Source organism: Amblyraja radiata, chromosome 17 (genome assembly GCF_010909765.2).
Source record: "Amblyraja radiata isolate CabotCenter1 chromosome 17, sAmbRad1.1.pri, whole genome shotgun sequence".
NCBI classification, from domain to species: domain Eukaryota; kingdom Metazoa; phylum Chordata; class Chondrichthyes; order Rajiformes; family Rajidae; genus Amblyraja; species Amblyraja radiata.
In genome coordinates, this window is record NC_045972.1 from 29,824,267 (window position 1) to 29,965,226 (window position 140,960).

Here is a 140,960-nt window from a genome sequence, read left to right on the forward strand (position 1 = left end):
TGTGATCTGAAAATTGATCACATCTCCGGGAAGGTAGGAACTTGAAAAAAAGTTTCCCCCGATCCCCTCTGCCCTCCCCCCACATAAAACAAACCGAAGAACATTAAAACCAACTTTTAACAAACTAAAAAATAACAAAAAGAAAGAAAAAACTAACAGACTGCAGGCAGGGCTGCCATCTCCCCGGCGCCCCTAGTGGTCTCAACCTAATTTACAATGATCAGGTGGTTAAAACAAGCCACACTTACTTTTCCTATTCTGTGATTTTAACCTCTAAAACTATTCCCCATTAAATGTTTCAGATACCTCAACTGGAAGGTCCTGGATGGAGCTACTTGCCTGAATACTGATCCAAGATTCAGATGTGGTCCAAAGGGTTTGTTAGATATGATGGTACATCCAATGCCCTTGGCTTGCACACAGATGCTTTTTGAATGACCGTTCTCTATCAATAAGTGCAACTTGTCTTCACACCAGATGGTGTCATCAAGATGTGCTACAATAGTCACATCAACATGTCCATGAGGGGGGACCACAGTTTCACTGGGTTCCAAGTGCCATTTTGAGTTTTCTAGTGCCTAAGATATAGATAAGGGACAATCCATTAGTGTTATGAAGCAAGATAAATGACCTAATCTGTACAAAAATTTCTGTGAATATAAACCAGAATGGAATTAGTTTATTATTGCAACATGTGATGAGATACAATGAGGAGGTTAGTTTGCATGCTGTGCAGTATGGATTAGCGGGTCCTTTTCAGAATGGCAGGCAGTGACTAGTGGGGTACCACAAGGATCGGTGCTGGGACCGCAGCTATTTACAATATACATCAATGATTTGGATGAAGGGATTCAAAGTAACATTAGCAAATTTGCAGATGACACAAAGCTGGGTGGCAGTGTGAACTGTGAGGAGGATGCTATGATAATGCAGGGTGACTTGGACAGGTTGGGGGAGTGGGCAGATGCATGGCAGATTAAGTTTAATGTGGATAAACACATTATGGCAGCCCTGCCTGCAGTCTGTTAGTTTTTTCTTTCTTTTTGTTATTTTTGAGTTTGTTAAAAGTTGGTTTTAATGTTCTTCGGTTTGTTTTATGTGGGGGGAGTGCAGAGGGGATCGGAGGAAACTTGTTTTCAAGTTCCTACCTTCCCAGAGATGTGATCAATTTTCAGATCACATTCTCCGGGCTCTGTGGCCTACCCATCGCCAATTGTGGGTATTTTAATCAGCATTAGGAGAAAAAAATAGCCATATGGAACCAGTGAGGTTATCCACTTTGGTAGCAAAAACAGGAAGGCAGATAACTATCTAAATGGCGTCAAATTGGGAAAAGGGGAAGTACAACGGGAACTGGGGGTCCTTGTACATCAGCCTATGAAAGTCAGCATGTAGGTACAGCAGACAGTGAAGAAAGTGAATGGCATGTTGGCCTTTATTATAAGAGGAATCGAATATAGGAGCAAAGAGGTCCTTCTGTTGTTGAACAGAGCCCTAGTGAGACCACACCTGGAGTATTGTGTGCAGTTTTGGTCCCCTAATTTGAGGAAGGACATTCTTGCTATTGAGGGAGTGCAGCGTAGGTTTACAAGGTTAATGCCCGGGATGGCGGTACTGTCATATGCTGAGAGAATGGAGCAGCTGGGCTTGTACACTCTGGAGTTTAGAAGGATGAGACATTGAAACATATAATATTGTTAAGGGTTTGGACACGCTAGAGACAGGAAACATGTTCCCAATGGTGGGGGAGTCCAGAACCAGGGGCCACAGTTTAAGGATAAGGAGTAAGCCATTTAGAACGGAGACGAGGAAACACTTTTTCTCACAGAGAGTGGTGAGTCTGTGGAATTCTCTGCCTCACAGGGTGGTGGAGGCGGATTCTCTGGATGCTTTCAAGAGAGCGCTAGATAGGGCTCTTAAGGATAGGGGAGTCAGGGGATATGGAGGGAAGGCAGGAACGGGGTGCTGATTGGGGATGATCAGCCATGATCACATTGAATGGCTCAAAGATGCCTAATCAAAGCTGGCTCAAAGGGCCAAATGGCCCACTCCTGCACCTATTGTCTATTGTCTATTGTCTATAAATCATACTGAGATTTGAGAACAACCAAGCCATATGCAAGTACAAGTGGAAAGATAAAAATACCAGAGCATAGAACATTTTGTTACAACATTATAGTATTACAGTTAAAAAGAAAATGCAAATGTTAAAAAGTGCAAGGGCCATGATGAGAGGTAGGTTGGAAGATCGGGATTACAACCTTTGCTGATGAGAAGACCGATCAGTAGTTTGATATAACTGGGAAAGAAGCTGTTCCTGAATCTGGGGCTTCTGTATCTTCTTAAGCTTTTGTATCTTCTAATCGACAGGAGGTGGAGAAGAAGGAATGACCTGTATGTAAATGTTCTTGATTATGTTGGCTATTTTCCTAAGGTGGCATGAAGTCTAGATGGAGTCGATGGTGGGGAGGTTGGTCTGTGTAATGGACTGGGTTACATCCACAACTCTGCAATTTCTTACGGTCTTGGATAGAGCAGTAGCCAACCAAGCTACAATACATCCCGATGGGATGCTTTCTATAGTGCATCTGCAGAAGATGGTATGAGTGTTGGAGACATGCCAAACATCCTTAGTCTTCTGAGGAAGTAGTGGCATTGGTGCACTTTCTTGGTCATAGCTTCAATGCAGTTGATCCATGACAAATTGTGGTGGTATTTTCACTGAGGAACTTGAAGCTTTCGACTATTTCCATTTAGGCATCTTTGATGATGGGGCTATACACAATCCTGTTTAATGAGCTCATCCTTACTGACGTTGGGGAAGAGTTTGTTGGCTTGGCATCACGTTACTAAGCTGTCTATCTTCTTCCTGTACTCCATCTAGTAATTGTTCAAAATCCAGCCCACAACGGTGTCATCTTATAAATGGAAAATGAGCAGAATTTGGCCACATACTCTTAATATATAAAGAATATATTAAGGACCTGTAAGCACAACCTTGCAAGACATTGGTGTTGTGGATTATAGGGAAGCCACTTTATGCATATGCTCACTGTTTGTGATCTATAGGTCAGGAAGTTGAAGATCCAGTTGAGGTGGGTGCTGACTCCTCAGTCTAGGAGATTGGAGATAAGTTTGGTAGAAAGACTGAAAGAACCATTGTACCAAGAACCAGGATGCAAAAATTATGTAGCTGATACTAGTGAATGGAATTTATATATGTCAACAACTTCATGAAAACAGGAGCGGTGAATGTAAGGGAGAAACAAATGTTATCATTTTATTATCACTTATCAGAAGGGCTTAATAATGACTATTTATGAGTTGATTTTGATTTTGAAATTAAAAAAAGATACATTTGATAAAATTAAGAATGACTGGGAATGAGAACTTCAAATTTCTTTATCTATAGAGAAATGGGAGAGGATTCTTCAATTAGTTAATACTTCCTCAATGTGTGCAAGACATGCTTTGATACAATTCAAGGTGGTTCACAGAGCTCATTTGTCAAAAGATAAGTTAGCTTGTTTTTATGGTCAAATAAATCCTACCTGTGACATGTAATTCTGAAGTGGCCTCATTGACTCATATATTTTGGTCCTGCCCACTTTTGGAAAAATATTGGAAATAAATTTCCAAAAGCATGTAGTTTTAGGTATGGATTTACAACCTCAACCTATTACTGCAATTTTTGGGCTACCAATGTTAGATTCTATTCATCCGTCCCATTCCGCCCATCGGTTGATTGCTTTTACCACATTAATTGCCAGAAGATCTATTTTATTTAAATGGAAAGATTCCGATCCTCTGACCATACTCCATTGGTACTCCAAAACTATATCATGTTTTAATTTAGAAAAAATTAGGAGTGACATTGTTGAACCCTTCGTTAAATTTGGTTGGACTTGGGGAAGATTTATTCAACATTTTCATACGACATAAACTGTCCCCTCTCCAACTGTTCTAATAATTTTTTTACTGGTATACGGTGGAACGGACTTGATGACAAACAAGGACTAGAGCAGTGGAGCACCAGTGGAGGGTGCCTACAGCTTCTCTTGGCCAGGGTGACCATGCTACACCACCAGGACAACAGGCCTTTATGGCTAGCTGCACTAAAAACAACTTGGAATTTGGAATTAGAGACAAAGCCTGGTGACTCTTGTAGGTCTCAGTGGACTATTTCTATACACATTGTACAATTGTGGATCATGCTTATGTATAGTAATACTTTACTGAACTGTATGTGAAAAAATAATTTCACTTTACTTCTGTACTTGTGATAACACAGAACGACTGAACTCTTAATGTTTTTTATTACGGACAAGGGATTGTGGGAGAAAAACCTGAATGTAGCTGTATTCTTATAGAATTAAATAATTTAACGGGAGGCCGTCCGACATACAAGAACCTGTCCAATGCAGCACATTTTGTTATATTCTGATAGACTTGTAAAATACTCATTTCCAAACATATAACTAATTTATCATTTATCTAATATATCTAATTTGTCTTTTAAAGATACCATGGAATCTGTGTTCACCACCCTTTCAGAAGGTGCACGCCAGATCTGCAACTCTGTAGTCTAAATATATCTTGATGCCAATTATATGAAATCTGTGTCTTCGTTATTGTAAAACTGCACCTGATCCTTATTAACTCCACCAAAACTTACAGTTCTTCAGCTACAAATGTAAAGCATGCAAACATGCAATTAAATAGTTTTGAGCATGTTAATGATGTTGGTAATTACCAGCTCAGTGCCATGCTTTTCAGACACTGTAATAAATAAAGGCTAGGGGTTGAAGCTGATCCAAGGCTGATTAGAATTTCAGGGTAACTATAAAATGACGCTGCCATTCCAATTGCAAGTTGGCTTTCACACTGACACATCCCCTCTAATCCAACCAATTCATCAACAGTGCTGTTGGTCAAAGTATCGCTGACATATCACAATAATTCATCTCTAATCCATCAGCCTTTCCATTTCAGTAGTTCCGATCAATAGTGAAATAGTGCATTTAACTTAAATTATGTTATTCATCACTAACAACATAAATTATTTGGTAAAATAAATCTATGTCATGCAGTTAAACTGAGAAGTACTCTGAAATGGTAACAATTTATGTGTTATACAACAAATCCCCAACATAGATTTCCTATATTTCCTGGCACGCTAGGATTTTGCATCTAATTATCTCGTGCAAACTAATATATTAAATCTGAGATTCTTCTTTGTCCGGCAGAGTTTTTTCAACTTTTAAAGCGCTTGGGGACTTCACACGGACATCATAGATGAGCTCACAGACAACAAAGAGACAGCAAAGAATAAACAACAAGCAAGTTTTCTGATAAAAAAAGGGACCAAATAATATCCTACAGTAATTAAAAACTCAGGTCCATCATTGACATCTTAATACTGCAGAAATATCTGAAGTGTTTAGCACTAAAGTGAAATGTAAAAAAAAGTCAAAAAGGCAAAAAAGTGCATGAAAAATATTTGCAGGTAAATTTAGGGGATTTATAAATGCAAACGTTTAATGGATGGATAAAGGGGCAAGAATATAATAAAAGGAAAAAAATAGGGCTTTTAAAGATTAAGGGCAGCACAATGGCACAGCACTAGAGTTGCTGCCTTACAGTGCCAGAGATCCGGGTTTAAGGCTGACTAAGGATGATGTCTGTACAGAGTTTATATGTTTTCCCTTTGACGTAGGTTTTCTCCGGGTGTTCCGGTTACCTCCCACACTCCAAGGACGTACAGGTTTGTAGGTTAATTGGCTTTTGTAAAAATTGTCAATTTTCCCCAATGTGTAGGATAGCGCTAGTGTACAGAGTGATCACTGATCAGTGCGGACTTGGTGGGCCAAAGGGCTGTTTCTATGCTGAAGAGCTAGATTTAGCTCTTAGGGCAAAGGGAATCATGGGATATGGGGAAAAAGCCAGAACAGGGTACTGATTTTGGATGATCAGCCATGATCATATTGAATGGTAGTGCTGGCTCGAAGGGCTGAATGGCCTATTCCTGCACCTATTTTCTATGTTTCTATGAATCTTTAAAGTCTAAAGGGTGGCCAAGGTGGTGAAGTGGTAGAGTTGCTGCCTTGCAGCGCCAGAGACCCGGATTAGATCCAGACTATGGGTGCTGTCTGTAGGGAGTTTGTACATTCTCCCCTTGATCACGTGGGTTTTCTCCGAGATCTTCGGTTTCCTCCCACACTCCAAAGACGTACAGGTATGAAGGTTAATTGGCTTGGTATATGTGTAAAATTGTTCCTAGTGTGTGTAGGACAGTGCTAATGTGCTAGTGTTAATGTTCGGGAATCGTTGGTCGGTGCAGAATCAGTGGGCCGAAGGACCTGTTTCCGCCCTGTATCTCTAAACTAAACTAAACTAAACTAAAGTATGGTTTGATTTTCAATGAATACTTAACATGTCTTCACAAAAAAAGATGATGCAGACACTGTGATTAAGGAGGAAGAACATAAGTATTAGGCATGATAAAATATAGAAAAACAGGCAGATTGTCACAGGATTAGAGGGCAGATGACTTCCAGAAAGCTTTCGACAAGGTCCCACATAAGAGATTAGTATACAAACTTAAAGCACACGGCATTGGGGGTTCAGTATTGATGTGGATAGAGAACTGGCTGGCAAACAGGAAGCAAAGAGTAGGAGTAAATGGGTCCTTTTCAGAATGGCAGGGAGTGACTAGTGGGGTACCGCAAGGCTCAGTGCTGGGACCCCAGCTATTTACAATATATATTAATGATTTGGACGAGGGAATTGAATGCAACATCTCCCAGTTTGCGGTTGACACGAAGCTGGGGGGCAGTGTTAGCTGTGAGGAGTATCCTAGGAGGTTGCAAGGTGACTTGGATAGGCTGGGTGAGTGGGCAAATGCATGGCAGATGCAGTATAATGTGGATAAATGTGAGGTTATCCACTTTGGTGGCAAAAACAGGAAAGTAGACTATTATCTAAATGGTGGCCAATTATGAAAAGGGGAGATGCAACGAGACCTGGGTGTAGAATAGAATAGTTTCTTTATTGTCATTGTAACATGAACCATGTACAACGAAATTGTAAATGTGTCATGGTACACCAGTCATTGAAAGTAGACATGCAGGTGCAGCAGGCAGTGAAGAAAGCGAATGGTATGTTAGCATTCATAGCAAAAGGATTTGAGTATAGGAGCAGGGAGGTTCTACTGCAGTTGTACGGGGTCTTGGTGAGACCACACCTGGAGTATTGCGTACAGTTTTGGTCTCCAAATCTGAAGAAAGACATTCTTGCCATAGAGGGAGTACAGAGAAGGTTCACCAGACTGATTCCTGGGATGTCAGGACTTGAAGAAAGACTGGATAGACTCGGCTTGTACTCGCTAGAATTTAGAAGATTGAGGGGGGATCTTATAGAAACTTACAAAATTCTTAAGGGGTTGGACAGGCTAGATGCAGGAAGATTGTTCCCGATGTTGGGGAAGTCCAGGACAAGGGCTCACAGTTTAAGGATAAAGGGGAAATCCTTTAGGACCGAGATGAGAAAAACATTTTTCACACAGAGAGTGGTGAATCTCTGGAACTCTCTGCCACAGAAGGTAGTTGAGGCCAGTTCATTGGCTATATTTTAGAGGGAGTTAGATGTGGCCCTTGTGGCTAAAGGGATCAGGGGGTATGGAGAGAAGGCAAGTACAGGATACTGAGTTGGATGATCAGCCATGATCATATTGAATGGCGGTGCAGGCTCGAAGGGCCGAATGGCCTACTCCTGCACCTATTTTCTATGTTTCTATGTTTCTATGACTGGATGACGGCAAATTTAACAGACAAGGTAATGAAATGGCAAATCAAACTAACATGGTGACTTATTGGAAAATTGTCTAAATCATCTTTAGGATAGCCATAGCTTGATCAAGGATGGTCAGCATGGATTTGAAAAGAAGGAGTGCCACCGTAGACAAGGCATTTGATATATTTTACATGGATTTTAACAAACCTTCCACATGGTCAATTACAGCCCAATGGATCCAAAGGAAAACAAAACCCTGGCTACAAATTATCTGAGAGGCAGAAAGCAAAGGCTAATGGTTGACAGATGATTTAATTGATGGACACAGTTTGCAGTGGGTTTTACAGACAGGAGTGTTGGTTCTAAAGCGTGCTGTGGTGCATATTGATGACTTTAATATAGACAACAAAAGAAGTTTGAGGATGAAATAAAAGACAGTTGCAAGTTGATTACAAGAAAGAAAGTCATTCAGGAAATGTAATCAAAGAGACGCAGAATCTTTTCATCCCAAAGAAGAAGAAAAAATTCTAAGGGGACAATGAGGTAAACATAGCTGGCAAAGGGAATCAAAGACAGCATAAAAATAAAAGAGAAGGCATAAAACATTGCAAAGATTAGCAGGAAACTAGAGGATTGGGAAACTTAAAAACCAACAGAACTCAACATAAACAGCAATAAGAGGAGAAAAGATGACGGGAAGCTAGCCAATATTAAAGAAGATACCAAAAGTTTCTTCTGATATATAATAAAGGGAGACAAGAGTGGACATTGGATCACTGGAAAATGACACTGGAGAAGTCGTAAATGGGAATAAAGAAATGGCGGACAAATTAAGTACAATTTTTTTGTTAGTCTTCACAGTGGAAGACACCAGCAATATGCCTGAAATTCAAGAGAGGCATGGGGCAGAAGTTAGAAGAGTTGCTATTACTAAGAAGATGGTGCTTGGAAAGCTGAAGGTGGATAAGTCACCTGGACCAAATGGACTGCACCACAAAGTTCTGAAAAAAGTAGCTTTAGAGATTGTGGAATTAGTAGTGATCTTTCAAGAATCCTTAGTCAGGAGTGGGTCCAGAGGACTAGCAAATTGCAAACGTTATTCCACTGTTCAAGAATGGAACAAGGCAAAAGAGGGGAAACTATAGGCCGGTTAGCCTGACTTCAGTGGTTGGTAAGATCTTAGAGACCATTATTATTCTTAGAGGGACATGATAAAATGCCCTTCAGCATTGTTTTATGAAGGGGAATTTCTTGCCTGACAAATCTGTTGGAATTCATTGAAAAAGTAAGTAACAGGATAGGAGAGTCAGTAGATGTTGTTTACTTGTATTTTTAGGAGGCTTTTGATAAGGTGCCACACATAAAGCTGCAAAGCAAGGTGAGTGCCCATGGTATTAGAGGGAAGATACTAGCATGGATAGAAGATTGGCTGAATGGCAGAAGACAAAGGTTGGAAATAAAGGGTGATTTTTCTAGTTGGCTGCCGGTGACTAGTGGGGTTCCGCAGGGGTCGGTGCTGGATCCATGACTTTTAATGTTGTATATTAATGATTTGGAAGATAGAATTGATGGCTTTGTAGCCAGGTTTGCAGATGATACGAAGATAGGTGGAGGGACAGATAGTGTAGAGGAAGCAGGGAGTTTACAGAAGGACTTGGACAGGTTGGGGGAATAGGCAAAGAAGTGGCAGATGGAATGCAACATAATAAAGTGTACGGTCATGTACTTTGGTAATTGGAATAAAAGCATAGACTGTTATCAAAATGGGGAGAAGATTCAGAAATCAGAAGTGCAAAGGAACTTGGAGTGCTGATGCAGGATTCCTGAAACGTTAACTTTTGTAGGTTGAAATGGAGGCAAATGTAATGTTAGCATTAATTTCAAGAGGTCTAGAATATAAAAGCTGTATGTAATGCTGATGCTTTATTGGACACTGGTCAGGCCACATTTGGAGTGCTGTGTGCAGTTTTGAGGTTTACAAGAATGATCCCGAAATGATTGGGTTAAGGTACGATAAGCGTTTGACATCTCTGGGCCTATACTTGCTGGAGATTAGAAGGATGAAGAGAAGAATCTCATTAAAAATTACTGAATAATGATAGGCCTGGATAGAGTGAATGTAGAGAGAATGTTTTCACTAATGGGAGAGTCTGGGACAAGACGGCACAGCCTCAGAATACAAGGAATAACCTTAGTAAGATGAGGAGGAATTTCTTCTGCCAGAGGGTGGTGAATCTGTGGAATTCATTGCTGCAGATGGGTGTAGAGGCCAGGTCTTTGGGTATTTATAAAGCGGAGATTGATAGGTTCTTAGTTAGTAAGGGTGTCAAAGGTGATGGGGAGAAGGTAGAAGAATGGGGTTGAGGAGGTTGAGAGGGAAAAATGGCAGACTGGATTGGATGGACCTAACGGCTTAATTCCTATGTCTTATGAATTTATGTAAATAAACAAGAGCAGAGAAGCAGAGGATTTTGAAGTCCATGTCTTTCAATTCTTGTAAGTGACAGGGGATGTAGATAAAATGATTAAGGCAAATATGAAATACTTCCCTTTATTTATTGTGACAGAGTCTCTGTCAGGAAGGCAGCCCTTGTGATCTCAGGTGTTTCTGCTCATGCCCTTGCTGATCAATCAGTCAGTCCAGGCTCTAACCAATCATGGCATGACAATGCAATCAAGGTCTCCTGGTTATCCTCCAAAGCTATCTTTAGCTTCTTCCACTGCAAGTTATTTGCTTTCAACCAGTTCAGTTGCAGCACAGGGGGCGCATTGAATAAGAGATAGGCAAAGATGTAAAAACAGACACTAAGATGTACAAGAATCTTAATCTGTTAACATGTTCAAAACATGCTGTAGCAATTAGCAACAAAGTGCTGCTAATACGATAAAATTGTAATGGAATGAGAATTCATTAATTAACTTCTCTATTGTATGCTTGTTGGAATTTGTGCAGTGTTCCATGATATCCCTTTGAATCCCAATGCAATCATAGTGCATCCGATTTTATTGTTATCACTTTATCACCAAATGAGTGATTTATGTGCCTCTTTCTGCAGAATTTCCTAATAAACCCTTCTATAGTTTATGTGTAGGAAGGAACTGCAGATGCTGGTTTAAACCGAAGATAGACGCTCAGCGATTCTGCAGAAAAGGAATGGGTGACGAAGAAGGGTCTCGACCCGAAACATCATCCATTCCTTCTCTCCAGAGCTGCTGCCTGTCCTGCTGAGTTACTTCAGCTTTTTGTGTCTATCTTCTATAGTTTATAATGGTTACAGTAAATGCATGTTCTCTGCTGGCAAAAATGTTACACTGCAGGCAGTTCTACAGTACTTACTAAGGTCTAACCAGTGTTTTGTGCAGCTCCTCTGCCAATGACATATCTCTCCCAGATGATCTCAATGCCTTTTGCACCCATTTTGAACAGGCAAACATAGTTCCACCATGGCATGTCACCCCATGCTCCGCTGGCTCTGTCCCATACATCTGGGTCCCAGAAATTTGATCTACTTTCACAAGGGTAAGCTCTGGGAGAGCAGCCAACCCAGATGGGGACCAAGAATGGATTCTGAAATCGTATACCAATCAACAGCATAATCTTTGTCTACATCTTCAACCTTCCAATTTAATTACCTATTAGCCCCATTTGCACCCAGATCAACAACATTGGAACTCCTCAATGGTGTGTGCTCAGTTCCCTGCTCTGTTCCCTGTACAACCAGGACTGTGTGACCAATTACGGCACCAACCCAATCTTTAGGTTTGCCTTTAGTTTTTATTTGCACTACTTCGGATTGAACTGCAATCTTTGATCCATACTGCTGCTTTGCTTTCATCATTGCATTTATTGTCATATCTGCCATTATCATGTATCCTGTGAGCTTCATTTGATAACAAATTTTATCGTACCCTGGTATATATGACAATAAATGTATCTGATCTGATCTAAAGATGCAACATAATGTCGCAACTTTTATATGCTACATCTGGATCTTTGAAGCCTAGTATGCCATATGCATTCTTCACTATCCTATAGACCTGTGTTTATTACTTTACAGGATCTATAATTTGAACCCTTCACACACTACCTTCATACACTACCATTTACTGCATATGTCCTACACATACTTGACTTCCTTTTGTTAGTCTGTTGCAAATTCTGAGTTGCATGGTACTTGCAGCAATATATACTGACCCTTTATCAGAACTCATTCTGTTTTTTATATGCACTTAAATTTAATAAGACTCCAGGTTATTTACTTATTTACGGAGTTTGGTGGAATTTTTCCCCTTGAAATCAAACATTTCTATCATATTTTATAACCATATAACATATAAGGGACCATTATATGGTTATATGGTTATATTTTATGGTATCAGCTTAAATGACCTTACCTAACTTGAAAATTGTCTTTAGTTTAAAACAATTTTCCACTGCCCTGAACACTAAATTAGTGTTCCTGTGCAACAAAAAAAGTATTATCTCATGACAGGCTTTATACTATTTTTTTTTAGTAAACAGCAGATCAAGAAGGTGAATACGCTGCAATCATTAAAATTTGGTTGTTGCTTTGATAAAACATAATAGGCAACTGAGACTGTATGAATTAGTATGTGTTGAATCCTGCAATTATTTTTGAAAGCCACAACGTCTATCTACCTAAACATATTTTCTAAAAGGAGGAAAGAAGCTGCGAGAATGACAGATGTACATGAAATCCCACATGTGAAGCAATTAGTGTCTTTATCGAGCAATTTCCCTTTTTAATTACTGCAAATGACTTACCATTCTGGCCGTGACGTTGGCTGGGATAAGTGACTCGTTAGAGAGGCAGATGGTCTTGGGGACATCGGTCAGTACACGGATCTTTCCCCAGTCGATCTGTGTAGCAGTAACATAGACTACCGGCCCCTCACCTATGCAAGATAATTGGATTCGCTAGTTTGAAAAAAACGAAAGAGAAAATATTGTGTCAGGTTAATGGATGGTTGGCACTGAGTTATTATAAGTATAGACAGTGAGAATTACATTTACTTACAATTACCCAACATGAAAGTTATAGAAACTGGTCAATTAGCCCTTGAAGCACAAAATAATCCGCAGGACCCAAAGGACCATTGATGTATCACAGGGATCTAGGCATGCAAGCTCTTAGCTCCCTAAAATGTGCCAACACTAGGGTATAAGATGGTAAAGAAGGGGTATACCGCGCTTGCTTTCATCTGTCAGTGCATTGAATATAATAGTTGGCAAGTCATGTTGCAGCTGAATCAAAATGTTGTTAGACCAGATTTGGAGTATTGCATGCAGTTCTGGTTGCCACATTGCAGGAAGGATGTTGATGCTCTAGTGAGCGTGTGAAAGAGATTCACCAGGGTATTGCCTGGATTGGAGTGTATTGGCTAGAAGGAGAGATTAGTCAGAGGGTTGATATTGTATTTTTTCCAAGGTGATATGTCGAACAATAGTGGACATAGGTTTATGGTGAAACAGGGAGAGTTGAACGGAGATTTGTAAGGCAGGTTTATTTTTGCACAGAGAGTGGTAGATGCCTCGAACACACTAACAGGGGAGTTAGTAGTGGAAGCAGATCCAATAGCAACGTTTAAGAGGCATTTAGACTGGCATTTGAACAGGCAGGGAATGGAGACTGTACACTGACAATGACAATTAAAATTGAATCTGAAAATTGAATCTGAATCTAAGAGATATACAAGATCTCTAGGGAGTTGGGATTAGTTAAGTTTCAAACACATGGTAGGCTTAAGGGCCAGTCCCTCTGCTGTACTGTTCTATATTCTACATTCTAATGCATCCACATAACACACTCAGGGTAAAAAAGAGAGGGAATAGGACTAACTGGATTTCTCAGATAAAAATCCAATCAGGAGAATGGGCTTATGACTTTCTGTGGTATAATAGTACTATAATTCTCTGAGTCTCCCCTCATTTTCCTTCATCTTATTTAAGAGCATGGTTTTCTATTCCTTTCACCCACAAACTCGTATCTAGCTATCCTTCACCTCAACAGGTCTTCGTTTGGGAACTTAAGACCACAATAAATTGCAGAGAGCCCAGTCCATCACACAGAACAAATTCCCCATTATTGACCCCATCTACATTTCATGCTCTCAGTAAAGCAGACAAGATAATCAAGGACCTGTCCCATCCAGGTCATTCCTTCTTCTCCTCGCTCCCATCGGGCAGAAGATACAGAAGCTTGAAAATGCATGCCGCCAGACGCAGGAATAGCTCTTACCCTCTTTTATCTGGCTTCTGAATGGTCCTTCCAGAAACTCACTACAAATACCAATTATAAATCTAAGCCCAAACCTAAATAAAAAAGATGCTGCTTTATATCAAAGATAGATTAAAAATGCTGGAGTAACTCAGCGGGTCAGACAGCAAATCTGGAGAAAATGGATAGGTGATCTTTCAGGTTGGTACCCTTCTTCACACTATATGTATTTGGATAGACAAGGTTTAACTTGGGATAGTCAGCATTGTTTTGTACGGGAATATGATTGAGTTTTTTGAAGAGGTAACCAAGAAATTTGACAAGCGCAAAAGTCATAGATGTTGTCTATGTGGACTTCAGCAAAGCCGGTGAAAATGTTTCACACAATAGGCTGAGCTGTAAGGTGGGATCCAGGGAGAACCAGCTGATTGGATACAAAATTGGCTTCATGGAAGGAAGCAGGGGGTGGGGGTGGAGGCCTATGTTCAGTGGCTATGAATATAGAACAGTGGAGGCCTATGGCTCAGGAATTGAATCTGGGGCCATTGCTGTTTGTGATTCATATCAACGATTTAGAATGTATAAGACAAGATAAGTTTGCAGATGACACCAAAGTAGGTTGTATCATACACACTGATGATGGTTATAACAAATTACAGCAGGATCTTAATCAGCTGTGCAAGTGGGCTGAGGAACGGCTAATGGAGTGTAATGCAGAAAGTGCACTTGTTGCATTTTGGGAAGTCAAACCAAAGGCAGGACCTTCACAGTGACTGGTAGGGACATGGGGAGTGCTATGGAGCAGAGGGATCATACAGTACAAGTATATAGTTCCCAGAAAGTGGCCTCACAAATAGATAGGGTGGTCAAGAAGTCTTTTGGTACATTGGCCTTCATCAGTGAGAGTATTGAGTATTGAAGTTAGAATGTTATGTTAGTTGTACAAGAAATTGGTGACGCCACATTTGGAGTATTGTGTTCAGTTTTGGTCCCTATTATAGGAAAGATGTTGTTAAGCTAGAACATTTGCAGAGAGGATTTATGAAGATGTTGCCAGGATTCAAGCGCCTGAGCTAGAGGGAGAGGTTGACAGGCTAGGATTGGAGACCAAAGGATGAGGGTAATCTTTTAGTGATGTATAAGATCATGAGGGTAATGGAAAGATTAAATGCACAAAGTCTTTTACCCAGATCAGGGGAATCAAGATCCAGAGGACATAGATTTAAGATAAGAGGGGAAAGATTTAATTGTAACCTGAGGGGCAACCTTCTCGCAAAAGGGTGGTGGGTATATGGAACGAGTTGCCAGAGGAGGTAACTGAGGCAGCTACTATTAAAACATTTAAAATCCATTTGGACAGGTACAAGGATAGGAAAGATTTAGGATCCAGGACAATTGCAGACAGGTGGGATTAGTATAGATGGGATATCTTGGTCAGCATGGGCAAGTTGGGCCAAACGGCCTATGTCCACGCTGTATGCTTCTATGACTCTGTTTAATACTAATGAGGGGCAACTTTTCATTCCGAGGGTAATAAATAAATGACCCTCTGAATGGGTCATATGGAAGGAATGTTGAGGCATGTACTTTAACAGTATTTAAAAGACACCAGGGCAGTACATGGATAGGAAAGGTTTATAGGAATATGGGCCAAATGTGGACAAATGGGACTAGCTTAGATGGGGCAACTTGATCGGCATGGACAAGTTGGGCAATGTTTCTGTGCTGCATGGTTCTATGAGGCTATGACTGTATGTATAGAGTGATGTAAAAGTGAGCAAGGACTTTGTAATAGTTTTAAAATAGTGTAAGAAGGAACTGCAGATGCTGGTTTAAACCGAAGATGGACACAACAAACTGGAGTAAATCAGCGGGACTAATATCATCTCTGGAGAGAAGGAATGGGTAATGTTTCGGGTCGAGACCCTTCTTCAGACTGTTTTACATTCTAATGGTTTCTTAACACTTTGTGATATGTGCAATTAACATTGCTAAAATCTTAGGTATGGTAATGATTAACGAGTTAAAAAGACTAAAGCTTTTGTGCGATAATGATTTGTCATGTGGTATTGCTAAAGTATATCCAAGAATTGTATTTGATAAAGTAGTTACATTTTGCTTCCTTATTAGAACAAAGATGGCAGATCAAAGAGCAAAGAAGGTTGGACGCACAACGTGGACAAAATTATGAGCTTTATCATGGTTTTATACTTTAATCCTCACCTACAGAGGAACCTCCAATTGACGCATTCCTCTGCCCTAAATTTATGCCCATTCTTTCTCCTCTCCCCTGTGTGGGAATAGTTTTTATGTAGAATCCAGCTGGTAGTATTGACTAGTGAAGGGAGATGAGTTTGAGACATTGCAAGTGTTTTTCTTCCTTTTAGGTCAAAGTATTTTACTTTAGCAAGGCCTATTTAATGTTCCATGTGATAGACTGCTGTGGAAGGTTAGATCACGTGGGATCCAGTAAGAGCTAGCTAATTGGATGCAGAATTGGCTTTATGGTAGGAAACAGGGATCGCTAATTTTCAGACTAGAGGTTTGTAACTAGTAATGGGCCTCAAATATCGGTGCAGGGCCCATTGATGTTTGTCATCAATATGAACAATTTGGCTGAGAATGTACAAGGCATGATTAGTAAGTTTGCAGATGACACAGAAATAGGTGTTAATGTAATTTGTGAAGATGGTTGTCAAGAATTACAATGGGATATTGATCAGCTGGTCAAGCAGGCCGAGAAATGGCTAATGGATTTTATTTCTGATAATTTTGAAGAGTTGTATTTACCAAATACAATTCTTGGAAATACTTTAGCAATACCATGTGCATCACCATATGGTCTATGGCATTACATTGGCAAGTATTGGATCCTATTGATACATCTGCCTATAGATGTTGGACAAAGACCAGGCACTGAATCACAGACCACATCTCCATTTGAAATCTTTCCACTTAAGATTATATTGTTAGCAGAAAAAACTCACAAGAGGGAATTGACTTTTGCCAAATATTGTAATAGACAGTTCTATGTTCTTTTCTGCAAGGCTCTGTGCCTCCACTAATAACGGAACCTCCACAATCGAGCAAGGGTCAATAATTCCACAAGGCTTGAGACTGGAATAAATCACACCCTGCTCATCATCCAACTCCTGTGGAAAGAAAACACAAAAACAAGTCAAATATCCAAATCGAGTTTCCACATACTGGATCACTGAAGTAGGATGTAAAAACAATCATTAAAAATACTTACATGATAAAACAAAGTAATACTCTCAGACTAAACTCAATCACTGTGAACAGTTGCTCAGCAGAGAAGGAATATAGACATTCGAATATGGACACAGGCAGGGACACTCCTGATGTGCAGGCCCGGCTTGGAAGACAGAGGAGGACTCGCCCCATAGGTGTCGTGGCCTGCAGACATGTTGGAGCGAAGTGAGTGATCAAGGTGAGGTGGTCAGGTCGGAGCCCCGAGATTGAGTCGGGCTCCTAGATCCCCGCGGATGAGGTAATGGGTCACAGCCCCAAAATCGGTTTGGGCCGGGCCAAGGACAAGTTTGGCTTGGAGCCTCAAGGTCAGGCCGAGGACAGGGTTGGGCCGAGGATGGGGTCGGGCCCAGGTCGCAATCTCTAGGTCGGGCCACGGTGGATGTGCCAAATCGCCGAGAACTAATGGGGACTCGGCATGGGGGGATGAAGAAGGGATGTGAACCTGTGGTAACTTTGTCGACGCCTTTGTGGTGACTCTTTTGTGTATTTTGTATGCATAAATAAAGAATTTCACTGCACCTAACATTAAAGTATCATAAAGTATCATCATCATCATGAACGTTGGGGAATGGATCACTTTCATATATTTGACATTCATATGTTCCCACACAACAGGCTTTGTCTTGTACATTCTCATAGAGTTGTGCAGCACAAAAAGGGACTGCCAGGTCCCATTTACTGGCAATTATTATCCAGATTATAAACAATCTCTGGAAGAAAAAAATCACCTCAAGATCTCCTCCTAACAATCACCTTATATAAAAACAAAAGAAAAGACAGATGCTGGAATCTTGAGCAAAACACAAAGTGGCGGAGGAACTCAGCGAGTCAGGTAACATCTGAGGAGGGAATGAACAAACGATGTTTTGAGTTGGGACCCTCCTTCAAACAACCAGGAAATATGGTAGGTCAGAGCACGTGTTTAGCAAATGGTCGCATAATCTACGCTTGGTTTCACTGATGTAGAGGTTACATCGGAGCACCAAATATAATGACGAGGTTTGAAGAGGTGCATGTGAATCTCTGTCTCACCTGATAGAGCTGCTGGGCTTCCTGAATGGAAGTGAGAGTGCGTACAGATAAGTGTTACATTTCCTGCGATCGCAGGGTGATTCGCACAATTTACGCATATTGGAGGAACAGCACCTCACATTTCGTTTGAGCTGCTACAACCCAGCAGTGTGAAAATGGATTTCTCTAACTTCAAGTAACCCTTGCATCCCCCCCCTCTCTCCATCCCTCCCCCACCCAAGTTGTACTAGCTTCAAAGTCGTCTTGTTGAGTCTCGTTATCTGTGACTCGTTTTCATCTAGCCCATACCTAACAATGGCCTGTTTCTTTTATCATCTTTCCTTTTTTGCATCTTTCATTCATTGGTTCTATATCTCTCAATATTACAGTCTATATCTCTCATTTCCTTTTCCCCTAACTCTCAGTCTGATGAAGGGTCTCGACTCGAAACGTCACCTATTCCTTTTCTCCAGAGATGCTGACCCGTCGAGTTACTCCAACTTTTTGTGTCAATCTCCGGTTTAAACCAGCATCTGCAGTTACTTCCTACACATGACAAAGGGTGGTATTACTACTGTACATATTTTGTACCACCATCATCAAAAACCAAGCAGATGAGGTAAATGACAGCAGACTCATGAAATACAGAACATAGAACAGTAAAGCAAAGACCCACCATGTCTCTCCCTGAAATGATGCCAATCTAACTAATCCCTTTTCCTACACACGGTCTATATACCTCCCTGGCAGCCCATTCCAGGCACCTACTACTCTCTGTATAAAAACAACTAGCCTCACAAAACCTTTCCCCTCTCACTTTGAACCTATGCCCTTTGGTATTTGACATTTCAACCCTGAATGAAAGACTCTAACTATATACATTATCCATGCCCTTGACAATAGGTGCAGGAGTAGGCCATTTGGCCCTTCGAGCCAGCACCGCCATTCAATGTGATCATGGCTGATCATCCCCAATCAGTACCCCGTTCCTGCCTTCTCCCCATATCCCCTGACTCCGCTATTTTTAAGAGCCCTATCTAGCTCTCTCTTGAAAGCATCCAGAGAACCTGCCTCCACCGCCCTCTGAGGCAGAGAATCCCGCAGACTCACCACTCTCTGTGAGAAAAAGTGTTTCCTCATCTCCGTTCTAAATGGCTTACTCCTTATTCTTAAACTGTGGACCCTGGTTCTGGACTCCCCCAACATCAGGAACATGTTTCCTGCCTCTAACGTGTCCAAGCGCTTAACAATCTTATATGTTTCAATGAGATCCCCTCTCAACCTTCTAAACTCCAGAGTGTACAAGCCCAGCTGCTCCATTCTCTCAGCATATGACAGTCCTGCCATCCCGGGAATTAACCTTGTAAACCTACGCTGCACCCCCTCAATATCAAGAATGTCCTTCCTCAAATTAGGGGACCAAAACTGCACACAATACTCCAGGTGTGGTCTCACTAGGGCTCTGTATAACTGCAGAAGGACCTCTTTGCTCCTATATTTGATTCCTCTTATAAAGGACAACATGCCATTTGCTTTCTTCACAGCCTGCTGTACCTGCATGCATACTTTCATAGACTGATGTACAAGGACCCCCAGATTCCGTTTTACTTCCCCTTTTCCCAACTTGACGCCTATTAGATAGTAATCTGCCTTCCTGTTTTTGCTACCAAAGTGGATAACCTCACATTTATCTGCATTAAACTTCATCTGCCATGCATCTGCCCACTCCCCTAACATGTCCTAGTCACCCTGCATTATCATAGCATCCTCCTCACAGTTCACATTGCCACCCAGCTTTGTGTCATCTGCAAATTTGCTAATGTTACTTTGAATCCCTTCATCCAAATCATTGATGTATATTGTAAATAGCTGCGGTCCCAGCACCGAGCCTTGCGGTACCCCACTAGTCACTGCCTGCCATTCTGAAAGGCACCCGTTAATCCCTACTCTTTGTTTCCTGTCTGCCAACCACTTTCCTGTCTGCCAACTCTATCCATGTCAGCACTCTACCCCCAATACCATGTGCCCTAATTTTGCCCACTAATCTCCTAGGTGGGACCTTATCAAATGCATATTTTGATAAGACAGCTTATAGGTAGAATAAGACAACTTATTCTACCTATATACCTAACGATTTTGGTGATGGTATCCATCAGTACAACGTATTGGCATGTTTAAAAAGTTAAACATCATTAATTTATTTTCCAACCACCAGTATGTTTATTAAAGGTGTGTGCCAGTATCTTTTTGTCTGCATAAAAAACACTGTCTATTCATCTCATAATTTTATATACATCTTTCATGTCTTCCCTCAGCCTCAGATGCTTCACTGTTAAGAAATCTCTGTTCACCTATATGTAGCCAGTACATTTCATATTTTCAATCACAACAATGCCTGATGAAGCATTGCATAGTGGAGGTTCACACCAATCAGCAAACATGCACCAAGCAATGTGTTTCAGTAGGTCTCCACATTGAGTCTTTATCATTCCTGTAATGTAGACAGAATGCTCTTGTCCTCCAAATGTATTGCACATGCACTTTTCATAACATTATCTATAATGGGCTGGTTTGGGTTTTTGCCGCCTGCTTTGCATAGATCGATCATTGCAATGCATTGTATAGATCCATCATTGTAATAGCAACTCATACAGGAGCATAGCTTAACCAGCACAGTTTCAAGGTCCATACTGCCTTTTATTTGTTATTCATTCGCAGGATGTGGTGTTATTCACAAATCTCTAACTGCCCCTTAATTGAGGAAGCATTTAAGAGTCAGCTCAAGCGTGCTTCTGGAGTCACATAAGGGCCAGAACTGATAATAATAATTGCAGACTTTCTTCTCTGAAGAGAATTATTAACTCAGATGGGTTTTTACAATAATCTAGTGTTTCACAGTTATCGTAAGTGAAACAAGTATTTTTTAAATTCAAGAATTTTATCTAATTACTTGAAATTACTTGAATTGCCAAATTGCCACCGTGGGTTGAAACTTGTAGTCTAGATCAATGATCTTCAGATAACAGATACCTATGGATGGGCGGGAGCTGGACAAATAGCAAGGCTACCCTGCTATTTGTCCAGAGGTGTCTGTTATGACACTGCTTCAAGTGAAACAATAACAGTTTCATCATTGCAATTACAAATTTACCAATTTCTTTACTTGTATGGATTTCTGAGTGTTTACTCATCAATCAAAATATTTTAAAGGTTCCATTAGATCAGCATGAATGAGAATCATCTTTAATACAGTTGTTAATGATGAAGCATTATCTGTTGTTCCTTTGGGTCTATTACCCATCCAAACTGACTTCCATCTTAAGGCAATGAACCTTTTAAAATGTGAATGTACAGACTTTATTTTTTCATTTCTATCATTTAGGTGTGAAGAATAATCTGCTACATACCCATCGATGAGGTTAACTTTGTGCCACCGTGACACATATTTCACTACAGACAAAATGGTTGAGATTGTCATCAGCATTCAGAAGTGAGACCCACTGCTACTTCTGCACAGGGGAACAGGAACAATTGCCTCCTGTGATAGGACAGTGGTTAATGAATGGTGGAAGATGCTGTAGCGGGTTTTCCACTTACTGTATACTCCATGAATGTGCATGCACTTGTATGAGTCTCTGTGTCTGTGTATTTATGTGTGTGTGTGTGTGTACGCAGGTTTTGTGTTTGCAGGTTTGTATGTGTGTACAGGTTTGTATGTGTGCAGGATTGTATGTTTGCAGGATTGTATGTGTGTGCAGGTATGTGTGTGTGCAGGTTTGCGTGGGTGTGCAGGTTTGTATGTATGCATATGCATTGTGTGTGCAAGTGTTGCTCTGTGTGCGAATGTTGCTGTGTGTGCATGTGTTGCTGTGTGTGCATGTCTGTGTGCACATGTTTGTGCGTTTGTTTGTTTGCACGTGCTAGGATCCCCTGAACACCGACATTTTCCAGTCTCTCACCATTTATATGACACTCTTCTGCTTTATCTGCCAAAGTGGATGAGCACAATTTGCATCTACTACGTTATCTCCCATTAACCTGCCCAGCAAACATCCAGGTATCCTCACAACTCATAATGGCACCTGATTTTGTAAAATCCAGTACAGTCTTTGGAATGCATCTTCCCTGATCCTTCATCCACTCTTTTACTCCATTTACTCCCAGGATTATTAAACCAAGCCAGGCAATAAGACAGATAAATGCATGGTTTAGAGTGATAGAAGTGAGGGTGCCATTGCAGTGGTGGGAATAATATTCCGCTGGCACTCTCTCAACCAAAACTGTCAGAGATAAACATCCGAGCAAATAAGCACTTAATATAATAAAGTCAGTGGCGGACTGGCCAGGGTGTCAGCTTGCCGGATGGCAAGTGGGCCCCTGATGAAGTGGGCCCCCTATATCAAGTGGGCCCCTGATGAAGTGGGCCCCCTTTGTCTCCTGGCAACCAATATTTTTAGACCCAGTCCGCTACTGAATAAAGTCATGGCAGTGTTCAAGTGAAAGGATGAGTTAAAGATTCAAAGTGAAAGGGCAAGACAACAGAGCAAAGTAGCTGTTTGGGGTGATAAGCAGAGTGAGACAGAAAGCGAAATAGGATTCAGCAATCATAGTGCATCAGGAAACAAAGTTAATTCAAAGAAAATTGTTAATACTAAAGACACTGTATCTGATATATTGAAGTATTCATTGCAAAATAGACAAACTAATGACATAAATCGAAATGTAATGCATTTAACTGATAGCAATTACTGAACCCTGATTGCATAGTGACCAAGGTTAGAATTAAATATTTCAGTGTACCAGGTGTTTGAAATATAAAACGCCAGAGGGGGGTGTGAAGTAGAATAATAATGAACTACGTAAGAGCATAAGTGAGGAGTGATTTTAGCCTAGTAGTACAGAGAGCAGAACGCATACATAGATATAAAAGACAACAAAGGAAACACAAAGTGTGAGAGTAACTCAGCAGGGCAGGTAGCATCTCTGGAAAACATGGTAGGTGACAGTTCGGGCCGGGTCCCTTCTTCAGACAGATTGTGGGTGGGGGGGGGGGGGGAGGAGAAAGCTGGAAGAATGGAGAGGCAAAGGGGTTTTTTGATAAGCAGATGGTTGGAACAAAGGCCAGAGATAAAAGCAGAAGATATGAGGCAGGATTGCAGAGTATGAATTGTGAAGACAAAGGGAAGAAACAAGCAGGAGGCAGGCAGGGGGCAGTGAGAAAGGAGAAATAGGTCAGAGGCCAGGTGCAACCGGAAGGGGGGGGAGAAGCATGGGAGTTAGTTAGAGGTTACCTAAAATTGGTGAATTCAATGTTCATAACGTTAGGTTGTGAACTACCCAAGGTATAAGGTGCTTTTCTTCCAGTTCACGTGGGACCTTGCTCTGGCAATCGAAGACGTCCAGGACAGAAAAATCAGTATGGAAATGGGAAGGAGAGTTAAAATGGTTCACAACCAGGAGGTCAAGTATCAAGTATCCTTTATTGTCATTCAGACATTTCAGTCTGAATGAAATTTCATGCCTTGCAGTCATAACATAGAATAAAATGACAAAACACACAATAAACACAGATTTAACATCCACCACAGTGAGTCCACCAGGCACCTCCTCACTATGATGGAAGGCAAAAGTCTTAAAGTCCTTGTCTCTTCCCTCCTTGTTCTCCCTCTGCGCTGAAGCAATCCAGGCCTCCGATGTTGTGACCCCGCCGGGTGATGGTAAGCAAGTCCCGCGGCTGAATCCGAGCTCCGCGAATGGGCCGGTTCAAACTCCGTGGCTCGGGGCAGTCGAAGCTGCGTAAGCTGCCGCCCTCCATTCCAGCGGACAAAGCTGTTGTTGCGGGAGCTCCAGAAAAACAGGTCACCACCTCCCGACAATGTCGTCCACTGGGCCCGTGGCCGAGCCTCCGAGGCTCCGAAGATCCAGTGGTCTTTGGCAAATCGAGTGCAACTTTTCATCGAAACGCTTGCCGAGTCTATATTTTGTCTCAACAGTGTACAGGAGACCACATTGGGAACACCAGATGCAATACATGAGGTTAGAGCTGATGCACGTGAACCTCAGTCTTACCTGTCGCTCCAGCAGTAGCTTACAACCCAGCAGTATGAACAGTGAATTCTACAATTTTAGGTAACCGCTAACTATCCTCCCTCGCCCCACTGATCAGTGAATGAGCTAGTCAGCCTGTCCAGCACTCCCAGCTCTGCTCAGCTCAACCCAGCTCCCAATTGTGGAGGCTAGGTGAGGGTGGGGGTTGAGGGGATAGAAAGCATATTGAGATGCCTTCTCCCACTCAGCAAAAGATGCCCTGTAGCAGCCAGTGAATTTATCCCTACCATCCGTCCTGCAGATCTCCCATTCATGTGTACCGAGTTTCCATAAATTGGGGATTTGAAACCTAGGGAGGACCTGCATTCGATTTATGCAATAACCACTCTGATATCAGCCCAGCTGCAATGTATTCGAGTTCAAACTCACCTGTGGAGTTATGCCATAACAAGCTGGGAGGTCATTGGTATTTTGAAGCTTTATCATGCATTGATAGGGATAGTTGATAAAGCAGCGTCCAACATCAATATGTGAGTTAATTACCTCCACAATAGGAACGACACACCTGTGAAACAAAGGTAGGAAAAAATCGGTAAGATATCAGCCATTTATTCTGCTAGTTTGAATCAATGGTGAACAAAAAGGATCACCAATAATTTGTGGCATAGAGGCCTGAAAATTCCTTCCCACAATTCTTTACAAAAAATGTTCCTGAGCCGAGCAATACCGTTAGTCAGCTTTGGATGATTTAAAATCCATCAGTTATTTATTTGTTTGGCTTTGAGATAATACACTAATACTATAAATGCAACAAAACATTTGGCACACAGTCCACAATAATGTTTCTGTAATCAGTTGCATTCTTCCATCCTTGTTAAGCATGTGGTAGGCGTCAGCTTCAAATCATGCAGTTCTTTTCCAAAAACGTCTACTAAATTACATGCAAAAGAGATGATCTAAAAAATGATAGTGACTTCAATCTATATTCGTGCTTTCGCTCCAAAAAATCCTTCCTCAAAGACTCACTTTTCCCCAATATCGCCACCATCCCTACCCTCTTCCAAAATCACCACCACTTCCCAACTCTCTATCAAAATCCCCACCAACCCAAACCTCTGCCAAAATCCTAACCCTCTCCTAACCCCCCACCATCCCTCACCCTCTCCCAAAATGACCACCACCATACGCTCTCCAAAAATCGCTAATATACCCCCTCCTCCTCTAAAATCCACACCAATCTCCTTCCTCCAAATCTCCACCATCACCTTATCCTCCTCCAAAATCCACCCCAACTCCCACCCAACACCCAAATAATCCACCACGTCCCCACCCTTCCATGAATACCCTACCCCACTCCTTTAAAAAAATATATATCATCACCACCTCCAAAATTTCCACCTGCATACATTCTGCAAAATTATCACACTGCCTTCCCTCTCCCCCAAAATTCCCCACCTCCCAACCCTTGCCTAAAATTCAATCCTCTACCACCCAATCTTCCCCTCCCTTCACTATTCAAAGACTTGGTCTAAAGACATAAGATAATTATGGTGAGATAATTATATTTTGGACTCAATCCACTGTGAAAGGTGCAAAGAACATTCCTTTCTTGCAATTTTTCATGGGTACATTGAGAGAGATTTGTGGGCAGCTGTCTGAGTGGAGATGTGACATTGTAGACCATCCAGTTTTTATTTCAAACAATGCTGATGATTCTGCAATTTCCCAGTTCATTTACAAACTTAAATACCACTACAATACTTGAACTGCAGTGTTCTGCAAAAAAAACAATGGCTGGGAATCTGCAAACCAAGTCATTACACCACTCAGCAAAGTGGATTCACATCTTCTGACCCTAACACGCATATTCGCAGGATCAATGAAAAGGGAAGTTACCGTGCCAAGATGGGGATTGCTGATACCTCCTCACCAACATTTGCCACGTCCACAACCAAGGCCGACTCATATTTCTTTACAGTGTTGGAGCACAATGTCACCTGGAAGGAAAAATGCAAGTTTCAGGATAAGAAATCCCTGTCTACCCACAAGAGTTTGGCATGATGTCACAGTCCTGGTTTGTCCACGGAAAAACTTTGCTGTAAATTACAGTGTGTGTGTGTGTGTGTGTGTGTGTGTGTGTGTGTGTGTGTGTGTGTGTGTGTGTGTGTGTGTGTGTGTGTGTGTGTGTGTGTGTGTGTGTGTGTGTGTGTGTGTGTGTGTGTGTGTGTGTGTGTTCGCATTCGCATGCGTAACAAAAAACATACAGGTGGCAGGTTTGTTGCAGTACTTTTATCTTCTGGTTCACAGTACAAATTTCTTGACAAAGAAGATTTATATCTAATATCTGAAAGGGAGCTGTTGGAATAAAGATTGCATGTATCGATTAAGTATCTCAGCAGTGAACTCAAAGCCCAAGTTCTCCAGGGTGACGAAATAGCTCTTGTATGTTTGAGTTGAATATAAGGTGTCCTTTGCTATTTACAGTTTGAGCTTAAGTGGTTTGGATCATGGTAGTGACAGGATCAGAGGGAGTGTAAGAGAGCAGACCAGGCTTGGTTAGTGAGACCCGATCAAGCTGGCAATCATAGGTTGGGGTGGGTGGTTAGTCAGATCATAGATCAGAGGTTAGTATTCAGTCAAATAAATGAGTGGTGATTGTTGTGTGGTTAGACATCGGTACGGCAGTATACTGACGATCGTCTCTCTCCACTTTCAGTCACGACACAGGGTGTTGACCCAAAATGTCAACAACAAACCCCCCCCCCCCCCCTCCTCACCACCCCCCCCCCCCCCCCCCCCATTGATTCCCCATTCTCCCCTCCCCGGTACTTTTATAAATTCGAAATTTTCCTTTTCCCTCTCAGACCTGCTGTAGAGTCCAAACTCAAAAGTGAATTTGCAACATTTGCTTCTACAGATGCTGCTTGACGGCGAGTTCTTTAAGCATTTATATTTTGTTTATAGTGTGTGCAGGACATTTCACTACAGAATACATTTTCTCAATTGAAGTGCTAAACATGACATGAGGGGAAGCTGGCCAGGAATATAAAGAAGGACAGTAAAAGCTTCTTTAGATATGTTAAGGGAAAAAGAGTAGCAAAGTCAAATGTGGGTCCGTTGAAGGCAGACATGGGTGAAATTATTATGGGCACCAAGGAAATGGCAGAAGAGTTGAATAGGTACTTCGGATCTGTCTTCATTAAGGAAGACACAAACAATCTCCCAGATGTACTGGAGGACAGAGGATCTAAGGGGGTAGAGGAACTGAAATAAATTTTCATTAGGCGAGAAATAGTATTGGGTAGGCTAATAGGATTGAAGGATGATAAATCCCCTGGGCCTGATGGTCTGCTTCCCAGGGTCCACCGGGAGGTAGCTTTAGAAATAGTGGACGCATTGGTGATCATTTTCCAATGTTCAATAAATTCAGGATCAGTTCCTGTGGATTGGAGGATAGCTAATGTTATCCCACTTTTTAAGAAAGGAGCGAGAGAGAAAACGGGGAATTACCGACCAGTTAGCCTGACTTCGCTGGTGGGAAAGATGCTGGAGTCAATTATTAAAGAGGTAATAATGGGACATTTGGATAGCAGTAAAACGATTAGTCCAAGTCAACATGGATTTATGAAAGGGAAATCTCATGCTTGACTAATCTTCTGGAATTTTATGAGGATGTGACAAGTAAAATAGATGAAGGGGTGCCAGTGAATGTAGTGTATCTAGACTTTCAGAAAGCCTTTGATAAGGTCCCGCACGGGAGACTGGTGACTAAAATTAGAGCACATGGTATTGGGGGTAGGGTGTTGACATGGATAGAAAATTGGTTGGCAGACCTGAAGCAAAGAGTAGGAGTGAACGGGTCCTTTTCAGATGGCAGGCAGTGGCAAGTAGAGTGCCGCAAGGCTCGGTGTTGGTGCCGCAACTGTTTACCATATATATTAATGATTTGGTAGAGGGAATTAGGAGCAACACTAGCAAGTTTGCAGATGACACAAAGCTGGGTGGCAGTGTGAACTGTGACGAGGATGTTAGGAGGTTGCAGGGTGAACCGGACAGGTTGAGTGAGTGGGCAGATGCGTGGCAGATGCAGTATAATATAGATAAATGTGAGGTTATCCCCTTTGGCAGCAAAAACAAGGGGGCAGATTATTATCTCAATGGGGTTAGGTTAGGCAAGGGGGAGGTGCAGCGAGACCTGGGCGTCCTTGTACACTGGTCACTGAAAGTTGGCCTACAGGCAGTGAAGAAAGCTAATGGAATGTTGGCCTTCATAACAAGAGTATTTCAGTATAGGAGTAAAGAGGTTCTTCTGCAGTTGTATGGGGCTCTGGTGAGACCACATCTGGAGTATTGTGTACAGTTTTGGTCTCCTAATTTGAGGAAGGACATCCTTGTGATTGAGGCAGTGCAGCGTAGGTTCACAAGATTGATCCCTGGGATTGCGGGACTGTCATATGAGGAAAGATTGAAAAGACTAGGCTTGTATTCATTGGAGTTTAAAAGGATGCGGGGGGATCTTATAGAAACATATAAAATTATAAAAGGACTGGACAAGCTAGATGCAGGAAAAATGTTCCCAATGTTGGGCGAGTCCAGAACCAGGGGCCACACTTAGAATAAAGGGGAGGTCATTTAAGACTGAGGTGAGAAAAACCTTTTTCACCCAGTGAGTTGTGAATTTATGGAATTCCCTGCCACAGAGGGCAGTGGAGGCTAAGTCACTAGATGGATTTAAGAGAGAGTTAGATAGAGCTGTACGGGCTAGTGGAGTCAAGGGATATGGGGAGAAGGCAGGCACGGGTTATTGATAGGGGACGATCAGCCATGATCACAATGAATGGCGGGATGCTGGCTCGAAGGGCCGAATGGCCTCCTCCTGCACCTATTTTCTATGTTTCAATATTTCTATTATCTTCAACATAAATTCTATAGCCAATATCAAGTGAAATTTCACATTAGTTTATAGGGCTCTAAGATGAAGTCATGGAGTTAGAAAGTGGTGAATAATCACATCCAATCATCGTATATTCCATTCCCAACAAAGACTGAATGTATATATGATTCCTAATGAATAAAGACCTAAACAAATGAAAGAGAAGGCCACCTCTAATGGAAGTACAGGTTGAAACTCTCCAGTCCAGCAACTAACGTGGTCTAGCATATTTGGATCAGTAGTATAGATGTATACAAATTAATTAATTCTAATTAAGATCTAACAAAGAACTAAAATGAACGAAGATCTGCACCAATCTGTATCTAATTAATCTACCAGTGCAACTTTTGCAATCTCACCTGACAGCATTCCGGCTGATGGAAAGTTCGGATTAGGTGCCGTTCTCTGAACCCTTACTTGACTGAGATAGTGCATTTACTTAAAAATATGATCAGGGATAATTTCTGTGGTTCAGTCAGGTGCCAAGGATTTCGACAGGACAGTTTCAACCAGAAAACAAATGACAAAAGTTAAGGTGATATGTTGTTACCTGAATCTCCATTTCCTCTTGTGCCATGATAGTACCGCTGCTAGGATTTATACTGAATTCTTTGGGTTTTGCTCCATACCCAAGGTTTGCCCAAGAAAGGATTCTTCTCTCTTCTGAGGCCTGAGTGACATTTGCTCTAACGACATCAGCAGTTCCATCACCAGGGACCCACAAATTAAATACCATTGGTACAATGGAAGTATTGGTAAGGCGACATGATATAGTGCTGGGAAAACCTGAAATTTGGGGGAAAAGAAAGATCTATTAAAAAGTATGCAGATGCAATTACACCATGCACCAAGTTGAGCTATAATTTACTCCAAACATAATTCATTGAGAAGTTTCTTAATAACTGGTAGGCTTCTCAAATCTCTGCAGGATTTGTTGCAAGACAGAAACTGCAATACTGACCATGTTATTTAACAGAATCAAAACCAAACTTTCAAAAGCAGTGCAGCACTTTATTTTGTGCAACGTTTAATATTTGAAGTTTATTTATCTTCATTTTCAGCTGTTAGCTTAGCAAATGTAAACTGTTCAAATCTAATACTGGGATGCCAGAATACCTGATAATCTAACAAGGCTATGGAAACAACGTTTCGGTTGAATTAAAGGGCAGGATCTCAATATCAATTTCAATTTTCATTATCATTTTCGCCCCTCTCAACAGCTAGATAACTGCAAGACCTGATGCTGGGCTTCAACCCAAAATTTCAAATGTCTCTCTACCTCCACAGATAATGTCTGATCCACTGAGTTTGTTTTTGTTTTCTCCAGACTCCATGTCTGCAGGCTCTTGTATAATATCTACCAGAAAGACTGGTCAGGCACAGTTTCAGAAAACTTCCAGCTGGAGAAATTTAACCTGTGATTCTGAAAACAATCTGAGCCATTCAAGAGTGGGAAGGCTGATGTTCAAGCCTTGGGTGTGGTTTTTAGGGTTTTAGGGGGAAACCATACTGTGGTGAGGATGAGGGTTGTTGGTGGTAAGAGATTACCACAGAGACAATTAGCGCTTGGGCTGGGATTGAGTTTCAGATGAGGCAGTCGTGATTTGGAATGCAGGAGAACAAAGGAAATATTTTAAGGGAACCCTGGGGACAAGTTTTTAACAAAGAGGCAGTGGGTATTTGGAATGAGCTGCCAGAGAAGGTGGTTGAGGCAGGTACAATTACAACTTTTTGATGGAAAGTACTTGAATAGGAAAGGTTTAGAAGGACTTGACAAACACAGATTCGCTTAGATATGCATCTTGGCCATTGTTTTCTCATTTTATATGAATCTTAAACAAATTTGCTGGTCCTTCATGACATTGTTTCTTGTGAGTTGTGCTATGTACAGATTGCAATGATCCCGATGAGCCGATCTTTGCTTGGTCTCACCGATGTATAAGACGAAGATCGTCTCCCGGCAAGCTGCGCGGCCTCCTGGCAACGAAAATGTGCCCGGGAAGATTTTACCAAGTACACAGATCATGAGAGCAACGCCGTATGGTTGTTTAAGAAAGCGTTTGAGAGTTGAGTATGGAATTTGAAACTTTATCAGACAGTCGGTGACACCACACCTGAAGTATTATGTTCAGTTTTTGTTACCTTGCTATAGGAAAGATGCCATTAAGCTGGAAAGAGCACAGAAAAGACTAAAGAACAAAAGAACAAAGAAATTGCCAGTACTCAAGGTCCTGAGCTGTAGGGAGAGGATAAGTTAGCTTGGAATTTATTCATGCTCATAAATTCATAATTCGTAGGAGTAGAAATAGGAAATTATGCACATCAATGCGACTCCACCATTCAACCATGGCTGAACTATCTTTCTCTCTCAACCTCATTCTCCTGCCCTCTCCCCTTAACCTTTGACACCCTTACTAATCAAGAAGCTGTCAATTTCCACTTTAAAAATTCCCAATGACTTGACCTCCACAACCGTCTACAGCAATGAATTCTACAGATTCCCCACCCTCAGGCTAAAGAAATTCCTCTTCACCTCCTTTTTAAAGGTATGTTCTTTTATTCTGAAATTCTAAACAATATATTTTGCCTCACTGGACGTATATGGATATCAGTGGGATGATCACTTGCCCAAATTAATGAGTTATTTGTTGCATTGAGAGAAAAAAACATTCTTCTTTGTGTGAACAAACTGAATGATTGAAAAAACAACTGTTTGTTTTGTATAAATGGACCTGAATAACTTAGGTTTCCTAACAATCGTATCTTGCTCATCCACAACTAATCTACATTGATTTTATAATACCTCTTCCAATGCATCAATTTGTCCAACTTAAAAAGAAATGACAGAATTGTCTCTAATGCAGAACAGCAATTTAAAGCTCATATAGATAACATATCAGTAACAATAGACTAAATAATCAATCATTTTGGCATAAAATAGATATTATTAATGGCCGGAGCCCACTGAATGACCATAAATTTGAAAATAAATGGATGCTGTCTAATAATATGTCACAAGATATTTCACTGAAAACATTATATCTATTTTACCAGGTATCAGACTAAGATGTTTAAAATCAGCTTGCCCATGTGAGTGGGGACACAAGAATTTGCAGATGCTGGAATCTTGAGAAAAACACAAAAGATGAGAGGATCTCAGTGGGTCAGGCAGCATCAGTGGAGGGAATGGACAGGTAACGTATCGAATTGCAAACTGATTGTAGTAGGGCAGAGAAAGCTGGAAAAGAGAGGTAGGTGTGGGACAAAACCTGGCAATTAATATGTGGATAGAGGTGAGAGAGATTCGACTGACAGGTGGGTAGAGTAAGTAACGAAGGCTGGAGGTGAAAAGGAGACAAAATAATGTCTGGTAAGGTGAGGTGTAGTAAAATGTAAAGCCAGAGAGCAGAATTTAGGTAGAAGGAGAGGGGAGGATTTGAAAAGGGAGGAATAAAAGAGAAATAAGGGACTCGGGAATGGGAGATGAGTGTGTGAAGGAGAGGATAGGAGCAGGTTAACTGCAGAGGGGGAGGGGGCGCTGGGATATAGTGGGAGAAATAGGTACACGCTGGGGAGGGGGAGCACAGGAAAGAGGGAAGGGATAGGGGTGATTGAAATTTGAGAATCTGATGTTCATACCATTGGTTGTAAGCTACCCAACCAGTATATGAGGTGTTGTTCCTCCAGTTTGCATGAGGCCACACTGGCAATGGAGGAGGTCAAAGACAGAAGGGTCCGTTTGGGAATGGGAAGAGTAGTTAAAATGGTTAGTAACTTAGAGATACAGCAGGCCTCGTCAGACAGTGCGTAAGTGGTCAGCGAAACGGTTGCCTTCTCTCCACTTAGTCTTTGGCAAAATGCTTGCCTAGTCTACGCTTGTTTGACTATATACCTCCCCCTGGCTTTATGTTTCTCTCCTCTTCACTCCTTGTGAGACTCCTTTTTGTCTCCTTTTCACCTCTAGCTTTTGCCGCATACTCCACCCATCTCCCAATCAAACCCACTGCATCTGCATTGACCTATCACTTGCCAGGCTTCATCCTGCTTCCACCGTTCTTCTCTAGCTTTCTACTCCCACCCGATCTACAATCAAAGTGGCCCGACTCGAAATGTCACCTGCCCATTCTCTCCACAGATGCTGCCTGACCCGCTGAGTTCCTCGAGCACTTTGTGTTATGACCAAGTTAGTAACAGGCTCTGAGCTTTACATCTTACATCTTGGGAGATATAAATCCACTTTAGGAATAACGGTACCCATTTCAAAATGCTTCATTTACATATTCTCTCTTAAATGCAACTAGCATTTAATAACACATACAACCAGTTCCTCAGATATTGAAGGGAAATATTTTGGTTAAGATTTAGAGTACCAATCATTTAATTAAGTACAAATTTAAATACTCAACAACTTTACTTTCCATTATTAAACAATGCCAAAAAAATCCTCTCCATTTCTCTTACATCCTCTTATTACTCACCATACGAAACCTCCCCGAAGTTCAGTAAAGGCAAATTGAAATGAAATGTTGGTCCAATAATACGTCCCCTGTAGAGAACATGTAGCTATCAGCATGTTTTCAACAGCAGTGGGGTTAACAATTAACAATGCATCTGCTAGGAGGTCACTTAACGATTAATTCTGAGCGGTCACAATACCTGCTCTCAGCAAGTTTCAATGATAATGAATAAATGCAAGGTGAATGCGTCAATAGTGCAGTGAAACAATCTGGGCAATTTCCTTCAATTTATAACAGAGCAGCAGAAAATTTCCCTCTGCAATTGGAATCGACATTGTATAATACATTTCATGCGAGATTACTCTCAGAAACTAATTTAAAGCGTTTATTGATAGCATGTAAAACAAGGTGAAATGACAAACCAACTGGTGGTGCTGCACAATTCCCAAAATTACCTTCAAAACGATAGGTAGTTTTAAAATAACAGTGTAAGTAATCAGAACCACTTTACAAGGATATGAAATGCAATGTGCCTATCCCATGTCTGAGATTTTTCAGGCGACTGCCGGCGACTGTCAAGTTGCCGTCAGTCGCCTGAAAAAACGGCAACTGGAGCGCGAGTGTCAGAGTGGAACACACATCGCTACCTTCACCAGCCCGTTATGCAGGCGGGGGATAGGGCAAGCGGGGGGGGAGGGGAGTGCTGTCTGAGTGAAATTCACACGGTGCAAATGGGATTAGTTAGATGACCAAAAAGGTTGGCAAGGATAAAGTGGGCCCAGTGAGTATATTTGCTGTGTAGGAAGGGACTGAAGATGCTTGTTTAAACCAAAGATTAAAAAGAGATTTGAGGGGCAATTTCTTCATGCAGAGGGTGAAACATATATGGATCAAGCTGCTAGAGAAAACTGGGCAGACAGGTTAAATGGTGATATTAAAAAGACATTTAGACAAGTAAATGGATACGAAATGTTTAGAGGAATATGGGCCAAATGCATGAAAATCCTCAGCTCAGCTATAAAACCTGGTCGGCATGGACGAGTTAGGCGAAGGGCCCGTTTCCATGCTGTATGACTCTATGACATTTCCTGAAACCACCTGTTTGTCTTTACCCAAAGACTGCCATGAAAATACTAGCAAATTAAACTAACTGAACCACTTACTTAAAAGTAACTCTGATTGGTCTTCCAGACCCATCCACAGTAAAGTATAAGTCTTCCATGAATTCCCCAAGAATGCTGGATCTAAATGCAACATCCAATACTTGGTAATCGCCTGGCAACAGCGACCCTTCACTTGGGTTAACGCTGAACATGGCGCCTATGGGAGTGAATGCAGGAGTCAGGTTGTACACACCAACTATGTCACCCTTGTTCGCCATCAATACCTGAAAGAATAAACACAAAATGAAGAAACAACTGTTCTGCCGCAAAAATACAACATTTTAATTATTTTCTTTCAGAAAATTGGACTTTTGTGCAATAAACCTCAATAATCAAGACAAAAACAGCAGTCATTTTACATCTCTTCTGAAAAGAAAGCTGTAAAGGGAGAGGCAAGACAAAGTGTTGCAGGTAATGGGTCAACATAGGAGAGGGCGTGGTTGATAAGCAGATGGTTGCAACAAAGGCTGGAGATAAGAAAGAATTGTGGTTTATGAAGATAGATGGAGGAAAGTAGCGGGGGAGGGAAGGGTGGAGGGGAGAAATAGGTTGGAGTCAGGTGGGGCACAGGGGTGGGATGGGGGTATGAGATGAGGTGTTAGTTAGAGGTTACTTAAAATTGGAGAATTTAATGTTCTGAGTGCTGAGGGAACTCTGGGACCTTTTGTGTGTTGACCCCAGTATCTGCAGTTCTTTGATTCTACAGGTCTCCTGGCAAGCCTGATAATAGAATAGAATGCAATTTATTGTCATTCAAACCCAGGTTTGAACGAAATATCATTTCTACAGTTTTACATTACAAAACAATCCAAGACCCACACTTAACACAGTTTACATAAACATCCATCACAGTGAGTCTCCAACATCTCCTCACTGTGATGGAAGGCAAAGTCATTAAGCCTTTCAATACGGCATCTAATCTGCTTTGTTGTGCTGGTTATTCTATCATAATCCTCCTTTGAGCAGGAGCAGTGCGAGATCTCAGCCTCCAGGGAGCTTCCAAAATAATCCCCAATACCTCATCCTCACTGCACCCCCACCTGTGCCATCCCTTGAAATGCGTTTGTAGTGTTAGGAGCCAAACTGGTGTGTGGAGACATCCAACACAATGCCGCGGTACTAGTGATAGCTTTCTCACGGGAGCTTTGTGGGGGAGAGGTCCTAACCAGGTGGGATTCTCAGCAATTCATCTGCGATAAAGGCAAATGGGCGTAAATGCAAGAGGGAATGCAATCAGGAAATATGCACAGAGGCAGAAAATACAAAGCATTGAGGAGAATGAAGGACACAAGAGTTCAGTACATGCTGTCATCTGCTGATATGAATTCTGAAACTTCGGTTTACTAACTTCATAACATCCATATCCATGGTTGCCAGCATGCATTCAACCTAAATGTGAAGCCCACGAATAGCCTCCAATGAAGGAGTTGTCATCTGCGTGCAAGCATGCATGCATCTGTCAGCTGTAAAATGTGTGACACAGTTCCAAATCCATCTTTAAATTCGCTGATGACACCACCATTGTTGAATGAATTACGAATTGTGATGAGTCAAAGTACAAGGGGGAGATCGATCGCCTGATTGAATGGTGGCAGAGCAATAACCTTGCTCTCAACGTCAGTAAAACCAAGGAACTGATTGAGGAAAACTGAAAATTCACAATCATGTCTTCATCAACTGGTCACTGGTGAAGTGATTCAACGACATCAAGTTCCTGGCCATGCATATCTCTGAAGATCTGTCCTGGAGCCAGCACATTGATACAATCATAAAGAAAGCCAATCAATGCCTCTAAGAAGACTAAGGAGATTCAGTGTGTTGAAAAATACTCTCTTGAACCTCTAAATGTGTACAGTAGACCGGCTCCATCACAGCTTGGTTCAGCAACATAATCACCCATGAATGAAGGAGATTACAAAAAGTGATGAATACTGCTCATCCACTGACCTTCCCACCATCAAAGGAATTTTTAGGAGGAGATATCTCTAAAAGGTAGCCAGATCGGGTTGGCAGGAGTGGTCCTTTTGTACTTGGAGACGAAGACCTTTGGGGGATTTAGTAGCCAGAAGCAATTTTGACTACTCCACTAATGGGAGAGTCCAGAACCAGAGGCCATAGCCTCAGAATAAAAGGACATACCTTTAGAAAGGAGATGAGGAGGAATTTATTTAGTCAGAGGGTTGTGAATCTGTGGAATTCATTGCCTATGTAGGCCAAGTCATTGGGTATTTTAAGGCGGTGATTGACAGATACTTGATTAATAAGCGTGTCAAAGGTTATGGGGAGAAAGCAGGTAAATGGGGTTGAGAGGGAAAGATAGGATCAGCCATAATTGAATGGTGGAGTAGACTCGATGGGCTGAATGGCCTACTCCTGCTCCTACAACTTATGAAGAATACTAACTGCTGAGCTACTACTAAATGTGGCGATCAGAATTAGATAAAATACCCCAGAACCATTCATATATAACTAGTCTGCTTTTGTATTTTTGTCTCTACTCTGCCAAGATTCCTAATTCTTTACAAGCCTTTGCCACATTTCCTGCCACATTCAAAGATTTATGCATATCCATATATTCTTTTCCTGTACACCTTTTAGAACTGTGGCAATTATTCTATTTTGCTTCTCCCCGCTCCTTCTGCCAAGATGAATTACTTAACACTTCTCTGTATTAAAATATCATCCACCACCTGTCAGCCTATTCTGCTGGTCTATGTTCTCGTTATGTCCTTAACTATTGTCTTCACCATTCATCACTTCCATCCAAGTCATTGATATAAAAGTAGTGATGGTCCTTTCATCATCCAGTCTGAAAAATATTCATTTGCCATACTTTTCTGGGTTTGGACCCTAAACTAAGTTCTTATTTATGCTGCTCACGGATCCTTTGACTCCATTGGAATCAACTTGATTGATTGATTGAATACATTTTATTAGCCAGGTATGTATACGTACAAGGAATTTGCCTTGGTGCTTTGCTCGCAAGTAACAACATGATATACAGTAGACAATTAAAATTAAAACATGTTGACCATTCTTATATGTGGGACTTTGTTGAATGCATACAGAGAAGTCGACTACTACAATCCTTTAATCAATCTTCTCTGATATCTCATCAGTATGATTTGCCTTTAATGTCCATTCTGGCTTACTTTCATCGGTGTTATGTGTTATGCTTGCTGCCATCAGTCAGGGCATTAAGTATATAAGTTATGAAGTCATGTTACAGCTTTATACGACTTTCGTTGGCTGCGTTTCAAATTTTGTGGGAAATTCTGGTCTTCCCATTAGAGGAAGGTTAAGAATGCTTTGGAGAGGGTGCAGAACAAGTTTACCAGAATGCTGCCTGGATTAGAGTATATTAGCTCCAAGAGAGGGACACAAAATGCAGGAGTAACTCACTGGGACAGGCAGCATCTCTGGTTAGTAGGAATGGGTGACGTTTCGGGTCGAAACCCTTCTTCAGACTGAGCTCAGTCGGAAGAGAAACGTCACCCATTCCTTCTATCCAAAGATGCTGCCTGTCCCACTGAGTTACTCCAATATTTTGTGTCTATCTTCAGTGTAAACCAGCATCTGCAGTTCCATCCTACATAGCCATAAGAAGAGGTTGGACAAAGTTGGATTGTTTTCTCTGGAGCATCAGAAGCAGAGGTGAGAACTGATAGAAATATTTAAAATTATGAGAGTCATAGATAGGGCAGACAGTCAGAACCTATTTCTTAGTGTAAAGGCTATAACTTTAAAGTGAGAGGTGCAACATTTAAAGAGATGTGCATGACAAATCTTTCACCCGGAGGATGGTGGGTGCTTGGAATGTACTGGAGTTTGTATGTTCTTCCTGTGACACGTGGGTTTTCTTCGGGTGCCCATCTCCCACATTCCAAAGACGGTGCGTTTAACCACCGGGTGGCGCCAGCAATGGCAGCATCGCCAACAGTCTGTCTGTCCTTTCCTTCTTTGTGTTTTAATTGTACGTGTTAAATGTATGTTTTTAGTGTCCTTTAACTTGTTTTTGGGGAGGGGGGTTGGGGGTAACTTGTTCTAATCTCTTACCACGACAGAGATGAGATTTTCGCAATCCCTTTGTCAGGGGTCGACATCGGAGCTCCAACCATGGGTGATTGCGGGCTAAACATCGCGGAGCCCGCGGTCTCTAATCAGAGACCGACTTCTGGAATTCCAAGCTGCGGGAGTTTTGACCACCTCGACGCGGGAGTTTCGATCGCTCCAACGCGGGAGTTTCGGTCGCCCCGATGGATGGTTGAACTGCCCCGTCCGCGGGAGAATAAATAGGAAGAAGTTTGGACTTTTTTGCCTTCCATCACAGTGAGGAATATGAGGAATCCACTGTGGTGGATGGTTATGTTAACTTTTATATAGTTGTGTGTCTTGGTGCTTTTTTTTGTCGTATTACTCTAATGGTAATTCGCATATCACTGCACCTTAATTTGTACATGTGACAATAAAATACATTTGTAACCTTTGAAATCTTTGTAGGTTAATTGGCTTGTGTAAATTGTTCCTAGTGTGAAGGATAGAACTACTGTATGGGTGATCGCTGGTTGGCATGGGTCGAAGGGCCTGTTTCCATGCTGTATCTCTAAATTAAACTAAACTTCGCAGCGCCAGAAACTCTTTGTTCAATTCTGACGTTGGTCGATGTGAAGTTTGTATGTTCTCCTTGACCACCCAGGCTTCCTCCGAATACCAAGATATCCTCCCACATCCCAAATACATGCAGGTTGGTCGATTAATTGACTTCTACGAATTGACCCCATTGTGCATTTGAGTTGTAGAATTTCAGAGGAGTTGTTGAGAATGTGGGGAGAATGTAGGATTAGTGTAAATGGATGGTTGATGGTTGGCATGGACTTAATGGGCCGAAAGCCTTTTTCCATGCTGTATCTCTCTAGGACTATGATCTTATTCACTTCTTTAATGCTGCTTTCAGATGTACTTAATACCTACAGTTTTCCCAGGATAATAACGTGGTACTCCCACCACAGTGCCTTTACCTATTGGCCATCTTATCGAGAGTCCTGCTACACATGCTTCAATCTAAACCTGGGATTTGTAGATCATGAGTAGTGCATAGTCATCCTGCAATGTCCACTAGCACAAGTGGGCGACCAGTTTGACTACATTCGGGGGAGTGTTGTAGAGCAGGGGAATCTAGGAATGCAGGTACATAGTTTGTAATAAGTGGCATCACAGGTAGATGGTGTGGTCAAAAAGACTTTGGCATATTAGTCTTCATCAGTCAAAATATTGAGTTCAGAAGTTGGGAGTTCATGTTGCAGCTACATAGGTGTTGGTGAGGCCGCATTTAAAGTAATGTGTTCAGTTCTGGGTACTATGCTAAAGGAAAGATGTTTTTCCAACTGTAAAGGGAACAGAGGAGATTTACAAGGATGTTGCTAGGACACAAGGGCCTGAGCCACAGGGAGAGGATGAGCAGGCAAGGACCACACCCCTTGGAGCACAAGAGAATGAAGTGTGATTTATAGAGGTGCACAAAATCATGAGAGGAATAAATTGGGGAGACGCACAGTCTCTTGCCCAGAGTAGGGGAATCAAGAACCATAGGACATACTGTAGGTTTAAGGTGAAGGGAGAAATATTTAATAGGATCCCAAGGGATGACCTTTTCACACAATGGGTGGAGAGTGTATGGAACGAGCTGCCGGAGCACTTAATTGCAACATTACCGTCCCATTTCCAATTCAGAATCATCCAGGAAGAACAGAATTCATAATATTTGTGTGTCACAGTCCATCTTAAAGAGGGACGAACAGACATCATAAATGCTTTGTTTAAGAAAAAACTGCAGATGCTGAAAAAATCGAAGGTAGACAAAAATGCTGGAGAAACTCAGCGGGTGAGGCAGCATCTATGGAGAGAAGGAATAGGTGACGTTTCTGATCGAGACGCTTCTTCAGATTATGCTTTAAAATAGTATTTTGCAGAAACCCCAGGATTGAAGTTTAGTGGAAATCACAGTTTAAATTGAATCAGACTGCCAGAAATGTATTGAAAGTGCAATATTTTGTACTTTCTCTCTGGACAGCTTTTCATTTCCTTTTATGGCAAATAGCCATCACTGACAAGGCCAGAATTTATGACCTATCTATAATTGCCTTTGAGAATGTGCCAGTGAGCTGACTTCGTGAACCCCGCAGATTGTTCTGGAGAAGGTACTCATGTTGCTATAAGGTAGCCGTGAGGTCAGATGTTCCAAGATTTTGATCTTGGAACAGTAATATATGAACATAATTTATCAAAGATATTTAAAAGGAGATAAAATCACAGTATCAATGTTGCAGATTTGCTTCACTCTTCCTCTTTGCAGTAAAATATTTTTTTTTTAATCTTTATTTCAGGTGTAAGCAAATTACTATTTTAATGTTCATGGTACATTTCGATTGTGTGCCTTCATGTTTTCATTTAAAAAAAACAGCAATGAAGGTCCGTAATTAGTGGGCATGCAGTGAAAGTGAATAAGTTAACAGGCATTAATTTGAGTGGCCTGCACAATGTCAGATGTTATTACATTGTTTTTCTATCTAAGGCATACTGCCTTCATAAGCACTGGGTCCCAAAGTCGGCAAGAAATGTACTCCAAGTTCAATTCTCATCCATATCGAGGAACAACACATTACCATACTTTGTGGTGCACCCAGTGAAATGCAAGTCTTCTTGTACCTACTGCACTAAATTTCAAGCCTGAATAAAAGAACAATGTACCTAGTCACGGAGGATATAAGTGAGTAATTCGCTAGCAATCAAGCAGAATGAACACGTCGTTGAGTAACTAAGATGAATAACTACACTTATCTTACAGTATCTGTGTCTAATCTCCACCTACTGTAGTTTCTACAGTAACTAGCCTACTTTCATTGCAAAAAGATGCTATCATTTCCGTTTAATCCTCTTTAAATTTCTGAGTATCATTTGCCATGAGTCAACAGCTCCAGGTGATATTTTTCATTGCTTGCTCACAGAACCTGCAAAGTTCTTTGAACATGCAGTTTTTTATCACGGACTAGCACAATCTAAAATTGACATCAAAGCTTTATAAAAAGTGAGAAACAGTAGCCATTCTCGAATGCAGAAGCTTTTAAGATGTCACAAATTTGGTTGTTTGCCAGACATTTATTTTGTTTTGTGTGTCAGATGAATGGTTCTCAGAAATTAATTAACATTTCAAATAAGCTGACATGGGGGAACTGGGGGTTTCTCAATCTATTAGAAGAAAAGAAAAAAACATGCAAAACTATATCTTCTTGAGCACTAAAGGATCAAGAATTAAAACAATACATGATCGTGAAATCTGTGGCACATGCAAATTCTATTCTAACGTGAAGAACTAACAAAGTCAATGACAGCATTAAAGGCATATAATAAGCAAAGATTAACAGGAAGCTAGAGGTTTCAGCAGCTTTTAAAAACCAATAGAGGCAACTAAAAAAGCGATAAAAGGAGAAAAGATGAAATATAAAGATAAGCTAGCCAATAATACAAAAGAGGATACCAAATGTTTCTTCAGATATAAAGATTAAAAGACAGACAAGAGCAGACGTTGGGCCACTGGAAATTACACTGGAGAAGTAGGAATGGGGAATAAAGAAATGTTGGAATAATTGAATACGTTTTTTGCGTCAGTCTTCACCGCGGAAGACACCAGCAACATGCCAGAAATTCAAGAGAGTCGGGGGCAGATGTTAGTGGTGGTATTACTAAGAGGAAGGTGCTTGGGAGGCTGAAGTCTCCTGGACCAGACAGACTACACTCCAGGGTTCTGAAAGATAGGTGTAGAGATTTTGGAGGCAATAGTAGTTAACTTTCAAGAATCACTAGACGCAAGAGTGGTACCAGGGGGCAAGAAAATTGCAAACGTTACTCTACTGTTCAAGGAGAGGATGAGGCAGAAGATGGAAAACTATAGGCCGGTTAGCCTGACTTCAATGGTTGACAAGATTTTAGAGTCATTTATTAAGGATGAGGTTTCCTAGTACTACTAAGAGAGAGTTAGGTTTAGATAGATTTACCTCTTCGGGCTAAAGGAATCAAGGGATATGGGGAAAAAGCAGGAACGGGGTATTGATTTTAGATGATCAGCTATGATCATATTGAATGGCGATGCTGGCTCGAAAGGCCGAAGGGCCTACTCCTGCACCTATGTTTTTCTATGTTTCTAAAAGCACATGATATAATAGGCTAAAATGGTTGTTGTTTACTTGGATTTTCAGAAGGCTTTTGATACAGTGCCACACATGAGGCTGCCACAGAGTATGGAGGCCCATGACATTAGAGAGAAAATACTAGCATGCATAGAAGATTGGCTAACTGGCATAAGGCAAAGAGTGGGAATAAAGGGAGCCTTTTCAGGTTGGTTGCCGGTATTGATGATGATGATAATACTTTATTGTCACATTTTGAAAACGCCCCTTTTTCCTGTGTCCACTGCCATCGCTGAATCCTTCCACTCTCCTCCACTGTTCCCAGTCGTCAGAGTCAGGCAGGGGTCAAGCCTCGGATGTCTCCAGGTCCACAGGGGTCGATGTTGGGTCCGCTACCTTTCACGTTATATATCAATGATTTGGATGATTAAATTGATGGCTTTATTGGCCAAGTTTGCAGAGGATACAAAGATAGGAGAAGGGGCAGGTGGTGTTGAGGAAGTCAAGAGTCTGCAGAAGGACTTAGACAGGTTGCAAGAGTGGATAAATAAGTGGCAGATGGAAGAAGAGCAGCAAAATGTGCAGTGATGCATTTTGGTAATAGGAGAAAAGGCGTAGACTATTTTCTAATTGGGGAGGGGTTTCAGAAATCGGAGTTGCAAAGAGACATGGGAGTGCTGGTGCAGGATTCCCAAAAGGCTAATTTGCCATTCTAATCATTAGTAAGAAAGGCAAATGCAAAGTTAGCATTCATTTCAAGAGGATTAGAATATAAAAGCAGGGATGTAATGCTGAGGCCCTATAGGGCACTGGATAGACTGTATTTGGAGTATTGTGAGGAATTCTGGGCCCCATGTCTGAGGAGGGATGTCCTGGTGTTGGAAAGGGTCCAGAGGAGGTTTACGAGAATGATTCCGGGCATGATTGGATTAACATATGATGAGTGCTTGATGATTCTGGGCCTGTACTCACTGAGTTTAGAAGGATGAAGGAACTATCTCATTGAAACTTAACAAAATAATGAAAGGGCCAGATAATGGATGTGGAGAGAATGCTTCCTTTAGTGGGAGAGTTTAAGACCAGAGGGCACAGCCTCAGAATAAAAGGATATATCTTTAAAGCAAATGAGGATGAATTTCTTATACAAGAGGATAGTGAATCTGAGGAATTCATTGCCACAGACGGCTGTGGAGGCCAAGTCTTTACATATTTTTAAAGCAAAGATTGATAGGTTCTTGATTAGAAGGCTGTCGAAGGTTACGAGGAGAAAGCAGGAGAATGGCATTGAGAGGGAAGGATAGATCAACCATGATTGAATAACGGAGCAGACTCAATGGGCCGAATGACCTAATTCTGTTACTAGATCTCATGTGTCAACTTATCAACCCAGATCTCGAATGTTTGGTCGAGAGCTAAAAAAATGAGTAGTAAAGGGACTCTAAATAGATTAGCAACTAATTGGAAACAAACCTTGCAAGTTTTTTATCAATGTAAATGGTATCGGTACAGATAAGTACAACGTTCCAAGAAAACCAGGTGCAGAAAATGAGCAACTATCTGAGGAGTCTATATATGTGCAGTCTATATATGTGCTAATTTGTAACAGCAGCAACACCTTAATAGCCATTGCCATTATGGGATGCGGCCACAAATTTCAACAACACCCTCAGTGCAAAGTTTTAAGAAAGAGTAAAGAAGGCATTCTGTATGCTTGCCTTCTTTGGTCTGGGCACTGAGTATGAGTCAGGATGTCATAATGCAGCTCGAGAAGACTTAGGTAAGGCCATATTTGTAGTATTATGTGCAGTTCTGGGCACAGGAAGGGTGCAGAGACGTTGGAAAGTGTGCAGAAGAGATTTGCCAGAATCCTGCCTGGATTAGCGGGTATTAGCTACAAGGAGCACTGGAGGTTAAGGGGAGACCTGACAGAATATACAGTTATAAGAGGCATACATAGGGTAGACAGTCAGAACCTCATCAGAATTCCTATTCACTGCAACAAATATGGACAGTCAACCATTTATTTTCCTGCAGAGAAATTAACACGTGATTTATGGGGAAAATGTGCCGCTACTGAATGCTGGAGACCAGCACTGCAAACCAGTACAACTCCAGTACATGATGTTCAAGGGGTTTCCTGATCCACAGGTATACAATTTAGATTTGTTAAATCCTAATACAAACTTCCAGCACAGCATGGATAGCTTCTTCTCAGATATCTTATTTTGGCATAACTGGATAATTCTTGATTTGGCCTTTTTAATAAAGTTTTGTGCATATATTATTACATTTTAATATCACATATAATACAGGCCATATACTAATTACCAGGGCTTTGGATCTACAGCAGTGAAAGTACCTACAGAAGTCAGCCCCATTACATATGCCCCATTTACTTTCTATGAAGCAATAGTCTCAGGAAACATAGTAGTTACAATGAGCCACTAGGAGTGCAAGTAACCATGAAGAAGGTGGTGCATCCCAAACTGCAACCCACACGAATTTCAGACAAGTATTCAAAAATGAGCTTGAATAGGTTAAATAGTTCCCTATCATTACATTAATCTTCAACCTCTACACTAATTCCCTGCTATTCCTCAGTATTCCCTAATCTAAATAGTATTTGGAAATCAATCTCAAGTCTTCTATACTCTCATCAAGTAAGCCCTCAGAATCTAAAATCTATAGTAAACTGTGAATAAACGTTCATCTAAATTGCCAATTTTTCCTTCTGAAAGCATGATCTCTTGATCGATTCTCCAACGATGCACTATCATGCCTTTTAAGAACTGTATATGTTCCAACGCGATCACTGCTATTTTTCAAAATTCCAGGAGATTTAGGCAAAATCATCTTAATCTTTCTTTGTAGGATAATTCCATGTCCCTGCCTCCAACAATCTACCCCCTATCATTGGCATCAACCCATTAAACCATCTTGCACTTGTTCTACGACAACTATTGTATACCCTTCCTCTGAAAGGATTCAAGACTTCAAATCAAGAGAATAAAGAGTGATTTATTGTCATATATGCCAAAATGGAACTTACAGCAGCGCAACTTAGTACTCTGTAAACATGACAATCAACAGCAAAAAAAGTTCAGTCATATTTTAAGAAATAAACAATAATAGTGTAAAGACAAAAACAGTTTTCAAACAGAACCATTTTGGTTGTTTATTGTGTTTACAGATTACTATGTTCACATAGACAGACACAAAAAGCTGGAGTAACTCAGCGGGACAGGCAGCATCTCTGGAGAGAAGGAATGGGTGACGTTTCGGGTCGAGACCCTTCTTCAGACTGGATAGGGATAAGGGAAACGAGAGATATCAACAGTGATGTGGGGGGGGATAAAGAACAATGAATGAAAGATATACAAAAAGAAACAGGCCATTGTAAGCTGTTTGTAGGGTGAAAATGAGAAGCTAGTGCGACTTGGGTGTGGGGGGGGGATAGAGAGAGAGGGAATGCCGGGGCTACCTGAAGTGAGAGAAATCAATATTCAGCTGTAAGTTGCCCAAGCAAAATATGGGATGCTGGTCCTCCAATTTACATTTAGCCTCACTCTGACAATGGAGTAGACCGAGGACAGAAAGGTCTGTGCAGGAATGGGAAGGAGAATAAAAGTGTCCAGCAACCAGGAGATCAGGTTGGTTCACGCGGGCTGAGCAAAGATGTTCCGCAAAACAAGTACCCAGTCTGCATTTGGTCTCGCCGATGGATAAGAGTCCACATCTTGAACAACAGATACAGTAGGTGAGGTTGGAGAAGGTGCAAGTGAAACTCTGCCTAACCTGAAAGGACTGTTGGGGTCCCTGGACAGGGTTGAGGGATAGCGACAGGTGTTGCATCTTCTGCAGTTGCAGGGGAAAGTACCTGAATGACCAGTGCATAACGGGATATAGATTTAATGCAAACCAGTGGAATTAGTATAGATAGGCATGATGGTCAATATGAACCTGCTGGGCAGAAAGGCCTGTTTGTATGCTGTACAGCTTTATAACACTGCTATACTTAAAGAAGGACCAGCACCTTTCAAGGGCAATAAAGAATGGAATTAAACGTGGGCCTTGTCAGCAATGCCTACATTCTATTTATGGGGGGAAAAGGTATAAACAACAATATAAGGTGATATGGAAAATCAATTTCACACTTCTTTTCAATGCTTTGAGCAAGATGAAGATTATTAACAGAGTAGACTACTCTCAGAATATGTACAATGTGGTTTCATGCAAAATAAGACATCCATTATGTCCAAGCAATATGACTCACCCACAAACGGTAAGAGCATAAGGAAATAGTGCAATGCATTTCAGTTGCCGCATCTACGGCCCTGTGACTTCTCAAAACAAGACTGCCAGTGTAGATCCCAATAAAAGCAGTGTTGTTTAGAATCCAATATATCCTGTGCAAACTCATTTCGCATATGCACTTCAAAACCACAAGGCAGAATAGTCTGGAGAACCTTTGAAACCAGGTCCTGAGGGTGAAAAGACATTCTCTGTCCCAGCCTGCGCCTTTTTTTTAAAAACTGAATCTCATAAAACTAAAGCATGTTTTCAGTACAATTTATCACTTAAATGTGCAAATTGTTTCCAACTTCTGCTGACAGGCCACAGATGGACAGGGCAATGAGTTTTTTCAGACCTTTCAATCGTAGAACCAGAGGATAGATATAGAATTAAAATGAACCTGCCAAGGTATAATAGATAAATGGACAAGTAAATAAAAAATAGATCAGCTTGAGACAGAACACAAAGTGTTCTAATCAGCTAGTACATTCTTGCCTGGTCCATGAAACTCCATAACTGAATTTTTCATTTAACTGGATTAAGTATCCTAATTATTTCAGAAAAAAAGCATTCAAGCCTATTTTCTAGATTGACAGAATGTAATTATATAATTTACCTCATATGTGTGACGAGAGTTTAAAAAGATGTGTCCCATGTCAATCAGGTCAAAATTCAGAAGCAGCTTGGGGCCCATACCTTCAGCCTTGATACGGAGAGGCAAGCGAGTCTGCCGACCTGGAGGACCAAAGCATCAATGTGTGTCCATTTTTAATTTTACCAGATTTATCTAACAGCATGTGTATAAGCAGTGGCAAGCAGCATTAGTGATAGCTTGTTTTCATTGATCATTTTTGTAATCTCAGTGAACTGTGGTAGTTCACACACTGAACCACCTGATGTCTGCAGGGAACAACACCTCCTTAAAGAGCACCATCACTCTGCCTCATAAAGGGCTATAAGTTCCACACATAACCTGGCTGAAATTCGCAGCCTGGACTGGACTCTTTCCCAATGGCATGGCACTTGGCTGAGTACAGAAAATACAATCTATAATCTTGTAATTAAAATGAACCTGCCAATTACAGATCTATGAAAAACAGATTGGCTTGGACCATAATGTTTTGTCTTCTAATTTAGATAATATATTATTGTAATGAAGTCACAGGCTCTAACCTTTTAGGAAACCTGAACTGCTGTCTGTGTGGAGTTTCCCTGTTCTTTCTGTGACCAAGCAGGTTTCTGCCTTAGTGCTCTGGTTTACTCCCACAAAACTGTGTGAGTCTGGAGGTTAATTGACCACTCTAATCACCCCAGAAATGGTGTAATTTGGAGGGGAGTTGATGGGAACATGAGGAGAATAAAATGTGTTAGGGTAGAATTGATATATAAATATGTTCAATGGTTATGATGGTCTCAGTGGGCCAAAGGGCCTGTTTCCATGCTATATCTCTCTGTGACTCAATGAAAATTGAATACGTTTCAACTGCTGTAGTGCCAGCTTGGGAATATTTGACCACCTGCCTAACAATTCGAACATGAGGAAGAGTCCGAGCTTTCATTGTGGACAACCAAGTCAGTTTTCTTCTATAGTCATGAAATATCGATTTCTAGTGACATCACACAACTCATGATGTATCACGTGAAACTACTGAATGAATTGCCAACTCTGACATTGAAGTTTTGCCAATCAAACATGCATGTAGCTGACAGTTTAGCAGGAGTGATAGAAGGTTCCTACTATCGTTATGGCATGAATAGTACTCTCAACAGCACCCAATATTCATCTCACCAGTATGACAACCTTTCCCAATGGCACACCTTGAGCCATGTAGGAGCTATTAGACACTGATACTATTTAAATGCTTGGAACTTAGATGTCAATTTCATGTACGGCTGGGTACTAGGGGCACCATATTGAGCCACTAATCATCGTGAACAATGCCCAGTCCACCCTGGGCACAGCTCTCTCCACCATCAAAAGCATCGACAAGAGGAGCTTCTCCAAGAAAGGACCGGCATGTTCCAGTACGGAGGAGGGATAAGGATGACAAAGTAAGGGAACATAATATGAACCCGATTAACTGAATCAAACTCGATGAACACGGTTCAAATACATTGTGAATGGTAAAACAGAACAAAATACCGAAGCACAGTCAAAATTCTTGAAGGCAGAGGAAAAAGCAAGCAAACAACCATCCTCATAGGTACACAAAATTGCTGGGGAAACTCAGCGGGTGCAGCAGCATCTATGGAGCGAAGGAAATAGGCGACGTTTCGGGCCGAAACCCTTCTTCAGACTCTTTTTTTTTGTGCCAGGAGAGCCGGGTTTGTGGATTTTGGGGAGAAGGTAAAAACGGGCCGTGCGGGGCTGGGGAACGATGAGGTTGGAAGCTTGGTCGGGCAGGGCGTGGGAATTGATGAAGCCGGTGATGGTGCTAGAAATGGTGGCCTGGTGCTCGTCAGTGGGGTCATGGTCCAAGGGTAAGTAGGAGGAGGTGTCCGAGAGTTGGCGCGTGGCCTCAGCTTTGTAGAGATCGACGCGCCAGACTACCACGGCACCTCCCTTGTCGGCTGGTTTGATGACCCAATCTGGGTTTTTGCGGAGTGCTTCAATGGCAGTGCGTTCAGAGGGGGAAAGATTAGAGTGAGACAGGGGAGTGGAGAAGTTGAGGCGGTTGACGTCGTGGCGGCAGTTCTGAATAAAGAGTTCCAGAGCCGGGACTTTGTGAGGGGGGGTTCCACGAGGAGGGAGTGCGTTGGAGACGGGAAAAGGGGTCATCATTGGGGGGCGAGGACTCCTTCCCATGGAAGTGCGCTGTGAGGCGGAGACGACGGTAGAAGCGCTCCAAGTCATGGTGGGCGCGGAACTCATTGAGATGGGGACGGAGGGGGACAAAGGTAAGACCTCTGCTGAGGACAGACCGTTGGGTGGGGGAGAGGGGGAGGTCGGGGGGGATGGTGAACACCCGGCAGGGGTGGGAGTTGGGGCCAGAGGAAATCTCATCAGAACCATCCTCATACTTGATATTAGAGATTCAGACTAGAAATTGCCATGAGAGAAGAACATTAAGACATTCATCTGCAGTGGTGGAAGTTGTGTGCTCAGCAAGGGAATGAGCTAGTAAGGTAGAGTCAAGAGCCAGGTGACAAAACAGGATGGGCCAGAAGTAGGGCAAGGCAAATTAAGCTTAATATTCAGTAGAGCAAAGGTGTAAAGCAGTGGGGCACAGTCATTACAGTGGAATAATTAACATGCAATATTCTATACCTGTGACATCACAGTAGATTGTCCACTGAAATATCTTCGCTTCCTTTGGTTTGCAGATTATACTTATTTCATGTGTTGAATTGGGCCAGATATCTCCTTCCTGATGAAAAAAACAAAAAGCATAGCCAGTTATATTGTCAGGAGACAAATAGGAACATTCAAGTAAGCATGGTGGAGGATTAGATGGATGTTTGATTAACGAACCAGGAAGTCATGAGAGAGGGGAACAGAGAGGGGATGTGACTTGCAATAGCAATCATAGTTATAATAAATGACCTATTAATATAAAACAACCTGATCTAATGAGAATAGGGCATACTCAGAATCCTGACTAATGAAGGCCAATGTATTAAAGGTCTTCTTGACCACCCTATACCACTTTCAGGTAACTATGTACATGCACTCCTAGATCTCTCAGTTCTATAACACTCCCCATGTCCTTGCCATTCACTGTGAATGTACTGCCCTAGTTTGACTTTCCGTAATGCAACACCTTGCACTTATCTGTATTAAACTACCATACATACCCTCAGCCCACTTGCCCAGCTGATCAAGATCCTACTGTTTTTTTTTAAACTACCCTCGCTATCTATGATAACACCGACTTTAGTTTCATCAGCAAACTTACTAATCATGTCAGTATATTCTCATTTAAATCAATAATAATCACAAATAGCAAAGGGCCTAACACCAATTAGTGATGCACCTCACTAGTCACAGGCTCCAGTCTGAAAAACAACCTTCTACCATCACCTTCTACTTCCTTCCATGAAGACAATTATCTATCCAATTCACTAGCTTTCCTTGGATAACATCTGTGGATTTACCCTCATTAACCTTTGTGGTTATTTCTTTGGAAAAAATCTAGTAGCTTTGTAAAATATCCAGCCTGTACAAAACCGTGCTGACTATCTCCAATTATCCCTGTCTATCCCTCAGAATCCTGTCCAGTAACTTGCCTACAGCAGATGTTAGGCCCACTGGTTCATACATAGTTCCCAAAGTTTAACCCTTCTAATATGGAGGCACAACATAGCCATCTTCCAGTCTTCTGGACAGAGGTGGATCTAGTATGAAACCAATGAAGCTTATGCTTCAGTGCCCCTAATCCTGGAGGGGCCCCAGAAGCATATTCTTCTGATTTAAAATCCGCAGCCCCTCCCACGGGCTCTCTCGGGCAATGCACCTGCGCCACTCTCCGTGCCGGTGGGCGGGGGTCAGGCCCGACATCAACGTCAGTGTGCGTACGCCCCTTCCCTCCCACCGGCTCTCTCGGGCAATGCGAGAGACAGAGACAGAGACAGAGACAGAGACAGAGACAGAGACAGACACACACACACACACACACACATACACACACACACACACACACACACACTTTTAAAAGTATACTAGACTAAGTGGGACCCGTTGGGTCCCATATTCACATAGGAGGGCCGGTCCCTGACGCAATATTCCACCTCTCCACCAATTCCAATATTGGTGGCCAGTGGGGTGGGGGGGAGGTTTGCTGGAGCGCTGGTATGGGTGTTGTTGGCTGCAGGGACTACTGTTCTCCAGAGGGCTAGTATGGACATTGTGGGCCAAATGGATTCTTGGGTTGGCAGCTCAATCCCTCAAGCCTGATGTGCTGGCAGCTCAATCACAGCTGGTGGGCTGGCAGTTGACAGGAGAGAGATTCGCAACATTTTTTAAACACTAATAACACTTTTGTTTTTCATTGATGGGAAGAATCCTCCGCACCTGTTGAGCAGAGGGGGACTGAGTAAGATGGCCAAAAATCACAGCCGTGAGTAGTAGCGTTTTATCTAAAATCAATATAGTGCAAACAGGAAGTTGTCAAGTTTAGACAAACAACCATCTGCAGTGCCTTTTCACTTCAACCCAAACCCCCCAAACAACCATTTACATGCAGTGCCTTTTTACTTCAACCCAAACCCCCCAAACAACCATTTGCATGCAGTGCCTTTTTACTTAAAAACAACCATATTTTCATTTTCAAACCACATTAAGGGCACTCACAGTTGAGTAGACACGTGTTCAGTGTTATTCAGAGCTCAGAGAGACGTGACCCTCTGGCATCCTCCATCATGCAGAGACTGAGTGAGGCACCCCACTTCCGGGTTTTATAGTCCTTCCCCCCTCCCACCAGCAGTGGCAGCAGAGAGAATGGCAATTTTAAAAAAAACATTAATATCTTTCTCATTTCTCATCGATCGGAAAAATTCTCCGACCCAGGCAAGCGGAGGGGGGCTCTGAGCGAGGTAGCCAAAAATGATGGCCGTAGGTGGCGGCGTTCTCTCGGAAATCAAAGCACAGCGAGCCAAAAGCGGTCAAGATCTTACTTTTAGATAGATAGATAGATAGATAGATAGATAGATAGATAGATAGATAGATAGATAGATAGATAGATAGATAGATAGATAGATAGATATGATAGATGATATGATTATTAAGGGTTTGGACATGGTAGAGGCAGGAAACATGTTTCCAATGCTGGTAGAGTCCAGAACCAGGGTCCACAGGTTAAGAATAAGGGGTAGGCCATTTAGAACGGAGATGAGAAAATACTTTATCACACAGAGAGTTGTGAATAGGCAATGGATGCTAGATTAGGCCATTCTGCCCTTCAAGCCAGCACCGCCATTCAATATGAACATGGCTGATCATCAACAATCAGTACCCCATTCCTGCCTTCTCCCCATATCCCCTGACTCCACTATCTTCAAGAGTGGAGTGGCAGGGGAGGCCAATTCTCTGGAGGCTTTCAAGTAAAAAATAGATAGAGCTCTTAAAGATAGCAGAGTCAAGGGATATGGGGAGAAGGCAGGAATGGGGTACTGATTGTGGATGATCATAGAAATGCCTATTGTCTATTTCATGAAATATATATATTTTGGGGGTTATTTTACTGCTTATGTGTACGAAAAATTTGAAACTTCTGTTATGTAAACTACTAGCAGAAAGCTTGAGAACCACTCTCAATTTATAGAAAATGCAGGAGCTTCAATGCCGGGGGCCGAGACAACCTGTCGTGGAACAACCCCATTGAAGAAGATAACAGTGGTTACCCTGACCTCATTTCTGGTTGCGAAGGGGCCCCCATAACAGTTCAAGCTTCAGGGCCCAAACAATGTAGATCCGCCACTGCTTTTGGCCCTCATCCGTGTCTAATAAAGATTTATTTATCTCAGACAGCTGCCTGCAATTTCTTCCCTAGCTTCCCTACAGTGTCCTCTGATCAGGCCCGGGAGATTTGTCTACCTTCATACGCCTTAAGAAATCCAGCACCTCCTCGACCATAATAATGACTGTCCTCAATACATCTCTATTAACTGTCCAAAATTCCCCACTCTTCATGTCTTTTTCGATAGTCAGAGGAGAAATAGTCAGTGAGGACCTCGCCCATCTCCTGTGCAGAACAAATATGACCACATCCACTGCCCACATATGCATGATTATCTCTGCAATCCAATCCTACCACTAACCAATGGTTCAATGGACAAGGTATCATCAGACAGCAGCATCTTGTCATCCTGCGCCATTCGGCAACGATTCAGAAAGGTACGGGAAAGGATGGAAATGCGTTCACGTAGTGCAGGATCTCCAGCGCACTCCTGCAAAAAAAATTCTGTCTCTTCCTCTTCCTCACTCTTTAAGTCTGAAAAGAATCTAACAAAAAAATCCAGATTAGGTGAGGTGCAGATCCTAAAGCTCAAATCACAAACATGGACAGGATTGAGTGCTCTACACATATATCACATCCATCATCCATGAAATGTCTTCTCTTAGAAACTGACAGTAATAAAAATAAGAATGGCTGAAAATACACAATGTATTAAAAGGACACGCTGACTCACCTGAGTGGAACTCTACACCTGCCAATTGTTTTCTCTTCTGGCAATTATGAGCCTTTTATTTTCTGTATTTATTACAAATATCACCATTACATATTCTTGCATGATTGCAACATCACAGTGTAATTGAAGCAAAATATGAAACTCTTTACTGATGTGCAAATCAGGCAGGATCTTATGGCAAGCAGAAGACACCTTATAAATTACCATTTGTTGGTGCATAATTTGAACTGTACAATTGATTTCAGAATAATGGCATTCCTTGGTGAGGATTGTGAAACCTCTGCATTTGCACATTCATTGCCCATTAAAGTTCAGAATAAAGAAAACATTTAGAATAATTCATGCATTTGCTTTTAATTATGTGATATTTGTCAATCCCTTGCAATGTTTCTCTGCCCCAGAAAATTTGCTATTTAAATTCTCATGTCTTCCTTCAGGTTGTGAATTTTAGTTGAGACAGGCCAAGGCCACGGATGTCCCATTCCTTTCACCATCAAACATCAAACATCATGCATATGAAAAAAGTACTGAACTAAAGAATACAGGCAAAAATCCAACAAACCCAACTGGGTGAAAAGAAGGAAGCTCGAGAAAAAATATCCACGGGTGGAATGAAGCAGATGAAGTAATCAGAACAAAATATCAAAGGAGAAATGAGAGATTAGGACAAAGAAAGATGATCTTGAAGTGGGCCACATCTTGTAATGATTGGCAAGCTGCGCAAGCCAAGACATTAGTTTAGTTTAGAGGTACAACGTGGAAGCTGGACCTTCAGTCCACTGAGTCCATGCTGACCGACCATCACCCACTCACTAGTTCTATCCTATACACTGAGGACAATTTACAGAAGCCAGTTAACCTACAAACCTATATGTCTTTGGAATGTGGGAAGAAACCAGATCAGCCGAGAAAACCCACGTGTCACAAAGAGAATGTACAGATTCTGAACAGACAGCACCCGTAATCAGGATCGAACCTGGTAAAGCAGCAACTCTACCACTGCACCACTGTGCCGCCCTGTCATGTTGCGTTTGGTGTCATATCTCCAAGTGCAGCGCGACACAGGTAAATTGAACATCGGCACCACAGACACACTACACACAAACTCACACAACCCACAAAAACAAATTATATGTAAATTATATATAAATTACACAAATTATACATAATACTAAATAACAGTGCAGCACTCATTGTCACACGGCATGAGGAGCACAGTCTTCTTTCAGTGCCCTTCAGACTTCGAAGGTTCATCCAGCTGTTGAATGGCCTTTATACATGCCACATCAAATGGTTGTTGCACTCGGGATGTAGCCCTCTGTCTTCATACCAGTTTATCTCCTTGCTAATATCTCCTGTCAATTTCCAAGTCAGATCCATTTGTCATGTTTTGAATAAATATCCTTCCGCCCTGCAACTAGCATGTCATTCTACCAGACTCTCCAACTCTGCCATATCTGTTCCGATGACAAGACTTTCCATGGAAGAGCCATAAAGATGGCTTATTTTTCCCTTTCCCAAGGCTTTTCCTCTTGCATAGTTGAAATGGATCTCAAAATGCATGTTCCACACATCTGTTCTGCTCCCAATCACAATAAGATTAGAGTTTCTACTGTCCATGCTTTGGCTCCCACTTGCCCCCTCCATTATCAGAATGAGGTCTCGACAATGATTTAAAAGAGGGGGCTGTAGAGATATCACACGCATCAATTACAATTATCCTGATTAGACAATATGGCACAGTGGTACAACAATTAGTAATGCTGCCACCATAACCCAGTGATCCATGTTTGAACTGACCAGGTGTTGTCTATGTGGAGTTTGCATGTTCTCGCTGTGACCTCATGGGGTTTCTGCAGGTCCTCCACTTCCCTTCCACACCCCAAAACTGTGCTAGTGGATTTATTGGCCACTGTAAGTTATCTTCAGTATAGATCATTGGTAGATGAATCAATGGGGAATTGGTGCTCAGGTAAGAGAGAATAAGTTACAGCGTGAATAAATGGGTGGGATTTCTCTGAGAAATGGCACAGACTCAGTAGCCTCCTTCCATGTTATAAAAAGTATGCTAAAGAATATGATTTACCATATGTGGTAAGAGGATGTGGAGGTGGCAGTGGAGAAAGATGAAGACAATTTAGACAATGATGAACAAACCGTGCCTACACAACCAAGCACCAGCTTACATATTGGCATCGCAATGACAGTAGAGGCGAGAAATAGAGAACCTGTTTCACAGAAAGAGACATCTCGCATTAGCAAGATGCAACTTGGCAAGAGGGAAGAACAGGTTGATGTGACAGCTCACCAGATGGAGAATGTAAACATCAGTAATGACAGAGGATTCAGATGAAGCCTATAATAAGGAAGCATATGTGAGGAGTCTGGAGTAGATGACAGAAGTGGCAAGGAGCATGGACCATTTAATCGTCACATGCAGCCAGGAATGCATCATTTCCAATATCTGCCACATGCATTGGCTGTGCTTTATAGATATTACATTTTACATTGTAGTCGGATACTCTTATTAATTCACACAGAGCTCCACATAAAATAAACTTAAAATGATGAATAATGCAGACAGGGCAGGAAATAAAACAGGAATAGGGAATAATTAAAAAGTAACAATCTTTTTTAAATAGTAACATTCGAGGAAGAATGCTGAAAAGGAAGATGATGCTGGAAAGGAATACCATAAATAGTTACGACAAGGTGATCCTGTGGGTTGAGAGCAGAAGATGCACACTAGGCATGTCCCTGGAGTTGATAATTAAACAAGGACAGAGAACGTGGATCATAATATTGATATACAAAAAACGATTCCATAGGCTCACTTGAGATCTTCTGTCAAGAGTACGAGCAGCAACATGCGACCCAGCCTGGGATATCTTGAATTTTGGAAGCTGCAATAACCCTGCAGCACAACTTATTTTGTAAACTTTCTAGTTTTATTTCAGATCCACAACATGTTCAATATCTTCCTTTTAAAATATTTGTCCTTACCTAAGTTTCTGCTGCTCCTCCTCTTCTGAAGTTGCAAAAGCTTTCCACTGGAAGTGTACAACTATATTGCTTCTGTTGCAAATGGACACAATTCTCTGGTTGGCCAATGATATGTAGGTTTTCTCTATCGTTACTGAGCTTTTATCCAACCTTACATTTATATCCACTGCAGCTCCGTACAGATCAACAAAGATGTTTTCGTCTGAAATGGAGCATAATGAACATTTGAAATTTTTTTAAACAATAGTCCCATATCTACTCTATTTTACTATGTTTCGATTCACAAACAATGAAGTGCAATCGCTGTTTTGTTAGGAACTCCAATTGATGTGCAGCAATGTCCCAGTGCAGCAATCCAATCTTGCTAAAATCAGTTTCTGAGATCACAAAAGAAGCAAAATTATTTATTTTTAATCCCTATAACAATAAAGAGAATAAGGATGAAGGTCAGGAAGTGCGTATAACATTGCAATATAGAACATAGAACAGTATAGCACAGGAACGGGACCTTCAGTTCACCATGTTTATGCCGAACATGATGCCAAGTTAAACGGATCTCATTTAATTGTACATGATCCATATCCCAAAAGGACACAAGGTGCTGGAGTAACTCCGTGGGTCAGGCACCTTTGCTCACAGAGACGACCCCAGGAAGCAGCACTTACTACAATGCAAGCACCAGAGAGTCTCCAAGCTGCAGGAGAGTGTAGGCAAGAAATAAGTGCATACTCCAATGGTGACAGTTGGCAGAAGAATCTACACAGGCTGTCGAAGAACAATTGCACAAGGAAATTTCTGATAGGAGGTTACTACGAAGACAACTCTCTGAATGTCTGCATTATAACCAAATATTCCTGCCACCTCAGAATTATAAAGTTACATTAAACAAAAACTGATGCTTCCCCTAGATGATAGGTTAGCCTTATAATTATTTCAACAGCAGTGAATAGGTAATGTTATATATGGTAAATTCCATCATGGAAAGGTAGAAAGGTCCCGAGAAAGGTCCTAGCCTTGAAAACAAGACAGACATCTTGTGTGAGTTTATACTTTAGGTTTTCTGAGGTCACGTAGTGAGCAAGGACTACCTTGTACAAGGGATACCCACATAGACATTGCTTTCCCAACAAGCATTAGAATAAAGGATGTACACTTTGAAGCCTGAGTGGAAGAGGAGTAAGGTGGCACCCCTTTTGTACTATGTCTTTCGGTTTCATTAGTTATTTCTCAGCAGATTAACATGGAACCACTTCACAACATGCAGGATGCTAAGCATTATATATTGTGGGGGAAATTTGTAGAAATCACCAGGTGCTGTGGGGTCACAGTTTCTTTACCTTGAGTAAACTAAAGGTTGCTTTGCAGAGCAAGTGTAGCATTCTTTCTATGAATGCAGGAAAAAATGTGGGCGCCTCGAGGGCGACCCGGAGGCACAGCTGTTAGAGTTGTGGCCTCATAGTGCTGGAGACCCAGGAAGGTAAAGAAGCCTCCATGCTCAAGAACAGCTTATCCCATCAACCATCAGGTTTTTGAACCCACCCTGCACAACCTTAACCACAACCCGACCTCATCACTGAAACACAACGGGCTTTGCACTATGGTTGCTTGACATGTTTTGGTGTTTGCACTGTCACAACCTGGTTTACTTAGAATAACCAATAATTCATTGCATATATATTTTTATTGTTGCATTTAACAGCCCTGTAAAGCTGCAGCAAATGAGAACTTGATTATTCCAGTTCATATCCAGTGCATATGACAAATAAACACTCAGATCTATCTTGAACAAGTAGACTGTTGGACTATATTACAAGAATAGAGTACAAGAATAAAGAAGTCTTATTCATTCAAATGTGTTTGAATCAATGCTGTGAGTATTCAGAGTTAGAGTCAGAGTCAGATTTAAACTGCATAGAAACATGTTCTCGACCACCATGTCTATGCCAATCACCATGCGTTTTATACTAATCCCACTTACCTGCGTTGATCCACATCTCTCTATGCCGTAAATAAAGACACAAAGTGCTGGAGTAACTCAGCAGGTCAGGCAGCGTCTTTGGAGAATATAAAGAGAGAGGATCTTCCGTACAAACTGTATCTCCGATAATTTTTCAAATGCAACTTTTGAAAGAGGGGAGTTATAGGGAGGTGGTCACTCCAAAACCACGGGAGAGAGACATGTGGGTCACGCTAAGGAAGGGCAAGGGGCAGAGGCAGGGACGAGTGAGTACTCCAATGTCGGTACACCTTGCAAATAAGTACTCCTGTTTGAGTACGGATGGGGGTGACAGCCTGCCCGGGGGTAGCGAGAGCGGATGGGCCTCCGGCACAGAGACCGGCCCTGTTACTCCTGAAGGTAGGGACAAAAAGAAGAGGGCAATAGTAATTGGGGACTCTATTGTTAGGGGGTCGGATAGGCGATTCTGTGGACGCAGTCGGGAGACCAGGATGGTGGTCTGCCTCCCTGGTGCCAAGGTCTCGGACATGTCTCAACGCGTCCAAGATATCCTGAAATCAGAGGGAGAGGAGCCTGAGGTCGTGGTACATATAGGTACCAATGACATAGGTAAAAAAAGGGAAGAGGTCCTGAAGGGAGGATTTAGGGAGTTGGGAGGAGAGTTAAGGAAAAGGACCAAAAAGGTAACAATCTCAGGATTACTGCCTGTGCCACGCGACAGTGAGAGTAGGAATGGAGCGAGGTGGAGGATAAATGCGTGGCTGAAAGACTGGTGCAGAGGGCAGGGATTCAAGTTTCTGGATCATTGGGACTTCTTTTGGGGAAGGTGGGACCTGTACAGAAAGGATGGGTTGCACTTGAACCCGAGGGGGACCAATATCCTGGCGGGGAAATTTGCAAAGGCTACTGGGGAGACTTTAAACTAGCATGGTTGGGGCGAGGGACTCAAATAGAGAAAGCTAGTAGACAGAATGGGAGGCAGGAAGCAGAAAAGGGAAGCACTCGGACACAAGAGGAGAAAGAAAAAAAAGGAAATAAACAGAGAATAAGAGGCGGGGGGTTTCTTAAATGTGCATATTTTAATGCTAGGAGCATTGTAAGAAAGGTGGATGAGCTTAGAGTCTGGATAGACACCTGGAAGTATGATGTTGTGGCGATCAGTGAAACATGGTTGCAGGAGGGCTGTGATTGGAAACTAAATATTCCAGGATTTCGTTGCTTCAGGTGTGATAGAATTGGAGGGGCAAGAGGTGGAGGTGTTGCTTTGCTAGTCAGGGAAGATATTACAGCAGTGCTTTGGCAGGATAGATTGGAGGGCTCATCTAGGGAGGCTATTTGGGTGGAACTGAGAAGTGGGAAAGGTGTAGCAACACTTATAGGGGTGTATTATAGACCGCCAAATGGGGATCGAGAATTGGAAGAGCAAATATGTAAGGAGATAGCAGATATTAGTAGTAAGCACAAAGTAGTGATTGTGGGAGATTTCAACTTTCCACACATAGACTGGGAAACACATTCGGTAAATGGGCTGGATGGTTTGGAGTTTGTAAAATGTGTGCAGGATAATTTTTTGCAGCAATACATAGAGGTACCTACTAGAGGAGGGGCAGTGTTGGACCTCCTGTTAGGAAATGAGACGGGACAGGTGGCGGAGGTATGCGTTGGGGAGCACTTCGGGTCCAGTGATCACAATACCATTAGTTTCAATATAATTATGGAGAGGGTCAGAACTGGACCTAGGGTTGAGATTTTTGATTGGAGAAAGGCTAACTTTGATGAGGTGCGAAATGATTTAAAAGGAGTGAACTGGGACATTTTGTTTTATGGGAAGGATGTAGAAGAGAAATGGAGGACATTTAAAGGGGAAATTTTAAGAGTACAGAATCTTTATGTTCTTGTTCGGTTGAAAGGAAACAGTAAAAATTGGAAAGAGCCCTGGTTTTCAAGGGAAATTGGACATCTTGTTCGGAAAAAGAGGGAGATCTACAATAATTATAGGCAGCATGGAGTAAATGAGGTGTTTGAGGAGTATAAGGAATGTAAAAAGAATCTTAAGAAATAAATTAGAAAAGCTAAAAGAAGACATGAGATTGCTTTGGCAAGTAAGGTGAAAGTAAATCCAAAGGGTTTCTACAGCTATATTAATAGTAAAAGGATAACGAGGGATAAAATTGGTCCATTGGAGAGACAGAGTGGACAGCTATCTGCAGAGCCAAAAGAGATGGGGGAGATATTGAACAATTTCTTTTCTTCGGTATTCACCAAGGAGAAGGATATTGAATTATGTGAGGTAAGGGAAACTAGTAGAGTAGCTATGGATACTATGAGTTTCAAAGTAAAAGAAGTACTGACACTTTTGAAAAATATAAAAGTGGATAAGTCTCCAGGTCCTGACAGGATATTCCCTAGGACATTGAGGGAAGTTAGTGTAGAAATAGCCGGGGCTATGACAGAAATATTTCAAATGTCACTAGAAATGGGAATAGTCCCCGAGGATTGGCGTACTGCGCATGTTGTTCCATTGTTTAAAAAGGGTTCTAAGAGTAAACCTAACAATTATAGGCCTGTTAGTTTGACTTCAGTGGTGGGCAAATTAATGGAAAAGATACTTAGAGATAATATATATAAGCATCTGGATAAACAGGGTCTGATTAGGAACAGTCAGCATGGATTTGTGCCTGGAAGGTCATGTTTGACTAATCTTCTTGAATTTTTTGAAGAGGTTACTAGGGAAATTGACGAGGGTAAAGCAGTGGATGTTGCCTATATGGACTTTAGTAAGGCCTTTGACAAGGTTTCTCATGGGAGGTTGGTTAAGAAGGTTCAACTGTTGGGTATAAATGCAGGAGTAGCAAGATGGATTCAACAGTGGCTGAATGGGAGAAGCCAGAGGGTAATGGTGGATGGTTGTTTGTCGGGTTGGAGGCAGGTGACTAGTGGGGTGCCTCAGGGATCGGTGTTGGGTCCTTTGTTGTTTGTCATGTACATCAATGACCTGGATGAAGGTGTGGTAAATTGGATTAGTAAGTATGCAGATGATACCAAGATAGGGGGTGTTGTGGATAATGAAGAGGATTTCCAAAGTCTACAGAGTGATTTAGGCCATTTGGAAGAATGGGCTGAAAGATGGCAGATGGAGTTTAATGCTGATAAATGTGAGGTGCTACACCTTGGCAGGACAAATCAAAATAGGACGTACATGGTAAATGGTAGGGAATTGAAGAATACAGTTAAACAGAGGGATCTGGGAATAACCGTGCATAGTTCCTTGAAGGTGGAATCTCATATAGATAGGGTGGTAAAGAAAGCTTTTGGTATGCTAGCCTTTATAAATCAGAGCATTGAGTATAGAAGCTGGGATGTAATGTTAAAATTGTACAAGGCATTGGTGAGACCAAATCTGGAGTATGGTGTACAATTTTGGTCGCCCAATTATAGGAAGGATGTCAACAAAATAGAGAGAGTACAGGGGAGATTTACTAGAATGTTGCCTGGGTTTCAACAACTAAGTTACAGAGAAAGGTTGAATAAGTTAGGTCTTTATTCTCTGGAGCGCAGAAGGTTAAGGGGGGACTTGATAGAGGTCTTTAAAATGATGAGAGGGATAGACAGAGTTGATGTGGACCAGCTTTTCCCTTTGAGAATAGGGAAGATTCAAACAAGAGGACATTACTTCAGAATTAAGGGACAGATGTTTAGGGGTAACATGAGGGGGAACTTCTTTACTCAGAGAGTGGTAGCGGTGTGGAATGAGCTTCCAGTGGAAGTGGTGGAGGCAGGTTCGTTGGTATCATTTAAAAATAAATTGGATAGGCATATGGATGAGAAGGGAATGGAGGGTTATGGTATGAGTGCAGGCAGGTGGGACTAAGGGTAAAAAGTTGTTCGGCACGGACTTGTAGGGCCGAGATGGCCTGTTTCCGTGCTGTAATTGTTATATGGTTATATGGTTTTCCACCGGAATCCTTGCAAAGAACATTATATGAGGTATCTGCACATAACGAAACACTGACTGAAACCTTCCACCTGCTACAGTGACAATTTAATCATCACAAAAGGACTGGTTGCTGATGATTGTGATAGTTACTGCAGGAATTAAATTTTCAACCTCTCACTTCTGAGGTCTGAGGTTCCCACCTGCTTCAAAAGGGCATCAATTATACCAATGCCCAAGAAGAGTAAGGTGACGTGCCTCATTGACTATCGACCTGTGGCACTAACGCGTGTGGTGATGAAGTGCTTTGAGAAGTTGATCATGGCGCAAATCAACTTCTACCTCGACAAATACCTGGACCCACTGCAGTTCGCTTACCGCCACAACAGATCAACGGTGGATGCAAACTCGCTGGCCCTCCACTCCTCTCTGGACCACTTGGACAACAAAAACTCGTATGTCAGGCTGTTATTCATTGATTACAGCTCGGCATTTAATACAATAATCCGCACCAAGCTGGTAACAAAACTCGCAGAACAGGGTCTCTGCGCATCCCTCTGCAATTGGATCCTCGACTTCCTCATACTCAGACCACAGTCTGTTCGTATTGGTGAAAATGTGTCAGACTCGATAACAATCAGCAAGGGAGCACCTCAAGGCTGCATGCTCAGCCCCCTGCTGTACTCACTCTATACTCATGACTGCGTAGCCGGTCATAGTGCGAACTCCATCATCAAGTTTGCTGACGACACCACTGTTGTGGGACGTATCACTGATGGGGATGAGTCAGAGTATAAAAGAGAGATCGAGCAACTGTCCATATGGTGCCAGCACCATTAATCTTTCCTTGCTACCTTCAGGTAGAAGGTACAGGAGCCTGAAGACTGCAACGACCAGGTTCAGGAATAGCTACTTCCCCACAGCCATCAGGCTATTAAACGTGGCTCGGACAAAACTCTGAACATTAATAGCCCATTATCTGTTATTTGCACTTTATCAGTTTATTTATCCATGTGTGTATATATTTATATAATGGTATGTGGACACACTGATCTGGTTTGTAGTCAATGCCTACTATGTTCTGTTGTGCTGAAGCAAAGCAAGAATTTCATTGTCCTATCAGGGACACATGACAATAAACTCACTTGAACTTGAACTTGTGCAACTTCTCTGTATTCATAATTCCGCCTAGTTTTGTGTCATCAGCAAATCTAGAAATATGGCATTTCTTCACCTCAACCAAATCAGAGAAATAGATCATGAACAGCTAGAGTGAAGCATTAATCCTTCCTTTACCCTACTACTCCGACCCTGAAATCCTGTTCCTCATGTCAAATAATTAATTCTCAATGCGCATTGGTTTTTTACCCCCATTTCCTGAGGTTTAACCTTGTTAACCCACTTCGTTTTGTCGGAAGTTATCAAAAACTTTCTGGGATCCAAATACAACACATCCATTGACCATCCCTTAACCTACTAATTGAATTCTCAAAGAAAACTAGCAGACTAGTCAAAATGATTTCACTTCAGAAATCAAATTGCTTTGGAAAATGTATTTAAATAGAAAATTATAAGGATGGGAAAAGTATGAGTGAAGTGCATTTTAATGAAAGGAAACATTTTATGGTCTGTGATCTGAAAATGGGGATTTAGATAAACAGTATAAGTGGAGTGTAGTACTGTAATACCTTTGATAAGTGTTTCACAGCCCGTGATGCTGTTTGCATAGTGATTAAATAAATTGCCTGACACACAGATAATTTCCGACAATAACAATCCAAGAACACCATGTGGCATGCCTCAGATGCCTCGACAATATCTTTAATGATCTAAAGATCTTGCCCACACATCCAGTCACAGTGCCCTACTGAAGGCATGACTCAACATAAGTGATCTATTAAATGTGCCAGTCTCTGATCATATCTGAATATGTGCTGTGCAGCACACAATTTAATGCAACTGATGTATTTAATGTTAGAAATTACAAGACAGTTAGTGCTACATTAGGCGTTGAACTAACCTGTATCCAAATGTATCATTAGATCATCGCAATGATCCCCAATACATTGTGGAATGAATTCCATCGTCACTTGCATGGTCTCCCCAATGTCTAAGTACCCATGGATGGGTGCCACATTGAATGGCCTGTAAGAAATAACAAATAACAAATTGCAAATAATGTAAGGCACAGACTTGCAGATGATTAGATGCACATAATAACTATTGTGATCTTACTTTTGTTTAAAAGGTGCAAAGACCACTACTCATAGAAACATAGAAAATAGGTGCAGGAGTATGCCATTCGGCCCTTCGAGCCTGCACCGCCATTCAATATGATCATGGCTGATCATCCAACTCAGTATCCTGTACCTGCCTTCTCTCCATACCCCCCGATCCCTTTAGACACAAGGGCCACATCTAACTCCCTCTAAAATATAGCCAATGAACTGGCCTCAACTACCTTCTGTGCCAGAGAATTCCACAGATTCACCACTCTCTGTGTAAAAAATGATTTTCTCATCTCGGTCCTAAAAGACTTCCCCCATTATCCTTAAACTGTGACCCCTTGTTCTGGACTTCCCCAACATCGGGAATACTCGGGAATACTCCCCAACATCGGGAATACTCACTTGCAAGGTAGGCAAAAATGCTGGAGAAACTCAGCGGGTGAGGCAGCATCAATGGAGCGAAGGAATAGGTGAAGTTTCGGGTCGAGACCCTTCTTCACTTGCAATATCACTTTAATGTACACATCCTTTGTCACAGTACCAGTTTATTTTGATTAAAAAATCAAATTCTCCTATTTAATATAATGCATCCCCACTCAGTTTACATTTCCCTGAACATCGTAAATGTTATAACTTGTGTATATCCAAAACAGTTTTCGTTCAGTGATTCTACAGTATCCACAAGGCTTCAAGGGGACATCTAAGTGATTCAACAAGGGTGTGTAGATGGAACACGCAAGGTCAAACAATTTGGTAGAAAAAACAGAAAAGCAGATTGCAAGGTGTTGAGGGACCAGAGTTTACTAGCGCACTCTGCCATCATCAACCTTTTTCATCATATCTTCAGAAAACAAAATCAGGTTCATGAGGTACGACTCCAACGTACAAAACCACGCTGACTATCCCTAATCAGCCCTTGTCCATCTAAATGCATGTATATCTTATCCCATAGAATATTCTCTAGTAACTTTCTGACCACAGTTGTTCGGCTTACTGCTCTGTAGCTCCCTAGCTTTTCCCTGCAGCCCTTCTTGAATCGAGGCACAACATTTGCCACCCTCCAGTCTTCTGGCACCTCACCTGTGTTTAATGATGATTCTTAAATCTCAGCCAGGCACCGGCAATCTCCTCTCTTGCTTCTCACAGTGTCTTGGGATATATCTGATTAGGCCCAGGAGATTAGTCTACCTTCAAAAGAGTCAGGACCGTCAACACCTCCTCAACCATAATTTCAACTGCTTTCAAGACGATTCCATTGACTACCCCAAGTTCCCCAGTCGTCATGTCTTTCTCCACAGTAAAAACAGAGGAGAAGTACTCATTGAGGACATTGCCAATCTCCTGTGGCTCTACAAAGAGTTGACCACTGTGATTCCTTAGCTGTCCTATTATCTCCTTGGTTACCCTTTTTTCCTTTATGTACTTATAAAATCTCTTGGGATTATTCTTAATGTTACTCTTAATATTCTTAATTTCCTGTCCTGTTTTTGCCTCCTTCCTACTCTTGACCAGAGCCTCCATTTCCCTCATCATCCAAGCTTCCTTACACTCACCTGCCTTGGCCTTAACTTAAACAGGAACATGCATGTCCTGGACTCTTGTTACCACACTTTTAAAACACATCCAACTGTCCTGATATCCCTTTTCTTTATGAAACAACCTGTTTCAATTAACTTGAGCAAGTTTCTGTCTTATACCTTCAAAGTTCTCCTTGCCCCAATTCAGAATTTTAACTTGTGGGTCTGCCCTGTCTCTATCATAACTATGCTAAACCTAATAGAACAGTAGTCGCTGGTCCCAAAAGGCTCATACTTGAACACTAGGTCCAACAGCCCTTCCCAAATACAGAAGACAGATCAAGCATTGGCCTCTCCAGTGTGGAACACTCTACATATTGTGGGAGGAAACTCTCCAGAACACATTTGACAAATTCCACCCCATCTAAACCTCTAGTTCCCATTCAATATTGAGAAAGTTAAAATCTCTACCACAACAACCTTATTAGGCCTATGACTGCCTGCAATCTCCTGGCATATGTGCTCTTCTAATTCCCGTCACCTATTTGGTACCTGTAGTACACTCCCAACAGGGTGATCTGTCTGAACAAGGGTCTCGACCCGAAACGTCACCCATTCCTTCTCTCCAGAGGTGCTGCCTGTCCCGCTGAGTTACTCCATCATTTTGTGTCTATCTTCCGTTTAAACCAGCACCTGCAGTTCCTTCCGACACAGGGTGATCATCCCTTTCTTGTTCCGCAGCTCCACCAATAAAGCCCACAAAATGTTGGACTAACTCAGCGGGTCAGTCAGCATCTCTGGAGAAAAAGGATGGGTGACATTTTGGGTTGGGACCCTTCCTCAGAGTGAAAGTAGGAGTTGGGGGGGGAGGGGGGGGGGGGTGAAGAGCTGGAGGCAAGACAAGTTTAGAAAACTTTAGTAAGTCCCTGTCTAACACGATTAAAGTTGGCTTTGTCCCAATGCAGAATTTTAACTGGTGGGCCTGCCCTATCCTTATCCATAATCATTTTAAAGCTAATAGAACTGTGGTTGATGGTCCCAAAAGGCCCATCCACAAACACTTCAGTCACTTGCCTTTCCCAAACATCTTAGAGTATGTGAAGCTTTGCCGTTTCCCTTGTAGGGACCTCTACTTACTGTCTAAAGAAACCTTCCTGGACAATTTTGACAAATTCCACTCTTTCTGAGCCTTTAACACAGTGGCATCCCATTCTACTGTATATTTGGAAAGTTAAAAACCCCTACTATAACAACAATCCCCTACTATTAGTCTTGCAGCTGCCTGCAAGTTGCTGGAATATTTATTTGTTCTTCTAAATCCCATTGACTATTTGGGGCCCTATAGTACATTCCCATCAAGGTGATCACTGATCATCCTCTTTTTATTTTTCATCTCCTTCCATATAGCCTCTCTGGACGAACGATCAGTAATGTCATCTCAGACTACTTCTGCAACATTCTCCTAACAGATTAGATCCTGCTTTCCTCATACAGTGTTCCCCCAAGTTCTGATTCATCAGTTAAACTTGGTAGCAATCAACAAGATATTTTATATGCTATTTTATTTTATGTATTCCCATGATACTTTTGCCAACCAATGTACATTCCCTCACAACAGTATACCTGCTGTATATTCAGCTGATCCGTCCCCAGTATCAATGGTGTTGGAGGAGACAGTCTGTATTCCAATTGGTCATGAATTACCAAAAGATAGTGATGAAGGAGTGCGAGGAAAAGGCTGAAATATATTGTTCCATGGTTATGATTGTGTCGGTGGGAGATATTTCAATTTTGATACTTCTCCCAGTATTGGTGTGGAAAGGTTTACAGATCAATAGGATAGGATATGCGTTATCCTGGTCTTTATGTAAAAAAGACAGCCTTTTGAGTTTTCTACTATTTTTAGTAGTGACGATACAATTGCCTGGTTTGCTAGGCCATTTCAAAGGCCAGTCACTGCCATTCCATTGCTAGGAGCCTTTGGTTACATAACCAAACCGAGTAGGAACAGAATTCACAGTAATTAAATTTTAGTGTTTTCATGCTTGTCAAACGTATTAATTTTACTCCATATTTATTTCATTCATTATCAAAATAGAAATTCCCCAACAGGAACAGAGGGATTTGAATTTCGGTCAGCAGAACATTAGTCAGGCCCTTGACACTTCCAGCAATGCAAGCACTTCTTTCACAAACATCAAATTTTAACCAATGCCCTTGCTATTTCTACTGCTTTTTCTGCAAGATGTAATGCTAATCTTTTCAAACAGCTTACAATTGCAGAATACCTTGTGATTAAATTTAATATTACCTGACCTCTGCATGTAACCATATTGTAAGTTGCCTGTTTTAATTTTTTTCAATGTCCTTGTTTTCTTTCTTTAATCTTCTGGTTAAACTAATTCTTACTCCTGACAATTGTTGCAGTTTTTAGTATATTTTACTTTTTTCAATCTGCTAATTTTCCTCTGGTCCCCAATTCAAACAAGATGTTTCTCCTTGCATCATCTGCTTTGTGCTTCCTTGATAAAATCAACACTGCTACAATTATCTTTCTTTTCCTCCTTTAGTTCCTGTCAATCCTGAATTTTTGGTAATTGGAGATATTATAATTCCATTAAATGGTCAATGGTGCATTATTGCCATGTGCAAATGCAGTGAAATTTCTTTTTTTGCATATAGTTCCGTATCGTTTTGCCATATCTAAGCACAATCACCAATTCGCAAAGTGTACAGAAATAGTCCGAAATAGTACAGAAATGCAAGTGACGCCAAATTTTGGCGCCATTTTAAAAGTCCAATCCACACTCAAGGTTTTATGAGTGTGTCCGATCCAGGCGAGCCCTAGACTGCTGCAGGGCCTCCGAATACAGGAGTAAAATTAAAATATTGCAAGAAGTGCAGGTCACCTTCCTTCTTGGTTTCTTGGTCCAACTGGATACTGGACTTTCTAACCAACAGACCCCAGTCTGTTAGGTTAGACAAGCACACCTCTTCAACCGTCACCCTGAACACCGGCGTTCCACAGGGCTGTGTGCTGAGCCCCCTCCTCTACTCCCTCTTCACCTATGACTGCACACCTGTACATGGTACTAACCACCATCATCAAGTATGCAGATGATACAACGGTGATTGGCCTCATCAGCAACAACGATGAGTCGGCCTACAGGGAGGAGGTCCAGCACTTAGCAGCATGGTGCGCTGACAACAACCTGGCCCTTAACTCCAAGAAGACCAAGGAGCTCATTGTAGACTTCAGGAAGTCCAGGGGCGGCACGCACACCCCCATCCACATTAACGGGACGGAGGTGGAACGTGTTTCTAGCTTCAGGTTCCTGGGAGTCAACATCTCCGATGACCTCTATTGGACCCACAATACCTCAACTCTGATCAAGAAGGCTCACCAGCGTCTCTTCTTCCTGAGGAGACTGAAGAAGGTCCATCAGTCTCCTCAGATCCTGGTGAACTTCTACCGCTGCACCATCGAGAGCATCCTTACCAACTGCATCACAGTATGGTATGGCAACTGCTCTGTATCCGACCGGAAGGCATTGCAGATGGTTGTGAAAATTGCCCAACTCATCACCGGTTCCTCGCTCCCCTCCATGAGTCTGCGTTGTCTGCGGAGGGTGCTCAGCATCGCAAAGGACTGCTCTCACCCCAACCATGGACTGTTTACCCTCCTACCATCCGGGAGGCGCTACAGGTCTCTCCGTTGCCGAACCAGCAGGTCCAGGAACAGCTTCTTCCCGGCGGCTGTTACTCTACTCAACAACGTACCTCGGTGACTGCCAATCACCCCCCCCCCCCCCCCCCCCCCCCCCCCCCCCGGACACTATTATTATTTATTCAAATCATTTGCTATGTCGCTCTTCCAGGGAGATGCTAAATGCATTTTGTTATCTCTGTACTGTACACTGACAATGACAATTAAAATTGAATCTGAATCTGAATCTGAATCTGGTCCTCCAAAATATTCCAAATTGAATTTAAACTGGAGGTGGTGAAGGGAGGGCTTAAGCCAGAAAGGGTTATTGGGAAGAAAGAGCTACTTTAAATTTAGTTGCATCTGGTTGGGTAACTATAGTTGGGTGGAGGTTATTCCATGCTTTAATTGTGCGGGGGAAGAACGAATTGCAGTATACATCTGTCTTAGTAGCTGGGATCACAAATTGGATCGAATGCCCTCGTCTGCTCCTAATTGGTTTGGGTTTGGTGTTGGTCTTGTAGTCTATGTCGAGCTGACCATTTAACATTTTGTAAAAACAGGTCAAATGGTGAGCTTCACGTCTGTCTTGGAGAGGGTTCCACCCCAGAGAATTCAGAAGTTTGGTGACACTCGCTTCTCTATCATAGGTGTTAGTAACAAATCGAGCTGCCTCTCTTTGGACACGTTCGATGGAAGAAATGTTTTTATTTGTGTATGGGTCCCATGCTGCAACTGCGTAGTCCAAATGAGGTCTAACGAGGGTGAAGTATAGCTTCTCCTTGACAGAAGTTGAACAATGATGAAAGTTGCGCCTCAGAAAGTTTAGGACACCTGTTGCTTTCACCGTTGCATGATGAGTCTGACCATTCCAACGCAGATCATTCTGCAATTTGATGCCAAGATACTTGGTTTGTTTGGATTCTTCAAGGGTGGCACCAAGTATATTGTAAGATGTTTCGTCTGGATTCCTCTTTCTGGTGACACGCATAGTTTCACATTTGGAAGGGTTGAACTGCATGCCCCATTGTTGTGACCACTCAACCATAGTATCGAGATCCTTTTGGAGAGCATCTTCTGCATCAGCTGACTTAATTGGACGGTACAGCAAACAATCATCAGCGAAAAGTCTGGTCGTACTTGCGACTTTTTCATGGATGTCATTTATGTAAAGCAAAAATAGGTGTGGGCCAAGTACTGTGCCCTGAGGTGTACCACTCAACACTGGATGCCAATTGGAGCTCTTTCCATTCACACACATATGCTGAAGACGTTTGTCAGGAAACTGGAAATCCATCATTTCGTGTTGCAACGAATACCATAGAAGTCAAGCTTCCGAAGCAGTCTCTGGTGTGGGATGACATCAAATGCTTTAGAAAAGTCCAGCACAACTAAATCCGTGATGACATCCTTGGACATCTGGATCGTCCACAGAACCAACGCCCCTGTCCTCACCCAATCAACTTTGTGCCCCAGGGGTGACTCCACCAGCTGACTTTGAGGCCAGACCGCGGTACACACACCTCGCGTCCATTGTCGCCAGCTCCCTTCTCTCCGATCTCTGTTCTTCGGAGGACAAGCAAGGGCCGACTTAGCGGCGTCCCCTCTACAGGCGGTTAGCTGGGTCCTTGTGTTTCCGGCCACGCAGCCCACCAGGGCCTTGTGCGTCAGCTGTGCAGCCCACCTGGTCCTTATGCATTTCTTCTGAGGATTTCAAGCACACAGAAGTCCTGCTTCTCTTGAGCTATCCTTCCGTTGAGGTAACCAGTTTATCCCTGCAGACCATTAGCCTTATTCATTATGCTATAAACTTAGATGCACCTTCAATTTAATGTCTCTTGCATTAGTTTTCACTACGCACTCAATTGGAAACCTGCACTTCTTGCAATATTTTTAATCATACTCCTGTACTTGGCATTCTGTCCTAAAATTCAATTTTCACTTCCAATGGTTCTTGCCATGAGATGTGACTTCAGTTCAGACTTTTACATCAGAGTCAAAGTCAAAAAGTATGGTAACAGACCTCTTGGTCTAATTCGACAAAGCCAATCAAGATGTCCCAATCTATCTAGTCCCATTTGCATGTGTTTGGTCTATATCATTCTAATCCTTTTTGATATTGTACCTGTCAAAATATCATTGAAATATTGTTATCAACAATATTGATATCAATATTGATATCAATATTGTTATCAAATATTGCCTCAACTACTTCCTCTGGCAAGTTGTCCCATATATCCACCACCCTCTGTGTGAAAAGGTTATCCCTCAGGTTCCTATTAAATCATTCCCTTCTCAGTTAAACCAATGTTCTCTAGTTCTTGATTTCCCTACCCTTGGAAAAAAGACTGTGCGTTCACCCTATCTTTTAGAACAAAGAACATGCAGCACTGGACAAGGCCCTTCAGCCTGCAATGTCCATGCTAAAAATGATGTCAGATTAACCCAATCTCCTCTGCCTGCTCTTGATCCTTATTCCAGGAGTCCCACCATATCCATTTGTCTACCTAAAAATATCATAACTACCTCAACCACCACCCATAAATGTTACCCTTTCACATTAAAGCTATGCCCTCCAGTCATAAACATTTCTACATTGGGGAAAAGCTTCTGACTGTCTATCCTATCCTATCCTCTCATAATTGTATATACGTCTCATCAGGTCTCCCCTAAACCTCGACACTCCAAGTGTTAGAAATCTATCTAAGACCTTTGCAGAGCCATTAAGGATTACAAGACGGACCACACTACAGCTCCAAGGCAATGTCACAAGACACCTGTAAATTGTGGCAAGACTATATCAGGCTACAACAGGTCCCTCCCCAATGTGGTCACTATATTCTACACTTGTTTTGAACAGCACGTCAGTGATGGAACATCCAGTTAGCCGCGGGTGCGCATGTACTAACGGTTACTGTGGCAGACGTAAATTCGGCCTTCCTCAGAGTGTATCCATGGAAAGCAACTGACCCGGATGGAGTCCCTGGCCTCATCCTCAGGACCTGTGTAGACTAGCTGGCAGAGGTATGATAGGCATCTTTAACCTCTCACTACCCGATTCTGAAGGCCCCACCAGCTTCAAGATGATCACTAACATCCCGGTGCCAAAGAAAAATAAGGTAGCATGCCTTAATGACCACTGTCCATGACTCTGGCATTCACGATCATGTGCTTCGAGAGACTAGTGATGGCACACAATAATTTCAGCTTCCTAGACAAGCTTGATCCACTGCAGTTTGCAAACTGTTGCAACTGTTGCAACAGGTCCACAGCAGGCGCCCTCGCCCTAAACACACCTCCAAAACACCCAGACAGTAAGGACACCTACATCAGACACCTATTTATAGCTCCACCTTCAACACCATAATCCCATCCAAAATTCCTGGACATTAGAGTCAGCTTCCCACAGTGTCCGTGTATATATCTGATTAGGCCCAGGAGATTGATCTAGCTTCAAACATTTTAGGATGTCCAGCAGTTGGCTGTAACTGATGTCTCTAGTAGCAATAAGACAGAGCATTTTAAAAGGGATAAGAGTCTAAGGTCAGGCAAAACAGCCTCATTACTTCTGTCATCCAAGCTTCCCTAATCCTGTCAGCCTTAACCTTCACTCTAACAGGAACATGCTGTCCCTGATCTCTCACTATCTTGTATTTGAATCCTCGGTTTCAGTATTAGAACAATTAACACCTGCAAAATAATTTGGATTCAGAAATGCTGAATAAGTGGTCAAGTTTGTACATGAATATAAATTACAATGAGCAGATCAAGATATACAAAATATGAAACATAACCGCCCCGTCATTATAGTGGCAAGCCATTGCAAAGCATCCAGGAAGAATTAATTATTGCCTCTTTTAAGGTTGTCCACTGCAAGCTGGTGGAAGTGTGAGTTGAAACACCACAGTGCCCTCTATAGATACTGGGTTCCAAGTGAACTCGGCATCAATCAAATTGAAAAATTCTAAAACTAGCAAGGTGAAACCAGAAAGAAGTGTATATGGTAAATTTAATGCTACATTCTGTACTGGAAGGTATAAACAAGAGAAAATGAAAAACTGGAACAAATGTGGTTGTATTACTTAAACTCCAGAAGTGAACACTGCATTCAGTTAATAAAGAATATTTCAGTAGGTTAACTCTCTCTTTTACCAGACATAGTGTCTTTTTCATTTTCTGTTTTAATTATTAATAAAAAACATTACATTTGATTTGTTTAAGCAACACATTTACTTGACTTTCCTGTAATAATTGAAACTCCCAGTAGGTTAGTTAGCAATGTTATGTGGAAAAATAATAGCACTGTTGTTTTTGTCTAAAAATGTTGTGAATAAAATGTGCAGCCATTTTTTCATAATTCACTAGCACATTCATGAACCTAGCTAGAACCTAGATGAATGCGTCCTGGTGAGGATTCTAGGAATTCCTTCATTACGAGGAGTATGGTTGATAGAGGAAAAATCTGCTCGAATGGTAGACTTATCAAGCCCTTAAAACGAAAAATCAGCAAATGTGCATCTCCCCAACATTATGCAGTAATGTCAATCTTGGTATAAATGAGACTAAAGATCTGAACCTGCAAAAATGAAAACCTGTACTTTAAAGTGGACTTGGAATGGAGATGGAAATATTGGAATTTCTCTCTGGGGTGTAGTACCTTTTCCCACTATTCACCTGAGTTTCTGCCTGCAGCTCCCTATACGGATGGGAAAAGCACAGAGAGGTACTTGACACATGTGACAATTGCAGAATCTTTCCAGAACTTGACAATTCCAATGGATCAGGACATTTCTAAATTTAGTATGGCACAGAAATATAGGTCCATCGATCCATATGCCTTTGCCGAACATGATGCAAAATAAACTAATCTCATCTGCCTGCACATGATCCATAACCTTCCATTCCCTGCATATACATGCACCTACCTAAAGGTTGCTTAAATCCCACTCTCGTATCTCTCTCCACCACTAACCCTGGCAGCGGATTCTTGGCATCCACCACCCTCTGCATAATAGCTTGCCCCGCACATTTCCGTGAACTTTTCCCCTCACACCTTAAAACTATGCCCTCCAGTCTTTGACATTTCTCTCCTGAGTAAAAAGATTGTGATTGTCTACATTTATCTATGTCTCTCATCTTTTTATGTACTTCGATCAGGTCTTACCTCAACCTACCCAAGTTATAGCTTATACATTGTCTTTTGTTTGGTGAATCTATATTACTAAATCTCTGTTCTTGACCGCTTTTGGCCTTCTGTGCTGCGATTTCCGAGAGAACGCCGCCATCTACGGCCGTCATTTTTGGCCACCTCGCTCAGAGCCCCCCTCCGCCGCATGTGTGCCGAGGATTTTTCCCGTCGATGAATAATGACAGAGATATTAATGTTTTTACAAAATTCCCCATTCTCTCTGCTGCCCCCGCTGGCGGCAGGCGGGAAGGGAGGGACTATAAAACCAGGAAGTGGTGTGCCTCAATTAATCTCTGCAAGATGAAGCTCTGTCAATTAGTCTCTGTCACTCTGAGCTCGGAATGACACTGAACAAATGTTTACAGCACTGTGAGTACCCTTAATTTGGTTTGAAAATTAAAATATGGTTAGAGGTAAAAAAAAGCACTGCCTGCAAATGGTTGTTTGGGTTTGGGTTGAAGTAAAAAGGCACTCTCTCCCTCTCTCTCTCTCCCCTCCTCTCTCTCCCCACCTCTCTCTCTCTCCCTATCCCTCTCTCTTTCTCTCTCTCTCCCCCCTCTCCTCTCTCCCCCCTCCACTCCTCTCCCCCCCTCCTCTCCCCCCCTCTCCTCTCCCCCCCCTCTCCTCTCCCCCCCCTCTCCTCTCTCCTCTCCCCCCCTCCTCTCTCCCCCCTCTCCTCTCTCCCCCCCTCTCTCCTCTCCCCCCCGCCCTCATCCTCCCCCCCCCTCTCCTCTCCCTCCTCCTCTCCCCCCCTCCCCTCCCCTCTCCCCTCTCCTCTCCCCCCTCTCCTCTCCTCTCCCCCCCTCTCCTCTCCCCCTCTCCTCTCCCCCCTCTCTCTCTCTCTCCCTCTTTTTCTCCCCCTCCTCCCCTCCATCCCTTCCCCCACCGTCCCTCCCCTAAACCCCCCTCCCCTCCTCACACCCCTACCCCGTTCCCTCCACCCTCCCTCCCCCTCCCTGCTCCCCACCTCTCCCCCGCCCCTCATCTCACCCCCCTCTCAGCACACCCTCTCTCTCCCCCTCTCCCCCCTCTCTCCTCCCCCTCTCCCCCCCCCCTCTCCCCGCATGCCGCCTCCCCCCCACAACCGCATGTTGGGGGAACAGACCCAACGGGTCTGCACGTGGTCTAGTATTCTCTAAAAGCAAGATCCAATTCTGAAACATTGCAGTATAGACTATTCTTCTTCAGTTTGTGACAACCAAAGCTTCACAATTAACATGGAGAGTGATGCACAAACCCACACATAGAAAAGTGATCTCTTCTTTCAAGTGACTGGGCAGCACAATTTCAACTGCAATACAGATCAGTGATGAAATAAATGTTGACATTACTGAAGCAAGTCTTGAAAAATGTGGGGATGGACAGAGACTTCAGCCAAATCTACAAACCCAATGTCTTGTTAGCTCTGCTGTGAGCATGTAGATCAATCCATGCTATATAGCTGACCCACACTCACGTGAGACTTTTAGGGAAATTGAAAAGGATAAGATGATAGATTCGTTCCAGATAGTGTGCCCTTCACAAAGGCAAGCAGCAGTGACATCCACATTATTTTAATGCAATTAAATATAAGAAAAGGCCTAGTCAGCTTTGAAGTTTTCTGCACTGAACAAATTGAGGAAGCGTACGAGAAGGAAGATTAGAATAAGTGCTTCCAGTGCTACAGCCCATTGATTCAGACTCTTGGGAAAATCTTTATTAAAATGGTTCCATCCAGTAACACTTCATCCACAGTGAGGGCTCGCAGAATATGAGTCAAGGGGAACTGCTGTAGAATAAGCCAACCAGCTCAGATAAACAAAAATGCTGGAGAAACTCAGCGGGTGCAGCAGCATCTATGGAGCGAAGGAAATAGGCAACGTTTCGGGCCGAAACCCTTGGTTTCGGCCCGTAACGTTGCCTATTTCCTTCGCTCCATAGATGCTGCTGCACCCGCTGAGTTTCTCCAGCATTTTTGTGTACCTTCGATTTTCCAGCATCTGCAGTTCCTTCTTAAACAGCTCAGATAAACATATTGGTTGGCATGGACGAGTTGGGCCAAAGAGCCTACTTCAAAATGCTGTATGAATATTTCTCTATGATATACATTTTCTAAAATAACAGCAGTGTGTTGGAAGAGGAGCACTTTCTAATGTTTTAGGAGTCATATCACAACATTCAAGCTAGGTACACTGAATCTCCAGTAATTATTCGATTCTTTCCTTATACATCAAATATTCATAAAGACAGAGCAACAGCTCTTACTTATTGGTCTGCAGGATGAACTTGGCTGCCCTGTTACCAATGTTCCGAACCAGAAGAGTTTTCTGAGAGTTGTATTTGACTGGACACACTGAAAAGTTGATTTGGTCAGGAAAATCCAAAATAGCACGTGCTCCAATAGCTTTTACAGGCACCAAAAACTTCTCTCTCTCGGTTATACACATCAATTCATGGAAATAGTCCTGAAAAAAAAGATAGAATGAAGCAGTAGTTAGTGAATTGATTATTTAATTCTTATCCACATGAGGCATAGAATTCAGAAACTGAGTTTAACTCAGAAAACAGAATCAGTACAATATTTCTCGCTTATTCAAATGAATACTGTCAAATCATCCATATGATGGGCAACAAAAAAAATCTTGGATAAATGAAAACCAGTCTTTAAGAAAGTAATGCTGGAATAAATTGGCAGCACTGCTCTTAGGCTTGATGGAAATTTTAAACAACATCTTTATATTGTTAATTCATTTGCCACTGTTACTAATGGGAAATATGGAAATTCCAGCAATTAGCTTGATTTACGAGTGCATTTAGTTCTTAAAATTAAGCTAGATGTTTAATTAATGCCAGAAACATTCTTAGCCAATGTCGATTAATACATAAACTTTAAATTTCAACTTAAATTTTAATGAGAGAAATATGTGCTTCAATTTGAGTAAGTAGTTTAAAATTAAGCAAACACTAAAGGGCCTGTCCCACCGCTGTCATTTGTGCGCCATTTACGCAAACTGGTAGCGTGTGGGTAGCGTGTGAATAGCATGTGGGTAGCGCGGGATGGGCACATGGAGTGGCGTGGAGGAGTGTGGAGTTGCGCGCGGTATCATGCAGCGTGCCAGGATTTCGTGCTGCACGAAATCTTCGCGCGCCACCGGCATGTGGCATAAATGACGGCCAAGTGGGACAGGGTGACGTTTCGGGTTGAGACCCTTCTTCAGACTGAAACATCATCCATTCCTTCTCTCCAGAGATGCTGCCGGTCCCCCTGAGTTACTCCTGCATTTTGTGTCTATCTTCAATTTAAACCAGCAACTGCAGTTCCTTCCCACAGATTAATTTGGTCTGCAGCTTGCTACTTTTCATTCATCTCTTTTTTTGAATAGTGGCATTACATCTGCAGTTTTTCCAATTACTAGCACCATTCAAGAAACTGGAACATTTTAGAAAATCACCATATCATAAACTGGGTAAATATCATAAACTGGGTATTCAAATGATGTCACGCACTCCAGACGGCTGTGCGGACACATGATGACGCGCGCGACCGTCGCGAGTCAGTCACTACCGGCCTGTCGCGTAAATGACGGCCAAGTGGGACAACCCCTGTAAGCACTGGGTCCAGAACAATGTTTGCACCAGCATCTCAGCCTGTGAAGTCAGCAAGGAAGCTATATAGGATGCGAAGGAAATTATGGAAGAGGGGTCTTCAAGATCTATAGAGCACATCAGCCTCAGGAGCAGCCTCCATGAATTATTCCTAGCATTCTGACCAATTATTCAGATAGCTCAACATGTAGCACTCAATAGAAGCAAGCCAAACTCCCAGATGTTAAACCTAAGCATGTTGCCGAACATATTTAGCAGATCATCTCATTATGGACCAATATCCTACTCTATTAGAGAAGCCCAGCATCAGATAATTCCACTCTAGCTATTTTGGAGATTATGGGTCATTACTGTTCAATTACTTTTGAGCAATGATCCATATTTCATGCTAATGGTAGCTATTTAAAAAAAAACAGAAACAACTCCTGGTACTAAAGAATAAACTCCTTGGGATAACTCCAAGAATGTAGTGTTCTAATCTGGGCTAAGTTCCACATGACCTTTGACATAACATTAATTAAGGTTTTCAATAATTTTACATGAACATTATTTTATCATTTCCAGCATTATTTTGTAATTCAAAAACGTGATTTACATAAATTATTGATCAATACTTCATCAGCAAGTAGCTGCATTCACAATAGGTTTCTGTGTTATATACACCAAGCACTGTCTTTTAGCGGTGATTCATAACAACGAGTTTAGTTTAAGTATAAAGGTCTTCTGCTGTACCATATTTTATATAGCGCCAGAGATCCAAATTGTACCCTGACCTCGGATGCTGTATGTGTGGACTTTGAACGTTCTCCCACGACTGCGTAGGTTAAATCTCATTTACATGGGTTTGTAAGCTAATTAGCCTCTGTAAATTTCCGCTAGTGTGTAGGAGGTGCAAGAGAATATGGGATAACATAAAACAACTGTGAACTGGGTGATCGATGGTCAGAGTAAACCCCATGGGCCGAAGGGCGTGTTTCCATACTGTATCTCTAAACTAAACTAAATCCCAATATCCCATGTCTTCAGCTTATAGGTACAAGGTACAAAAACACATCTTGTTAATAAATATTTTTGGGCTTTACATACAATAATACCCCCTTCATAATAAGAGGTTTAAGTGCAGAAATTTATTGTCTTTAGTATGGAAACCTGGCCAAGAAATGTGTTTCGCCGTCAAATGCAACATCACCTTTTATGAACCATGATGAAACGCGAGGTCCGCTCTCAGGTGAAGTCCAAGTCTGTAGTATTCAAGTCCAACTATCCTGACCAGTATAGGAAAACTATCTACGACCTTGGCACAGCCAATAAGGATGCCAAGAGGGAATTCCGGGCTAAAATGGAGTCCCGAGACAATGGCATGAATTCCTGTTGATTGACACTATAACAGGCCACAAAGCGAAGGTGGACAGTTTCGCTGGCATCAATGGTTCCCTCCCAAATAAGCTCATTGCATTCAACAGCATTCAACTTCGAACAGATGGTTGGTGGAGGAGAATCACCCGCCCCACCAGGTGCGCCTACACTGACGGTTACTGTGACAGTTGTAACACTGGCCTTCTTGAGAGTGATTCTACAGAAAGGAACTGTCGCAGATAATGGAATCCCTGAGCACATCATCATGACTTGCTCAGATCAATTGCAAGTGATATTCACAGACATCTTTAAACTCTCACTATTCCATTCATCCAGATCCCAAAGAAGGGTAACCTGCCTTAATGACTACCGTCAGTGGTTCTGACATCTACCATCATGAAGTGCTTCGAGGGACTGGTCATGTCGCACGTTAACTCAACTTCCCAGCCAGCATTGAACAACTGTAGTTTGCTTACCATCACAACAGGTCTGCTGCAGATCACAACTTCCTCACTCTAAACTTATCTATGGAACACCTAAGGAACATCTAGAAAACAAGGACCCCTATTTATTGATTATCTCTAACTTCAACACCATAATCCTATCCAAACTTATCTTCTACCACTGGATCCGCGGCTTGCTGACCCACAGTCCACAATCAGCGAGGATAGGTGACGGCACAGCTTCCACAATAATTCTCAATACAGGTGCCCTGCAAGGACCTTTCTCAGGACATTTCTATACTCCCTCTACGCTCTCGACTGGCTTCTTCAACTTGCTGACATTGAGGTTGTTGTGTTGACATCAAGTTACAATTTCTCTATCTCCTCCTGTTCTCTGCATCCTTGTTATTTCTGATCCGGCCTACCACAGTGGTGTCATCTGCAAATTTGTAAATTAAGTTATGGCCAAATTTGCAACTCTATCTACAAGTTTGCAGATGACATCCTCAATGTCAGCAAGATGAAGGAGATAGTTATCAACTTCAGGAATTGTGGATGCCCCAATCAGCATCAATGGTGCTGAAGTGGAAATGGTTCAGAGCTTCACGTTCCTTGGCATTAACATTACCAACGATATGTTATGGACCAATGTAGTGTAAGTGTTAAACAGACTAAAATGTAAAACGGAGTTATCAGCTAAATTAGCAGCACTTTGAAAACAAGATTCAAACACACTGTTTCCCCATACAAGTGGGAGATATTTTCTGCACATGTGTTCATGCCTGGGAACCTAATTCTATGGGAAAGCGTAGCAACATCGGTGAACAAAACACAACAGCAATAGTTGGGTAGACCACCTACGCCCCCTTCCGCTAGTAGTGCGGAAACATTGCAAACAAGGGGGGCTTTTGATTGGCTCGGGGAGGGGGTAGTGACATAGTCTGCTCAGGTAAGAAATGCCATAAAGGATGGTGTCGAGCGCCCTTTTGGAGAGAGAGCCTCAGTCTTGGACCATGTCGCAAACGGGCCCAGTGATTAAGAACAGGTACGTACATCCTGCGGCGTGCTCTGCTGTGTTTGCGAGTGCGTACAGGGATACATGAGTGTATGTAGGAACATCCTGCGGCGTGCTCTGCTGTGTACTCAGGGTTTGCGAGTGCGTACGGGGATATACAGGGATACTCGAGTGTATGTGCCTTATTTAGCAGTGTAATAAAATACCTAGTGAAACAAACTCTGTTGGCTGATCCAGTGATTTTTCGAACACAACAACCAACCACATTAATGCAATAGTCAAGAAGGCACACTAACACCTCTACTAGTATTCAGATCTTGCCACAGTCTGCAGATGTCCGAATGATTATATCAGGACACAAGTTTGTCCTGGTATTGTCTCTTGGTAACCTTGATGGCCTTGTGAAGATCGTAGAAAAACCACCAATGGGAATTGTGATGTGATAGGGAAATTTCTATCGATGGTGCACGATGACAGAAGCAAGATTTTGGAGTCTTGTCTGCCTACCTTAAGGCTGCATAGTGTATTGGTATAGAGTTGAGAGTGAGGAGGGTTTCTGACATATGGTGGAGGAAACCAGCATAATTTTCTGGTGGGAATGCCCCACATCTCGGAAAGATGAGTACCTGGCATGTTTTACAATTAGTTCATGATCTTAACAATGCCTCACTTTCTCCCTCAGTTAGACTTTTGAGTGATGAGCTTGCTTGTCGTGACCATGATCACTTCTCATAGAAGGAGAGGGCGACAAAATATTGCTTTTTCAATCTACTTCAGTTTTGTGTAATAGTGAGGGACAGGTGCACAGGATATGAGATTAAACAGCTCATTTGACCCAATCAGATGTCTTTTATCCATGTCAGCAAAAAGATTATTCAATATGCCATCTACAGCCCTTTAAATGAGCTATGCAAAGTAATCTTGAACGTCAACTGAATGGCATTTGCACACTCATTGCTCTCGTGCTATTTTGTAAACTGTAAGAGACCCACTTCTCAATCTTTATTTAAATTTATATTTTCTCATTCTAACATTCTAATGATATACCTTTCAAATACTTCATTCTCTCTAAGCCTTCAATATATTTAGTATGGAGTCCAATGTTCCATACAACAAAGTAGTTGTAGGATTATTATGGAAATACAAAGGCTCACTCTTTTCTTTTGGATTTTATTATCAATCGTTTTTGTATTATTATCTGGAATTTCATTGCCTATTTCTGTAAAAAAAAAAAAAAGAGAAGCTGATTTTAAAGCTCTGATATTGCACCTTTCTCTTAGGGTACTCAGATTACTTCCCTGCACATCCACATTTTGAAGATTCTTTTATATTTTTTAAATGCTTCACATTGTGGCGTCACCTGATGGTCAGCCCATTTACTGTCGAACCCTCGTCTGTGGTTACGAGGACTGTCACGTGACATCATGGGTAAAGGGGAGTGTCCTGCTACATCAGCAGATCTAACCTCGAGATCATCTGTCAACAGGTAGCTGAGTTCGAGTCAACACCCTCGCTCAGCAGTAGCAGCAATAACCCAATATGTTAGAGTCCCAACGCACATGTATGTCAAACTTATCTCACCGAATAAAGTAACGGTTTGATCACTAAGTTTGGACTCGCTACAACATTGACATTTTAAAACTATACCCCATTTCAACTATTTTGGTATAATCTGCAAATTTTAGCATCATTCTCCTAAAGTTGATATCCAAGACTGATTATATACCTAATTCTGATTGTCCCATAATTTCGTACTCTTATCTACTGATATTCTCCAGTGGTAGCTGTCAAAAGGCCTTCCTAAAGTCTATGCACTCCAAATTCACAGCATTTCCCTGATTTACCATGTCTATACCATTGGAAATACATTCTTTGGAGGCTTGTCAGGCAGGATTACCCCTTTGTGCTGGCTGCTATTTTCTCTTTGTCAAAATATATGATTGTTTCAATCTGAGCTACCTTCAGCATTTTTCCTACCATGTATTTATCTGCCAGCCTATAAATACTCAATCAACTTGACCTTATTATAAAGAGCACAATTTTATTTTACAGCTATTATTGAAAGTTAGGACAGGGGTCAGATAGAATCATGTCAATATTTGCCAGGTGGGCACTCCACAGTACGTCAATGCTTAAAGGATATTTCTCAGTGTGAGCTAGCAGGGAACTGATCCAGTATAATGCATGTGCCAAGGCAATGCAGTTGCTCCATTCTATCATTTCAATGGGCTGTAAATAGAGAGAGTACACAATGGGACTGTTGAGAAGGGTTGAAGAAGAATAAATTAATGGACATACATGAGCCCACGAAAAGATTTAAATACCATGGATTAGATATCCATCCGAGGTCACATACACTAAAGATACAGTGGCTTACAAGGGTTGTACTCTGGTACTGAAATTCAATTCCTTGGAGTCATGATTAAATTACTGAACATCAAATTAGATTACAGTGTGCATTTTAATCTTGTAAATCAGTGACTGATGAAAAATAAAAAGTGTTCCATTAGTGAAAAGTGAGTGCACAAGGTTTAAGTATACTCATTAACTATTTATTTACGAGGGAACTGCAGATGCAGGACAAAACAAAAGTAGACAAAAATGCTGGAGAAATTCAGCGGGTGAGGCAGCATCTATGGAGCGGAGGAAATAGGCAATGTTTCGGGTCGAGACCTTTCTTCAGACTGATGTGAGGGGGGGGGGGGGGGGACGGAAGAATAAAGTAAGAGGCTGAGACCAGTGGGCTGAGGGAGAGCTGGGAAGGGGAGGAGAAATCCGGAACCACCTGAAATTAGATAAGACAATGTTCATACTGCTGGGATGTAAACTGCCCAAGCGAAATATGAGGTGTTGCTCCTCCAATTTACGGTGGGCCTCACTCTGGTCATGGAAGAAGCCATGTCAACTGCTCTACATCGGTGAGACCAAGCATAGGCTTGGCATAGGCTTGGCGATCGCTTTGCCCAACACTTCTGCTTGGTTCGCAATAACCAACCTGACCTCCCGTTGGCTCAGCACCTCAACTCCCCCTCCCACACCGAATCCAACCTTTCTGTCCTGGGCCTCCGTCATGGCCAGAGTGAGTCCCACCATAAATTGGAAGAACAACACCACAAATTTTGCTTGAGCAGTTTACAACCCAGCGGTATGAACATTGACTTCTCTAATTCCAGGTAGTCCCGGCTTTCTCCTCCCCTTCAAGCCCACTGTCTCTGCCTCTTCCTTTCTTCTACCCCCCCCCCCCCCCCCCCCCCCCCACCACCACCCTCACATCCGTCTGAAGAAGGGTCTCGGCCCGAAACATTGCCTATCTCCTTCGTTTCATAGATGCTGCCTCACCCGCTGAGTTTCTCCAGCATTTTTGTCTACCTTATGAACTATTCGATCACTTAGTGACAGGGTAGGAAGGGATATTTATGTTGTAGACTCTCTCCTCCTATTCCTTTACTTCCTCCTCATTCCATTTTATCCTGTTCTTCTCTTCCATTTCATCCTACCACTACCAGAGCACTGGTGAACTACTATCTACCTCATTGGTGACCCTCGGACTATCCTTGATCGGGCTTTGCTGGCTTTACCTTGCACTAAACATAACTCGCTTATCATGTATCTAGGCATTGTGATGACTTGAATGTAATCATGTATTGTCTTTCTGCTGACTGGATAGCATGCAACAAAAGCTTTTCACTGTACCTCGACACACATGACAATAAACTAAACTAAACTGGATTTCAGCTTCTTCAATGAGTAGTAAAGGCTGTTTGACACATGGGATTGGCTGGAGTGCATACTGGAAAAAGGCAACCCCGATGACTAATCAGCATTTCACACTAACTTGCATCATGATCTGCATATACTTATTGCTGCCAATGCCTGTTAGGCAGAATTGTGAAAACAACTTTACCCTGATGGCATCTTATACACTTTACCTCACAGCTGTTTATGTGCATCTCAGATCCAATTTTTATGCATTATTCACAATATCCAAAGAAAATGAGTACAACCCTATCCAACTTAACCCCTCTAGATTCTAATTCTTTGTAACAACTGAATGACATTTTCAATGCAACTCATTTGCAAACACACACCTTGTTTTCCTCTGGTGTGAAAACGAGCTTGAATGTGGTGACCATGCCAGGTGCTACTTTCCGACCAACGTCACTGGGAAAGACAATTTTGAAATATGGAGAATCTTCCTGAACAACTTTAACCATTCGTGGAACCTGAAAATATATTTAATGAATTAAGGTAAAATTACAAAGGAGACAACAATCATTTCACATAGCGGAAGGGGTATGTTATACAACAGTAAACAAACATATTCAAAATTCAGTATATAGTGGATATGGCAGCATAATGATATATCAATCAGTAATAAAAAGACCTTGATAAACAACAAAGACAAAACGTTCAAATAACTTGTTGGCAGCTTGAGATTTTTAAATGTACCTAATTACAGTTTTTTTCAGAAACATAGAAACATAGAAAATAGATGTAGGAGGAGGCCATTCGTCCCTTTGAGCCAGCACCACCATTCAACATGATCATGCCTGATCATCCAAAATCAGTACCCCGTGCCTGCTTTCTCCCCATATCCCTTGAATCCATTAGCCCTAAGAGTTAAATCTAACTATCCTGAAAACATCCAGTGAATTGGCCTGCACTGTCTTCTGTGGCAGAGAATTCCACAGATTCACAACTCTCTGGGTGAAAAGGTTTTTCCTAATCTCAGTCCTAAATGACATATCCCTTATTCCTAAACTGTGACCCCTGATTCTGGACTCCCCCAACATTAGGAACATTTTTCCTGCATCTAGCCTATCCAATCCCTTAAGAATGTTATGTTTCTATAAGATATCCTCTCATCCTTCTAAATTCCAGTGAATGCAAGCAACTGCAGTAGGACCTCCTTGCTCCTATACTCAAATCCTTTCACTATGAAGGCCAACATGCCATTTTCTTTCTTCATTGCCTGCTGTACCTGCATTCTTACTTTCAGTGACTGATGCATAAGGACACCCTGGTCTTGTTGCTCTTCCCCTTTTCCTAATCTGACACCATTCCGATAATAATCTGCCTTCTTGTTCTTGCCACCAACCTCACATTTATCTACATTATACTGCATCTGCCATGCATCAGCCCACTCACCCAATCTATCCAAGTTACCCTGCAGCCTCATACCATCCTCCTCACAGCTCACAATGCCACCCAGCTTAGTGTCATCCACATACTTGGAGATGTTACATTTAATTTCCTCGTTAAATCATTAATTTTTATTGTAAATAATTGGGGTCCAGCACTGAAACTTGCAGCATCCCACTAGTCACTGCCTGCCATTCTGAAAAAGACCCGTTAATTCCTACTCTTTGCTTCCTGTCTGCCAACCAGTTCTCTATCCATGTCAATACCCTACTCCCAATACCATGTGCTCTAATTTTGCACACTAATCTCTCGTGCAGGACCTCGTGAAAGGCTTTTATAAAGTTCAGATACACCACATCTTCTGGCTCTCCCTTATCCATTCTACTTGTTATATCCTCAAAAAATTCCAGAAGATTAGCCAAGCACATTTTCCCCTTCATAAATCCATGCTGACTTTGACCGATCCTGTCACTGCTTTCCAAATGCACTGCTATTACATCTTGAATATTCGACTCAAGCATCTTCCTACTACCGATGTATGGTTAATTAGTCTATAATACCCTTTTTTCTCTCTCCCTCCTTTCTTAAACAATGGTTTTACATTAGCTTCCCTCCAGTCCACAGGAATTGATCCAGAGTCTATAGAACATTGAAAAATGATCACCAATGCATCCGTGATTTCTAGGGCCACCTTCTTTAGTACTCTGGGATGCAGACCATCAAGCCCTGGGGATTTATCTGCCTTCAATCCCAACAGTTTACCTAACACTATTTCCTGACTAATATGGATTCCCATCAGTTCCTCCCTCCCACTAGATCCTCAGCACCCTAGTATTTCTGGGGATTGTTTGCATCTTCCTTAGTGAAGACAAAACCAAAGCACTCGTTTAACTGGTCTGCCGTTTCCTTTAAATCATATGCACCATTAACAGAAACTACTGAATGTTCTTAAGAAAGCCTCAACATTTCAATCTTGCTCTTATACACTAGTCCCCTCAAAATAAATGCTTGCATTGCATTTGCTTTTCTTACCGCCGACTCATCCTGCAAATTTACATAAGATAGACACAAAAAGCTGGAGTAACTCTCGACTCTCGACCCGAAACGTCACCCATTCCTTCTCTCCAGAGAAACTGCCTGTCCCGCTGAGTTACTCCAGTTTTTTGTATCTATCTTTGGTTTAAGCCAGCATCTGCAGTTCCTTCCTGCACATTTCGTCTGCAAATTTATCTTTTGGGAATACTGCACCAACACTCTCAAGTCCCTTTGCACCTCCGATTTCTGAATCCTCTCCCCACATAGAAAAGAATCTACGCCTTCATTCCTTCTGCCAAAGTTCATGACTGTACCGATTGCTACATTGTGTTCCATTTAATAATACATTCGCAACTAAAATTTAATTCTAAGAGCCTCTTCAATGCCTCAAAAATCTCTACAAATTAGTGGAAAAATACAGTCAGATTTTTGAGGATGGCTAGGAATGTCCTTTTAATGAACCACAAAAAAACACAAAAAATCAATATGCTATAATTTGGGGGGGGTTTATAATTCCGTTATCTGTGCATTATTTTTCATTACTTTGGATGAATTGCACTGAGAAAGTGGGCAGAACTTCCAGTCCTAAATGTTTAGGAAATTTTATCACTGTGTTCAAAAGCATTTTCAGGCCATCTTCAGGCCATAATTCATCCAGTATAATTCTGGAATAGTTTAATTCACTCCAAATATCGAATGCAGAATACCTTTGGAAAGTTTTCCAAGTTTTCCAAACATCAGCAATAATCAGCAGTGGAAGAAGACACCAAACTACTGCTTTCATCCTATCCACAGCAAACATCTGTACTGTAGCTGCAAATGTTCTTTACTGCAAGTTTATCAGCAGCCTTAGCAAAACTTCCCTATTTGAAATGCAATACTTAGCCAATACAGTAGCTGTCATTAGGCTTAGTGCTACCAGAAAGTCTTTGCTGAAGGTTTCTATTTACCTGAAATAATCCACAGCTGATGGACATGATTTTCAAGTAAAGCTGAACTGGAATTACTTTTAACAGAATGCAGCTGATAGAACAGAGAATGAGATTGCTCACTAGTCCCAAGAGATTAGATACTCAATTGATAAAAATTTGATTCAATTTATGAATACTCAATTCATAAAAACCTTTGATTCTTACTAAATCCGCTCTGATGTTGTCAAAAGTTGTCATGGAGATTTGAAAACAAAATAAATCACAATAGCAATTATCCCTTTAAGATATGATAGATAGCAACACCTTGGTCAAAATTCCTTCAGCACATACTTCTTCAGAATAATGATCCTTTCTACCTCTCTCCGATCTATTGGTTTTAGCTCAGTCAATTCTGAGTCATATCATCAAGGATTTAAACTATATCCAAAAAGGCCACAAATTGTTGGAGTAACTCAGCAGGTCAAGCAGCTTCTCTGGAGAACGTGGATAGGTGAGGTTTGGTGGCGTGATCCTCCTTCAGACTCTACATCGAAGCTTCTGAAGCACAATATTAAGGTTGATCATTCAGTACTATACAACCACAGTAAATGGGCCTTTTAGGAAAGGTCAGAGAGGTCTCATAATTTTCTGAAGTTAGTGCACTTTAAAAAATACTTTACTCACTAAGAACTTCATTGAGACATCCAGAAGTCAGGAAAAGAACTGTATACATATAAAATATTTCTTTCTTTATCTTCCCTAAACCTTGCAGTCCAAAACCTCAACTCCAAAGTTTTATTTATTTATTTATTTATTTATTAGTTATTTATTAGTTATTTATTTCGGACAGAATAAAAGAATAAAAAGCAAATGTGAAAGCATACAAAAAACAAAACACAAATATTTATAAAGTGTCATAAACAATATCTATAAATAAATGAAATATGTGTCCGAAAAGGAGCAGGAAGAAGCCAAAGCTTATTAATTCCCACCCCTTATTCAACTGCTTGTAATTATCTCATACAAATTTAGCAGCTATATGTACACCATATGTACACCAGCCACTATATGTACACCAAATTATTTACATTTGAACACTAATCAAATATTCACAAAGCCATACAAAAAAGAAAAAAAGAAAAAACCCGCAAATACTATACAGTATCTTAGTCATATTTACAACCCATCACTCTATAATCACCCTTCCCAATACAATCAGTATAACAAATATCACAATCACCTATCCTCATCCCAATATCCTTTTAAACAAGTGTTTTTGTATATCTTTTTAAACTGAATTATGCTTGTGCTAAGTTTTATCTCCTGTTCCAGACCATTCCACAAATTCACACCACAGATTGCTATGCACATACTTTTAAGAGTTGTTCTGACATTGAGTTTTTTTAAATTATGTTCCCCTCTCAAATTATACCCACCCTGTCTTTCCATAAACAGTTTTTGTATATTTCTTGGAAGTAAATTATTTCTTGCTTTGTACATGATTTGCGCAGTTAAATTCATCATCAAGCAGATGGATAGAACTTTACATATAACTTCTTTGATTCGCCCAACGTTTACCTACCTGGTCATAGTTTCGGAGATTCAGTGGTACCTCATAAACTTCACAGGGTTTATAGTTCTGAAAGAAAATTTCTGAAGGGAATGGCTGGAACAATGGCTGGTCAGCATCAATGGAGGAATACTAAAAGAAAAACAATGAATGAAAGGAATAAGTCATACTTTCTAAACTTCTTAAACTCAAAATAGGATTACAGGGGTTTTCCATTCAGTTTTCAATTAAAAAGGATTAACATAATGAGACAAGCCCACACCTAAATATTGTAAATCCCTCTTATGATGCTGGATTTTAGTAAAAGGATTATGAGTAAAATATAAAGGCCTTAAAAAAGATAAGGAAATAAACGTTATTTTCCCAGCTTAAAAATACAGAGGCAGGTATGGGCCAGGTTGGTCACATTTTCTCACAGTTCTTTTTTTGTTGTTGCAAAATAACATACTGTACATTAAGATCAAAAGCAGATAATTTTATCTTAAGAATAAAATGACTTAATCGTAGAAAGAATTTAAAGCACATTAAGAAAAAATGTGCTTAGAATTTCACATGCAATGCTTTTACTGTGTCAAAATATCATAGAACTCATAAAGCGATACACCAGTCTTACAGGCCCTTCAGCCCAACAAATCCATGCTGACTACCTACCACCCATTTTAAGTCATATCAAGTTTATTGTCATATGTGTAAGCACGGTGAGGTACAGATACAATGAAAAATTTGCTTACAGGAAGAATTTGCTTACAATTTGCATCACAATCATGTAGGCACAGACAATGCACGAAAATATAAATTATACATAAATCACACATCAATTCTGCAAAACAAATAGTCATAGTCATACAGTGTGGAAGCAGGCCCTTCACCCCAACTTGTCAATGTTGACCAACATGCCTCAGCTACATGAGAACTATCCGCCTGCATTTAGCCCATATCTCTCTAAATCAACCTTATGAACCTGTCTAAATGCTTCTTAAATGTTGTGATAGTACCCGCCTCAACTTCCTCCTCTGGCAGCTCAATCCATATAGCTACCACACAAGGATGCGTTCTCAGCCCCTTCTTTAATCTTTGTACATCCACGACTGTGCAGCCATGTACAATTCAAATTCAATTTACAAATTCACGACGACACCATCATCGTGGGACAGATATCAAATAATGATGAAACATAGCACATGAAAGGAGATCATGAACCTCGTGACCTGGTGTCGAGATAACAATCTTTCTCTCAATGTCAGCAAGGCAAAGGAGATAATATTCGACTTCAAGAAGCCAAGTGGTACGCATATCCCGGTTTGCATTAAAGGTGCCGAAGTAGAGAAGGTTGAAATCTTCAAATTCCAAGGAGTAAATAATACCAACAACTTCTCCTGGACCACCCATATTGAAGCAATGGCCAAGAAAGCACACCAACACCTCTACTTCTTTAGAAGGGTTCAGCATGTCCCAACAAACTCTCACCAACTTTTACAGATGTCCCGTAGAAAACAATTTATCAGGATGCATCACAGTATGGTTTGGGAACAGCTCCATCCAAACCCAGAAGAAGTAGCAGAGAACTGTGCAGACAATCACACAAACCAACCTCCCTTCCATTGACCCTGTCTACACTTCACAATACCTTAGCAAATCCACAAGCATAATCATGGACCAGTCTAGCCCCGGTCACTCCCTCTTCTCCCCTCTCCAATCAGGCAAGAGGTACATAAGTGTGAAAACGCATACCTCCATATTCAGGAACAGTTTCTTCCCAGCTATTATCAGGTAACTGAACCATCCTACCACAACTAGAGAGCAGTCCTGAACTACTATCTACCTCATTGGATTCCCTCAGACTATTTTTGATCAGACTTTACTGCCTTTATCTTGCAGTAAACAGTATTCACGTTATTCCCTTTAACATGTATATATACACTGTGAGTGGCTTGATTGTAATCACGTAATGTATTTTTGCTGACTGGTTAGCAAGCAACAAAAGCTTTTAACTGTACCTCGGTACACCTGACAATAAACTAAACCCAAACTCAAACTCATGTTTTATTTGTTAGGGATAATTAAAAATACTTCATTGCAAGATGGTAAAGAAGAAATGAATTCACCTTTCCGTTCACCTTTTCACCATTTCTAAAAGGTGCATAGTTACTTGAAAGTGGTGTTACAGGTGGATAGGGTGGTTAAGAAGCCTGACAGCACTTTGGCCTTCATCAGTCAGAGTATTGAGCATAGAAGTTGGGAGGTCATGTTACAATTATATAAGTTATTGGTGAGGCCACATTTGGATTATTGTGTTAGTTTTGGTCATCATGTTATAGGAAAGATGTTGTCAAGCTTGAAAGGGTTCACAGAGGATTTACCAGGAAGTTGCCAAGATTCGAGGGACTGAGCTATAGTCAGTCACTGTAACCCATTTGTTACCTCGAGGAGTGATCAAGAAACAATGGTGAAAGAAAAGCAAAAGGTTATTGATTAAGATTTTGATTCAGCAAAATATGGAGCAAGCCACTTAAATTTGACTGATGCCATGAGAAGTCATGCTGTCAGTCAACTGGGAATTAGTAACAAAGGAATGACAGAGACAAATATTTTGTATGCTTCATAGAATATCAGGATCATTGAAATTTATAGCACAGAAGGTGGCCACTTAGTCCATGCTGCCAAAATTGGACTTTCCACTGATCAAATATATAGGCTCCTGGTCCACAGCCTTGAAGGGTACAGTTTATCAAGTGACCATTCTTGTACTTCTATTAGCCATTCTCTCCATACAATCAGAATTCTCCATCCCTCTCATGTCTCCTCTACACTCCCAAGTGCTATTTGAGGTGGTGTTGTGACCAGATTGAGCAGCGTATTCTGTGACCGAACAAGTACCTTACTTGATGCAGTTGTACCAAGACCTCCATATTCATGTACTTAGCTGATCAGGAACCATTGATGAAGTGAGAAACAGAATTCACATTCCCGGTATTTTATGCTTAGAAATAAAGGCAAGTATCCTGCATATCCTCTTAACCTTTTTTACCTAATCCAGCCACCTTCAGATATATGTGGGGACATGCATTCCAAGAATTGCTCTACACTTCTTGGTATAACACTATTTATCACTTGCCTTGCTTGATTTCCCTAAATTATCCCACCACGTCCCAGATCAAAATCCATTTGTCAATTTTATGTATTCCTAACCCACCTCATGTTTCATCACTGAAGCTCAGAACTTCCTTCCACACTATCAAACACACTACCAGTGTGTTACTCTTTGCTCTCTTCCACAGAGTGAATTTTTAATCCAACTTTCTACATTTCCTTATATCCCAAGGACTTTTACATCAATCTGCACGGATAGCAGTAAAAGGATTAGTCTAAGTCAGCATGTATTTTTGTTGGGGAAATCCTTCTTGACTAATCTTCTGGAATTTTTTGAGGATGTGACAAGTAAAATAGATGAAGGAGAGCTAGTTAATGTAGTGCATCTGGACTTTCAGAAAGCCTTTGATAAAGTCCCACACAGGAGATTAGGGGGCAAAATTAGAGCACATGGTATCGGGGGTAGGGTATTGACATGGATAGAGAATTGGTTGGCAGACAGGAAACAAAGAGTAGGAATAAACGTGTCCATATCAGAATGGCAGGCAGTGGCGAGTGGAGTGCCGCAAGGCTCGGTGCTGGGACCGCAACTATTTACAATATATATTAATGATTTAGATGATGGGATTAAAAGTAACACTACCAAATTTGCACATGACCCAAAGCTGGGTGGCAGTGTGAACTGCGAAGAAGATGCTAGGAGGTTGCAGGGTGACTTGGACAGGTTGAGTGAGTGGGCAGATGCATGGCAGATGCAGTATAATGTAGATAAATGTGAGGTTATCCACTTTGGTGGCAAAAACAAGGAGGCAGATTATTATCTCAATGGTGTCAAATTAGGAAAAAGGGAAGTGCAACGAGACCTGGGTGTTCTTGTACACCAGTCACAGAAAGTAAACATGCAGGTACAGCAGGCAGTGAAGACATCTAATGGCATGTTGGCCTTCATAACGAGAAGATTTGAGTATAGGAATAACGAGGACCTTCTGCAGTTGTACAGGGCTTTGGTGAGACCATATCTGGAGTATTGTGTGCAGTTTTGGTCTCCTAATCCAAGGAAGGACATCCTTGCTATTGAGGCAGTGCAGCCTAGGATCGCGAGGTTAATCCCCAGGATGGCGGGACTGTCATATGAGGGAAGATTGGAAAGACTGGGCTTGTATTCACTGGAATTTAGGAGGAAGAGAGGTTTTATAGAAAGGTATAAAATTATAAAAGGACTGGACAAGCTAGATGCAGGAAAAATGTTCCCAATGTTGGGGGAGTCCAGAACCAGGGGCCACAGTCTAAGAATAAAGGAGAGGCCATTGAAAACTGAATGAGAAAAAAACTTTTTCACCCAGAGAGTTGTTAATTTGTGGAATTCTCTGCCACAGATGGCAGGAGAGGCCAACTCAATGGATGCATTTAAAATATAGTTAGAGAGAGCTCTAAGGGTTAGCAGAATCAAGCGATATGGGGAGAAGGCAGACAAGGGTTACTGATTGTGGATGATTAGACATGATCACAATGAATGGCGGTGCAGGCTCGAATGGCCAAATGGCCTCCTCCTGCACCTATTTTCTATGTTTTCTATTTTCTATGTTGAAACCTTGACAAACACCTTGCTAAAATCAATGTGTATCAAATGCACAACCTGTGTTGACACTCCGTTTCCTCCTCAAATAATTCAATTAAGTTAGTCAGACATGACCTTCTCTTATCAAAATCAATGCTGAAGGTTCTTGATTAATATATATTCTCTAAATGCTGACCTGCCATCGCTCAGTATTCTTACAACATTTTCCTCAGCAAGAACATGCAGATGACTGGACTGAAGTAAGTCTGCCCCTTGTTGTTGAATGGTCTAGATCTAATTTTAAATATATTCGCCTTTCCCATGAAGGTTCCCACTGGATACATAGTAGGCTAGAAATTCTAACATTTAGTGCATCACTTTTGCGCTCACTGAAACTGTATATATTTATCTGGTTAGGATACAGTGTGGGTCACTCTTGGGAAGCATACATTTGGCAGTAGCTCATAAACAGCACCTGCTCTATTGCAGAAGACACTATAAGCATACCAAAACATGTAGGAAATAGGATAGCAAATGGAGGATGAGATGAATTTTAAATCATCAAAGCATCAATCTCCACTAGCTCACAGCTAAATCGCAGCATTATTTGACTACTTTTGAGAAACAATATAACCACTGATTGCAACTTTCCCCAATTTATTATTTTTGCAGCAGATGTTTAATCAATTCTGGATTTACTTCTTCATCATTATGTTCAAGATTTTTCCTTATGTCGGGAAAAGAACCCGTGTTGCCTAATTTGGTCGATATTCATTGCATATTTGTGTGGCTGAGGAACAGATATTTCTTCTATATTTCAATAGCATAAATCATTGCTGGACTTTATTAAGTAATTACATAATAATCCCCCCCAATTTTTTTATAATAGTCCACAGGCCCATTACTACTGTTTCTACTCAGGGAAACAGTCACTTTTCAACAAGTTAAGGTCTGATATTATTTTTTTTTAATTTATTCCTTCAGTCACTGATACTCTCTTACTAAAATTATATCATCATGTCAGCTAAACAAGAATAATAAACCAGTTGAATATATCTAAAAGACAAAAATCTGGCCATACAACAAATACCTGGCTGCACGAGGCATGTTTACCTTGACTTGTAGGGGAAAGCACTGCTGACCGAGCCAAGCAGGCCCAGTGCTGAAGCTGCAAAAATGCTAGTAAATTAACTGCTCTTAATAACTCAATTATGCATATCATTATTCATTAAGTTGAGCCAAGTCTAGAAAAATTGCATGATCAAACAAAAATCACATCTGTGAGCGGCCATTGGCAGCAGACATACACCAAGATCAAAAATGACATTTCAACATGAGAATTTATTTTGCAACCAAACTGCAACAGCTGTCTAGGGCCAAAGCAATCAGCTCAGTCCTATTTCCAGAGCGCCAGGTTTCTTGCTGTAACATATGAATATTGGACATTTGGAACAGTTTCTAACTTCAGTGTTGAGCCTATTAATTTTAAATATATATATATATTGCCCTTTTCATCTTTTTAAAGTTATTTGATTTTGTATTTAGTTTTCTGAGAGTCATTGTGTGATTTTTCATCTTCAATTAGAGTCATAGAGCATAGAAACAAGTCCTTCATCCCATCTTGCCCATGCCGAACTATCTATGCTAGTCCTTCATTTCCACATTTGGCCAATATCCCTCTTAATTCAATATTTTTATTCTCACCTTAAACCCATATCGTCTGGTTCTTGATTACGCTAATCTGAGTAAAAGACTCTCAGCACTCAATCTATCTATTCCCCTCATGATTTTATACCCCATCTGCAAGATCACCTCTCAGCCTCCTGCGCTCCAAGGAGTTAAGTCCTAGCCTGGCCAAACTCTCCCTACCCAACCTCTCCCTACAGCATAGGCTCTCAAGTCCTGACAACCTCCTGATAAATATCTGCACTCTTTCTTATAGCAGAATGACCAAAACCGAACATAATACTCCAAATGCAGCCTCAACAACATCTTGTACAATTGTAACATACCAACTCAACTCTATACTCAATGCCCTTTGCTGTCCAACTCCCTCATGTTCTAATCATGGCAGCTGGATGTGTGGCTGAGGAGTTGGTGCAGGGGGGCAAGGATTCTGATTTTTGGACCATTGGGAATTCTTTTGGAACAGAGGTGACATTTGCAAGAGGGACGGTTTGCAACTGAACTGGAGGGGTATCCAATATACAGGCAGACAGGTTTGCTGGTGATACTTGGGGAGATATAAACTAGATTTTCACGGAGAGGGGCTGGAAGTCTGTGAAAGCAAGGTTCGCAGATAGACAAAACAGGAGAACAGGAAGAGTAAGGAAGGACGGTTGCATTAACTGGCATCTATTTACATGAGAAATGACGAGTAATGTGGATAAACTCAGGGTGTGGATAGGTACATGCGACTGGAACGTTTTCGCTGTTACAGAACCTAGCTAGAGAAGGGAAGGACTAGCATCTTAACAATCCAGGATATGGATACAGCGGGCTAGATAGAGGTGGGGTTAAAAGAAGAGGGGGAGTTGCTTAAAGAGATGGCAACAGCTGTAAAGATGGCAGCGGCAGACGCAGGAAATGAATGGTGCCGGTATGTGGGGTGGGGTCGTACCTCCTGCCCTCAGAGGCGCTATGGGCGTTCCAAGATCAGCTGCGGGAGGAGCCATGGAGGCAGAACGGTGGCCGTTTGAGGCAAGGGACGGGTCGATGCGTCTGGAGCAAGGTGCCGATGGAGTGGGCAGCAGGAGGCCCTGCAGCAGCCTGGGGCTCAAATGGATCAGATATCGCCCCAAGAGGCTGAGCGCATGGATCAAACGCAGCCTGCAGTGGCACAAAGCAGCACCTCTATCTCGCCTGCAGTGGTGGAGAACATCCACACCATCACCTACCCATTTTAACTCCACCTCCCATTCCCATACTGATCTTTCTGTCTTGGCCTCCTCCATTACCTGAGTGAGGCCACACATACATTGGGGGACAGCATCTCACTGTGGGCAGCTTGCAATCTAACAGTATGAACATTGAACTTTCCAAGTTTAGGTGACTAACGTACAAACAACCTTTTTCTTTCTTTTTTCCCTTCCTCCCCTCTTCCTGGCTTACCCCTCCCCTTCCACCTGTATTCCTTCCCCTGGCTTCACAATTCATCCCTCTACAATGCTTATTTCTCATCTTTTGTCTTTTCATCTCTGTCCTTTCTCCATCCATCAGCCTATCAAAAATCCCCCTCATCTGTGTCCACTGATCACTGAGCAGGCTTTGTCAGGCAAACAAGTGTGAGGTGTTGTATTTTGGGAAGTCAAACGAGGGCAGGAGCCTCACAGTGAATGGCCGGGCCCTGGGGAGTGTTGCAGAGGGTTCCTGGAGCACAGGTGCACGGTTCCCTGCAAGTGGCATTACTGGTAGATAGGGTGGTTAAAAAAAAAGGCTTTTGGTACATTGACCTTTATCAGTCAGGGTATTGAGTTTTGAAGATGGATGGTTATGTTACAGTTGTACGAGATGCTGGTGAGATAGGCTTTTCCAGCCACAGCCTTCCTGCTCCAATGAGCCCATGCATGCCCGACTGTGGCTGCACATGCAACAACTAGAATTTCCAGCTTGCTACCCCCCAAAGATCTCTGGGTTACTTTCTTGATTCTCAACTTTGGGCCACGATCAAGATAAATTCAGGTACTTTGTGCAATTGAAATGCTATAATATTCATTGTAAACCATGAATAAAATAGTGAAACCAGATATTAATATCTTAAATCGATCAATTTCATGATATAATCCTATGATTCAGGACTATGAGGCCCTGTTTATTCTAACATGTACATAAGAAATGTTAAGTTTCTCATACTACATTTCTATTAAACCGTCAGCTCTTTTCAGTCAAGACACAAAATGTGTCCACATTGTGAAAGATAGGCACACCTCCTACTTTATGCATCCATTGCTCTCCTCTCGGAAGGGCTGACGGGCCGTGCGACCAGAAGGAAGGGCTCACTGGCTGCATGATCAGAAGGAAGTGCCATGGACTATTGAGAAAACCCGCCTGGCCCAGCTCTTCCCCCGTACTGAAGAACCGGAAATTAGGATGGTGGGAGCCGGCAACGGCGAACGCAAGAGCAAGGCCCAGTAAGAGGGGAAACCAATGCCTTGCCTTCCACGACCTCAAGGCAGGACACAAAGGCTAAAGGTGACCAGGTGAGGACAGGGTCAACGGTTCACTGGATAATCCGGACGGAGGAGACAGCTGGAGGCCCTGCAGCAACCTGGGTCTCGCCTGGATCGGGCGCCACTCAAGAAGATCGAGCACGTGGACTTTGAAAATGCGAAAACCTGGAGACTCTTGCATGCGGTCTCAGTGAATTATTTCTATACAGTTTGTACTAATTGGAGATTGTCCTTGAGTAAACTGATATTTTATTGAATGGTATGCAAAAAAAATTTCACTGTACGTGTATGTGTGATAATAAAGAACCATTCAAAAGCACTGCAACTAATTTGCATAATTGAACTTTTTCCTTTCTGGCTCACTTGGAAGTCCTCTTGCATTTGAGTTATGAGGTTTTGTGGGTCATGTTCCACCATCACAAGTTGAGCACAAATTTCTAGGCTGACATTCCATTCAAATAAGTACTGTACTATCCAAGCTGTCACTTTTCAGATAAAATGTAAAACAAGGCCCTTTCAATGTTCTCAGTCTAGTTTAAAATATCCCACTGCAACATTTCAAAGAGGAGGCATGTTATCTACTGTATTATTGCCATATTGATCCATCAATCAATATCACATAAACAGATAATATGGTAATCGCAATGCTATTTGTGATGGCCACATTACTTATATTTACAAATGCTCTTAGATTTCCTAAGTATTTCACTGTCTGTGGAAAACACTATGACCTTCCAAATGGAATACAAAAAGTACAAGGCTTTATTTATTTGGCGTCTGTTTCAAGGCACCACTACTTATTGAACTGTATGAATAAATCCAAGATAACCAGGCTTACCACAGGTGTGGGCAAAATATAATTTTATAATAAAATTAGCTATGTCATAGTACAAGGCTTTCACAATGAAAAACAGCAAACATAACATTATAAAGAAGATTCTATAAAATCCCATCTAATTTTGTTTATTTGCACCAAAAAAATGCGCTGAGAATAATGAACTGTACCTTCTGCAGTGTGGTTTCAGTCATATCGAGAAGTTCAACAATTGGAGGAAGATACATCTCATGAGTATCTGCTAACTTCTGTTTTGTGTCAAGGGACATCTCTCTCATGAATGCTGATGGAGTTAGCTGAAAGATAAAAATCCGAAAGTGTGCTTAGAAAGATAAGCTATTGGCAACATTACAGCTGTTACCCTGAGAATTCATCTTGTTTGTGACAAGTGAAGATCGATTGACGCTTAAAATTTGCCATGTGCAAGAAATCAATTTTAGACCCAAGTCAGAAAATAGACAACAGCTGGTTCTTCAAGAGCATCCCTACAGCTAAAAGAAAACATGGTGTTCTGATCTTGTGAAAACAAAATTACAAGGTCATAACCTTTCATTACTGAAAAGTTGGCGTCAGGTGCAAAATCTGAAAAAAAATTCTCAACGCAATTTTTTTTAACATAGTGCAAGGATTGTTCATCAAAATGTATGATATTTAATAATATAAAACATCGATGGTACCGAATAACGTAAGAACAAATGTTTATGTAGGATCCGAAGCAGGGAAACCTAGAAAGCCCATATTTCAACAGCTCAAATCTTCTTGCATCTTAATCTCAGCAGATATGTATCAAATTATCTCCACACTATCTTCAAGGATCCCTTATGGACAATTTAATTGCCTTTTGCACAATTAAAAATCTGCCAATTATTAATCTCTACAAACTTTTGAAATTGCAGATGCAATCTTGTACTGGTAGTTGAGTACATGCAAGGCATTTTTTAAAGTCAATACACTAGAAGAAAAATCAAATGAGTGTAAACAAAGGTTATTGTAACTCAGAGTGTCTCATTAACATAGGTAATTGAAGAGAATCTTCAATAAATCAAACTGCTGATTTTCCACAGACTACACATATACAAACAATGCTGGTTAATGCCTTGTTCAAACATTTGCTAACAAGGAACACATCGCTGCATAAAAACAATTAGGGAATAAACCTTACCAAGGGATGCAAAGAGCATATCAAAATTCTACTAAATTTTGGAATGATACACAATGATTAGGCACAATATAATAATATTGATTTAATGTGCAAACTCGAATATTGGGATTGCTGAAGCCAAGGGAGTGGGTGGGATGGAGATAGACTGTAGTCAGAAACAGTAAGACTGGTGGGAGAACTGGGAAGGGGGAGGGGATGGAGAGAGAGGGAAAGCAAGGGCTATTTGAAGTTAGAGAAGTCAATGTTCATACCACTGGGATGTAAGCTACCCAAACGAAATATGAGGTGCTGTTCCTCCAATTTGCGCTGGGCCTCACTTTGACAATGGGGGCCCAGGACAGAAAGGTCCAATTGGGAATGGGAGGGGGAGTTAAAGTGCTGAGCAACCAGTTAAGGTGGACTGAGCGGAGGTGATCAGCGAAACGATCGCCGAGCCGAGTAATATCGTAGACAGGGAAGAGGGCTATCAAGAAATACAGTAGGATCTTGATCAGCTGGCCAAGTGGGTGAGGAATAGCAAATGGAGTTTGTTCAGATAATTTGAAGTTGCATTTTTGAAAGCCAAACCATGCAGCACCTTCACAGGTCAACTAGGGTGTGTTGTAGACCAGAGGGATTGTGGAGTACAAGTATATAGTTCTGTGAAAGTAGTATCACAAGTAGATGTTGATGAAGAAGGCTTTTGCCATGCTGGCCTTCATCAATCAGGGAATTGAGTATAGAGGTTAGGACATACTGTATGTTAAAGTTGGTGAGGCTGCACCTTGAGTATTGTGTTCAGTTGTGGTCAATTCACTATATGAAATATGCTATTAAGCTGGAAAGAGTGCGGAGATTATTTACAAATCTGTCACTGGGATTCTATAGGGAGAAATCAGACAGGCTAGGACTTTATTCCTTCAAGAGCAGGAGACTGAGGGGTGATCTTATAGAAGTATAAAATCATGAGGGGAATAGATAGGATGAATGCATAGAGTCTTTCTCACAGGGTAGTGAATCAAAAACTAGAGGGCATAAATATAACATGAGAGGGGAAATATTTAATAGGAACACAAGGTACAACTTTTTCAACATATAGGGTGATGGGTATATGGAACAAGCTGACAGAGGAAGTAGTTGAGGCAGATACAATAACAATTTATCTCTGAAAGATAATTGGATGTGTACATGGATAGGAAGGGTTTATATGTATATGGGCCAAATGCGGTCAAATATGACTGGCTTTGATGGGGTTTCGTGTTTGGCACGGAGAGAATAACTCTATGACTTTGGGCAATTTCAAATAAAGTTTTCAAAGTTTGACAGCCCAGACAGCTGCCTCTGAAGAATTAGAAACAAATTGGTTGTGCTGTGTTGCAAAGATTGACACCAATGACACAGCAGAAACTAACTACTCTGCGGCCAACATCAGATCTCTCCTATGAATTTGCAATCCCCTTAATTCAAATGAACCTAGTAAGATAACAAAATGCATTGCCAAACTCATGAGCTGTAGCATGTCCAGAATTTTAATTCAGCACTGACACTTTTTTGACCTGGAAAAAGTTCTCATTTTTAGTCGTACCTTAAGATTTGTTGCCTTTTTAACAAGCTTTGGATTGACCAGTTCCACCGCCTTCCTTTTAAATCCATCCGACAACTTGAGAATGGTGCCATTCATGGCTTGATCAGTTGGTTCAACGCTGTCTGTAGCCATTTTGTATTCACTTCACAATTGTTTAACTGTAAGAGTATGAAAAAAGTTAGGCAGACTGCAGGTCAATGATCATACTGTACAAGAGCAAGAACCATTATGTGGTGTTTCCCTGCACACTATCAGAATCACAGATACATTTTGGCATCCTCTGATCTGGCTGCTTGCTGTTCATTTGTACTGCTATGTATTTCCCCTCCACCCCCCAAATGGAATCCAGTTGTGGTCAGAAATGTTTCATCAAGAATGCACAATAAATAGTTATAATTCTATCCATAATGCTATGAGCAATGAGTGCTCTGCAGATAATGTAGCATGGCTATTGAATGGATTTGCATCATAACCCAATGACTCGGGCTGCTGTAAACCTGCATGACTTCAAACAAAACAACGGAGTCCTATTCTCCATTTAAATTAACCCAATCCATCAGACCATTCATCAGATAAGACAGCTTTAAAGCATCTTTAAAGTCATAAATATTTACAGAAGGAAAGCACTGGGCCTACCTCTTTCTTAGATTAAAATTAATCTCTTTGAGTTACTTTGAAATTTTATCCTTTTAAACATTGCAATAGTTTCAATTTCAACCATTTCTCATCAAAATTTGATATTCCATCAACCTTGCCCATTATTTTTTTTAAATATATATTACCCATAATTAGCATTATATTAATGAAAGCAAAACATCTCAAGTCTTCAGATTTCTATTTCTCCGTAGTAGCATCATAAGTCTATGTGTACCCTCTATAACTCTGTACAGAATACAGCTTATTGATAAGATTTATATGCCTCACTATTCCTTATTTTATGTTGTATGTATTAAAACTAGTTTAATGTTACTATTGTGAAACTTAAGTGTTGCCATTAACATGCTGTGAAACTCAAGCCACTCAAAATTCCTGCAGCTCCTCAACAACACCAAGGTGGTCTCAGTCAGACTACAATTAATTGGATGTTATTTTGTTAAAGCCAAAATGTACACCTTTGCACTTACTGATGCAAAATTATTTGGTTTATTTGTCCAATTCTAGCATTATCTTTTTGCGGCTTCATTTGGATTTCTCAAGAATTCCCTTGGATTTCATTTAATTGGCTTTCACCTCATTCAGCTATATCATTTTGCCATATTAAATGACTATAAGAACAAAACCAGAGGATCTACATAGTATTAACAGAATGAAGATTCAGAACTATCAGTAAAGTCCTTCCTGTAAATATCTGGCGACTTCTGTCTAAATTAAGAGAATAGATTTTTTGATGGGTCAATTGGAATCAATAGGAAATAAGAATGGAAAAAGGACCTTTGGCCCACCAAGTCCGTGCTGACCAACAACTACCCATTTATACTAATCCTACATTAGTTCCACATTTTCAACAACCCCAGAATCTACCATCCATCTGCACAAAGAACAATTTACAGAGGTTAATTAACCTACCAACCCATACCTATTTGGGATGTAGAGGAAACCCCAAAGAAACCAAGTTGCAAGAAGAACATGCAAACTCCACACAGGCAACAACCTCAGATCAGGATTGAATCTGGATCCCAGGCACTGTGAGGTAGTGACATTCCTAGCTCTGCCACTATGCTGCCCTCAATTAACAACCTCAGGAAAACACCTATCTTTCCGCTCCCCCCACCCAATTCCCATCCCCTCCTCTACTTCCTCCATCTGCTGATGATTCACCCTTCCAGGCTCCCACTTTTCTTCCACACCCTTAATAATAATAATGATGGATGGGATTTATATAGCGCCTTTCTAGAATACACAAGGCGCTTTACATCGCATTATTCATACACTCCTCAGTCACACTCGGTGGTGGTGAGCTACTTCTGTAGCCACAGCTGCCCTGGGGCAGACTGACGGAAGCGTGGCTGCTAATCTGCGCCTACGGCCCCTCCGACCACCACCAATCACTCACACACATTCACACACAGGCAAAGGTGGGTGAAGTGTCTTGCCCAAGGACACAACGACAGTATGCACTCCAAGCGGGATTCAAACCGGCTACCTTCCGGTCGCCAGCCAAACACTTAGCCCATTGCCCACTTCTACCCACCAGACTTCCCTCTGTTTCTACACTGCTCTCTCTAACTTCCTGCTGAACAGATTTCACCATTTGCATCTCTTTGTTTACTCCACTTAAAACTTCCAGCCTTAGTTACTATCTTCACCCTTCTCCCTTTCCAAAGAGTTTGAGGGGGAACGTGATGTGATAGAAGTATACAAAATTATGATGGAATAGATGGAAAAGATGGAATATTGGGAAAGTTTTTCCTACAACAGAATGTCATAAACTATATATATATATGACATACTGTATATGTAGGGTAAGAAGTAGAGCTTTACAAGGAATCGAAGGAGGATTTTTTTCACCCAGAGGATGGTTGGAATCTGAAACACACTGCCTGGTTGGGTAGTGGAAGTGGGTGCTGTTACAAATTTTAAAAAGTATCGAGACGAGCACTGAATTGCCAATGCATCGAAGTTTACAGACCAAGTATTGGCCGATGGGATAAGTGAAGATTGATGGTCTTGAGCCAAAACACACTTTTCTGTTCTCTGACTATGAGTATGATGATGGACGCAGGGTTGGAGATTTAATTTCCATCATCAATGATAGTAGTAGCATTACCAATAATGGAGTTGATAGTGTCACAAGGAACTTAGTTATCTGACCAAATCAGCAGCAGGTGGTGGACATCTAACACATGTGATAACTGTGTCCTCACATTCTCCGTGCCAGCAGTGTAATGGAGAATACATTGTATTTAAAGCATGTACATCAATTCAAAACTAGTCAATCATGAGTTGAAGGCAACCATTGAAAACAACAGAATTACATTTCACCAAATGATCAAAAATGGTGTATTAAGTACACGCGATGAGAACAAAAAAGGCATAACTGATGAGTAACAGGTGTACTTAAAGATGAAGACACGAGGAACTGTAGATGCTATTTTACAAAAAAATAAACAAAGTGCTGAAAGAACATAAAAATTTGATGCCAATCTGGTGAAGCGACACAGGATTAAATGCATGCTAAGCACCCAAGGCAGTATGCAATGGGCAGAATAAGTGAAGCCACAATCAAATGGCTCGATCAGAATTCTGCAAATGTATCACATAGGTTTTTGGTGGAGAATTAAACTGTTAACAGGAGAAAACTCTGTGATCAACTTATGTCATCAATAAAAGTTCAATCCAGAATGTGAGTGTCAAAAACAAGGCCAGAGCTTTTGCAAATTTCAGCCAAAATTGCTGAGTGGATGATTAATTTCAGCCTTCTTCTGAGGTCACAAAGTCTTCAGTCAATTCAATTCACTTTCTGCTATATCAGGAAATGCCTGAGAAAACTGAATACACCAAAGGTTATGGGAGTTGATGACATCCTGGCTGTAGCGCTGATAAATTGTGCCCTAGAACTCATTACAGCCTTTGCCCAATCGTGAATAAAAATTGCTAAATTCCAGAAGTAAAATTATAACAACTGTCCTTCACGCAACAGAGCATTTCACAAGGTCCCTCAAGCCCCCTGGTAAACCTATAGCCAATAACAATTATGAAGAAACTATTGCATTGGCTGGTTGTACCTAATGTATAGAACAGCAGTTGTGTTTAATGGAGACTTCAGAACAATTAAATAGCCCTGAGGCTGGTGTAATTGCAGCAAGTCATGGACACCAATCAGACATGGCTAGACACAAAATGCTGGAGTAACTCAGCTGGACAGACAGCATCTTTAGAGGCAAGGAATGGGTGACGTCACTCCAGCATTTTACACGTATCTTCAGTGTAAACCAGCATCTACAGTTCCTTCCTACACAATCAGACATGGCTAGTCAGAACCACCTCCCTTTATATTCTAAGACATTACTGAGTCTCTTAGGATCAACATTCTAGGATCCACCTTCAACCAGCCCTTTAGTGCACCAACCAAATAAAATATTTTAGTTGAGGGAAGGTCTGAGTCAGGCTATCCTGCAGTGCATAAATCACTTATCAAGTTAGAGTCAAAGAGCTATACAGCATGGAAGCAAGCTTTTTGCCCCACCTTCTGCATGCTAGCCAAGTTGGGATCTTTCTGGGCTAGTCCCATTTACCTGCATTTGGCAAATAGCCCACTTCCCCTTCTAATCAATACATCTGTACAAATATCCTTAAAAAGTCATAATTGTATCCACATCTATAGCTCCCTCAGGTAGCTCATTCCACGTCTGGACTAACCTCTTAAATCTCCCTCTCACAGCATAGGTCAATGCTCTCTTGCTTTACAATCTTCTACCCTGGGAAAGAGACTGCAAGCATTCATTTTATACATGCCCCTCATGATATTGTACACCTCAATAAGGGCATTCCCAGCAAAACTAACCTATCCCTCAAAATTCAAGCCCACAAGTCCAGGAAACATCCTGGTGAATTTAATCTGCGCCCTTTCCAACATTACGGCATTCTTCTTATAGCCGGGCAACTACAACTGCATACAGCCCTCCAGGTAGGGTCCTATCAATGGCTTGTACAGTTACATCATGGTGTCCCAACTTTCGTACTCAATACCTTAAGAATGAAGGCAAGCATGCCAAACAACTTCTTCACTGCACTTTCCATTTGACTCACCACTTTCAGAGAACCAACCTGTATCCTGTAACACTATCCAGGGCTCTACCATTTACTATGAGATCAAAAACTTGTGAAGAATATAACCCACGTGTTTCGATGAGTGGAGGTCTCCCCAGATCAAAACTGCAGAAGTGTCTAGGGTGATTTCACGAAAGGTCACTGGATCATAGATCCTCACCCACGTGGACGCAAAATTTAACTGGGGTACAAACATCACTTCCGGTACATGTTATTGATGCTGGAAACGCGTACTTTCACACCCGTTAAAAACCGCGAAAACGGTCCGTTTTTGAGCTGTAAATAACTGTGCCAGTCGGGGTGACCGTGAGGCACAGTTATCTTACTTTAGAGTCCAGAAGATAAAGAAAAACGAAGGTAAAGACAAGGGGGAGCTGAAGGGGCAACAACAGCAGAAGTGGTTAGCAAACATTGGCCGTGGAGATATAAAGATAGAAAATATCGGGAATTATCGCGTTTGCTTACTGAATTTCATCAAAAGTAAGGCATTATGTTTTATCTTTATTAATTTGTTATATAAAAAGTTTTAAAAGTGAAAAATCCATCATTAAAATTGCAAATGGGCACAATGGGCTAAGTGTTCGGCTGGCAACCGGAAGGTAGCTGGTTCGAATCCCGCTTGGAGTGCATACTGTCGTTGTGTCCTTGGGCAAGACACTTCACCCACCTTTGCCTGTGTGTGTGGATGTAATTATGTGAAGCACTTTGGGGTCAATGCAAGTTGACTAAAAATGTGCTATATAAATAAAGACATTTAATTTTAATTTAAAATGGTTCTCAGATGGGTTTTAACATGCAAAAAGAAAATGCTTCTGAAGCTACATTTACCATTTAAATATTCGTAAACCATAAATGCGTTTTGAAATGAATTTTACTCAGATACAAGCTAAGGAATGGGATAATTGTCAGCTGTTAATTGGACAAAATCAGGACATTTTATTATTATTATCCAGAGTTGGAAATACAGGTCCACCAACAATTTTCTGGCACCCTTGGTTCCAGAGCTTTGCTACCTTCCCTGCATTTTGTAACTCATACATTCTTCTGTCTATGTTCTCGCTCTCTAACTACTCCCATTGATATATTGGCAAGTTCATCTTGTTTACATCTTATCCCCATGGTCACCCACTGCCCTATCAGAGACATCCCCCTCCACCCTCCCTACACTTTAATTCGTTCCTTTTTTTTGTCTCCTTTCCAGTTCTGACAAAGGGCCTTAATCATTCCTTCTGATACTAGTTGTGTATCTACGTTATATCATTACGTTGTGACATTTACCAATAAATTACCCCTTTTGCCCACCCCATAATAAAGTGATTCTTACATCCTGCATTATTTTAATCAATCCTTGAGCAAAAAACTAACAACTGGAGGAAATCTGGAAGAAAATGAACAGATGACGCTTCATCTTATGCTAAGAACTTATTTTCTTAAGTCTGAAGAATAGTCCCAAACCGAAATACCGCCTTGTCCATTTCACTCCACAGATGCAGTCTGACCTTCCGAGTTCCTCTAACAGTTTGATTTTTTTGCTCACGATTCCAGCATCTGCAGCCTTCAGTGTCTCCATATGTGCCCCTTGTATTATTTACATCGCGCAACATTCCCGGAAAGGGTACAGTCTTTCACCGTGAAGTTTCTTCTCCGACAATGATACTTTTCCCAGACACCCAGTACAAAAAAAAAACAAATAAAAAGTTTCAAAAGTGAAAAGAGAATGAGGCGTACGTAATTAGATCCGGGGGGGGGGGGGAGTAAACAATGGCGGCCGGACCCAGCACCACAACTACCTAACCCCGAGTACACTTACACCATCGGGAGATGATGCGGACTCGGGGAGGAAGCCGCTCCGGCGGCACGGCCCTTTTCCACCGGCTACCCTTGCTCGCCGCGTCGCCTCTTGCCCCTAGTCTCCGGCATCTGCTGCTGTGTTTCTCGTCACCATGGCAACGTCGCCCAGCCGCTGTTGGCCGACGGGATTCCTCCCCGGCCCTCACCATGGCAACAGAGCTGGGCTCGGGGATAACGGGAGCCGTCGACCCAGGACCCGCTTCTCGCCGTTTCCACTCGAGTTTCCACTCTTTATCAACGAGTTCCGCACGGGTGCAGTAGGCAGTCCCGATGCAGTTGTTGCAGCAGAAAAAAAACAGTTGAGGGATGATGCCTGTGTACATTTGAGTTAGCACCATGGACTAGGGTTGGTATACGTGTGGAGTACTCTGTTGGTACTTGTGTGGAGTTTGAATGTAGAGATCAAAAATAAGAAAATAGAGCTCAAAATAAGTAAAATGACATCACTCTGATGGGATTATACTATTGGCGTCCTAACTGCCAGCAGGAGGTAGAGGAACAGATATAAACGGCAGATTACAGATTACAGAAAGATGTAAGAGCAAGTGTTGTCAGAGTGGGGCGATTTACCTTCCCCAGTATTGACTGGAACATGCTCAGTGCAAAATGGCAAATAATTTTTGTTTGGTAAGTCCTAAAATGTTTCTTGATACATAGCCCAACTGGAGGAGGTGCCATACTGGACCTTTTATTGGGAAACGTTCCTGGATAGGTGCCTGGTGTTTCAATAGATGAGTATTTTGGAAACAGTGATCACAGGTCCATACATTTTAAGATAATTATTATATACACGGATAATTCTGGTCCTTGGGGCAAAGTACTAAATTGGGGAAGGGCAAACAACAATTGGAGTGCAGAGAAGATTTACAAGGATGTTGCCAGGACTTGAGGGCTGTGCTAAAAGGAGAGGTTGGGCAGGCCTCTTTATTCTTTGGAGCGCAGGAGGGTGAGGGGTGATCTTATAGAGGAGTATAAGGTCACAAGGAGAATAAATAGGGTGAATGCACAGAGTCTTTTACCCAAAGCAAGGGAAACAAGATCTAGAGAACATAGGTTAAGGTGAGATGGGAAAGATTTAATAGGAACCTGAGGGGCAACTTTTTCACACAAGGAGTGGTGGGTACCTGGAATGAGCTGCCGGAGGAGATAGTTGAGGCAGATAATATAACAATTTTTAAAAGACATTTGGACAGGTACTTGGATAGGAATGATTTAAAGGGGAAGGTACACAAAAAGCTGGAGAAACTCAGCAGGTGCAGCAGCATCTATGGAGCAAAGGAAATAGGCAACGTTTCGGGCCGAAACCCTTCTTCAGACTGATCGGGGGTGGGGGGGGCGGGGACAAGAAAGGAAAAAGGAGGAGGAGCCCGAAGGCTGGGGGATGGGAGGAGACAGCAGGGGGACTGATGAAGGGGAGGATACAGCAAGGACTAACAAAATTGGGAGAATTCTATGTTCATGCCCCCAGGATGCAGACTCCCCAAGCGGAATATGAGGTGCTGTTCCTCCAATTTCCAGTGTTGCTCGCTGTGGCCATGGAGGAGACCTAGGACAGAGAGGTCGGAGACGGAGTGGGAGGGGGAGTTGAAGTGCTGAGCCACCGGGAGGTCAGCTTGGTTATTGCGGACCGAGCGGAGGTGTTCGGCGAAACAATCGCCCAACCTCCGCTTGGTCTCACCGATATAGATCTGCTGACATCTAAAGCAGCGGATGTAATAGATGAAGTTGGAGGAGATGCAGGTAAACCTTGAACGGAGTCGAGGGGGGAGGTAAAGGGACAAGTGTTGCACCTTGCGGTTGCAAGGGAAAGTGCCCGGGAGGGGGTGGTACGAGAGGGAAGGGAAGAATTGACAAGGGAGCTATGGAGGGAGCGGTCTTTGCGGAAGGCAGATATGGGGGGAGATGGGAAGATGTGGCGAGTGGTGGGGTCACGTTGGAGGTGGCGAAACTGCCGGAGAATTACTTGTTGTATGTGACGGCTGGTGGGGTGAAAGGTGAGGACTAGGGGGACTCTGCCCTTGTTGCGAGTGGGGGGATGGGGAGAGAGAGCAGTGTTGCGGGGTATGGAAGAGACCCTGGTGCGAGCCTCATCTATGGTGGAGGAAGGGAACCCCCGTTCCCTGAATAATGAGGACATTTCAGATGTCCTGGTGTGGAACGCCTCATCCGTGGAGCAGATATGGCGTAGACGGAGGAATTGGGAGTAGGGGATGGAGTCCTTACAGGAAGCAGGGTGGGAAGAAGTGTAGTCCAGATAGCCATGGGAGTCAGTGGGTTTATAGTGGATGTCGGTCAGAAGTCTATCACCTGCAATGGAGATAGTGAGGTCAAGGAATGGTAGGGAAGTGTCGGAAATGGTCCAGGTGTACTTGAGTGCCGGATGGAAGTTAGCGGTGAAGTGGATGAAGTCAGTCAGTTGTGTGCGGGTGCAGGAGGTGGCACCAAAGCAGTCATCGATGTAGCGGAGGTAGAGGTCGGGGATAGGGGCCTGGTATGTATTGAACAAGGATTGCTCGACGTAACCGACAAATAGGCAGGCATAGCTGGGGCCCATGCGTGTGCCCATAGCTACGCCTTGTATTTGGAGGAAATGGGAGGAGTCGAACGTGAAGTTATTGAGGGTAAGGACCAGCTCCGCTAGGCGGAGGAGGGTGTTAGTGGCTGGGTATAGGTTGCTTCTCTGGTCGAGGAAGAACCGGAGGGCTTTGAGACCATCCTGGTGGGGGATGGAGGTGTAGATTGACTGGACGTCCATGGTGAAGATGAGGGGGTGAGGGCCTAGAGAATGGAATGCGCGGAGACGACGGAGAGTGTCTGAGGTGTCTTGAACATAGGTAGGGAGGGATTTAACCAAGGGGGATAGGATGGAGTCAAGGTATTTGGAAATGAGTTCGGTGGGGCACGAACAGGCAGAGACAATGGGTCTTCCAGGACAGTCAGGTTTGTGGATTTGTGATTTAAAGGGTTGTGGGCCAAACGCAAGCTGATGGGACTAGTGCAGATGGGGCGTTTTGGTCGGCATAAGCAAGTTGGACTAAAAGGCCTGTTTCCATGTCTGTGTGACTCTATGAATCCAATAACCAGGTGCCAGGAAGAGCAAGTTGGGACCAGCTATTTGGGGGCAATTCCACTTCAGACATTTAAAGGCTAGATAAGGAAACTTTGGATGACAAGAGCGGTTGTAAATTTGGTCAAAAAGAAAAAGGAAGCTTATGTAAGGTTTACGAAAATGACATCAGACAGGGCCTTTGAAGAATGTAAAACAAGCAGGGAAGAACTCAAACAGGCAATTAGAAGGGCCAAAGGGGCCCATGAAATAAGAAAATCCCAAGGCTTTTTGTACATACATTAAGACCAAGGAGGTAACCAGGGAAAAGATGGACCACTTAAAGATAAAAATGGGAGTTTATGCTTGGAGTCAAATGATGTAGGTAAGATACTAAACAAGTACTTTGCATCAGTATTCGCCAAGGAGACCAGTGTAGGAAATATTAATATCCAAGGGGAGTATGAGATCAAGAAATATATGGTGTTGGGGCTCTTGAAGAGCATTAAGGTGTATAAATCTCCAGGGTCTGTTGGGGTATATCCCAGTTTATTGCGAGAGGCAAGAGAGGAAATTGCAGGAGCCTTGAAGAAGTTCTTTGTATCTTCTCCAGCCAAAGGTGGGGTCTCGGATGAATGAAGAGTAACTAAGAAGGGAATTGGAGATTTTAGACCCTCACATGTGTGGCAGCGTTCTTCAGGATAGGATTTACATTTGGAAGAGGATAGATAATTATAATCAGTCAGCATGACTTTGTCTGCAGCAGGTCCTGTCTAACTAACTTGATTGAGTTTTTTTGAAGAGGTGATCAATGAGGGTAGGGCAGTGCTTGTTGTTTGCATGGATTTTTGTAGGGCCTTTGATAAAGTCCCTCATGGTAGGCTGATCCAGAAGATTATGATACATTGTCATTTTGAGTTATATCTGGGGTTACACTTTGAAGACATAGGGTAGTGGTGGAAGGGAGTTATGCTGACTCTTCTGTGATTAATGGAGTTCCACAGGGTTCTATGCTACATTTTTCAAACTTGTAAACAAATTGTTACATGCATTATTTACAAAAAGCACTATTTTTAATTTCCCATCACTGACCTGCAATGCAGACACTCCACATATTACTGCTTAACCCGCTTGCTTCTGATTTCTTACCCCTACCCCACCTCACTTTACACCATTCATGATCACCTATTTATTGCACACTTGCATGCGTTATGTAATTTCTAGACCTGTCCTCAATAATAATATCAATATATTTTTTTAAATCTAAGTATAAAGGTAATTAGTTCAATACGCATATTTCTGCACAATCAAAGATTGTGATCCACTGATGAAGAAGAAAGGTAATTAAATATATTATTATTATTCCTTAGCTGCTTCTGTTTCGCTTTATTTTTAACATTGGTAGCAATATAACTCGGTGAAGGGGAGTTGCCACTTCTCATCGTATCACATACTATGTGGGAAATGTATTCCAAACTGTAATAGTTAGGAAGATGCAGAAAGTTAGAGGAGGATGCCATTCATCCCAGATTCCCTTGTGTTCCTTTGGATCAAAGCTGTTCTGTTCCACAGCTATGCTTTCTCAAAGCCCTTGATATTCTAAATTAAAATTTTGGAATACCATTACAATTTCTGTTATGCAAACTCTAGACCTTTGGTATAACAAATGCTTCCAGATTTCACTCCCAATTGGCCCAACCATCCTCTCATCAAATCTTTTCATCATTTGAAATATGACACATGTTATAGGTTATACTAGACTAAGTGGGACCCGTTGGGTCCCAGCATCACACGGGAGGGCTGGTCACCCAACGCAATATTCCACCTCTCCACCAATTCCAATATTGCTGGCCAGTGCGGGGGGGGGGGGGGGGTGCTTTCTGTTGCGCTAGATCATACTATTTGTTATTTGTTCATCACACACACCCTCCACCTCACACAGACACTCACACACAGACTCTCTCACACAGACATACACACAAACAGACTCATTCTCACACACACACACAGACACACACACACACATCCAGACTCATTCACACACACACACACATACACATACAGACTCATTCACACACACACACACACAGACTCATTCACACACACACACACACACACACATTCACACACACACACACACACACACACACAACACACAGGCTCATTCACACACACATACTCATTCACACACACACATACTCATTCACACACACACACTCACCCAATACTAAAATGCCAAGTAACTTCAGAACGTGTTGAATATTCAGTGTGTAAAACAAATGTTTAAAGCCTCCTGTAGAGGCTGCTGCTGCTGAAGCAAAAACGTGCTTTAAATTACATCCAACAAACACACTCACCATAGACAGAGCAGTCAGCTCTCTTGAATTATTCAACAGTGCCTGCACTCGGTGCCATCTTGACGTCACCCTCTCGCTTCTTGCCACGAACCGGAAATTACGCACTCAACGCCAGCATGCCGCTAACCGGAAATGACATAATTGGCGCCATCTTGCAACTAAGCGAAAATCACAGAATGAGCGCCAATTTTGAAATTAAACACAGTCTTGATCTAATAAAATGTTTATTCACGCTTTATCCATCCGAAAACTGTTGCAAGCAAGCCTATTAAAAGCCAAGCCAATTGGACAAAAACACTTTGCAACAAAACACATTTGCTGAAAGCCCTTTAAAAAGCCAACCTAATTGGGCACACTTTGCAAACAACAAACACATTTGCTGAAAACCACATCCCGGAGACCCACCGGGAGTAGACGTGCGTTCAGTGTTATTCGCAGCTCAGAGAGCCATGACCCTCTCGCTTCCTCCATCTGGCAGAGACTGAGTGAGCCACGACACTTCCGAGTTTTATAGTCCCTCCCCCCTGCCGCCAGCGGGGGCAGCAGAGAGAATGGCAAAGATTTTTTAAACATTAATATCTCTCTGATTTTTCATCGATGGGGAAAATCCTCCAGTCCAGTCCGGCGGAGAGGAGCTCTGATCGAGGTGGCCAAAAATGATGGCCGTAAGTGGCGGCGTTTTCTAGGAAATCACAACGCAGCGAGTCAAAAGCTGTCAAGATCTTACTTTTAGTAATATAGATTATAGGTTATGTATTTATATTATACATATTTTATTAAACCTATAGGTTATATAACACAACCTTCAAACTCAAAGGGAATATAATCACAGTTATTTGGTTTTAAGGCAGTATATCTTTCCTCAGGTACAAAATCTGAAAATGAATTTTGTGGTCTAATCGAGTACCTGAACATGCATCAATTCAGTGTTTCATCATTTTAAAGAAACTGGGTCACTAATGTAGTTTAATGATGGGAACTTAAATCTGGTTGTTTCTCAATCTGGTCTATATGTGACTCCACACATAGCAATGCAGTTGTCTTTTTATTGATCTCAGAAATGATCAACTAGCTGTTCAGTGCAAGGGCAACTAGGGATGGGCAATAAATACTGTATCAGTCAATGACATCTACATCCTGCGAATGAATAAAAATCAATTCCAGGACCATTGTGTTTAAACACTTTTTTTACAACGTGGTTTCTTTTTCTTCCTTGCTTCGATCATTTAGTGATTTGTTGACAGGTATAAGTAGATATTTCTTAGTCTCTCTCCTTTTAGAAAAACACAGATTTATCTTTCTCAGTTCTATGATGTACAACATCACACTTCCCCACAGTGAGCACCATATGCCATGGTTTTGCCCACTCACAGCAGTGATGCCAACCTTTAATTAATATAAAGCTGCCAAGGTAAATGTTCCCGTTTCAGAGAAAATCTGATTAAAACAGAAATTCTCTTCAAGCAAAGCACAAAGTGCTGGAGTAACAGCAGATCAGTCTATGGAGAGAATTGACAGGCGGCGTTTTGGGTCAGGACCCTCCTTCAGATTGATTGTTGCAGGGAACAAATGCTGGAAAAGAGTTGGGGAAAGGACAAAGCTTCACAAATGGATGGATACAGGTGAGGAGGATTTGATTAGAAGAATGTGTAGAGTAAGTGACAAAGGCTAGAGATAAAAGGGTGTCCCGATTCCGACACTTTGTGTCATTTTATACAGCATTATTAGGCCAATGCTGGGGAGAGTTAATTGGGAGCAGTTGTTATTGGTTAAATTCACATCTGACATGGGAGTTCTTTAAAGGACAGCTGATCAGTGTCCAGGTTCCAGTTAGGAGGAAGGATAAGCATGACAAGGTAAGGAAACAATGACCAAAATGGTTGTAGATTTGGTCAAAAACAAAATGGAAGCATATCGGATTTTTTTGGAAATTCCAAGGCTTTTTTTTACATACATTAATGTTAAGAGAAGGTAGGGCTTCTGAAGAATAAAGAAGGAAATTTATGTTTGGAATCAGAGTATGTGGGTGTCGTATTGAATGAACACTTTACATTTCTATTCACAAAGAAGAAGGACATGAAGGACAGTGAGATCTGTGGAAAATATATTGGGGCAGTTTGAGATCAAGAAGGTGGTAAACCTCACATCACTGGTTGTGAAGCTATTGGAGAGGATTCATTGGAATAGGATTTTGAAGAGAATGGGCTAATTAGGGACAGTCAGCATGGATTTGTATGCAGCAGGTAATGAGTTTATTGAGGTGTTGACGTAGATGATTAATGATGGTAGGGCAGTTAATGCTGTCCAGATTAATTAGAGTAAGACATTTAATAAATGGTATTATTGATCTAGAATATTAAGATGCATGGGATCCACGGGTTGTGGTAGAAGGTTGTTAGTCTGTCAATTGATTTGTGACCAGTGGAGTTCCATGGGGATCTGTGCTGGAACCTCTGTTATTTATGACATACATACAAATGATTTGGACGTAAATGTAGTTGGATTGCAGATGCAAGTTTGCAAATGACAGAAAAATTGGTGAATTTGCAGACAGTGAGTAAGACTGTCAAAATATACAGTTACAGATATATGCAGAGAAATGGCAGATTGAGTTTAATCCAGGTAAGTGTGTGTTGCAATTTAGAAGGTCAAATGTAAGGGGAAAGTATACAATTAGCGGCAAGACACTTAACAACATTGATGTATAGGGGGATCTTGAGGTCCAAGTCCATACCACCCTGAAGATGGCAACACAAATAGATAGAATGGTAAAGAAGGCAAATGGTATGCTTGCCTTCAGCGGTGGAGGTATTGAGTGTCAGAAAGTTATATAGGACTTTGGTTAGGCTGCATTTGGACTATTGTGTGCATTTCTGTTTGTCTCATTACAGGAAGGAAGGGGAATCTGTGCAGAGGGTGCAGAAGAGGTTTACCAGAATGCTGCCTGTGTTAGAGGGTGCTAGCTATATTGAGAGGTTGGACAAATTTGCATTATTTCATCGGGAACTATGGGGAGACTGGATAGAACTATATACAATTATGAGGCTTAGATAAGGTCGACAGTCAGAACCTTTTTTTTTCCAGGGCAGAAATGTCAAAGACTAGAGGACAGAGCTTTAACAAGATCAGGGCAAAGTTTAAGGAGATATGTGGGCAAGTTTCTTTACTTGGAGAGTGGTAGGTGCCTGGAGCTTGCTGCCAGGATGGTTGTGGAAGTAGATATGAACGTGGCATTTAAGAAGCTTTTACACAGACACATGGGTATGGAGGGGTGTGGGTCACGTGCAGACAGAGGAGATTAGTTTAACCTGAGATTGTGTTCTGTGCAGACATTGTGTGCTGAGGTGCCTGTACCTGTGTTGTACTGTTCTATGTTCTTGAACAACTTTTTATACTTTGTTTATAATTTAGCAAAAAAAATGAATGGGGTGGTAATGGAAATGCAGAAAAATATGCATGTTCTTCGATTTACTAATGTTCTATTTATGAGTTTCTGCTGTGGCATCATTGCTACTTTAGGATATGTCCTTCATTTACAAAGCTTTTTTTTTAAATTATTATTATTATTGCTTTATTTATATAGCACATTTTAAGTCAACTTGCATTGACACCAAAGTGCTTTACATAAATTAAATAATAAATTTACATACAAACCATAGAAAAAGGTTAAAAATAAAGAAAGAAAGAAAATGGACACAACACATTATAGAGTTCAACACAAACATCCCCCCACAGCAGAATCAAAAATGTCCACTGTGGGGAAAGGCAGCAGAAAGTTAAGTCCTCTTCCTCTGAAACACCCGAGGTCGGGGCCCATTTGTGGCCTTGCAGCCAGTCAGATGATTTTCAGGGCCCTCTTGCCGTGAAGATGGAACACTGGCGTCGGGTGAAACAATTCCTCAAGCGGCTTGGAAAGTCTGGAGCGGCTGCCTCCTCCCCGGAGACCGGAGACCGGGGCACTCGTAGACTTCAGGCCGCGCCGGTTGGAGCTCCGACCCCGGCAAACTCGATCCCAGGCTCCGCGGCGCTCCAAATCCAGCGCCGCCCGCGGCCAGACGCCCGCAGCCCCAGCTCCGCGATGTTTGGATCGACGGCCACAGCGCTCCGGAGCTTACCGCACGGCGACCCGGCAAGGCATCGCCCGCTCCGTGGCTCCGCTCCGCGATGGTGTCCTTGCGCTGCGCCGCCACCGAAGCTGTAGTCCCGGCCGGTCCCGACAGGAAACGCCGCTCCATTCTCGATGGTAGGCCGCGAGGACGGGGCGAAGAAGCAGCTCGGAGGGATGCTGCCTCTCCGACCAGGTAGGGGACTAAGAATTAAAGTTTCCCCCTTCCCCACCCCACCCACCACATAAAAGACCTCCACTAACATTTTGGACAGGACTTAAAATAAAAAAAAGGTGAAGAGACGGACTGCGGGCAGGCTGCCATACACAGACGGCGCCCACTCCCGCACATCCGCCAAATTAATTATAAAATTTTGCTCAACAAAATATTTTGCAGGAATGCAATCTTTTGAAAATTATAGAAAACCTGCAAATCTCTGAAGCAGGAGGATGCAAACTGCTTCGGTCTGCTTCGGTTTTCCATGGTGTTGCAAATCAGATTCTGTTCTTTTTGATCAAAACTCCTGCTCATATATTCAGATTAGATAAATCTATTTTGCCAAAGTTCTGTTGGTATGCCAACCATATTGATCATTCAAGCAAAATAATTAACAAGTTAGATGATCTGTTCCTCACTGCTAAGTTTAGAAACATAGTGCACACATGTCATTTTCTCACATTATAATGGGACTTCATTGGCTGTGAAGCACTTAGTGATGTCCTGAGGTTGTGAAAAGCAAGGGACTAGACCGTAACGTTGCCTATGTCCTTCGCTCCATAGATGCTGTCTCACCTGCTGAGTTTCACCAGCATTTTTGTCTACCTTCAAAAATATAAAATGTCATTAGATTCAGAAAGCGCAGAGTTGAGTGGACAGAAGCCCAGCTGTGTTAATTATTCACTTAAATACTGAGTATCACATCAACAACATTTAATATTTCAAGGGCCTGATGATTCAATTTGATTGAGTTTCCGACACTTGGTTCTTCATTTACATTTTAGAACAAATAAACATATGCGCCAGCTAAGAGAATGTAAAATTGACATTTACAGCAGGTCACTCCTGCAGCTGAAAAATGACAAACCATTAGCATGATCTATTCTCTGGAACCATTAACACAACTGACATTTACTAAAATGAGATATGTGACTGGTGACGGGTACATTGTTTGTTGAAAAGGGCAAGTGTGCTTTTCATTGACTCAGCTCAGCTCAGCAATGGAAGCATCAGGCAACTGTAGATTGTGCCTTTGGCATTGCTGATGAGATTCTTCTCTGCTCCTGCCCTTTTGCCACAGCTGAGAGTCAAAATACACATTCTGGAGGTGGCACATTCAGTGCTAGAGTGATGATATCCTTGAGAAACTGGGCCAACATATCTTCCTTCAGTATTTACCAGTGAGGCTAACAACGTAGACATATCTCTAGAAGTCGGCATTGGAAAAAATATCTGCCCTGATTTTGCTGGATTCTGCTGGCAACCATACATATATAACTGCTGAGTTTCCCAGTGTGAGTATACAAAGGTTTCCGGATATCCAAGCTAGCAGACAACTCGAAAAATACCAGCAGACCTTCACTATTCATTTCCCAACTCTGCTCCAAAACTGGACGGAGCATAGAGTCATAGAATCATACAACATGGAAATAGGTTGACCAAGATGGCCCATCTAAACTGCTCCCATTTGCCTGCATTTGGATCATATCCTCTAAACTTTTCCTATCCATGTAGCTGTACAAATGTCTTTCAAATGTTTTTTTATTGTACTTGCCTTCACGACTTCCTCTGGCACATCATTCCATATACTCACTTCCTTCTGTATGAAATAATTATCCCTCGGGTTCCTATTAAATCTTTCCCCTCTCAACTTTAACCTATGCTCTCAAGTTCTTAATTGCCCTACCCTGGGAAAAAGACTTGTACACAATATATTCTAAGTGTGGCCTCAGCAACAACCGTAACATAAGTCCCAACTTTTATACACAGTTCCCTGAAGGATGAAGGCCAGTGTGCTAAAAGCCTTCTTCAACACCCAATCCACCTGCAATGCCACTTTCATGGAACTGTACCCCCAGATCCATCTGCTCTACAACGCTCCCCAGGGCCCTACCATTCACTATGAAGGTCCTGCTCTCGTTTGACCTCCAGACATGCAATACCTCACTCACACTTCTCTGAATTAAACTCCATTAACCATTCCTCAGCCTCTTGCCCAGCAGATCAATGTTCCACTTCACTATCTATTGGAACTGAACAGGAAGTTGCTGATATTCATTAGTTTTTGCACCAGGCATCTAGGTGGATCTGACACAGGATCTGTCACTCCATTTATTCGAATGGATATCTTACGGTTACAGAAAAGAGGAAGAAACATTTACATGTTTTATTTCATTTAAAAAATATTTTAAATGCTTTTGTTGTTTATGTTCAATAGCTTAAAATCATTTTGTTATTTATTTCCACTTTAATTATTTTCATGAGGCTTTGCACGTGAGAGACATTCCCAATGCCTGAGAAGCCTTGAAAATAACAAAGCTCAGTGTAAAACTGTATTTTGTCAAATCTTCCTGAAGGGTCTAAGGGGAGATGCTTATTTTCATCTGTTCATGTCATCACGTTGAGACGCTTCCACTCTACAGTCTTGCTTCAGAACTCCAACACCATCACGACCAGCAAGGATGGATATTTTGGATCTAAAGATAAGTTCAGTGAAATGACCATATTCAGCAAAATTAAAACATTGAGATGATTAAGATAGTAAGGAGACGGATTAGTCTCTGAAGAAGGGTCTCGACCCGAAACATCATCCATTCCTTCTCTCCAGAGATGCTGCCTGTCCTGCTGAGTTACTCCAGCATTTTGTGTCTATCTTCGATTTAAACCAGCATATGCAGTTCTTTCCTACACATGTAGAGGGATTAATGACGTACTTAAATTTGAAGTACATCCAGAAAGATAACTTCCATATGTACAATAGGATAGTAGAGATATTACTAAATATCACGTCATTAAATGCTCATTGGCAAAAAGTGTAGTGTCAAAGAATTAGGTGGAGGTTGGTGCAGGTGGGAGTTAATCTTAATCTTACACTTAAAAACTAAAATTAAACAAATCTAATGAACTATAGAAAAGTTAGATTAAAATTAGTAACAATGATAATAGAACATTACGCAAATATGTTATAGAAAATAACCTAGAATTGGAGAGACAGATGCCAAAAACCAAGGTGCTTGGTTGTGTCAAGCTTGTTGAGTTCTTTCAAATAAATAACAAGAGCACTGGGTAATGTAGTAGATACAAAATGATTGAACTTTCAAAAGGTCTTTAAGGTTTAATGAAGTTATATATATCAGAACATGTGGAGTGAGGGGGCAAGTTATTATTCTTTTGAGAATGACATGACATCTGGTCTATAATGGTGTGATATGACTGATTAGATCACACGGGTGACAGAGGTGTGATTTTCCAGATTCTCTTTTCTGCTTTGCTTTTTTCATTCTAGCTTCCTGATATGAGCAATCTGCACTTTTTTTTAATAATGTTATGCCAATACCATGCCTGTTGTTCCCAGTGGGGTGTGCCAATTTTGGGGTGTGCTACGAGAGCCTTTGTCTCTTTTTCAGTCCACCATGTAACAAAGGATGAAAAGCTGGCTCCTAAAAAAGACAGAGAGCTTAGAATTATACTGTAAATAAAAATAATACTCTGCAGGTCAGGCAGGAACTACAGAAACAGACTACGGAGAGTTAACATTACAAGTCAATGGACTTGGATATTGTAGACTAACATGCAAAAGGCCAAAGGTGATATTTCACCAAAGTGATATTTCACAAGAAATATCAGTGATATTTCATAACAAATATTATTGGGGGTCAAGGAAAGAGCGTTCACGTCGCAGCCCTGTTTCCACCACCACGCACAAGAAGCGACAAGACAGACACCATTGTATGCAGATGCCGAGTAGTGTGTTCAGCTCTGGCTGAGCAACTTCTAATCTTGTATGTGGACTCCATAAGAAGACAACAAATATTATTCACCATTGACGTTACTAATTTGGACACACTAATTTGGACACATTAATTTTGAGGAAAGCTGAATACAATCGGATGTTAATGTAGCAAGTAAGAAAGATGTTAATGTTGGTGTGTAAGTAGCAAATTAATTTCAATGTGGATAAATATGAACTTCCACAGATGTACAGTAGAGAGTATACTGACTGGTGGCATCACAACCTGGTTCGGGAACTCAAATACCCAGGAATGAAGGAGACTACGGAGAACGACAGACGCTGCATGCTGTGTAACATGGGTACTAACCTCCCCATCATCGAAGGATTCTTTCAGAGGCACTGCCTCAAAAAGGCAGCGAATATCATCAAAATCCCTCACCACACTGGCCACACTCTCATTTTGTGACTACTATCAAGAAGGTACAGGAGCATGAAAAACATGAACTGAGTTCAAGAACAGCTTTTTTCCAGCAAGCATCAGTCTCTTGAACATTGCATAATACTAATCCTCCTCAGCCACTATGATCTTCTATGGGTGGTGCCTTTGGTTGCATTATGGACTTTGATTTTGCACTATTATGGTTATATGTTTATGTGGTATTCCATTGACTGGCCTGTTAAGCTGCAGCAAGTAAGAATTTCAGTGTTCTCTTGCTCATACATAAGGCTATTAAACACTCAAGATTGAGGGGTCACACATCTTAGAAGGCAGGCAAGGACATCTAGGACTAAAATGCAGATAGCATTCTTCTCTCAGAGGGTGGTGAATCTGCAGAATTTGATAACATATACAATTATAGTCATACAGCACAAAAACAGGCCCTTCGGTTCACCATCAAGTCCCCATCTGTACTAATCTATTTACCAGCACTTGGTCTATAGCCTTCTATGCCCTGGTGGTGAAAGTACTTGTCCCGATGCCTCTTAAATGTGAGAATACCAGCTTTGTAGATTACAAATCACTGATTTCTTCTAAGAAAGATATGGGTAAATGTTTGGAAAGTAAAAGCATCAGGGAGTTTGGGGAGAAAGCAGGAATGTGGTAATGAGAAGGGTCATCAACCATGATCATATTGACGGACGGATAACTTACTACTGCTCCCATAGCCAATGATTGGTTCCCATCATGGCCTGATTTGCACAGGAACACAAGAGACTGCAGAGAGTGGTGTATTCAGCCCGGTCCATCACAGACAAAGCCATTTCCTCTATTGAAATCTACATGTGGTGCTGCTTCAAGAAGGTAAGACTACCATCAAGGATTAACACCACCCAGGCTATACCCATTTCCTGCTGCTATTATCTGGAAGGATGTACAAAAGCCTGAAGTCCCACATCACCAGGTTAAGGAACAGCTACTTACTTCAACTTTTCAGTTTCCTGATCTGAAGTGTACAACCTTAGACCAATCTCGGCAACAGCACACTACAAACATCTCTTGCATTACCATGGACTTGTTTCCTCATTGCATTTTGCATTGACGCCTTGTTTTTTGCAGTCCTTTTTCTTTTACTGTCTTGCAGAGTTTCAAAGTGAAATAGTATTCGTTATCAGTGTGTGAAGTTGTGCAGTGTGATGAGTGAAGACAATCACAGTATCTAAAATTTCTTATGATGCATAAGTAATCATTCTAAGGAGCTACTAAACTGTGAAAGACAGCCAGATATCCAGATGAGTTTAGCATCATTAATATGGATTTTTTAAATATTGCAATCAAATTGAAAAGACAACTTACTTTGGCTTGTGTAAATGTCTCGTAGATGGTAAATATTTCCTTCCAGGGACTAAATCCTATGTTCTCTTAATTTTCAGCTATTTAAATACTGGCCAATATGATCCATCGAGTTACTGAGGGCCATGAAATGTGATGGATGAGGAAAGATGGAGTAATAGAAATCACTGGGGGCAGTTATTATTTGATAAGTCCCAGATGACATGTGAGAGTTATTTAAAGGTCAGCTGCTAAGGGAACCATGGATGACCAGGAGGTTGTAAACTTGGTCAGGAAGAAAAAGGAAGTACTGTATATGTCAGGTTTAAGAAGGTAGCATCAGACCAGGCTTATGAGGAATATAAAGCAAGTAGGAAAGAACTCAAGCGGGCGATTAGAAGTGCCAAAAGAGGCCATGAACTGTCATTGGAAAGGCGGATTAAGGAAAATCCCAATGTGCTTGGAGTCGATGTTAAATATGTGGGTAACCAAGGAGAAGTTAGGACCACTCAAAGATAAAGGAGGGAATCTGTGCTTGGAGTCGAATTATGTAGATTAGTTGATAACAGGTACTTTGCACTGTATTCATCGAGGAGAAGGACTTGAAGGACAGTGAGATCAGTGTGGAGAAGGCAAATATGCTTGGGCGGTTTGAGATTGAGAAGGACGTGATACTGAGGCTCTTGAAGAGCATTAAGGTGGATCGCGAGGGGCTTTTTTGTTCTTTCTCTAGCCACAGGCAATTTCCTAGATGACTGGAGAGTGGAGAATGTTATTCTTTTATTTTAAGAAAGGAGGTAGAGAGAAATCTAGGGAACTATAGGTCAGTGAGGTTCATGTCACTGGTAGGAAAACCATTGGAGAGAATTGTGCCCGTGTAAGAGTTTATAATTTCCTTATCAAGTGTCAAGAGTTTGAAACTGAACAATGAAATTCTTTCAGCAGCACAACAGATATGTAATCAATGGACTCCCTGGTCTATTTCTTAATCATTTGAAGTTTGTTTTGGTTTTCCCAATACTGTATACTTCTGTCCTAACCTTTGGTGGCTCTACCTTTTGATGTCCATGGTATTTTTTCTTTGCCATGGCATTTTTTCATGGTATCTGTTGTGCACTTTCTTGTTTTGTTTTTAACCAGTTTGATTCAGTTTTGTAATAGCAAATCCTGCCCTATTAGGATGTCTACCCATTATCTTAACTTGACTTCCTTTCTACTGTAATCGGTAGGGCTCTTAAATGTGTCGTGCCTACCTTCCCATAATCCTGCTCTCACCTCCTTTCTTCCAAGAAGAATAAAGATAGGATTTTCCTTTTCCACCAGACTCTACATCCACCACCACCTTCAATGGGATTCCACACATCCCACCCATTCCCTTCCTACTGGATTCAGCATTCCGAGAGGCCATTCTCTCTACAACTCCCTGGTCCATTCTTCCATCACCACCAACCATTCCTCTTCTCACATCACTATCCCAGGCATTCAGATGACACCTGCTCTTTTACCTGTTCCATTCCCAGCATCCAGGGACCAAAACTGTCTTTCCAGATGGAGGAATCTTTCACTTACACCTTTCCTAATTACATAGTGTTCCGCATGGTGAACACTTAGCAAGTGTTTCCTCTTAACTACCTTTTCACTGCATAAAATGACCAAGCCCCTGTGTTTAAATAAAGGGTTAAGTGAGATAAACACTCCATATCCCCTCTGTGGGGCGTAGTCAGTCCCAGAGCTTCTTTCCGTTTTACTTGTCCCATGCTAAAAAAATATACACAATCATTCACAGATCTCTGTGGTTTTCAGTTGATTGCAGTGAGTGTTTTTATAAAGTGTTTGCCAAACCAGGTGCAGTAGATTGATGGTCGAGAGACCATTCCCCACAACAGGACATCTCAAAGCACTCTACAACCAATGAATTACCTCTTATAATAAATGCAATAATGTAGGAAACACATCAGCCAGCTAATGCAAAATGTGATTCTGTAAACATTCACATAATAAAACATCATATTATTTGTTTATAGTTATATTATACAAGATAAATATTGTCTTGGCTCAATTGTAAAGAACGTTTAATTGTTATATGCTGCGAGACCCGAAGAATGAAATTCTTACTTGGTGCAGCTTCACAGGCATATTAACACAACAACATAACAAATAAGTAAACAATAAATTATCAGTTATTCTCGGTAACTGTGATAGTACGAATCAAAGTACGCAGTGCAACCTTAGTACACATAATTGTTCAGTGCTGAGGTAGGGTTGTGGTTAGGGATCTGCAGAGTGGTTCAAGAGACTGATGATTGATGGGAAAAAGCTGAACCTGGAGGTAATGGTTTTCAGACTCCTGTACCTTCATCCCAATGGTAGCGGTGAGATGAAAGCGAGCCTATGGTCGTGTGGGTTGTGTGACACAAGGAACTGCAGATGTGAAATCTGGTGTAGAACACAAAGTGCTGAGCGGATCAAGCAGCAGCTCTGGAGGGCATGGATAGGCGAATGGATGAAAGAAGGGTCCCAAAGTAAAACGTCGTCTTTCCATGTCCTCCAGAGATGCTGCCTAACCCCCTGAGTAATTCCAGTAATTTGGGTCTTTTGATGATATTAACTGCCTACTTAAGGCACCATTTCCTGGTGATCTCTTCAACATTGGGGACATCAGTAATCATAGAATCATACAGTGTACAGCACAAAAGCAGGCCCAAGTTGACCAAGATGTCTCATCAATGCTACTCTGACCTGGCCTCATTTGGCCATATCCCTCTAAACCTTTCCTATCCATCTACCTGTCCAAATGTCTGTTACTGTAAATTGTGTTATAGTTCCAATTACCTCCTCTAGCAGCTTGTTCCATATACCCACCACTTTCTGTGTGAAAAAGTTGCCCATCAGGTTCCTATTAAATCTTTCCCTTCTCACCTTAACCTATGTCCCCTGGTTCTTGATTCTCCTACTCTGGATAAAAGACTCTGTGCATTCACCTTATCTATCCCCCTCATGATTTTATATACCTCTACACGATCACCGCTCGGCCTCCTGCATTCCAAGGAATTATGTCCAGGCCTGCACAACATCTCCTTGTAGATCAGCCACTCAAGTCGTGGCACAACCTTGAAAATCTTCTCTGCACTCTTTTCAGCTTAACAACATCCTTCTTATAGCAGGGTGACCAAATCTGAACACAATACTCCAAAAGTGGTCTCCAAAATGGCGGTGGAAGCGGACAGAAGAGAAGAACGATGACAGTGAGTGGGCAGGAGGCTCACCTCCTGGCCCTCTGAGGCATTCTGCGTCGGCTGCAGAAGGTGCACAGAGGCTGAGGGATGGCAGCCGGTGCGTTCATGGGCCAATGTTGAGGAGGTGGCCAAGTGGTTGAGTCAGCGAGTGGGGCACTGAAGCAGCCTGAGATTCCATTAGATCAGGCACCATTCTAAATGACCGAGCTGGTGGAAAGGGTGTGGCCTACAGCAGCACAGTGGCGGAGGACATCGAAACATTATGTAGAAAGGACAACCCTTACAACTCTGACCCAGTGCTGCTGCAAGGACAACGAGCCTTTTTGTGCAAATGCAGGTTCTAACATTTAAAAAAATAAGGACTTGAAGGGTACAAGATGGCGCCTGAAACATGGCAACTCCTGTTCATTGACACAGTGTGATCTATTGTCTTACGCTACTTGAACTTAATACAATTGTGCCTCATGTATAGTGGTATTGTAACTGAACTATTTGCAAAAAAAAATGTCACCGTACTTAGGTACAAAGTGACAAAGTACAATTGAACCATTGAAACAATGTCATGAACAGCTGTAAAATAACATCTCTATTTCTATACTCAGTGCCCTGACTGATGAAGACCAATGTACCAAAAGCCTTCTTGACCACCCTATCTACCCATGTATGGTAGATTTGATCACACAAAACAAAGTTTTTCACTATCTCGCTACACATGACAATAATAACAAACCAATGCCAATTCCACATACCATCTAGCCACTGGTCGTGAGCCATGAAACACCAAGATATTCTTTAGGCCTAAACAGAAACATTGGAAGAACTCAGCAACATCTGGCAAAGGAATCGATAGGTGACTTTTCTGGCCAGGACCGTTTTCAGATTGGAGTGGGGGTTGGCAAATGGGTGGAGTAAGTGACAAAGACTAAAGAAAAGAGGATGTTTTTATCTCCCCTCTTTCCCCTACCCCATCCCTTTCCACCCACATCCCTCTCTGCAGGCATACATTTCCTTCCTCCTCTCCACTCCTTATCTGACACAATTTTCACCTCTTGCCTTTGTCAATGAAGAAAAGAACGTTTAGTGTCACATGTACCGAGGTACAGTGAAAAGCTTTTGTTGCGTATTACCTAGTCAATCGAGTCTTTTTTTCCCCCCCCAATCACATTGGAAAATACAATCCTATCCCTGACTAATAGTCTTGATGATATTCTGTGTTGTGCTTAGTGTTTAAATCTAACATTATTCAGCAATCAAATTAGATATTTAATCTTGCACTATCTCTGGTCAAAGTTAAAACTAATAATATGGCTATTTCTCTCAGTATATGTAAATTATTTTTATAAGACTGGAATAGCACATTTTAGAAGCAGCTGAGAGCACAGATATGTCCTCGGTTTAACTTCTCATCCAAACATAGCAACTTTGATAATGGAGTAACTCTGGGGTGTCACATCCAATTATGTGCCTGCATCTCTGTAGTGCAATAGGAATGATTCCAAGAAGGAAGATGTTGGTAACACCAAGGCTGATAATGTCCCTTGTGCATACAAGCTCAGACTTTAGTGAGTGCCAACCTGCAGCTTTCAACTCAAAGAGTTAATCGTCCTAAGATCAAAGCATGAAGGGAAAGAAAAACAGCAGGAAGGACTGTGAACAATTTTGCATAAACGCCAGGAGAAGCAACATACAGATGACAAACGCATTTCACATGTGCGATATTGTACATAGCTGAAAGAATAAATGAAATAATTCCCAATCACTAGAACCATCACAAGCTCTGGAAGCTTCCGTGCTTTAATTTGAGCCTCTTTTGCAACCGACATTTACCTTCATGCTACCATGGACATATTGTCTTTTGCCAAACCTTGTCCCAAACCTCCCCAATCCTATCTTACTCTCTTGATTAAAGTTGCCCCTCAAAAACATCCTCTGACCAAAGTTATCGACACCCTGATGCAGTGTGTTGACCCAAAGTGTCGACAGTTTCTTTCCTCCCTATAGTTGCTGCTCGACTCACTGAGTTACTGCAGCAGTTTGTTTTGCTACAGATTCCAGCATCTGCTGTCTTTTGTGCCTCCAATACTCATGTAAAAAATATTGATTGATAGTGACCTTCCAATGCACCTTGGAACATTTATGACCAAATTAAGGCTGGGAAATGCAAGTTGTTTCAGGGAACAGAGATTGGCGTTTCATTAATCTTCAATGCCGATCGATAAGGCCACAAAATGAAATGAATGACAACCACCATTTTGACTTTTCTATGTAGAAGAAACAATGCCAGGAGGTAAGAATGAATTTATGCATGAAGATGGTAAGGCCACAGTTAGGGCATTGTGCAAAGATTTGGACATTGCATTATGGAAAGAAAATGGAAATTATAAAGAATGAACAGCAGAAATTGACCAGAATATAAAAAGGCATGAGGGAGAATCCTGAGATATGGCAATCATCTACACACATGCACAAGAAGTGAGCAGATCTCTTGACTTTCTGCAGCATGGAAGGAGGCTATCCATTCAATGTTGGCGCTTTGAAGGAACTGTCCAATTACTCTCATGACATTACTCTTTTCCCATGACCTTGCAATTTTAATATTTTAAAGTACATACTTAATGAAAACTTTTTAATGTGTTCATCCCTATTTTCCAAAGGCTAAATAGGGAAACTCTATTTCCCTAGTTATGGAGTTGGTAAAAGAGGTCATCAATTTAAATGTGTCATCGGGAGGGATTTATATACATGTAGAGCTGTTGGATTTTGCACTGCTTTGCCGCAGGGGATGGTTCATGGAGAGGCCATCTGGTGTGAGAACACAAATAGAAACTTGAAACAGAGGAGCACAGGGAGTCCAAAACAGAAATTGGGGTTAGATAGTCAGTGGGATTGGTTCTGGAATTGTTCCAACAAACAGCCAGTCCTGTAAATAACTTTTTTCTGCAGTGAGGCCCTATAATTTGACCTCAAAGGCTGCAAAGAAAAAAGAATTAAGTGTTTCCTATGGACTATGCAGTAAACTGAGCTTTAAAAAAGTACTTTTGTACCTGAATGCTGATAACAATATACATTTAGTCAGAAAGCAGATGCCTGCTCATCCACTAATGATGTCTCTGAGATCTCATCCTTGGGAATGATGGCTCCCAAACTGACAAGTCGCAAAATATGAAGACCTGGAGATTTCCAAACAGTTTGACGGCATATGTTCCGGTATTGGGTATCAGCACGATAGGTCTCCTTTGATTTACCAAAGTGCCAATCACAAAATTTCACGATTTTGCAATTGACTCTTCAGGGTCCTTTGTCTTTGATTTACAATGCTTTTTAATGCTATGATGAACAATGATCAATGTTGGCAATAAATGGATTTGAGCAAGGAGTGATCTTGGCACAACTGCTCAGATCACTATTTGCTGAATGCACAGCTATCTGAAAGTTGGGGAGTTGGAGTGAGGTATGGGAGCAACAGATGAGGCTGTACGGTGCTGGAGGTAAGGAGAGCTGGAGGCGAGAAAGAGAGATGCAATGTGGTGAGGTAGAGAAGATAGAATTCGGGAGGGGTGAGGGAGATGTGATGGGGTGGTGTGGGGAAGAGAGAACTGGAAGTGGTGGAGATATAGAGAAAGGAGAGTTGAGATGAGGTGAGGGTGATGTGGGGAAGGGAGAGTTGGGCGTAGGGTGAGGTATGATATGGTGGACTGGATTGGAGAAGAGATTATTCGGCTTGTGCAGTTGTGGGAAAATGATTGTTGGGGAGGTGGGGGTAATGAGGGAAATCGAGTTTAGGGATGGGAATGGTGTAGGAAGAGACAATTGAACGGAGGGGGGGGTGTGGGAAGAGAGAGTTAGGGGTAGGTTTGGTGTGAGAAAGAGTTGAGGGGTAGTGGGGTAGAGATTGTTGGGTAGGTAATTCTGGTGTGGGGAGGAGAAATGCAGGGCTTTGGGTGACGTGGGGATGTTAGAGTTGACCATATCATAAGATGCAGAAGAGATCGTTGGTGGTCTGAGATAGTGTGCAGTGGCGGACTGGCCAGGGTGTCAGCTTGCCCGATGGCAAGTGGGCCCCCTATATCAAGTGAGCCCCTGATGAAGTGGGCCCCCTTTGTCTCCTGGCAACCAATATTTTTAGAGTAAGAGACCCGGCAAGAGCCAAGCGAGGAAGGGTGCTTGAATGGGGCTAAAATTCCTGATATCTAGAAACACAATCATTTTTTTTGGGGAACATTATTTTGATTCATGAGTTTTTGATTAGAGCAATGATTTCTCGGAATGCAACTCCCTTGTTAGTCAAAGGAAACCTAGACACTTGTAGAATTTAATGTGAAAATCCAAACCTTGCTTTCAATCACTCAGTGCTTATCCTCAGTGGGTGGTTTGCAATGCATCCTCACCACAATCAATCAAAATTACATAAAATAGCATCAATTTAAATTATTAATTAATAAATCCTGCTATTTAAAGTACCCCACTTTGAAACATGTGGTCTGAAAAAATATTTAATAGCATATATTGACAAAATATCCGCCCTGAAACACTAATTTTATTCCCCACAGATAAATGTTTCGAAATACAAGTAATTTTATTTTTTGTTCACTTATTCGTGCTCTTTGGCATTCATTTAACAAGAGGTGGCACAGTGGAGCAGTGGTAGAGTTGCTGCCTTACAGAGCCAAAGACCCGGGTTCTATCCTGACTATGGGTGCTGTCTGCACGAAGTTTGTATGTGCTCTCTGGGTGCTTTAGTTCCCTCCCACACTCCAAAGATGAATCGGTTTGTAGATTAATTGGCATCTGTAAATGGGGAAATGTCCCTCATTTGTAAGATAGTGCTAGTGCATGGGGTGATTGCTGGCTGGCGTGGACTTGGTGGGCTGAAGGGCTTGTTTACACACTGCATCTCTAAAGTGTAAAGTATAGGGTTTCAGAAATATATATACGATTCCAATATTTTGTTTGCATTTAAACACTAAAACCTACACACACACATACAATTCAAAACATTGAAATCAAATAATGAAATATATTCCACTGACATTTATCCTGCCAATTGATGGCTCCCATTCATTTGAACTGGACTAGTTATTTCTGTTGAAAATGAACCCTTTAGACTCTATACAGGCACCCGGTGCTGCACTGGGGGAGCCGAAACACAAGCAACCATCTTGGAAATTGGGATTTGCAGCGAATATAAGCATCAATGTAATCACAAAGAAAGCCTCTACATCCTTAAATGTAGAGGTTGAGGAGATTCAGTATGTAGTCGAATGCTCTCCTGAGTTTCTATAAGTGTACCTTAGAGAGCATATTGACTTGTACTGGTTCAGCGACTCGAATGTTGAGGAACAAAGAAGATTACAGAAGGTGAACAACACTGCCCAGTCCATCCCAGTACTGACCTCTCAATCATTGAAGGGATCTACAAGAGTCGCTGCCTCAGAAAGGCAGCCAGCACCACCACGGACCAACAACATCTTGACCACACTCTCATTTCACTCCTGCCATGGGGATGAAAGTGTAGGAAACTGAAACTGTAATGTCCAGGTTCAGCAGTAGCTTCTTCCCTACAAACATTAAGTTATTAAACATTACAACCTCCAAACTACATAGACTTGGGGGCACAAAGTTCTGGAGTAACTCAGCAGATCATGCAGCATCTCGGAAGAACATGGATAGGTGACGTTTCGGGTCGAGGCCCTTCTTGTAGGGGGTAGAAGAAAGCTGGAAAAGGGGAGAGGCCGGATGAAGAGTGGCATGTGATAGGTTTACACAGGCGAGGGTCATTGTTTTCATCTTTGCACTATTATTGTTTGTTTTACATACTGAACTTTTTTGGTTGTTTATAATGGTGTTTACAGAGTATAATTTTGAATATCTGTTGAGCTGCTGCAAGAAAGAATTTCATTGTTCCATTTCAGGATGTATGACAATAAAACACTTGACTCTTGGCATTGATTACTGGCATGGGATCAGAATATGTGCAGAAGGAACTGCAGATAGACTCAAAATGCTGGAGTAACTCAGCAAGACAGACAGCATCTCTGGATAGAAGGATTGGGTGATGTTCCGGGTCAAGACCCTTCTTCATTCTGAAGAAACGTCACCCATTCCTTCTATCCAGAGATGCTGTTAGTCCCGCTGAGTTTCTTCAGCATTTTGCAACTGTCTGTGGGATCAGAATATCAGGCTAACCCAGAAAAGCCAGTGAAGTGAAATGATTCAGGTAGTCTTAGGATAGGATGTAAATGTACAGAGAACATCCTTCATAGTCGGGTAGACAACCAAAATACATAGAAACAGAGAAATGTGCTTGTTAGTGCACATAATTATTCAGAAGCAGGTATATAAGCATAGAAACACATGCAGACTACATTCTTGCATGCCTCTTGTGTAGTTCAATGACTCAGATATGTATGATAGAAAAAGTGTGCAGAAAAAAACAAAAATTACACCTTCCTTGCCTGAAGCACCCTCAACATTGTAAAACATCCAAAGAGATTTCACAGGAAGTTATCACAAAAATAATGTGATAGCAAATCATAAGTTTTCAATTTTTCTTTTGATGGCCAATCAACTCAAATTTGTTAAATTACTTAAAAGCAAAGAGCTTTACGGAGAGAGTTACATCTTCCAGTAATGAGGCAATGACAATCAGATATGCATAAAACATAAATGCTGCAGTTTGGAGGCTTGTAAGATGTAACTGAGGGAGAGACAAGAAAGGAAAGCATTCAGGTACAAAAGTAGGTTTTCAAGTAAGAGACGCTTGCAGAAATGTTGCAGGAGCATATGCACTGAAGTACAGGCGGATGAACAGAATCGGAAATAGGTTATTTAGGTGTTAGGGAAGATATTTGTTTGGAAACTCACATTGAGGATTGGGGCGATATTGATCTGGTTCAGGCTCTGGGATCAGCCACAAAAAGGATTGGATCAATGACTGGCAAACAGAGTTTGTACTTCAGATCAAAGGGAATTGTTTTGATCTTCCCAGAGTTTGAGGGGAAGACATTTCTGCTCAACCAAAACAGAATGCAGGATAAGTAATTTGGCAGAAAAATTAGAGATTTTCAGGAATAGAGGGCATCGAGGATAGTTTGCTTCAAGGGAAGCAGTGGATGATGGCAGTATCGGAAGGAACAGTTAACAGCATTTACAAACTGGATGGAGCAGGATGGAATTTTGTAGTCAACAGCAATCAGTATCATGAAAAATATGAGTTTGAATAGGACATGAGGGGAGACCAAGGAAAAAAAATCTGCATTAGTTATTATTAGATTTTTTTATTTAAAAAAAATCTCTAGAGAGGATTCCATTATTTTTCTTTCAATTTGACTAGTCACTAGTTGCCCAGACTTGGTTTGTAATCCTTCTTAAGGTGTGTTTTGTTAGCTTTCTATAGCTGTCCTGCTTTGCACCTTTGTCTCATAAATTATTAAATATGTCTCATCAATATCCTGGATTCCTTTAAAATGCATGGATGCAATTTGTTCAGACCAGAGGTTTTGTCCTTTTTGAGTTTGATTAATTTGTTTAATATTTCTCCTATGTTTAGCTAGGTTAAATCATTTCTAATCTCATCTAATGTAATGTTAACTCCTCTGTCTCCCTGCCAAATGTTGAAGCAAAGTAATTATTTAATACATCTGCTATTTCGACAGTTGCTTGTGATTTTATCTTGTCCATCCCTTTGTTGTCAAGGAGCATCTCTATCTTCTTATGTCGGTGGAATATTTCACTTTTTGCTGACCAGTGAGGTGACAATGATTTTATAAAGGAACGAGTTGCAGGATAGTTTCAGATCAAATCTGGCAGCTCAGAATTATAGCTGCATCAGACACTAGGGGCTATCCACAACAGAATGGCACAATGTGTAACCTCACCGCTTGGCATATGCCTCGCTCTACATTTAATCCAACACTACAACATTTAAGAAACAGTAAGACATGCATTGGATCGGTTTGGAGGGATATGGACCAAATGCGGGCAGGTGGAACTAGTGTAGCTGGGACACACGTTGGCCGGTGTGGGCAAGTTGGGCCAAAGGGCCTGTTTCCACACTGAATCACTCTATGACTCAATCATAGTTCTCAAGTCTGCATCCAAGGTAGAGGAGTGTAGGAGAGTGCAACAACAGACAAAATTCCAAACTGTGAATAACAACATAAACAACATTGAAGTGAGTTGTAGATAGTGACGATGGTTATCAAAAATTACAACATGCTCTTGATCATCGAGGCAATTGAGCTGTGGAATGGCTAATTGAGTTTAATGCAGATAAGTGTGAGGTGTTACATTTTGGGAAGTCAAACCGGGCTGGACTTTCACAGTGAATGGTGGAGGTTTGGGAAGTGTTGCAGAGGGATCTCGGAGTGCAGATCATTCCTTGAAAGTGGTGTAGGAAGGAACTGCAGATGTGGTTTACACCAAAGATAGACACAAAATGCTGGAATAACACAGCAGGTCAGACAGCATCAGACAGCCAAAGAAAAGCAAGATCTTAACGACTACAGCACAGCCTTGACATTTACCATCATGACATACTTCGAGAGGCTGGTTATGGAATGCATTAAATCCAGTCTACCAAGCAACCTTGATCCACTGCAGTTCACCTACCACCACAACAGGTCCACGGCTGATGCCATCGCTTAAACCTATACCTGGAACAATTGGATAAGGACACCTACGTCAGACTTTGGCTCTGCTTTCAATACCATTATCCCAGCCAAGATCATCTCCAAACACATGGAACTTAGAGTCAACACTCCCCTCTGCAACGTGATCTTTCACTTCCTGACCCACAGATCGCATTCAGTGAAATAAGGTGACAAATCATCCTCGATCATAATTCTTCACACTGGTGCCTCGCAAGGATGTGTTGTCGGCCCCCGCTAATAAATTTACGACTGCAGCCAAATACAAATTCAACACAATCTTTAAATTTGCAGATGATGCCACCGCAGTGGGCTGGATAACGAATAATGATGAGTGTATAGAAAGAGATGTGGTGCGTGGGTCTCAAAAGGAAGCACGAAGTCCAGTGTTTTGAGAGGCACCTTTAATTATGTTCCTCCCGGTTGTAGGGAAGACCAAACAAAAGAAAGATGGCACCCAACCCCTGCCTTTAAACCCTCTGGCTAAGGGCCGCCTCCGGACTGAACCACTCCCGTGCCGAGGGGTTCGACAGTATGATGGCACGACCCTTGGGAGCCGCCACAGGACCCCCCCCCCCCCCAGAACCAGAAGCACGAAACGCACCGGCGGGCGCACGACCCGGCCGGCCCACGTGCGGAAGTCAGCCGATCGTGGGGCTGGCGGAGGCATAGGTGGAGGGACAGGTTGAGGGAATGGTCGAGGGACAGGTGGAGTGACAGGCGGAGGGAGCCGTGAAGGGGGGCGCCCTCGAGGCCGAGGTTGGGCAACCAGCACCGGCTGGTCAATGTCCAGGTGTGCCGGCTTCAAACGGTCAATCGACACTGCCTCCGGCCGGCCCCCCATGTCCAGGACAAAAGTCGACTGCCCGTGTTCCAGCACCCGGAACGGGCCCTCGTACGGCCTCTGGAGTGGCGTCCGGTGGGCATCACGGCGCAGGAAGACGTATGGGCAGTCCCTGAGGGCTGATGGCACGTGTGGGCGAAATGTCCCATGGCGGGACATCGGGACGGGTGCGAGCCTGCCAACTCGCTCGCGAAGGCGCTTTAGGGTGGATGAGGGCATTCCCTGCTGCCCAGGCGCCGACGGCACAAACTCCCCGGGCACCGTGAGTGGCGACCCGTACACGAGCTCCGCCGATGATGAGGCCAAGTCCTCTTTGGGAGCGGTCCGGATGCCCAGCATGACCCACGGCAACTCGTCCATCCAGTCCGGGCAGGAGAGTCGTGCCTTCAGTGCTGCCTTTAGCTGCCGGTGGAACCTCTACACCAGACCGTTAGCTTGCGGGTGGTAAGCCGTGGTGTGGTGTAGCCGCACCCCCAGCAAGCGAGCCATGGCTGATCACAGCTCGGAGGTGAACTGTGGCCCCCGGTCTGAGGAATGTGCGCCGGCACCCCGAAGCGAGCAATCCAGTGCGCAGACAACGCACGAGCACACGTAGCCGTTGAAGTATCGGCCAGCGGAATGGCCTCCGGCCACCGCGTGAAGCGGTCCACCATTGTAAGAAGGTGGGTGATGCCCCGGGACGGCGGGAGAGGCCCTACAATGTCTACGTGGAGATGGTCGAATCACCGGTGAGGTAGACCAAACTCCTGGAGAGGCGCACGGACATGGCGCTGGATTTTTGCCATCAGGCACGAAATGCAGGTGCGAGCCCAATGGCCAACCTGCTTGCGCAGACCGTGCCACATGAAACGAGCGGCCACTAGTGCCGTTGTCGCCCGGATTGATGGGTGAGCCAGTCCGTGGATCACCTCGAACACCCTCCGGCGCCAGGTGGCAGGGACAATGGGGCGCGGCTGACCGGACGACACATCGCACAGGATTGTCACTCCTCCAGGACCGAGAGGGACATCCTCAAGACGGAGGCCGGAGATGGCAGTCCGGTAGGCGGGCACCTCATCGTCCGTGAGCTGTGCCTCTGCCAGAGCAGGATAGTCAATTCCGGGCGTCACCTCGAACACGGCGTTGATAGCGGGGCGGGACAATGCGTCGGCCACCCGGTTCTCTTTCCCCTTTAGGAGGCTAGATGGCCGTCGGTTGCCTAGGCCCTCCATATGCAGGATCCTAGCAGCATGCTCCATCCTGCTTAGGCCATAAATCTGGAGCAGGAGCTCCTTAAGGCCGAGATATTTATCAGTGTCCGGGGGGGCTGCGAGGAAGTCCGTGACCTCTTCAACCGGGTCCTGGTCGAGGGCCCCACCAGGTAATAGAAGCGCTTGGCATCGACCGTGATGCCCCGCAGGTTGAACTGGGCCTCCGCCTGCTGGAACCAGATGAGCGGCCGGGTGGTCCAGAAGTTGGGCAGTTTCACCGAGACCGCGTCCAAAGACAGGGCCGGGCCAGCCTGTGAGGAGGTAGGGCTTTCTCTTCTCTCCATCATGACGCCAATGGAGCGTCGGGGATCACCAGTGTGGCGCGTGGGTCTCAATAGGAAGCACAAAAGTCCAGTGTTTTGAGAGGCACCTTTAATTAAGTTCCTCCCGGTTGTAGGGAAGACCAAACAAGAGAAAGATGGCACCAAAACCCCTGCCTTTAAACCCTCTGGCTAAGGGCCGCCTCCGGACTGAACCACTCCCGTGCCGAGCGGTTCGACAGTATGATGGCACGACCCTTGGGAGCCGCCACAGAGATTGAGATCCTTGTAACTAAGTGCTAAGACAACCTCTCACTCAATTTCAGCAAGACAAAGGAGATAGTGCTCGACTTCAGAAGGCAAAACAGTACACACTCTCCACCCTGCAGTGATGGGGCCGAAGTAGAGATGGTCAACAGCTTCAAGTACCTAATCCATCCATCCAGCTCCATTCCAAGACAGCAAGAAATTGCAGAGAATTGTGGACGTAGCCCAGCCCAACACACAAACCAGCCTCCCTTCCATTGACTCATCTACACTTCACACAAGGCAGCCAGCATAATCAAGGACCAGTCTAGTTTAGTTTCTTACTAGACTAAGTGGGACCCGTTGGGCCCCAGCTTCACACGGGAGGGCTGGTCCCCCAACGCAATATTCCACCTCTCCACCAATTCCAATACAAACACACACACACACACACTGACTCACACATCATATATATGGCAGTAAACTTTCTTGAATCTACTCTCACGGCTGAGCACGGCATCTCCACTGTGGGGCTTCTGCAGTCAGCGGCATTTCCGCAATCAGCATGACCTCTGCACTCACCGGAAATTACGCAATCAGTGCGACCCGTCCAATAAGCAGAAGTCACGAAATGAGCGGGACTTTTGGACTAAACACAATCGGATCGAATAAAGCATTTATTTCTTCCAGTCGGACCTAATAAAGCATTTATTCCTTCCAGTCGGACCAAATAAAGCACTGCAGTTTCAAGCACAGGCAGGGCAGCAGGCCAAACAACTCATGGCATTGTCATTAAGGGCTAACAAATCATTTATTGCAAGTGCATTGCAGACTACAGTTCAATTGATTCACTGCTTAGAATGACAGTCGTGGCCGCTCCCTCGCGATCTTACAGTGACTGACTCGCATCCAGGCATCCAGGGTTTTATAGTCCAACCCCCCCCCCCACAGAAGGGGTGTTACCTTAATTGCAGAGATTGACAGGTGAGAGGGCCAATCAGCTGATCAAGGTTTTTTTTAAACACTCACAACTTTTTTATTTTTCATCGATGGGAAAAATCCTCGGTGCTGGCTCAGCGGAGGACTGAGTAAGATGGCCAAAAATCACAGCAATGCAGGGCAGCTTTTTTTCTAAAATC

General features: G+C 42.1%; 1 protein-coding gene across 1 annotated transcript; it reads right to left on the reverse strand.

The window, feature by feature from the left end:
• Positions 1–235: 235 nt before the first annotated feature.
• Positions 236–110,181, reverse strand: hydin (HYDIN axonemal central pair apparatus protein). Its single transcript, XM_033035971.1, has 19 exons — positions 110,068–110,181; positions 103,488–103,645; positions 100,932–101,057; positions 91,122–91,241; positions 86,540–86,674; positions 78,297–78,496; positions 65,434–65,558; positions 57,523–57,724; positions 54,148–54,331; positions 50,660–50,759; positions 48,008–48,126; positions 34,916–35,139; positions 33,774–33,841; positions 29,846–30,081; positions 26,259–26,359; positions 24,792–24,927; positions 17,018–17,182; positions 12,578–12,730; positions 236–578 (listed from the first exon to the last, which is right to left on the reverse strand). Exons 2-19 carry the CDS (start codon positions 103,617–103,619, stop codon positions 267–269), a joined length of 2,838 nt encoding a protein of 945 aa, XP_032891862.1. The 5' UTR covers positions 103,620–103,645; positions 110,068–110,181; the 3' UTR covers positions 236–266.
• Positions 110,182–140,960: the final 30,779 nt, after the last annotated feature.

What these genes read in the sequence shown, in the direction of transcription:
- hydin (XM_033035971.1), bottom strand. Translation starts at nt 103,619, where the DNA reads ATGGCTACAGACAGCGTTGAACCAACTGATCAAGCCATGAATGGCACC. An exon ending in TCACACCAGAGGAAAACAAG is followed by an intron (nt 78,497 to 86,539) that starts GTGTGTGTTTGC and finishes CTTTTTTTTCAG; the next exon opens with GACTATTTCCATGAATTGAT. An exon ending in GCAAAAGTCAATTCCCTCTT is followed by an intron (nt 12,731 to 17,017) that starts GTGAGTTTTTTC and finishes TTTTCAAACTAG; the next exon opens with CGAATCCAATTATCTTGCAT.